General features: G+C 41.9%; 2 protein-coding genes and 1 non-coding gene across 3 annotated transcripts; 2 read left to right on the top strand and 1 right to left on the bottom strand.

Moving 5' to 3' along the window:
* Window positions 1-20,515: 20,515 nt before the first annotated feature.
* On the bottom strand, window positions 20,516-20,587 carry TRNAE-UUC (transfer RNA glutamic acid (anticodon UUC)). Its single transcript has one exon. It is a non-coding gene; the product is annotated as a tRNA-Glu (tRNA).
* Window positions 20,588-26,749: 6,162 nt separating this feature from the next.
* On the top strand, window positions 26,750-112,986 carry RBM6 (RNA binding motif protein 6). The gene is made up of 20 exons (XM_065885209.1): window positions 26,750-26,793; window positions 30,868-32,146; window positions 34,014-34,103; window positions 35,383-35,452; window positions 53,206-53,279; window positions 90,423-90,497; window positions 96,420-96,480; window positions 98,412-98,684; window positions 99,111-99,271; window positions 100,302-100,399; window positions 101,081-101,123; window positions 101,264-101,345; window positions 101,590-101,675; window positions 102,211-102,357; window positions 104,326-104,421; window positions 105,565-105,825; window positions 107,645-107,719; window positions 108,413-108,510; window positions 111,063-111,192; window positions 112,861-112,986. Exons 1-20 carry the CDS (start codon window positions 26,750-26,752, stop codon window positions 112,984-112,986), a joined length of 3,369 nt encoding a protein of 1,122 aa, XP_065741281.1.
* A 7,548-nt stretch (window positions 112,987-120,534) lies between these two features.
* On the top strand, window positions 120,535-143,256 carry RBM5 (RNA binding motif protein 5). Its single transcript, XM_065884541.1, has 24 exons — window positions 120,535-120,551; window positions 122,697-122,862; window positions 123,639-123,794; window positions 127,618-127,687; window positions 128,177-128,250; window positions 130,710-130,793; window positions 131,669-131,729; window positions 132,200-132,265; window positions 133,125-133,285; window positions 133,732-133,829; window positions 134,434-134,521; window positions 134,635-134,712; window positions 134,796-134,868; window positions 135,541-135,626; window positions 136,011-136,089; window positions 136,302-136,393; window positions 138,265-138,426; window positions 139,273-139,422; window positions 139,505-139,576; window positions 140,154-140,333; window positions 140,872-140,946; window positions 141,964-142,061; window positions 142,139-142,268; window positions 143,131-143,256. The coding sequence occupies exons 1-24, from the start codon at window positions 120,535-120,537 to the stop codon at window positions 143,254-143,256; spliced, it is 2,442 nt and encodes an 813-aa protein (XP_065740613.1).
* Window positions 143,257-144,179: the final 923 nt, after the last annotated feature.

Genomic DNA, 144,179 nt, shown 5'->3' with positions numbered 1-144,179 from the left:
TCTCATTAATCCTGCCATATTACATTATGAGAGTTCAAGCCAAGAAGGTCTCATATTCTCTGGTTGATACAGAAATATCCTGGCTACATTCCATTAACCAGAAGCTGCAGCCCATAGAATTGATCCCTATAGAAGACAAATTTAAAGTTTTTTTTAACATACCTAACCAATCTCCTCAACAGTCTCCACGTGACCTCAGGGCTTATCTGAGTCCCACTCTTGCTTTCAAGCACATCAGCTCAAACAGATAGCACCACTGTCATTTGGAAGTATTGCATCTCCTTAGCCAAGCAAGTGGCCATTTACCCCATGGGCTTCTGGCTAACTCTTGAGCCTAGGACACTCAGAGCAAACCGTTGTGGCTACTTACGAAACGTTTTAGGGTTGTGACTTAAAACTCTGTTTAAATCAACCTATTGACCTATATTTGAATATTGGGACAACCCTTCCTAAACGTCACTTTTTTTTTTTGTGGTGCGCGGGCCTCTCACTGTTGTGGCCTCTCCCGTTGCGGAGCACAGGCTCCGGACACGCAGGCTCAGTGGCCATGGCTCACGGGCCTAGCCGCTCCGCGGCATGTGGGATCCTCCCGGACCGGGGCACGAACCCGTGTCCCCTGCATCGGCAGGCGGACTCTCAACCACTGTGCCACCAGGGAAGCCCTAAAGGTCACTTTTTACTGATAGAATTACCAGGAAATAAATCTAGGTCTTTTGGAATAATAATACATGTCAATTCTGTGATGGCTCTGCTGCCCTGTATGATGCTGCTTCAAGCCTTGGGCTTTGAGTGAGGATTAGCCTTGGGCAGTGGTGAGGACTAGCTGGAACTGGAGCAAAGGTAATAAGACCTCTGTTCTTCCCCAGATGTCTTTTCTTTCATAGCTTGAGTGGACATTTCAGAACCTGAGGTGCTGTGAAAATGTTGTAGCTGAAGTGAAAAGACCCGATTGTATCCTGAGGCTGGGATCTGTTACCAGCCCTGTTGCTATCTTGCTGGTGTGACTCAGGTCAAATTTTTAAATGACTCTTTCAGCATCTTCAGCAGTTTCTTCCTCCTACAAATACAAGATTATATAATATGAAGTATTCTGAGCTAATAATAAGAATAGTCGGGCTTCCCTGGTGGTGCAGGGCTTAAGAATCCGCCTGCCAATGCAGGGGACACGGATTTGAGCCCGATCCAGGAAGATCCCACATGCCGTGGAGCAACTAAGCCCATGCGCCACAACTACTGAGCCTCAGCTCTAGAGCCCGCAAGCCACAACTACTGAGCCCACGTGCCACAACTACTGAAGCCTGTGCGCCTAGAGCCCGTGCTCCACAACAAGAGAAGCCACGACAATGAGAAGCCCACGTGCTCCAATGAAGAGTAGCCCTCGTTCACCGCAACTAGAGAAAGCCCATGCACAGCAACGAAGACCCAGTGCAGCCAAAAATAAATTAATAAAATAAATAAATTAATTAATTAAAAAGAATAGTCAGTTCTTCCCTGGAAATTTTGAAGAGGTTTTCCTTCCTGTTTTTATTACTTTGCAGTTCCTGGTAAGGCAGCTGGTTTTCCTGCTCTGCTGGAAAATTTCCTCTGTGGCCCTTGTATTATCTGTATCTCTCCTGGTTCCTGTCTCTCATTTTAACATTTGATCAAGTCCCTACTTTCGATGCTGAAGAGTCATGGTCCCAAGTGTGATCAAGGCAACAAAGAACAACAGGCAGCACAACAGTCTTCCTCTTTGCTGGGTTCTTCCATGTGAGAATTTAGGGGCTGAAAGTGAGTCAAGCTACCTCTGCAGCTGGACGTTGTGCTCCCCATTCTGGGCGACGGCGCTGTTCTGGGTCAGCTATTCTAAATACTCATATTCCTGGTCTTAGGCAATATAAACAACCTTACAAGTACTATGGGCCAATGTAAGTTAAAAAAAAAATTCTAGATGCTTCCTCTGAAAACTCAATAATCACCATAAGGAAAAGGGGAAAGTAGGCAGGAGCATGAGCCTTGGAGTAGGACTGACCTGGGTTGGAATCCCCCCACCCTCTACTTTCCAGCTTCAGCAAGTTAATCTTTCTGGGCTTTGGTTTCCATAACTACAAAAGGGGATATCATACAGTTATTGTGAAGATTAAATGAGATAATGAAATGTCAGCACAAGGCCAGGCAAAGAGTTGTGACAAAGGGTAGCAATTATTATTGCCCAAGGAGCTTGGGCATAAGGCAAAAATAATTAGTTCTTTCATATGTTTACCTCCTTAGAGGACAAAGTACTATCCGATAAGGGAAAGAACCACCAACAATGGCCCAATTTGGGAAGCAAAGTCAAAGTACCCACAGCTCTGTGTAGGTGTTCCTCCTCTTCCCTGAAACCTCTTAGTGCTGGTGTGCCCCAGGCCTCAGGGCTGCAACTCTGCTCTCCGGTTATTCTCACTCCTTCATTCCCTAGGTCATCTCATCCAGGCCCATGTCATTAAATACCAGCACCAGCGATATGTTGATACCTCCCAGATTTGCATCTCTAACCCTGACCTTTACCTTGAACTCCAGATTCATGTAGCCAACTGCCAACTCCACATCTTGTCTAGTAGGCATCAAAAACAACCTACCCAGGGCTTCCCCGGTGGCACAGTGGTTGAGAGTTCACCTGCCAATGCAGGGGACGCGGGTTCGTGCCCCAGTCCGGGAAGATCCCACATGCCGCGGAGCGGCTGGGCCCGTGGGCCATGGCCGCTGAGCCTGCGCGTCTGGAGCCTGTGCTCTGCAATGAGGGAGGCCACAATGGTGAGAGGCCCGCGTACCGCAAAACAAACAAACAAACAAACAAAAAAACAACCTACCCAAAACTGAGCTCCTGCTCTTCCTACCAAAATTGCTCCTCTGACATTCTTCCCTCTTTCCCCTCATCCCAGTCCATGTTTCCTGTTTCCACTGTGGCCACATAGGTACAAGTATTATCCTTCTGTGGTTTTATTACTGCACCAGTCTTTTAATCAGCTGGCATGCTTCTGCCCTTCCCACCTTCAGTTTATTCTCTACACAGCAGCCAGAGGGATCCCGGTTACACGGAAGCCATGATATTATTCTTTTTAGAGCCCTCCGACAGCTTTCCATCTCCCTCCTTACAGAAACCAAACTCATTTCAGCAGAGATTGTATATCTTGTTTAGTTTGTTGTCTGTCTTCAGTAACCACCCCCACTCCCATCTCCACCAGAGCAGCAAAGTTTTGCTTTTGTTTTTTTTTTTAAGCATTTATTTTGCTGTGTCAGGTCTTAGTTGTGGCACGCGGGATCTTTGCTGTGGCATGCGGGATCTTTTTAGTTGCGACACACAAACTCTTAGTTGCGGCATGCATGTGGGGTCTAGTTCCCCGACCAGGGCTCAAACCCGGGCCCTCTGCATTGCTAGGGCAGAGTCTTAGCCATTGGACCACCAGGTAAGTCCCCAGAGCAGCAAAGTTTATCAGCTTTGTTCAGGTTCCTGTGGCCCCAGCACGTGATACAGCGCCTGGCACACAGCAAGAGCTTCATGCAGTTCTTGAATGACTTCCAGACAAGATGTCTGAAAAGTGGGAAGGTAACTTTAAAGACTACTTAACTCAACAATCTCTTTTCTCTACAGATAAGTCTTGTTTTATTTTAGAATGATTTATAGGCTTTTCTTGCAGCAGACTTCTTCGATTCCATGATGTTGAATTCAGGCTATAAAATCAGGTTACCTTCCCTGAGGAGCCACTACCTGGCGATACCAGGTAGCTGGAACCAGCAAGCATTTCAACAATGTAGGTGATCCACCTGGAAGCTTGGAGCTGGCCATTTGAAGAACATTAGCTGTAAGGAGATTCTGGACATGAGCTGCAAACTGAAAGTTGTGCTGCCCCGTTTTCCACTAGATTGCTGATTTGCAGATACTTTCCAGTTCCTCTGTGACCTCGCACAAGTCACTCTTGGCCAGGTGTATTGCCCGAGCTAGCAAGGCTCTGTGTAAACTGAGTAGATTTTCCTTCGTAGGTAGGGCTATTAAACCTTTAACACAGATGACACCCACCTGGTATTCCTGAGTCGGTAATACCTAACTTGGAAACCCATCAGAAGGAAAAGGAGACGAGCCTCTGTGACTACTGCTTCCCTATCCTATGGGAGGGTCGGAAAACAGGCTCTTGTGTGGGCCAGAAGCCCCTGCCTCGGAAGTCTTAGGCTGGAGACGCCTCCCTTCCATTTCCTTCATATTAACGGAAAATAAGTCGTTTTCAAGCTACGCAGGCCGGGGCCATATGTGCGCTCTGGCGGGGAGCAAAACTCGAGAGGGCCAAGCCACCAAGAAAATGCACGCCTCGCTCAACTCCAAAGACCGAAAAAGAACTAGAACCCGTGGGCCAGAGGCCAAACCACAACCCCCAGCAGCCCCGGCGGACGGAGTGGGGGGGGGAGGGAAGGGCGACCTCCCATTGGACGCCGACGAGAGCGTGCCCTTACGTCCCGCCCGCGCAGGCAAGCACCCCCTCTCCCGCCCCGCCCTCCGCCCCCCGCGCGGGGTACGCCGGGAGTGGATTCGGTGCGACCGGTCGCGGTACTCCATCTCCCGGCGGGCAGAGCGCTAAAGGCGGCGGAGCCTTTGTGAAGGCAGCGGCTCGGCGCGGAGGAAGTTCCGGTCTCCGCGGCGCTGGGTCGGTGGCAGCGGCCGAGGATTAGGAGGAGCGGGCCGCGGAGGCCGCGCTGCCTCGGTAAGGGCTTGGGGCCGTAGAGAGGGCGTGCCGGAGCCTGGGGGAAAAGAGCCGGCCTGCCAGGCCGCTCTGGACGTCGCGGGCCCGCGTGGGCTAGAAGCTGCAGCTTCGTTGTCGCGGGGCGGCCGCGGCCTCGCTCAGGAAGAGAGCCAAGTGGCGGTGTGGTGAGGGAGGCGCCGCCCACGGGAGGAACGCCTCAGAATGGTCGCGGGCCCGGGGCGGGGCCCGGCGCGGCGGTGGAATTACCGGTCCAGTCTCGGGGCGGCCGGCTGCGGTGTTTTGTAGCTGGCGCGTGGTTGCGGTTCGGTGCTCCTGGTCTGAGGAGCTCCAAGCAGGCGGCCCTTTCTTCCTCCTTTTTTCCTGCTTTTTAAAGATTCTGATACAGTTCTGAGGCATCGTTCAAGAGGGAGCTTTTTTTGTGCTTAGCACGTAGCCTCACTCTCAGACCTGGACAGACCCGAGTGGGCTCAGCCGGACCACAGGGCGCGAGAGTTCGGAGCCCGGCACTCGGGGCTGTAGAATCTGGAGCCAGGGGAGTGGTCTGGTGGGTCCTGCACCCGTTGGGCGCATGTGGGAGGAGAGGGAAGTTTCCTCCTATTCGCTTTTTAGATTCCTTTTGGCGTTGTAAATCTGTGTTTTTCTCTTAATTTTAGAATTGATGTTGTGCTTATGGGCTCAACTCTGGGCGTGCATTTTTAAATAAAACAAAGGACCTTGTTTTGTAGGGTACATAAACTTGTATTTTTTGCACATTTCCAGGTTTGCTTGTGAAGGTCAGAATTGCGGGGATCTAGGTGGAGTTCAGTAGACTTAGATGCGCCTGGTCACCTGATTCATTTCTGAACTCTGGATTGTGCCCTAGGTTTGTTAGTTTTCAACTTCCTGTTGAGTAGTGCCACCAATGTGAATGGTTTAATGTCAACATCAGCAAACTTGTGAGGACTATAGGAGTGGTATCAAGAACTGACAAGTGAGGGTAGGACTGACAATGGTATGTTAGCATTCTGGTGAAACACACAAAAGTTGGACCTGAACCTTGCCTGGTTAACAGGCATCTAACTAGGTACCTAACCTATAGAATAAGTACTAGGTCTCTGTTTCTGGACATTTGTAGCACCCTTCTTTATAGAATTCTGTTACCAGAATTGGGTTTACTTTTGTTGCCTTTAGGAGCCTAGTTTTTTTGTAGCCTTTCAGAGGAGAATTGTCAATGGAGAGGTTACTAAGTGAACTCTCCAGTCTTATTGAAGATACATGGGCAAGGTTATACTCTTCTGCCGGTGTTTAAATGTATGAAATGGTGTGTTAATAATCTAACTCAGAGTTGTATTAACATTAAAGCTATTGGAAAATTCTTTTTTTGAAAAAAATTTTAAATTTTATTTATTTATTTATTTTAGGCCGCATTGGGTCTTCGTTGCTGCGTGCAGGCTTTCTTTAGTTGCGGTGAGTGGGGGTTACTCTGTTGTGGTGTGCGGGCTTCTCATTGCAGTCCCTTCTCTTGTTGCAGAGCACAGGCTCTGGGCGCGGGCTCAGTAGTTGCGGCGCACGGGCTTAGTTGCTCCGTGGCATGTAGGATCTTCCCAAACCAGGGCTTGAACCCGTGTTCCCTGCATTGGCAGGCGGATTCTTAACCACTGCACCACCAGGAAATTCCTGCTATTGGAAAGTTCTGAAATTTTAAAGATGATAAATGATGGACTCTTCTGGCTACATTCCAAGTGCTTAGAATTTATTTTCCTGCTAGAATTCCACAGTAGTTGTTCATCTCATTCACTTAGTTAACGGGGCATCTATTGGGTGCCTTTAATAACCTTCCTATCACACTGTGGGACTCAGTAGAGCAGAGTGGGTAACTGTAGGAGCTCTAAAATCTGGTAGGGTTTGAACCCCTGACTCTTCCACTACCTGAGTGACATTGGACAAATTACTTAACTTCAATTTCCTCATATGTGTAATGAGGTTAAGAAATGTAGCCACCTCGGTAGGTTGTTTTGAGGTTTATGTAATCCTTTTAGAACAGTGCCTGGTGTGTGGAAAGTGTTCACTAAATGTTAGCCATGGTTACCTTTTTAAGAAATAGCTTTGTTGAGATATAATTCACACACCATACAGTTCACCCATTTAAGGTGCTTAATTCAGTGTTTTTTCGTATATTACGTTACTTTTTTTTTTTTTTGCGGTACATGGGCCTCTCACTGTCGTGGCCTCTCCCGTTGCGGAGCACAGGCCCCGGACGCGCAGGCTCAGCGGCCATGGCTCACAAGCCCAGCCGCTCTGTGGCCCCGGACGCGCAGGCTCAGCGGCCATGGCTCACAAGCCCAGCCGCTCTGTGGCCCCGGACGCGCAGGCTCAGCGGCCATGGCTCACAAGCCCAGCCGCTCCATGGCATGTGGGATCTTCCCGGACCGGGGCACAAACCCGCGTCCCCTGCATTGGCAGGCGGACTCTCAACCACTGCGCCACCAGGGAAGCCCTACTTTTTTTTTTTACAAAGTTGTGATGAATATATTTTGTTACATACATTGTAACAAAATTTGCCATTTAAGCCATTTTTATGTGTAAACTTCACATAAAATTCATTGCATGAATTACATTCACAATGTAATGAAACCATAACCATTATCTATTTCTAAAACTTTTTCATCACCTCAAACAGAAACCCTAACCATTAAGCAAGTAACTCTTATTGCCCCCTCCCTATAACCCCTAGTAACATCTAATCTGTATTCTGTCTCTGTTTATTTACCTGTTCTGGGTAACCCATATAAATGGAATCATACAATATTTGTCCTTTCATGTCTGACTTATTTCAGGTAAAAATGTTTTCGTGTCATAGCATGTGTCCAAACTTCATTCTTCTTCTTTTTTTTTTTTTAAATTTATTTATTTCTGGCTGCATTGGGTCTTCGTTGCTGCGCGCAAGCTCTCTCTAGTTGTGGCGAGCGGGGGCAACTCTTCGTTGCGCTGCGCGGGCTTCTCATCGTGATGGCCTCTCCTGCCGCAGAGCACGGGCTCTAGGCGCGCAGGCTCAGCAGCTGTGGCACGGTGGCTCAGTAGTTGTGGCTCACAGGCTCTAGAACACAGGCTCAGTAGTTGTGGTGCATGGGCTTGCTCCGCGGCATGTGGGATCTTCCCGGACCGGGGCTCGAACCCGTGTCCCCTGCTTTGGCAGGCAGATTCTCAACCACTGCGCCACCAGGGAAGTCCCCATTCTTTCCTTTTTAATTAAAGAGTTTTTAAAAAACTGAGATGTAATTGACATCTTCATTCCCTTTTAAGGCTGAACAAAACTCAGTTGGTATGTATAGACCACATTTTGTTTAATTGTTCACTTGCTAGACAGTTGGGTTTTCACCTTTTGGCTGTTGTGAATAATGCTGATGTGAACATGGGTATACAAATATCTCTTCATGTCCCTGTTTTCAGTATCTTTGGGTATATACCCAGAAGTGGATTATATGGTAATTCTGTGTTTAGCTTTTTGAGGAACCACCGTACTGTCTTCCACAGCAGTTGCATTGTTCCCACCAGTAATGCACAAGGGTTCCAACTTCTCCACATCCCAACACTTATTTTCTGTTTTTTTGTTTTTGTTTTTTTTTTCAGTAACCACCTAAATGGGTGTGAAGTAGTGTCTCTCTCTCTCTCTTCTCTCTCTCTCTCTCTCTCTCTCTCTCTCTCTTTCTTTAACCATTTTAATGTGTACACTTCAGTGGTATTAAGTACCTTCCCACTGTTGTGCAACCATCATTACCATCCAGCTTCAGAACTTTTTTGTCTTCTCAAACTGAACCTCTGTACCCATTAAACAATAACTTCCTATTCTCCCCTCCCCCAACCCCTGGTACCCACCATTCTACTTTCCATCTCTATGAATTTGCTTGTCCTAGGTACCTTATATAAATGGAATCATAAATTATACAATATTTGTCCTTTCATGACTGGTGTATTTTACGTAGCAGAATGTCTCCAAGATTCATCCATGTTATAGCATCTGTCGGAATTTCATTCCTTTTTGAGGCTGAATCGTATTCATTATATATATGCTATATTATGTTTATCTTTTCATCTATTGGTGGGCATTGGGTTGTTTCCACCTTTTGACTGTTGTGAGTAATGCAGGAATGAACATGGGGGCAGGTACACATATCTACTCGAGTTCCTGCTTTCATTTCTTTTGGGTTTATACCCAGAATTGGAATTGTTGGATCACATGATAATTTTGTTTTTAATTTTTTGAGGAACTGCCATATGTTTTACACAGTGGCTGCACCATTTTACATGCCCATCAGCAACACAGAGGGTTCTGATTTCTCCACATCCTCACCAGCCTCTGTTAGGTTTGTTTGTTTGTTCGTTTATTTTTGTTTTGTTTAATAACCATCTTAATGGGTGTGAAGGTGTATCTGGTGATTTTGAGTTGCATTTCCCTAATTGCTAATGATGTTGAGAGTCTTTCTTTGTGTTTATTGACCATTTGTATGTCTTCTTTGAAGAAATGTGTATTCAAGTCCTTTGCTCATTTTTGAGTCAGGTTGTCTTTTGTTGTTGACTTTTAGTTTGCTGTATATTCTGGATGTTAATCCCTTATCAGATATGTGTATTGCAGGTATTTTCTCCCATTCGTGAATTGCCTTTTTACTCTGTTGATAGTGTTCTTTGAAGCACAGAAGTTTCTAATGTTGATGAAGTCCAGTTTGTCTTTTATTTTGACTCTGCTTTTAATGTTATATCCAAGAGATCATTGCCAAATCCAATGCATGAAGCTTCCCCTCTGTTTTCTTCTTAGAGTTTTAGATCTTAAGTTTAGGTCTTGAATCCTTTTTTTTTTTTTTTTTTTGCTGTACGCGGGCCTCTCACTGTTGTGGCCTCTCCTGTTGCGGAGCACAGGCTCCGGACGCGCAGGCTCAGCGGCCATAGCTCACGGACCCAGCCGCTCCGCGGCATGTGGGCTCTTCCCGGATCGGGGCACGAACCCATGTCCCCTGCATCGGCAGGTGGACTCTCAACCACTACGCCACCAGGGAAGCCCTCTTCCCTCTTTTGAATCCTTTTTTTGAGGTAACTTTTGTATATGGTGTTGGGTAAGGGCCCCACTTGATTCTTTTGCATGTGGATATCCAGTTTCCCTATGACCATTTGTTGCAAAGACTGTCTTTTTCCCATTGAATGGTCTTGGCACCCTTGTTGAAAATAACTTGACCATGTATGTGAGGGTTTATTTCTGGGTTCTCTATTCCATTGTTCTGTATGTCTGTCCTTATACCAATACCACACTGTTTTGATTACTGTAACTTTATAGTAAGTTTTGAAATTGGGAAGTGAGAGTCCTCCAGCTATGTTCTTTTTCAGGGCTATTCAGAGACCTATGAAATTCTATACAAATTTTAGGATGGGCTTTGGAATCAGATGGTCTTGAGTTTGCATTTTGGCTTTTCCTCATATTAGTTATATTGTTTTGGGGCAAGTCTCTCAACCTGTTTGAGCCTCAGTTTCATAGTCTGTAAAGTGGGGATTGTAACAGAACTTACCCCATGGAGGACCTGTGATGATTAAGTGAGAGAACCCATGTAAAATGCGCAACTGTCGCAGAGTCAGTACTCAGCTATGCCTGCCTTTATTACTCTTGTTTCAGAGAGTAGGAATAGACATACTCAGAAAGGTCCTTTCCAGCTTAATGTTATTGTCATTTTAAACACCTGACCATAGTAGCAGTAGTAATAATATTTAATACATTGTTGCTTTAAAATTTTTCAAAACTTTTTTTTGGAGGCATAATTTACATATCATAAAATTCACTTATTGTAACAGTTCAGTTTGATGCAGTCATCACCACTATTCAGATTTAGAATATTTCCAACACCTCAAAACATTCCCTAGTTCCTGTTTGTTGTTAATCTCCACTTCCCACTCTTAACTGCAAGTCCTAGCATCCACTGATCTGCTTTCTGCCTCTGTAGTTTTATGTTTTCTAGAAATTTCATATAATTGGAATGTCTGGCTTCTTTCACTTGTAATCTCTTTTGAGATTTATCCATGTTGCATTCCTTTTTACGAGTATATCACATTTGTTTATCCATCTACCTGTGGATTGACATTTGGATTCTTTTCAGTTTTTGGCTATCATGAATAATGTTGCTATCAATGCAATTGCTTCTGATGCATGATCTCATTTACTCCTTACAGTAATCATACGAGGTAGGTACCATTATTATTCCCCTTGTGTAGGAGGAGAGCTTTGAGGCATATAGAAATTAAATATAACTTACCAAGGGTATATAGAAAGCTAAAGTTTTGGGCTTCCCTGGTGGCACAGTGGTTAAGAATCCTCCTGCCAATGCAAGGGACATGGGTTCGAGCCCTGGTCTGGGAAGATCCCACATGCTGTGGAGCACCTAAGCCCATACACCACAACTACTGAGCCTGCGCTCTAGAGCCCTCAGGCCACAACTACTGAAGCTCGCGTGCCTAGAGCCTGCACTTTGCAACAAGAGAAGCCACCGCAATGAGAAAACTGCGCACTGCAACAAAGAGTAGCCCCCACACACCACAACTAGAGAAAGCCCGTGCGCAGCAATGAAGACCCAATGCAGCCAAAAATAAATTAAAAAAAAAAAAAGAAAGCTGAAGTTTTGTCTTCCTTTTTTTTTTTTTCTTTTCTCTTGGCCATGCTGCGTGGCATGCGGGATCTTAGTTCCCCAACCAGGGATGGAACCCATGCCCCGTGCAGTGGAAGCTTGGAGTCCTAACCACTGGACCACCAGGGAATTCCCAGAAGCTGGAGTTTTGATTCAAACCCAGGCAGTCTGACTCTAAAACATATTCACTAGGCCAATGGTCTTGAAACCCTTTTACTCTTGAACCACCTAAAAGGATTAAAAAAAATTTTAACCCCTAAAATTTCGAAAAAATTTTTTACCACCTTGTACATTTCTATGTTGGCATCTTAACACTTCTGTCATAAATGGCTGCAAAGGATGTATTTTCTGGTATAATATATATACTGCATATATGCTTTAAATATGTAGTTGACAAAACCTTGGAACTGCAGATTTAATTTATGGAAAATGTCTGCCATATAATTTAATTGGCAAATCAAACTTTAATGTCAATCATTTAGCCAAACCAGACTGCATCAATGGGAACATTCCAAATCCCAATGATTTTTGAAATAAACTCTTAAAAAAGAGTAATAACATTTACTGAGCATTTATTTATGAGGCACTGTTCTAGTGAATTTACATTGTCATTTTATCCTGATAACTGTGAAGTAGACATCTTTATCCTGATTTTTAGAGAGAAGTAAACTGAGGCATTAAGTTAAATAACTTGCTTAAGGATCTACGTTGTGCAGAGCCAAGATTTGCCTCCAAGCAATCTAACTGTGAACCCCAGCAGAGTATGTCCAGAGACTGCACTCTTGTCCCTTCACCACCACACTGTGCTTTTTTATAAAACTCACTTTTAAACTAGGAACCTGACTGTAATTTGCTGGTGTAAGGGACCAGGATATAATATTTAAAATCTGGGAAATTTCTATTCACAAGAAAAAGCAGCTCTAATGAAGTATTTAAATGTCTCCCTGTAGTAGTAAAGTCTCATTTGTACATGAGCTTGAGATTCCTATGGGATAGCTCAGTGGCCATTTCTGGCAGGCATTTGGACTTCATAGGGAAGTCTAAGCTGGGGATGGAGATGTGGAAATTATCATCATAGAGGTGGTAGAGATAGTGGTTAAATTGGGAATGGGTAAGATTGCCCAGTGTCTTAGCTTGGGCTGCTCTAACAAAATACCCTATACTGGGTGACTTAAACAATACAAAATTCTCATAGTTCTGGAGCCAGGGAAGTGTTTTTTTTGTTTTGTTTTGTTTTTGTGGCTGCGTTGGGTCTTCATTGCTGTGCGCGAGCTTTCTCTAGTTGTGGCGAGTGAGGGTTACTCTTTGTTGAGGTGCATGGGCTTCTTATTTGTGGTGGCTTCTCTTGTTGTGGAGCGTGGGCTTTAGGCGCGAGGGCTTCAGTAGTCGTGGCTTGCGGACTCTAGATCGCAGACTCAGTAGTTGTGGCGTGTGGGCCTAGTTGCTCCGTGGCATGTGGGATCTTTCTGGACTGGGGCTGTTTCCCGTGTCCCCAGCATTGGTGGGTGGATTCTTAACCACTGTGCCACCAGGGAAGTGCCGGTGGGGAAGTTTAAGATTAAGGTGCCAGACGATATGGTTCCTGGTGAGATCCTCTTGATTTGCAGACAGCTGCCTTCCCGCTGTATGCTCACATGGCAGTGAGAGAGAGAGAGCATCTCTCTTTTGTCCCTTTTTAAATAAAATAAAATTATTTATTTATTTTTGGCTGTTTTGGGTCTTCGTTGCTGCGTGCAGGCTTTTCTCTAGTTGCAGCAAGTGGGAGCTACTCTTTGTTGCGGTGCATGGGCTTCTCATTGCGGTGGCTTCTCTTGTTGCGGAGCACGGGCCCTAGGCGTGCGGGCTTTAGTAGTTGTGGCTTGCGGGCTCTAGAGCGCAGGCTCAGGAGTTGTGGTGCACGGGCCTAGTTGCTCTGCGGCGTGTGGAATCGACCAGGGCTCGAACGTGTGTCCCCTGCGTTGGCAGGTGGATTCTTAACCACTGCACCACCAGAGAAGTCCTCTTTTGTCCCTTCTTATAAGAGCATCAACCCCATTCCTAAGGGCTCTACCCTCATGACCTAATTACCTCCTAAAGGCCCCATCTTCAAATACCGTCACATTGGAGATTAGGACTTCAACACGTGAATTTTGAGGTAACACAAACATTCAGTTTAGTCTATAGCACCAAGAGACGGCATCAAGAACCATGCTGGGGAACAGAATAGAGGCTAGGGGATTAGCAGTATTTGGTGGACGTTCATTTATATATTGAACAAATATTTAAAGGTTTTGTATTGGGTGTGTGGGTGTGTGTTTTGCATGAGGGAGACTTAAGTATGTTTACAAACAAAAAGGAAGTAGTCAGCAGAGTGGTAATATAGGTCAAAAAATGAGTTAAGTGATGGAGCAAGGTAAGGGTACGTTCTTCAGACTACAGTCTTTAATTAATGGGTACACAAAAACATCCCAGAGAGACTATGGGCATGTACATTTTTAAAGGAATCAATATGCAGAACTTGCCTTCCGTAAACACTCTTCTTAAGAATGATCTGGGGACTTCTCTGGTGGTCCACTGGGTAAGACTCCATGCTCCCAATGTGGGGGGCCCAGATTCGATCCCTGCATGCCTGCCGCAACTAAGGAGTCTGTGTGCTACAACTGAGAGATCCCACATGCTGCAACTAAAGATCCTGCATGCCATAATGAAGATCCCGCATGCCGCAACTAAGACCTGATGCAGCTTAAATAAATATTAAAACAAACAAAAAAGAATGAATCTTGCTCCTGGGTGTAAGAATGAAAACTCTTAGAAGAAAACATAGGGGGAAAGCTTTATGCGTTGGGTTTGGCAATGATCGTTTAGAGGATATGACACCAAGGGCACAGTCAACAAAAGGAAAAATAGACAAATTGGACTTCATCAAAATTAAAAACTTTTGTGGTCAGTGAATACTATGAACAGAGTAAAAAGGCAACTCACAAAATGGGAGAAAGTATTTTCAAATCACACGTCTGACAAGGGATTAATATACAGAATGTATAGAAAACTTCTAAACTCAACAACAACAACAAAAAACCTGAATCAAAAAATAGGCAAAGGGGGCTTCCCTGGTGGCGCAGTGGTTGAGAGTCCACCTGCCGATGCAGGGGACGCGGGTTCATGCCCTGGTCCGGGAGGATCCCGCATGCCGCGGAGTGGCTGGGCCCGTGAGCCATGGCTGCTGGGCCTGCGCGTCCAGAGCCTGTGCTCCGCAGCGGTGAGAGGCCCGCGTACCGCAAAAAAAAAAAAAAAAAAAAAAAGGGCAAAGGACTTGAATAGACATTTCTCCTAAAAAGGATATACAGATGGCCAATAAGCACATGAAAAGATTCTCAACATCATTATTGATTAGGGAAATGCAAATCGAAACCACAATGAGATACCACTTCATACCCATTAGGAAGGCTGTTATTAAAAAACAAAACAAAACAGAAAAACAATATAACAAGTGTTGGTGAGGATGTGGATAAATTGGAACTTGTATTATTCTGCTAGGGCTGCCATAGCAAAATACCGCAGACTAGGTGGCTTAAACAACAGAAAATTATTTTCTCACAGTTTGGAGGCTGAAGTCTAAGATCAAGGTGTCAGCAGTTTTGGGTTTTGATGAGGCCTCTTTCCTTGGCTTGCAGAAGGCCATCTTCTGTCCATGTCCTTACATTCCCTGTGCATGCATTCCTGGTGTCTCTTCCACTGATGCCAGTCCTGTTGGATTGGGGCCCTGCCCTTATGGCCTCTTTCAACCTTAATTACTTCCTCAAAGGCCCTATTTCCAAATACAGTCACATTGGGAGTTAGGGCTTCAGCATATGAATTGGAGGGGGCACAGTTCAGTCCATAACAAAACCATTGTACACTATTTGTGGGAATGTAAAATGGTGTAGCTGCTGTGGAAAACAGTATGGTGGTTCCTCAAAAAATTAAAAATAGAATTACCATATGATCCAGCAATTCTACTTCTGGGTATATATATCCAAAAGAACTGATCTCAAAGAGATATTTGTACACCCTTGTTCATTATTCACATTATCCAAATGATGAGAGTAACCAAGTGTCCATAAGTGGATGAATAGATAAAATGTACACACAATAGAATATTATTCAGCCTTAAAAAGGCATGAAATTCTGATAGATGTTGGAATATGTATGAACCTTGAAGACATTATGGTAAATGAAATAAGCCAGAAAGAACAAATATTGTATGATTCCACTAGTATTGAGGTACTTTAGAGTAGTCAAAATCATAAAGACAAAGTGGAACGGTGGTTGCCAAGGACTAGGTTAAGAGGGGAGTGGGGAGTACTGTTTAGTGGGTACAGAGTTTCTGTTTTGCAAGATGAAAAAAGTTTTGTGGATGGATGGGGATGATATTTGCAAAACACTGTGGATGTACTTAATCCCTCGTAACTGTATACTTAAAGATGGTTAAAGTGGTAAACTTAAATTATTTTTAAAAAATGGCTCTTGTTGATTCTCCTTTTCCACTTCCTCTTTCTTACTAACCCATCTCCCACTTTACCAAAAAGTCACCTTTGCATTTGCAATCTAACTGAAGTACACTGTGCCAGGGAGGATACCCTTTAGGACACCAAACAATGTTTATATCTCATCCCCCATTGAAGGATATTTGGGTTGTTTCCATTTTTTTTTAAAGCTATTATGAATAAAGCTGTTGTGAACATTTTTGTAGAGGTCTTTTATTTTCATTTATCTTAGGCAAATACTTTAGAAGTGGAATTGCTGGGCTTCCCTGGTGGCGCGGTGGTTGGGAGTCCGCCTGCTGATGCAGGGGGCGCGGGTTCGTGCCCCGGTCCGGGAAGATCCCACATGCCGCGGCGTGGCTGGGCCCGTCAGCCATGGCCGCTGAGCCTGCGCGTGCGGAGCCTGTGCTCTGCAGCGGGAGAGACCACGACAGTGAGAGGCCCGCATACCGCAAAAAAAAAAAAAAAAAAAGAAGTGGAATTGCTGGGTCATAGGGTAGTGTTTCTCAGGCCAGTTTCTGAAGTGATTGTACAATTTTGCATTCTTTGTGTGTGTGTGTGAACTTTTTTTTTTAAATTAATCTTATTTTATTTTTGGCTGCATTGGGTCTTCATTGCTGCACGCGGGAATTTCTCTAGTTGCAGTGAGAGGGGGCTACTCTTCCTTGCCATGCCCGGGCGGCTTCTCTTGTTGCGGAGCGCAGACTCTAGGTGGCACAGACTTCAGTACTTGTGGCTTGCGGGTTCTAGAGCGCAGACTTCAGTACTTGTGGCACGCGGGCTCAGTAGTTGTGGCTCATGGGCTCTAGAGCGCAGGCTCAGTAGTGGTGGCATATGGGCTTAGTTGCTCCGCGGCATGTGGGATCTTCCCGGGCCAGGGCTCGAACCAGTGTCCCCTGCATTGGTAGGCGGATTCTCAACCACTGCGCCACCAGTGAAGCCCTACAATTTTGCATTCTTTCGAGTAGTGTATGAGTTCTGATTGCTGGAAATCTTTGTGTATCTGATTTTGTGAATCTTTTTAATTTTAGCAATTCTAGTGAGTGTGTATTGGTATCTCATTGTGGTTTTAATCTTTTCCTTCTGACTAATAATAGGGAGCATTTGTCAGACATGTGTCACAAATATTTACTTGCTGTTCTGTAGTTTACCTATTCATTTTTTTAACAGTGTCTTTTTTTTTTTTTTGCGGTATGCGGGCCTCTCACTGCTGTGGCCTCTCCCGCTGCGGAGAACAGGCTCCGGACGCGCAGGCTCAGCAGCCATGGCCCACGGGCCCAGCCGCTCCGCCGCATGCGGGATCCTCCCGGACCGGGGCACGAACCCGCGTCCCCCGCATCAGCAGGCGGACTCTCAACCACTGCACCACCAGGGAAGCCTAACAGTGTCTTTTGAAGAACAGATTTTGATTTTAATATTTTTCTTTATGGCTAATGCTTTCTAGGTCCTTGACAAAAGTCTTTGCTGATACCAAGCTCAAAAATATTTTTCCTGTGTTTTATTTTTTTGCTATGCCTCTTGGCTTGTGGCATCTTAGTTCCCTGACCAGGGATTGAAGCCGGGCCCCGCAGTGAAAGCGTGAAGTCTTAACCACTGGACCGCCAGAGAATTCCCTGTGTTTTCTTTTAGAAACGTTATAGTTTTAGCTTCTGCATTTATGTAGATCCACTTTTAATGTGGTATGATAGTAGGCAAAGCAAATGCCATCAGTGGGGATTTAGGATATGATTCTGGAGAGGAAGCCTGAAAAATCGCTATTACATTTGAGGAGGAATCTTTTATTTATTTTATTTATTTATTTATTTTTTTATTTTTGCCTGTGTTGGGTCTTCATTGCTGCTCGCGGGCTTTCTCTAGTTGCAGTGAGCGGGGGCTGCTCTTAACTGTGGTGCATGTGCTTCTCATTGCGGTGGTTTCTCTTGTTGCTGAACACGGCCTCCAGGGCATGTGGGCTTCAGTAGTCGTGGCTTGCGGGCTCTAGAGCGCAGGCTCAGGAGTTGTGGTGCACGGGCTTAGTTGCTCCGTGGTATGTGGGATCTTACCAGACCAGGCATCGAACCTGGGTCCCCTGCATTGGCAGGTGGATTTTTAACCACTGCGCCACCAGGGAAGTCCCGAGGACAAATCTTTTTAAGTGTAATTGAAATGAATACACTTAAATTTTTTTAATGGGAATTTGCAGGGGTTGGGGGAGCAATGGTGCTTCCAGCAGTCACTAATTCTAGGTCCAATAGTGCATATTAAAATTACTGCTGTTTAAAAACTCATAGTTGGATCATAGTTGGGTAGGTGCTCACACCAATCCTTGCCTGTTGGTGCCCCCTTGATCCTCTTAGCTGAGTGTCCTGTTTGGCTCAAAGCATTTACTTTGGAAAAAATTAGAATGTTTAAAGCAGGAACAGGCTGCTATATACCACAGCTAAAACTAATGGAATAGTACCCCTGGTTCTGCTTTGTTGGCTTTTGGAACTGAAGTCATGAGTAAGAGGGGTGGCCCTGGGTATTGGTTTTATTTTGCTGGAGGTAAATTTCTTGGACATGTGCAGAATGGACCAAAGTGAAAGTATTTGCCAAGAATTTTTTTTTAAATTAATTTATTTTTGTCTGTGTTGGGTTGTCATTGCTGCGCGCGGGCTTTCTCTAGTTGCAGCGAGCGGGGGCTACTCTTTGTCGCGACAGGCGGGTTTTTCATTGCGGTAGCTTGTCTTGTTGCGGAGCATGGGCTCTAGGCATGCGGGCTTCAGTAGTTGTGGCATGTGGGCTCAATAGTTGTGGCTCGCAGGCTCTGGAGTGTAGGCTCAGTAGTTGTGGCGCACGGGCTTAGTTGCTCCGCGGCATGTGGGATCTTCCCGGAGCAGGGCTTGAACCTGTGTCCCCTGCATTGGCAGGAGGATTCTTAGCCACTGCGCCACCAGGGATGTCCCGCCAATAATGTTTTTATTAATCAAGAGTCAAAGGCAGAAGAGGCTCAGAAACAATCAGCTAACATCATCATTCTAACCTTAAAGGCTGCTGACCCTATTCAGTGGGGAGGCTTTATTCCCATACCCACTGGTTGGTTTCCAGGAAACCAAAGTCTTTATGTTCTCGGGGAGTATAATTGTAAAGCTGAAAATTAAAGGAATTGACGAGAAGGGCATCACTAGGAGTGCAATCCATAGTTTAATGTGATGCTTGCTATCTCTCAGGATTAAATGACTCCTGTTAACCAGTATTCACGTGAAATTACTTTTCAGTTCAGCATTCAGAACTCTCATTTGAGTATCATATAGAGTGAAGTAAGTCAAAGGAAAACAAATATCTTATATTAACGCATATGTGTGAAACGTAGAAAAATGGTACAGATGAACCTATTTGCAGGGCAGGAATAGAAACTCAGTTGTAGAGAACTGATGTGTGGACGTTGGGGGGAAGGGGAGGGTGGAATGAATTGGGAGATTAGGTTTGACGTAAATACACTACCATGTGTAAAATAGATAGCTAGTGGGAACCTGCTGTATAGCACAGGGAGCTCAGCTCAGTGCTCTGTGATGACCTAGATGGGTGGGATGAGGGGGTAGGAAGGTCCAAGAGGGAGGGGATATATGTATACATATAGCTGATTCACTTCACTGTACAGCAGAAACTAACACAACATTGTAAAGCAATTATACTACAATAAAAATTAACAAACAAACAAAAGCCTGTCATTTGCCTATTTACTACTGCCACCAAGATCTACACCTGCAGCAGCTTCACTTGGACTTAACATCTCAGCCTTACCACAGGGGCCCTGTTACTCATTGCTATGTTGCATCTGTTAGGGGTGGGATCTGGGCATTTGAGGTGGCAGGCCTTCTGTTCCCACTTGCATGTTCACCGCCAGGTACAGTTGTGTAGTTAGTGTTACAGTGCCACTCATTTTCAGAGTTAGGTAGTATGGCAGGTGACTTGTTATACATTCCTTAGTGGATTCTGACTTTCTTGGCTCCTGTCTTGCTGTGTATATCAACCAATATCCCTGCTGGGTTCTGATGAGCTTCAGAATTTAAAGCCTTAATCTGGCATTCAGTTCATCCCGCAGTGCCAGTTCTGTTTACCAAAAGTAGCCCTGGCTCCATGCCAGTAACTCAAGAGTTTTTGTTTGTTTTTTTTGCGGTACGTGGGCCTCTCACTGTTGTGGCCTCTCCCGTTGCGGAGCACAGGCTCCGGACGCGCAGGCTCAGCGGCCATGGCTCACGGGCCCAGCCACTCCGCGGCACGTGGGATCTTCCTGGACCGGGTCACGAACCCGTGTCCCCTGCATCGGCAGGCGGACTCTCAACCACTGCGCCACCAGGGAAGCCCAACTCAAGAGTTTTTACCCATTTAAAGTTTAAGGATAGTTTAACATCATTTCAGCCCCAAGACCTGTAATCATTTGCTTTGCTGGATTAAGCTGTCTGAAGAATTCCAGCTATTCTGAGGAAAATTTTGGAGGGAACCACTAGATGTTTGTACATATCTTTGGCCCCGTTCACACCAGTAGTATATGAGGGTTCTAATTTCTCCAGATTCTTGTCAACTTATCTTTTTATTAGAGACACCCTAGTGGATATGAAGTGGTATCTTACTGTGGTTTTTTTTGTTTGTTTTTTTGTTTGTTTTGTTTTGTTTTGTTTTTTGGCTTATGGGATCCTAGTTCCCCGACCAGGGATTGAACCTGGGCCACGGCATTGAAAGTGCTGAGTCCTAACCACTGGACCACCAGGGAACCCCCTTATTATGGTTTTGATGTGCATTTCCCTTATGGGTAATGTTGAGCATTTTTCTTGTGCTTATTGGCCTTTTAAAAGTATCATCTTTGGAGAAATGTCTATTCATAGCCTTTGCCCATTTTAAAAATTGGGTTATTTTGCTACTGAGTTATAAAATAGTTCTTTATGTATTCTAGATACAGGTCCCTTATCAAATATGATTTACACAAGTTTTCTCCCATTCTGTGGGCTGTCTTCACTTTCTTGATGGTGTCCTTTAAAGCACAAAATTTAAAATTTTGATGATATCCAATTGATCTATTTTATTTTTCCTTTTGTTGCTTGTGCTTTTGGTATTCATCTTATCCAAAAAGCCATTTCTTAATCTAAGGTCATGAAGATTTATGCCTGTTCTAAGAATTTTATAGTTTTACCTCTTAAAACATTTAGGTCTTTGATCCATTTGTATTAATTTTTGTACATGACATGAAGTAGGGGTTCAACTTTATTCTTCTGCATGGGGACATCCACTTGTCCCAGTACCATTTGTTGAAAAGACTGTTCTTTCTTCATTGAATTGTCTTAGAACTCTTGTCTAATACACTTGATCCTAAATGTGAGGGTTTATTTCTGGACTCTCAATTCTGTTTTATTGATCTTTGTTTATCCTTATGTCAGTGCCACACTGTCTTGATAACTGTAGCTTTGTTTTCTTTTTTTTAAATTGAAGTATAGTTGATTTACGATACCGTATTCATTTCAGGTATACAGCACAGTGATTCAGTTTTTCATATACACACACACACACACACACACACACACACACACACACATATATTCCTTTTCAGATTCTTTTCCCTTATAGGTTATTAAAAAATACCGAGTATAGTCCCCTGTGCTATGCAGTAGGTCCTTGTGGGTCATCTATTTTATATATAGTATTGTGTATATGTTAATCCCAACCTCCCAGTTTATCCCTCCCTGCATCCCCCCTTCCCCATTGGTAACAACAAGTTTGTTTTCTATGTCTGTGAGTCGCTTTCTGTTTTGTAAATAAGTTTATTTATATCATTTATATCATTTTTTTAAGACTCCACATAGTAGCGATATCATATGATATTTGTCTTTCTCTTTCTGGCTTACCTCACTTAGAATGATAATCTAAATGTTGCTGCAAATGGCATTATTTCGTTCTTTTTTATAGCTGAGTAATATTCCATTGTATATGTATATACTACATCTTCTTTATCCATTCATGTGTCAATGGACATTTAGGTTGCTTGTAGTTAAGTTTTAGAATCAGGAAATGTGAGTCCCCTAACTTTGTGGTATGTGTTCTTTTCTGTTTTGCACAGATGATACCATATTACAAATAATACTTTGCACATATTTTTAAACTTAATATATAATAGTTTATCCTATATAAATTAACATAGCTATTTCATTTTTTGAGAGTTGCATAGTATTTCAGTAGTACAAATATATTCTGTTGATGTAATATAGATTTTATAATCTTTTGCTATTACAAACAGTGCTGCACTATGTACCTTTGTAAACATGTCACCTCACATTGTAAGTTTCTAGAGAATGAATTCCTAGAAGAGGAACTAGAAAGTCAGAAGTTATATGCATTTAAAATTTTGTGAATTCTAGTTTATGTAGAAGGAAAACTATGGAAAACTGTAGAATTTTTCCTTATGTTATTGATGTCTAACTTTATCCTGTTTTGGTTAGAGAGGATACTTTGTACGGTTATTTATCTTATAAAATCTATTGAGGCTTGTTTGTGGCCCAGCAAATGGTCCATCCTGAAGAATATCCCATGTGCACTTGACAAGATGTGATTCTACTGTTGTTGGGTGGAGTGTTCTGTGTCAATTAGATGTGTTTGGTTTATTGTGCTAAGTTCTCTGTTTTCTTATATACTGTCTGGTTGATCAATTCATTATTCAAAGTGAGGTTTGAAGTTTCCAACTGTTATAGAACTGTCTACTTCTCCCTTCAGTTTCTTTCAGTTTTTGCTTCATATATTTTGAGGGTCTGTTATTAGGTGTATAATGTTTATGATTTATCTTCTTGTGCTTTTTTAACCTTTAAATTAATATATAATGCCCTTTGTCTTTTGTACCTTTTTTGATTTAAAGTCTGTTTTGTCTGATACTAGTATAGCCACCACAGATCTCATTTGGTTACTATTTGCGTGGAATATTTTTTTCTGTCTTTTCCCTTTCAACCTATTTGTGTCTTTGGATCTACAGCGAGTCTGTTGTAGACAGCGTATAGTTGCATTATGTTTTTTAATCTATTATGCCAATCTTGTCTTTTGAGAAGAAGATTTTAAACTGTTTACATTTAAAGTGATTACTAATAAGGAGGAACTTCTGCCATTTTGCTATTTGTAATCTATAGTCCTTATAGCTTTTTTTCCCTTCATTTCTTCCATTATTACCTTATTTAGTGTGTAGTTGATTTTTTTATAGTGAAATGTCTTGAATGCCTTCTCATTTTCTTATGTGTATATTCTAAAGATATTTTCTTTGTGGTTACCATGGGAATTACATTTAACATCGTATAGTTATAACAATTTAATTTGAATTTATACCAACTTAAGTTCAATAGCATAGAAAAACTGCTTCTATACTGTTCCTTTCCTTCCCTCTGTCTTTTTTTTAATATATTATCCCATTGCTTCTATTTATTTATTTATGTATGTATGTATGTTTGGCTGCATTGGGTCTTTGTTGCTGCACGCGGGCTTTCTCTAGTTGCAGTGAGTGGGGGCTACTCCTCATTGCAGTGCGCAGGCCTCTCACTGCGGTGGCCTCTCTTGCTGTGGAGCACGGTCTCCAGGCACATGGGCTTCAATAGTTGTGGCACATGGGCTCAGTAGTTGTGGCTCGTGGGCTCCAGAGTGCAGGGTCAGTAGCTGTGGTGCACGGGGTCAGTTGCTCTGCGGCATGTGGGATCTTCCCGGACCAGGGCTCGAACTCGTGTCCCCTGTGCTGGCAGGTGGATTCTTAACCACTGCACCACCAGTGAAGTCCCCCTTCCCTCTGTTATTGATGTCACAGATAACATCTTTATAAATTGTGTCCCATTAACCTAGATTAATAATTTTTTAAAATAAATGTATTCATTTATTTATTTATTTTTGGCTGCGTTGGGTCTTCGTTGCTGCAGCGAGCGGGGGTACTCTTGGTTGCGGTGAGCAGGCTTCTTATTGTGGTGGCTTCTCTTGTTGCGCAGCACGGGCTCTAGGTGCGTGGGCTCAGTAGTTGTGGCGCACGGGCTTAGTTGCTCTGCGGCATGTGGGATCTTCCCAGACCAGGCTCGAACCCGTCACCCCTGCATTGGCAGGCAGATTCTTAACCACTGCGCCACCAGGGAAGTCCCCCTTCCCTCTGTTACTGTTGTCACAGATAACATCTTTATAAATGGTGTCCCATTAACATAGATTAATAATTGTTTTTTATGCGTTTGTCTTTTAAATCATGTAGAAAGTAAAAACTGGAGTTAAAAATTGAAGTTACAATAATACTAGCTTTTATAATTGCTCTTGCTTTTTTAATCTTTACTGAAGCTTTATTTCTTCATATGGCTTCAAGTTACTTTTGACTTTCTTTCATTTCTTGCAGGGCCCATCTACTGGTAACAAATTCCCTCAGCTTTTGCTTATCAGGAAATGTCTTAATTTCTTACTCTTTTTTTTTTTTTTCCACGCCAAGTGGCATGCGGGATCTTAGTTCCCTGACCAGGGATTGAACCCGTGCCCCCTGCAGTGGAAACACAGAGTCTTAACCACTGGACCACCAGGGAAGTCCCTCTTTCTCATTTTTGAAGGAGAGTTTTGCTAGATATAGAATTCTTTTCCTATACCATTTTTGCAAAGGCTATTCCTTAGGTGTGATCACTGACACCTGTTCTCTTAGCCTTTGTTCATCTAATGTGTTAACCAAGATTTCCTTGAATGCTAGGAGCTCAAACAGATAAAACAAAATGGACAAAAAACACACCAACAAAAATAAGAGAAAGAAAAACCCACCTCTCTTTGTTTTTGCAGATTGGTTCTGTGCTGGAGCCATTCCTTCAACACTTAGCTAGGCTTGCTCTGAACCTAGAGATCAGCCTGAGGTGAAAGCTTAGAGTCTTCTCAGGTTTTGTCTGATCATGTGTCTGGGTATGCTTATGGTGTTCTAAATTTTCTCATATACATGGTGCCTTGGAATGTCCTAACTCCCCAAAGTGTTTTCACCCCAACCTCTCCATATCTGTGAGTCTGTAGTCTGCTTTGCAGCTTTTATTAGCAGTGCCTGCCGCTTTTCCCCCCAGAGTTCTGAGTTAGGTAAAACAGAGGCAAGTACCTTGCATCAGTCCTTCAGATAGATAGCCCCCATACAGATTAGAACAGATGTACACAATAATTTACAAATCAGGTTTCCCTTGGGTTTAGGGAGGGAGCTGAAAACTGGGCTGCCTTCAAGACAAGAACCACTGCCATGCTGGGGTGGGGGTGGGGCAAGGATCCGTAAAAACACCAAAAAACTTTCCTATTATTTTGAGGATGACTTTTTCATTTTTTATTCTTTTTTAAAAATATTTATTTATTTGGCTGCGCCTGGTCTTAGTTGCGGCTCGTGGGATCTTTATTATGGCACGTGGGATCTTTGTTGCGGCATTCGGCATCTAGTGCCGCTGACCAGGGATTGAACCCATGCCCCCTGCGTTGGGAGCGCCGGATCTTAACCACTGGACCACCAGGGAAGTCCCGAGGATGACTTTTTCTTGATTGAGTGTTCAGTTGGTTGTTGTAAAGCTTTGACTGTTTTCTAAAGCTACAACAAAGTTGGTTCAGACTGCTTGTTTTTTGATGTTTCTGTTGAGGAATGAGGCTTTGGAATTTCATAGTCTGCTGTTTTGCTGACATGTGGGTTGTGTTTTCACTCTCTTGATAGTGTACTTGGATTCACAAAAGTTTTCAATTTTGATGAAGTCTACTTTATTTTTTCTTTTGTTGTCATAGTAAGAAACCATTGCCAAATCCAAGGTCATAAAAGTTTGCCTCTTTTTGGGAATTCCCTGGTGGTCCAGTGGTTAGGACTTGGCTCTTTCACTGCCTGGGCCCAGGTTCAGTCGGGGAACTAGGCTCCCACAGGCCTCATGGTATGGCCAAAAAAAAAAAAAGTTTGGGGCTTCCCTGGTGGCGCAGTGGTTGAGAGTCTGCCTGCCAATGCAGGGGACACGGGTTCGAGCCCTGGTCTGGGAAGATCCCACGTGCCACGGAGCAGCTGGGCCCGTGAGCTACAGATACTGAGCTCTGCGCGTCTGGAGCCTGTGCTCTGCAGCAAGAGAGGCCGCGACAGTGAGAGGCCCGCGCACCGCGATGAAGAGTGGCCCCCGCTTGCCGCCACTGGAGAAAGCCCTCGCACAGAAACGAAGACCCAACACAGCCAAAAATAAATAAATGAATAAATAAATTAAAAAAAAAAAAAAAAGTTTGCCACTTTTTTAGTAGCTGGAGCACAGGTCCTGTGATGACTTCTCAGCCTTAGGTTACATGCCCATCTTCAAAGCAATCACTGTGGTGAGGTAATAGACTATTCTTTTCTTGCTTTTTTTTTTTTTTTTTTTTTTACTTTTTATTTATTTTTTGGCTGCTCTGCTTGGCATGTGGGATCTTAGTTCCCCCACCAGGGATTGAACTTGTGCCCCCTGCATTGGAAGCTTGGAGTCTTAACCACTGGGCAGCCAGGGAAGTCCCGGTAATAGACTATTCTGATTGGCCAGGCTGAATAGAGTAGGATCAGCCGCACAGACTGAGAGTGGTGTTTATGCTAAGGTGCTATTTCCGAAAAGGAGGATAGAATGGGTGCCAGAAAAATTAGTAAATATATTATGAAGCATTCTTAGTACATTGAGAAGTTGATGGTGCCCTAGAGTGCACATTTTAAATTTAAAATGTATTTTTCTTGCTATAAATTAACATGTAAATGTTTAAAAGTGACTTCCAAAACTATACCTGCTGATGTTTTCCCTGATAAGCCAAACAGGAGGAAATTGTTTTATTCTTTACTTCATGTTCCAATGTACTCATTTTTTGTGGTTTGTTTTGTACAGGTACTGTGATAACCAGAGTTTGGTAGCAAGGATCTACTTATTGGACCCTCTTGACATAGAAAGAGATGTGGGGGGATTCTCGATCTGCTAACAGAACAGGACCTTTTCGGTAAGTCTTTAAATTTGAATATTGAAATGTCAGTATTTTAATGATACAGTATAATATTTTTGGCCTACCATAAAGAGGGATATTTTCTAGAAATAGCTCTGATTTTTTAAAAATAGAAACTATTTAAAATTTTTCTAGTCATTTCTAAAGTGATTGTGAGACTAAATACCCAGTGTGTCGAGTGTTTTGTGTTTTAGCATTTTTAAAAGCATTAACAAAATCCCCCAATTTCTAAAAATATTTTTTGTCTCTTTTAGCAAAGTAATACATATTTGATTAATAAGGAAAGCTAGTAAAAAATGTACATAAATGTATGTAAATGTTTCATTAAATTCAGTAATTTATGTCTAGAATCCAGAGCTCTGTCTTTCCTGTGACACATTGTGTTTCAGCTACCAAAAATAGTTCTGAGAAAGAAAAATTACTCGATGCAATTTTCTAAGCTACATTTCAATTTTAAGGATTACTAGGTACAAAGATAAGTGGAGAAGGTGGTACCGTTCGGTTGTAAATGGATTATATTTTAGAATTGTGGGAAGTTAATTTTTTATAGCCAGTATAATAAACACTGATGATGGTATTTCAAAACTTTTGCATTGTGTTTACAATTGGAATATGATTGTTATGGCTTTACTTGGTATGTGGCAAAGAAATCTGACCTTTAAAGCTATACATTAAAAAATAATTATGCTCCAGGGAGTTCCCTGGTGGTCCAGTGGTTAGGACTCCATACTCTCACTGCCAAGGGCCTGGGTTCAGTCCCTGGTGGGGGAACTAAAATCCCACAAGCCATGTGGTGTGGCCAAAAAAAAAAATTTATGTTCTAATTGAAACTTCTGTTACTAGTAAATTTTCTTTTTGATTGGCAGTCTGCAGGATCTTCTTGTGCAAATTCAACAGATGTTTTATTATTTTGAAGCTTGGGGTTCCAATGAAAAATTTAGGGAGAGAACTAAGTTTTAAAAAAATCTGTATAGGGCTTCCCTTGTGGCGCAGTGGTTGAGGGTTCGCCTGCCGATGCAGGGGACACAGGTTCGTGCCCCGGTCTGGGAAGATCCCACATGCCGCGGAGCGGCTGGGCCCGTGAGCTGTGGCCGCGTCCGGAGCCTGTGCTCCGCAACGGGAGAGGCCATAGCAGTGAGAGGCCCGCGTACCGCAAAAAAAAAAAAAAAATCCGTATAATATTTAGTAAAACTAGTTTCATGAATAAAGGGGTATTACTTTCTGCTTAGCAGTCTTTAAATTAAAGCAGTGGTGGTGATGCTGGTTATGTTTTTCCTTTCACAATATTAAGGTCTGGATCAGTGGTCAACAACAACAAGCTGTACAGCCTGCAGCTTGTTTTTGTTTTATTGGAACATAGCCCTGATCATTCATTTACAAATTGTCTATGGTTGCTTTCATGCTGCAATGGCAGAGTTGAATAGTTCTGACATAAACTGCAAAGCCTAATGTAATTACTGTCTGACTCTTTATGGAAAAAGTTTGCAGATCCCTAGTCTAGATTAGTGAGTTTGTACTTTAACATTTAAAAATCTCTCCTTTTTACTTATATTTATGGATAATTATTTGTAAGTAAGGCTGTTTCCTGTAAGCCTTCAGGAATTAGGTAACTAGCTCTATTGCATCACTTAAAAATTTTTTTCAGAACATTTTCTCTTTGAATTTATTATTTAAAATTGTATTTCTCCACCTTAATTTTAGTTTAAATATAAGTCATTACATGCTATTTTTTAAGATCTTTGACCAGAAAGAGACATAGTTTATATAGCATAACTTTTGGGGGGACTAATTTGGGTGAAAAAGGTATCTTGCAGGAAAATAATTTTGTATTTATTTTAACAACTCATCTTCTTAAAATTTTTTAAAATTTGGTTGAAAATGATTTTCATAGCCACTGCTATTTTATACTAATAGAAGTGTTTCTTGAATAGTCTACATAAAATACAGTTCTAAGAACCCTAGTACAGTGGTTACTCTAGATCTCTTTGATCTTCTCCACTTAAGAGGGTAAGGTAATCCTTAGGGTAGTATTCAAAAACACTGTTGGATGTGTTCTGGTCAGAGAACATGTAGCTTTAGATACCTCAGTACTCAGCCTGTGAGTGTCTGCTGAGGCTTAAGTCTTCCTGCAAGCTAACTATTGGGATTTTTTTTCATTAATTTTTAAATTTTTTGTCTGTGTTGGGTCTTTGTTGCTGCGCACAGGCTTTCTCTAGTTGTGGCGAGTGGGGGCTACTCTTTGTTGCGGTGCACGGGCTTCTCATTGCAGTGGCGTCTCTTGTTGCAGAGCGCAGGCTTTAGGCGCGTGAGCTTCAGTAGTTGTGGCGCATGGGCTTCAGTAGTTGCGGCACGTGGGCTCAATTTTTGTGGCACGCAGGCTCAATAGTTACGGCGCATGGGCTTAGTTGCTCCATGGCATGTGAGACCTTGCTGGAAGAGGGCTCGAACCCGTGTCCCCTGTATTGGCAGGCGGATTTTTAACCACTGTGCCACCAGTGAAGTCCCTAACTATTGGGATTTGAATGATTTTAAATATGGGTGACACCAGAATTAGTGGTAATGTCTTAATTTTAGTGTTATATTGTATTACTTATGAAGAACATTTAAAGTTGCTTCTCTTATGATGAACCCCATAGATATAACTAATGTTAATAGGAGCTATTGGAAGTTACCATGTTCTGAAAATCCATTAAATATGCATCATTCAACTGTTTAGGTTACTATTGTTAAATTCCTATTATTTTTTGGAAAGAGTTTGGCATTGTAACTGTTTTGCTTGCACTGAGTAACCCAGAAGCAGTTGTCTGTTGAATCTTTCTATAGCAGTGTAGTCTGAGTTCAGAAGGGTCATGTAATAGAACCTGTATATTCTGGAAGGAGAGAACTGAGTTGGACTTGATCTCTTAATACTTTTGTTTTACTGCTAAAAAGCAGGTAACCATTCAGATCATTTCATGTTTTCCTTCTTCATGCCCTTCTCTCCCCTCCCCTTCAAGCTCAGTATCCTAGGTACCTAATTGCCTATTTAAATTCCCTAATCTTTTACCAAAGTCAAAACGTATAAAATGGTCTGGAGCTTAAGACAAAGGGAGGAAGTTAGGTAGTATGAAAGATTGGGCCAATTCTCACTTATCTCTTGAGTTCTGTAAACTGAGAATGTGAATTTAACACTATGCTTATTTTAAAATATATTGTATTACCATGAAAAATTAGATGAGGCATTAGAATCTAGAAAATCAGCTTCTTTTTTGGGACCTGGTGATAATGCTTGAAGGCCTAATGCTCTCTCTAGGTCCCTTTCAGTATTAAGCTCCTGGATGCTGTTGCTTGGTTTAGTCGACTTAACACATGCTTTGTGGCATGATTCATGCTGCCTTCTGAGATACCCTTGAGTAGTTACAATAATAGGACCCAGGTGAGAGCAGTTCTAGGCAGAGCCACTGTAGAACTAGGATTTAGATGCAGCCAGGGCTGATGCTTAGCTGGTGAACACTGGTATACTCCTAGTGATTTACAGCCAGTGTTTCTTCATTTTGGGCCTGCATCCATTCTGACTGGGTGGTGTCCATACTGTGGCTGTAATCAGATATTTTGGAATGTTACTCCTGTATGCACCAATGAGAAAGACACCTCCTGAAACCTACTGTATAAAATTTACAGTGCATTGATTTTTCTGATGTATAGGAATCATCATGCTGATATTGGAATTCTGAGTTCCCTGGCTATAGGAAATGGAAATTTTTGTAGAGTGTCACCATTGCTAGCTTATCTGGTGTTGCGGATTTTCCCTGTTGCAGGACTGGGTGAAAGCTTTTTCTGCAGCAGTCATGTTGAAAACCTTGTGTTGACTTTCCTCGTGTTCTGAAATGGGAATATAAAAGTTTACTACGCCACTTCGTCTTAAAATAGCAAAACATTGCTGTTTTCTGCAGATCTAGGACCTTGTTACAGAACTCTGCCAAAAAAAAAAAATGTTTACAGAAGAATGTGCTGTGATTAGAGAAGAATATGCTGGTGTGTAGATTTCAAACTCTCTGGACAATATGAATAACACTGTCTTTGTTTCTACAGTGGGAGCCAAGAAGAAAGGTTTGCTCCCGGGTGGAACAGGGATTATCCTCCTCCTCCCCTTAAGAGTCATGCTCAAGAGAGACACTCTGGCAACTTTCCTGGCAGAGATTCACTTCCCTTTGATTTCCAGGGGCATTCGGGGCCTCCCTTTGCAAATGTAGAGGAGCATTCTTTCAGCTATGGAGCTAGAGACGGACAGCATGGTGACTATCGAGGAGGGGAGGGACCTGGACATGATTTCAGGGGGGGAGATTTTTCATCTTCTGATTTCCAGAGCAGAGATTCATCACAGTTGGACTTCAGAAGTAGGGACATACATTCTGGGGATTTTCGCGATAGAGAAGGACCACCTATGGACTATAGGGGTGGGGATGGTACTTCTATGGATTATAGAGGTAGGGAGACATCTCACATGAACTACAGAGACAGGGATGCTCATACTGTTGACTTTAGAGGTAGGGATGCTCCTCCACCTGACTTCAGGGGCCGGGGCGCTTATGATTTAGATTTTAGAGGCCGGGATGGATCCCATGCAGATTTTAGGGGAAGGGATATATCAGATTTGGATTTCAGGACCAGAGATCAGTCCCGTTCTGATTTTAGGAATAGAGATGTATCTGATTTGGACTTCAGGGACAAAGACGGAACACAGATGGACTTTAGAGGCCGAGGTTCAGGTACTAGTGATCTAGACTTTAGGGACAGGGATACACCACATTCAGATTTCAGAGGTAGACACCGGTCCAGGACTGATCAGGACTTCAGGGGCAGAGAGGTGGGACCTTGTATGGAATTTAAAGATAGGGAGATGCCCTCTGTGGATCCAAATATTTTGGATTACATTCAGCCCTCTACACAAGATAGAGAACATTCTGGTATGAATGTGAACAAGAGAGAAGAATCTGCACATGACCATACAACAGAAAGGCCTGCTTTTGGCATTCAGAAGGGAGAATTTGAGCATTCAGAAACAAGAGAAGGAGAAACACAAGGTGTAGCTTTTGAACATGAGTCTCCACCAGACTTTCAGACCAGCCAAAGTCCACTTCAAGACCAGGACAAGTCACAGCTTTCTGGAGGTGAACAACAGAGTTCGGATGCTGGTATGTTTAAAGAAGAAGGTGGTCTGGACTTCCTTGGCCGGCAAGACACTGATTACAGAAGCATGGAGTACCGTGATGTGGATCACAGGCTTCCAGGAAGCCAGATATTTGGCTATGGCCAGAGCAAGTCTTTTCCAGAGGGCAAAACTTCCCAAGATGCCCAACGGGACCTTCAGGTATGTTAATGGAGTGGATTGCTTTTTTGAATTTTGCTTTTTCATAAGACTTTTCTGAAGGGTGAAGTGTAGAGTCCAGGACCATTAGTCCTAGGTCTTAACTTTGTACATCCATTAAAAAGCAAGGTTTGTATTCAGTGTACATCTCTAGAGAAAGGGCCCTCAGTTCAGATCATATTTTTGATGTGCGTCTCTTCATTATTTTGCTTGGTGGTACTGATCGAAATGCTTTGGGATAATTTAGTTTGAAAGTATTTGTCTTTGGGAGTTGATTCTCTCAACTCTTACACAGTCAGGCCTGTGGCTGTTTAGGGCTCATTTTCTTATTTAAACTCATTTAGAAAATACCTAGGATATAGAGATAGAGAATACCTAGTTATGAGGAGGTGATATTAATGTTGCAAGTATTCTATTGAAGCTAACTTAATTGACTTAAATGTTGGATTTCTGTATGTATAATGTATAATCTAATGTATATGTAATCTAAGCGAGGAGAATTATGTTTGCAGTTGGACATTGAAAATATTACCTTTTAAAATAGGTATTACCCATCTCTATTGAAGTTTCTGTTATTTTGGACAGTAATTCTAAGACATGCTAACCAAATAATGGATTTTGAGAATGTTAGAGGCGGATGGCCATATAATTTATTGTTCAAGTCAGGACACTTTCAAGAGTAAAAGAGGGGGCTTCCCTGGTGGCGCAGTGGTTGAGAGTCCGCCTGGTGATGCAGGGGACACGGGTTCGTGACCCGGTCCGGGAAGATCCCACATGCCGCAGAGCGGCTGGGCCCGTGAGCCGTGGCCGCTGAGCCTGCGCGTCCGGAGCCTGTGCTCCGCAACAGGAGAGGCCACAACAGTGAGAGGCCCATGTACTGCAAAAAAAAAAAGAGTAAAAGAGGGCACTATTTGTAATTGTGCCAGGAGAGTAGGCATAACTGGGAGGTGTGGTCACATAGTTATAGGAGACTTTTTTTTCCAAACGTTAAACCCTTTTTATAACTGTTGAAATGAAAGAGAATCAGTTAGAGCTGAGACTTTTTGTGTGTGTGTGTGGGGTACGCGGGCCTCTCACTGTTATGGCCTCTCCCGTTGCGGAGCACAGGCTCCGGATGCGCAGGCTAAGCGGCCATGGCTCACGGGCCCAGCCGCTCCGCGGCATGTGGGATCTTCCCGGCCCGGGGCACGAACCCGTGTCCCCTGCATCGGCAGGCAGACTCTCAACCACTGCGCCACCAGGGAAGCCCTGAGAGCTGAGACTTTTGTGAATATGGAAAATGCAGATTTCTCTGAATTGTACTGTTAAGTTAAATTGTCAGATGACACCTTTTGACTGTTCTGGAATTTGTTTATAGATGACACCTTTGATAAGTAACATCTGGTTTTATTTATTTATTTGCTATTTTCTCATTCAGGAAAAGAAAATTTTAGTTTTGAGAATCTAGGTGATTTTTTTTCCTGTTTATAAAAGTCGTATTCAGTGTTGTTTCTCTTAATTTTCTGCTTTACTATTTTAAAATTGCCTCAATGACCATGGATCTTAGCACACTTGTATTCTAATGATTTGAAATCAAATTTTTGGGGAATTCCCTAGCAGTCCAGTGGTTAGGACTCAGCGCTTTCACTGCTGGGGCCTGGCCTCAATCCCTGGTCGGGGAACTAAGATCCCACAAAAAAAAAAAAAAAAAAAAAAGAAAGAAAGAAATCAAATTTTAGAACTCAGAAAAATAGACAATTATAATTTTTCATATCTTCATATGATGTAAGTCATTTTGATTTTTGATCCTGAGTACCTGTATTTCATGTTGTTTCATTTTGCGCATTAACATGTATTTGTTTCTAAAATAATTTTTTATTCTGGATTCAAGGATCAAGATTATAGGACTGGCCCAAGTGAGGAGAAACCAAGCAAGCTTATTCGATTAAATGGGGTTCCTGAAAATGCATCAAAAGAAGAGGTAAGGCTTATTTTCTTTTCCTTTCTTTTCATCAATTAAAATTGTTTTTTTAATTTTTAATTTTGAAAAATTGTAGATTCCCAGGAAAGCGTAAAGAAATATTCAGGGAAATCTTGATTATCCTTCACCCAGCTTTCTCCTGCCCGTCCCCCAGTGTCAACATCTTGTATTACTGTAGTACAGTAGCTAAACCAGGAAATTGGCTTTGGTATAATCCATAGAGCTCATTCATTTTTCACCAGTTACACATGTACTTAACTGAGGTGAGGTTTGTTAAAAAAAAAAAAAAATTATGACAAACGATTGCTGTCCTTAGGCCTGATAATCGTCCTTTAGGGGATGATCCAAGATGCAGTTACATAAAGATACATAAAGATGCAGTTTATTGACAGTAGTAAAAACTGGGATCTGCCTAACTCCTCAGTGGTAAAGGACTTGGTGACTAAACTATGGATGACCTTAAGGAAGAGTTTGGTAAGAATATACAACACAGAGCAGACAGTGCCTTACTCTGTATTAGGCAGTGTGTGATGTTTACAAGCATTAATTCATTTAATTATCACAACATCCTATGAAACACATACTCTTTCTTCATTCATTCCAAATATTAAGCACTATTATATTCCAGGCAGTGTTCTAGGCACTGAGTGATATAGCAGTGAACATTATGAAGTCACTGCTTCCATGGATAATAAAAAATAAGCCAAAAAAAAAAGAAAAATCAAGCAGTGATAAATGCCCTTAAAGAAACTAAAGTAAGGGTTTAGAGCATCATTGGGGTATAGGCTATTTTAGATTGGGTAGTTAGGGAAGACATCACTGAGGAAGTGACATTTGAGCCCAGGCCTGAATGCAAGTGAGAGAACAGTCCATTTGAAAATGGGGAGAAGAACTGACCAGGCTGAGGGAGTTCAGGTGCCATGGTCCTGGACTGGAAAGAGCTCAGTGCATCATCTTATGTTTAAAAGATGAGAATCCGGATGCTGAAAGGTTACACAGCACATGAGCAGAAGAGGCTTGGAATACAGGCAGTCTGATTTCAGAGCTTGAGTTCTTGAGGTTATGCTCTTCTGCTTTTTTTATGTACTTGAGAATTGTAAAATAATTATGTTCTGCTTATTCAGCAGTTTTTGAATGCCTGAAGTGTGTATGGCTCAATTTTGCCTTTGTAAAGTAATCATAGCTTTAAATTATGTAGAATAAAAGCCACTAGGGGGAATAGAATATTCAGTATTTGATTATGATGTGTATCATTACTGTACATACCATATTCTTGCAGATTCTTAATGCCTTTCGGACTCCTGATGGCATGCCTGTAAAGGACTTGCAGTTGAAGGAGTATAACACAGGTGAGTTTCACGACTTGCATGCAGCCTTGGGTTAGGAAGAGTCTTTGTCAGATCTCTGCATCTTGTGCTACTCAAAATTTTTTTAAGAAACCATAGTTAAGATTTTCGGAAGTCTCCTGTTGATGCCTTCTAATAACAGCCAGCTTTAGTGTTAGCTGTGGTTCTTTGTGGATGTTCTTCCACACATGGGCAATAAGGATGCACGTTCCAGTTCTTCTGAGTGCCTGTGAGATATAAAGTGAGTGTTGTAGCATTTGTCCCCAAATATATTTTATATAATTGAATCATTAAACTTACTGCTTATGTTCTTCATGGTGGTGGAATGTTTACGTTTGAGCCTGGTAAGATTTTAATTATCTTACTATATGTAAACTTTTACATTTCATTTCTTCAGCGTGGAATTTTCAACTTTCCAGAGAAATTGTACAAATTAGTGGTTTCTTGAAATTTTAGTCTTATTCTGCAAACAGACTCCTGCAACAGCTATTTTGTTGAAACCCATGAATAGATCCAGAAGAGCTTTCTTTTTGACCTCTGTTCTGTGGTCTGAACTGCTGATTAGATTTTCAGAATATCCTCCTAGTATTTTAGAGTACCAAGTTTGGTCAGTTTCTTCAAATCTTATTACAGAAAAAGTAATCAAAAGTGAAATGCCAAAAAAAAAAAAAAAGTGAAATGCCATGCACTCAAGGTATTGGACCAATATTTTTAGGACTACACATATAAAATGGTTTAAAAATAAAGGTAATATTTAAGTGATCTATTTTGCAGAATTTTAAATTGAAGAAGTAGAGCATTAGTCTTTTCACAAAACTTAGAATTTCAGTAATTCATGTTAAAGAACTCTTCAAGTAAGAGTAAGCCATATTTTTGAGTAGTTTACTTTTAAACAGTTTACCATGGAATAAAATTTTTGCATTAACTAGATAGCTTCTTTCAATTGGTTCTACAGAGGAGAACTATCCACAATTTCAAGCACAAATAAATTTTTGTGCTTGAAATAATCTGGTGTTTGAGTTAAGTACAGAATTTTTTTTTTTTGTAATTTGACAACAAACTCAGAAGTATTATTTCTCAGAAAGCTATTGTTTCTTTGTTTTAAATATGTCAACTCTAAATTTTTGGAAACATGACTAAGAGTAGTTAAGTTGTTCTTGCACACCACTTTTTTGGCAGGGAGGGGCATGTGTCTCATACAGACTTTCTTGATTTACTATTAACTTTGGGAATTAAAAATAGAATTTATAGGCTGCCGTTGCTTTTTGACTCATAGGGCAATAATTTCAGCTTTTATGTTGTTTCATGAACTGTGCTTTCGTTAAGTATTGGTATTTTTAGGAAAAAGACATGTCTTGATGTTTAAATAGCAGCAATTGCAATTCTTCCATTTCTGTAGTAGTCATTGACTTTCTATGTGTATTGTCAGATTTATTAGCAGAGTAAAACCTACATTAACTTACATGGCTCACAGAGGGAGTTCTTAAATTTCCTGGCTGTGGTAGCTATTAAAATTGTAGCTGGCACACCAGAGATATTGATACACATGTGAAATCATTCAAGACAGGACAGTGGTTTTAAAAAAAATAAATCAGCTTTCAGGAAATGTACTTTTCTTGGCATTTTAATATATGAGGTGATAGTGTAATAAAAATATATATATGCACATACATATATGTGTATATATATATACCTTTTAAAATGAATGGATTGGATTACCAGTCCCATGTTATCCACATTACATCACTGTGTGGCAAGTAGAATGAACTTTTAAAATTATCAGTCAGATCATGTTATTCCCCTGCCTAACACCCTTTAACACCTTTCCATCTCAGTTGGAAGAAATTCCCAACTTCTTGTTTTGACTTACACAGTCCTGCATGAGTTTGCCCTTGGCTGTTTGTCTGACCTCATCCCATACTGCTCTCCACCTTTCTTATTATACTCTAGCCACACTGAGCCTTTCTCTAGTCCTTGGCGAATAAAGACTTCTTTCTCTGTCAAGGCCTTTGCACTGCTCTTCCCACTGATCCTCACTTGTCTTTTGGGGTTTAGTTCTTGACTTCAGTTTCAACTCTCAGAGGCCTTGCCTCACCATCCAATCTAAAATCACTCCTCAGTCATTTTTTATTGTATCTTGGTTTGTCGTCATAGGATTTATCACTTTGATATTTTTCTCAGTGGTTTTGTGTGTCTTATTCCTCTCACTAGAGAGTTAGCTCCATGATAGCAGGAGCCTCGTCTGTCTTGTTCCCTCCTGTTTACCCAGTTCTTGACACTCTGCCAGGCCCTGATGGGTTCCCAGCATGCCTGGAATGAATAATGTGGTGTATGTGGAGTAATGTATATGGAGAGCAGCTGTGGTCTCCTTTCAGGTGAGGTGCATTAAAGGGTAGTTTAGGTTTCACAGCCGTGCACTCTTATATATCTGCTGAAGAACATACCTTGAAACAATCAGATGTTCTGAGAACTTTAACATTTACTTGTTCAAAGGTTTTGTGTGAATTTTGTTAGAAATGGTGTCTTTTATAAATGGCAGTCAATTTTTTAGGCTAGGATAACGTGCAGAGACCATGTAGGATGGATGTTGATCATAAGAGGGGGATTGTGGGGTAGAGTTGATCCTTTTAGTTGATGTATTGGGGAGCTAGTCTGTAACAGAGAAAACATTAATGCCTCTTCACTGACTCAAGTAATATCAGTTTAATTTTTGTCTCATTTAGAGCTGTGTAAGTACAGGACCACAACTTCTATCCAAAGTCTGTGGGATCAGATGAATTTATGAATTTTTTTGAATATAGAAAGGTAATGTGGTACATAGCTCATACATGAATTATTTCTCCCAGTGGGATGTGTATCAGACGTAATACTTCTGCAGCAAAATGAATATTCTTACTAAGAAGATGACTATAAAGAGACTAAGTGTAGTATATAGATTAAGATTTGTCTCCAAATGACTTCACTGAAAATTTACCAAAAACTTGGTATTTAGGGGATATTTGGATTTTGGAATTGCAGATAAGGGACTGTGAACCTACACATATTGTGTACGTTTGAGTTTTTCTATTGCCATGTGCAAATATATAATAACCCTATTAGTTGTAAAAGTACCTTGACTTACATGATTATATTCCTGGGGAAAGTACCAGGAATGAAATGTCTTTTGGTGACTGAGCAAATAAACTCTGATATACACATACAATGGAATACTACTCAGCAGCAAAAATGATGAAACTGTGTGTGCATGTAATAACATGGATGAATCTCAAACGCATTATGCTAAGTGAAAGAAACTAGACTCAAAAGGCTACATACTGCCCTGAAAGGAAATAAAGTACTGATACATGCTACAACTTGAATGAACCTTGAAAACATTATGCTCAGTGAAAGAACCAGGCACAAAAGACCACATATTGTCTGATTGCATTTATGTGAAATATCCAGAATAGGCATATCTGTAGAGACAGAAAATGGATTGGGTAGTTTGGTGGTTGTTAGGGGCTGGAGAAGAGGGAAAAGGGGAGTGACTGCTTAATGGGTATGGGGTTTCCTTTTGGGGTGATAAAAATGTTCTGCAACTAGATAGTGCTGATGGTTGCATAACATGGTGAATGTACTTAATGTCACTGAATTGTACACTTTAAAATGGTACATTTTATGTTCTCTGTACTTGATTGTAATTTTAAAAAATACTGCATACTGTATGATCCTATTTATATGACATTCTGGAAAAAGAAAAATTATAGTAATAGAAGATAGTGGTTGCCAAGGTATTGGGGGAGGAGTTGACTGTAAAATGGAAGCATAAGGGAATTGGGGGGCATAATGGAACTGTCCTATATATTGATTGTGGCAGTGGTGTATCAATGTTAAATTCACTGAAGTTGGTAACTACTGTGGTTATGTAAGAGAACATCCTTATTCTTAGGAAATACACAGTGAAGTTTTTAGAAGTAAAGGACCATGATGTATGCAGTTTTCTCTCATGGGGTTTAGAAAAAAAATTTGATGAATATGGAGAAGCAAGGGAGTAGATATGACAACATGTATCAATAGATGAAACTGGTAATGGGCATATGAGTGTGTTCTTTGTACTGTTCTTGCAACTTTTTTTTGTAACTTGGAAATTATTTCCAATAAAAATGTGAAAAACTGACATAAATCTGACGTATCCTATTTTAAAACAATCAGCAGAAATCTCGCAAGATAAAGACTACAATGAACTATTTCTGTCAACAAACTATAGAGCAGTGGTTCTCAGAGTGGATCCTGGACCAGCAGTATCAGTACTACCTCTAACTTGTTAGAAATACATATTTTCAGATTCCTTTCTAGTCCTTCTGAATCAGGAACTCTGGGGGTGGGGCCTACCAATCTCTGCTTTAACAAGCCCTCCATGTGATTTTTTTTTAATGCTTATTTTATGTATTTATTTATTTATTTGGTCATGCCAGGTCTTAGATGCGGCAGGCAGGCTCCTTAGTTGTGGCATGTGAACTCTTAGTTGCAGCACGCATGTGGGATCTAGTTCCCCGATCAGGGATCAGACTGGGGCCCCCTGCATTGGGAGTGTGGAGTCTTAACCACTGTGCCACCAGGGAAGTCCCTCCATGCAATTTTTTTTTTTTTTTTTTTGCTGTACACGAGCCTCTCACTGTTGTGGCCTCTCCCGTTGCGGAGCACAGGCTCCGGACGCGCAGGCTCAGCGGCCATGGCTCATGGGCCCAGCCGCTCCGCGGCATGAGGGATCTTCCCGGACCGGGGCGCGAACCTGTGTCCCCTGCATCGGCAGGCGGACTCTCAACGACTGCGCCACCAGGGAAGCCCCCTCCATGCGATTTTTGATGCACCCTGAATTGTGAGAATGATTGCATTCGATTATTTGTTTATAGTCTTTATTCTAGAACTTTTTTGCACTGTTTAAAATAGACAGTAAGCAAGTGGACCTTCAGTAAGTAGAAAAGCCTAATGCATATGTGCCTTAGGAGCCCATGGCAGGGCCTTGCCTACCTGATATCAGTTCTCCTGTACAGAGCTGGGGCAGGAACTGGAGTAGTGTTGATGTTATTTTATGTTCTTAGTTGTTCTTTCTGTTTATGTAGCATACTTCCTCCAGAGGTCTTGGAATGGTTGTAGATGTTCTCATTCTCAGTGTTTTTCTGATATTTGAATGCAGACAGAACTGCTGTTGATTCTTAGATGGACTTGAATACTGACAGTATAAAGCTTGCTGTGATTTTTTTCCCAAAGGAATTTGTATCATTTAAGTAAAAACAATATAGCTTATGGATTATGTTTCCTAATAAGTCTCAGACATAGAAAGTAACTCTCTTACAGTAAACTGCAGTGCTACAGAATTGTTTTAGTACTGCTTCATTAAGTAGTGTCAGAAAGTTAGAAGGTTAATAGGGTGGTGTTAGTAGGAAGAAGCAATATCTTGCTTTGATTCTGTCAGTGTTCATATAGTGAGTGGACACAGTTTTTGTGACCCTGTGAAGGAAATTTCTTCTTAGGAAGTAAGCATTTGCAGCAACCGAGTCACTTGGTCTCGTATCCTAGCATTTTGGGTATATTGAAAGTGTCAGAGGCTCTCTGCATTTATTAAGGGAATAGGCTCATATCCTCATTTTTCACAATTGAAATGGTTTGAGTTTTTACGTCTGTGTTGATGAAACAGAAGTGCCTTCCTTAAGAAAAGAAAAAACTCTAAGAGAATCTTTCAGTTTAGGGGCGGAAATCCATTGTGAAATGGGTTGGCATGGATGATACAAAACATGCATAGTTTATGGTATTCCAGATGGAGTAGCTCAACATCATTTAGAAAAAATAAATTATAGTTGGAAAATGCAAATACACGTTTTTGGTTCTTTTTCCTGGCACTTACAGAATAGACAAGTAAAACTTTTAGTTCTTAGGGGAAAACTGACAAATCAGAAAATATCACACTTACTTGTCACATCTCTAAAACTACAGAAGATGTTTTCAGCCAGGAGACTTACTGGGTTTGGTACCACATTTGGGGAGGGTGTTTACAGATGAGCCTTAAGGAAAGGTGGCTGAGCTTTAAAAATAAGAATGTCTGGAAAGCCAAGAGGCACTTTTTAGGGCTGGGTGGGTCTTGTGGAGGCAGTGGATGGACTCTATGGCTGAGTGGAGAACAGTACACCTGGAGAAGAATCCTGTGATGCGGTCCTAGAGGGATCAGGTGAACTGGGGAGAGGTGCTGGAACTAGGGTTAATTTTAGTCATCCTTGGCATTACCTGGGGAATGGTCTTATTTCATTTTTAACGTTTCCCACCCCAAAGACTTTGAGTAGAAGGTCCTGTTAGAGAATATGGATGTTTTGTGACTCTTACCCTCACTTTAAGGGATTACCTCTCCTGAGAGATTACCTTGGTGTAGACTCTGGAAATGGACAACTTGGCTAAGTACCATGAGCAGAGACATGAGCGAGTTGTCTCTGATGATGATGTATTCTGAACCTCATTAGGTGGTGTGGTACTTACTGCAGAATAGGGGCTCACTGGACTATTGGGAATGATAGCTTGAGGTCCCTGTAGAATTTATAGGAGCAGTAAGGCACTAAGGTTTAGTGACTAAGGGAAGTTTGAGTTTAGGTCTGTCAGCTAGTAAGGGGAGGGGTAGCCTAAGAGGATATAAGTATGTTTTCAGGGCTTGGTCAGGACTGGGTACTTTTGAGGGTTTGTTGCTGACTTTAAAGTAGAATCCCAGTACTGTTTCGGAAAGCAAGACTTTATAATTTCCGGTTTTACTTAATCTTTTTCTTTGGGGTAGTTAACTTTCCTAACACTTAAGATGAAACTCATTTTGTATTCTGGGAGCTGGCTTATTCTTCAATTTAAGCTTCCTTATTAAAACCCCTTAAGTTAGCAAGGATGGTTAGTGGTAGTTTGCAGCCCTGGTAGGGAAGTTTTAATATTTTTATTGACTTTTTTATTGGGCTCCCTGCATGCTACCTTTCCTTGGGGCTTTTGGGTGTCGAGTCTTTTTTTTTTTTAATATGGTATTAATTAATTGATTGATTATTTATTTATGGCTGTGTTGGGTCTTCGTTGCTGCGCGCGGGCTTTCTGTAGTTGCAGCGAGCAGGGGCTACTCTTTGTTGTGGTGCGCAGGCTTCTCATTGCAGTGGCTTCTCTTGTTGCGGAGCATAGGCTCTAGGCATGCAGGTCAGTAGTTGTGGCTCATGGGCTCTAGAGCTTCTCACTGCAGTGGCTTCTCTTGTTGCGGAGCACGGGCTCTAGGCACACAGGTCAGTAGTTGTGGCTCACAGGCTCTAGAGCGCAAGCTCAGTAGTTGTGGTGCACGGGCTTAGTTGCTCTGTAGCATGTGGAATCTTCCTGTACCAGGACTCAAACCTGTGTCTCCTGCATTGGCAGGCAGATTCTTAACCACTGCGCCACGAGGGAAGTCCTGGGTGTAGAGTCTTAATCTGGATCTGAGAATGGGACATCTTTCGCAACCCAAGGCATCACTTTATTCATAAGCAGGAACCACCAGCTTGGCAATTTTTGGTTGGTAGACTATGTAGCATTGGAGGTCTCTATCTAAACCACACAGGACATCTGTAGGTAGAACAGACAGTATAGCATGACAGTGATGAGCAGATGCCTTAATTGGCAGGTTATATTCTCTTCCCTAGAACTATTTGGCTGAGATGGAATTTGCCTCTCTGAAATGCAGAAGGTGTTTGAACTCTGTTTAGAGCCCTGTGTCAGTTCACTGCCTTTCTGAGTTCCTCACTCTTCTTTAGGTAGAATTGCTATAGTCCTCACTTGTCTTTTTGGTCAAATGCTTAGGTGGCTTTGGCCGAATCTTAGTTTGTATAAGGCTGTATGGGGTTTCCTGTGCCTTTTGGTAGTTAGAAGAATTCACTGAAGAGTTCCCTCTGATGCGGTAGCAAGAAGAAAAGAGTCATTAATCAGCCTGCATAGTGCAGGAGCCTGCTTGAGTCCCAGCTTCAGTCCAGGGAGGAAAAGTCATTTATACAGTTACCTTCAATGGGAAGTAGATAGAGGCCATCCATAAAAACTATTTATGGGATTTAAAGTACATTGGCTTCTTCCTTTAACTTTCCCCTTGCAGAACATCTGATTTGTACTCGCCCTTTCTAGCTTACATTCTCTAAGCTCAGAATGTAAATTAAAGCAATTTTTCCCTACTTCCATGTTTCTTACTTAGGTTATCACTTAGGTCTTCTATCTAATTTAAATACAAGCCTCTTAGGAACTATTTGGTGGTAATGGTTACACTACTTTGTGAATATACTACTGAATTGTACACTACTGAATTACACTACTTTGTGAATATGCCACTGCATTTTATGGTATGTGAATTACATCTCAATTTTAAAAAATAAGCCTTCTTGAAAACTGGTTGACAACTTTCAGAGGCAACAGGATTAAAAGAGAATAACACCTAAGTGAATGCTTGAAGGTAATCACTGGTCAAAGAGATCAGCAAATAAAGTGATGTCCCCTGAGTTTCAGAGAAGTAAAATAAATCAAGACTTTTCATGGGTATTATAGGAAATGATCAGACAAGAAGTAGAGAAAAATGCATACAGATGGACCTTTTTTGTGTGCTTTCTGGAAGGCTCATTGTACCTCTGTTCCAATGCATTTTTTTTTTAAATAAACATGATCCAACTATATGCTGTCTATGAAAGACTCACTTTATTTTATTTTTATTGTTTTTTTTTATTTTTGGTTGTGTTGGGTCTTCGTTGCTGTCCACGGGATTTCTCTGGTTACGGCGAGCGGGGGCCACTCTTTGTTGCGGTGCAAGGGCTTCCCATTGCAGTGACTTCTCCCGTTGGGAGCACGGGTGCTAGGCATGTGGGCTCAGTAGTTGTGGCGCACAGGTTTAGTTACACTGCGGCATGTGGGATCTTCCTGGGCCAGGGCTCGAACCCATGTCGCCTGCATTGGAAGGCAGATTCTTAACCACTCCGCCACCAGGGAAGCCCCCAATGCATATTTTTTAAAAAGAATGTTTTCAACCTCTAAAAATGGAGTTGGGTTGTAAGAATTTGTAAATTCTCAGAGAGAAGCTGTTTTCTACATAGGAGACCTTTGGAGGCCTTGAAGGTCTTGGTTATTTCAGTCTCAGTATTGGGGAAGTTTCTCTACTATTTCTCCTTACTAAAAGAGGGCTGCTTTGCCTTCAGGGGAGTTTTTAAATGATCTGGAGCACTTTGAGATGTTTAGAGTGGTCTGAAATGTGACTTCCAAACCACCTCAAAATGTACCTTAGGAACCAGGATAGGGGAAATGGTAATATTTCATTTGTAGAACTTAGTCCTGGCTCTGTTGAAAGAATGTTAGTTTTGTTGTGGTATTGCCTCTTTTGGTTTTGTGGGGCCTACTGTTTTTTGTTTCTGTTTTTTTTTGCGGTACACGGGCCTTTCACCGTTGTGGCCTCTCCCGTTGCGGAGCACAGGCTCCGGACGCGCAGGCTCAGCGGCCATGGCTCACGGGCCCAGCCGCTCCACGGCATGCGGGATCTTCCCGGACCGGGTCACGAACCCGTGTCCCCTGCATCGGCAGGCGGACTCTCAACCACTGTGCCACCAGGGAAGCCCTTGTTTTTGTTTTGACCACGATTTTAAAAACTAGATTTGGACTGGAAAGAGAAAAAAAAGTTATTTACTGGCTTGGTTTATATCTTTCACGGCTCATTGAGTTGTTTTAGGGACAGGGGGAACAGGAAAAACAAAGTAAAACAAAACAAAAAAATCCTTTCATGTTTATTTGAATGCCCACCAGTGCTTTTGCATTTATCAGAAATGAATGTTGGTTGTCACAGTCATCGGATACATGTTAGAAAATCCCATGGTACATGAGTTGGGGTGGGAGCTGCTGAATAGTACTTCATAGCTCTCTGGTGAGGGAAAGTGACTAGATAAGATGATTTTAATTTTATTTATTTATTTTTTAACTGAAGTATAGTTGATTTACAATGTTGTGCCAGTCTCTGCTGTACAGCACAGTGACTCAGTTATATACATATAGACATTCTTTTTTAATATTCTTTTCCATGATGGTTTATCAAAAGTATTGAATATAGTCCCCTGTGCTATACAGTAGGACCTTGTTGGTTAGATAACATCATTTTAAAAAATGAATCAAACGTCCCTGACAGGGTAGGAAAATCATTGCTTAATAAATGAAGCTTAAGCTTCATTAGTTTTTTCCTAATAACCGAGCAATTGAATTTGTGTCACAGATTAAATGATTTCCTGCCTTTGCTTGTCTTCAAATCAAAGAAGAAAATATTAGCCAAGCTACAAAAATTCCTGGTAGCAATGTGTGAGGTTATGTGTGAATTGGTGGTTAAATAATATTTGTGTAAGTATTGGAATGTGTTTCTTCAACCTGAAAGTATTAGTTAACATTAGTTAACATGTATGTGCTAACTTTGGAAATAAAATATTGGATGAGTAGATCCTCTCAAGAAATTTTTGTCAAAAATTCTGACATACTTAATTTTAATTTCTAAGACTATGCAATGGTGTTATGTTGAGGGAGTAGAGTGTTCTGTTTGTATAATTGTAAGTAATTTAAAATTCTATATTTTTTAGAAAATTTTTCATTTTAGCTTTCAGATTAATATCAAGTCCTAGAAAGGGCTCACCTTGTTTATCAGACGATGAGTATGTTTGACAATGTACAAGCATATCTGATGAAAGGTTTTGGTAAATCTTAATCAAGAATAGTCCTGTATTTTATTTATTTATTTTTTAAATTATTATTATTATTTTTTTGCGGTACGTGGACCTCTCACTGTTGTGGCCTCTCCCGTTGCGGGGCACAGGCTCCGGACGTGCAGGCTCAGCGGCCATGGCTCACGGGCCTAGCCGCTCCGCAGCATGTGGGATCTTCCCGGACCGGGGCATGAACCCGTGTCCCCTACATCGGCGGGCGAGCTCTCAACCACTGAGCCGCCAGGGAAGCCCAGTCCTGTATTTTAAAATGGCTGCATGGAGGACAAGTGCTGTCAGTAAGTTAGCAGCAATACAGGGGCAGCTGTCTCATCTTTAGTCCCTGAGAGTGCTTTGTAATAGAAGCACAGGGGTACCGAAATGTATTATCTCATGCGCCCCTGAAACCACCCTGCAAAGGAGTACCATCATTGCTACTTGGCATATGAGATAACCCAAGCCCAGAGAGAAGTGGCTTGCCTGAGGGCACATGATGAATTAGCTGTAGCTTCTTGCCTATGTACATAACTGTAGAAGTTACTTTGTGTGTTGCTCCAGTGAAGATACTCATTACAAGTGATGTGGCATTGACTGAGCGCCACCGCGTGCCGGGTATTATGCTAGTGTTGGGTGTACAGAAATGAAAATATCCCCCTCCCCCACTTAGTCTGGGACCTCTGTTGTTCTGGCATCATCTCTCTGCATGGGCAGTTTGCTTCAGCATTGATGCTACTCCTCTCTTGGGTGATCCTTTTGCCACTCCTGTACCATCTTTCCTGTCAGGTTGGAGTGTTCTTAGCTGGGGGGAGAAACTCAGATCTTATTCCTGATGGTTGCTCTGTAGGTTTTTTTGTTTGTTTTCAAGTGAACAAAAATTGAACTAGATCATTGGCTCTAGAAAGAGTAGTTGTTCCCAGATTTTTAAAAAGTCCTGGGGATTTAATATACAGGGTTGTGACTATAGTTAACAGTACTGTATTGGATATTTGAAGGTTGCAGTAAGAGTTGATCTTTAAAGTTCCCCTCACAAGGAAAACAAATCGTAACTGTGTATGGTGATGGATGTTAACTAAACTTATTGTGGTAATCATTTTGCTGTATATACATATATCAAATCATCATGTTGTATCCTAAAAGTAATACAATATTATTTGTCAATTATAGTTCAGAAAAAAAAAGTTCCCTTTTTTGACTTACATAGCATTTTGAGATGGTCTATGCTTATCTACTTGTCATAACTCTTCCATTAGGCTAAGCTCTCTGAGGGCTAGGACCCTCCCCTCCTCTGTGCTCACATAGCGTTGTAAATGTCAGTGGAATTGAAATGAGTTGAATAAGGGTGAGAATTTCCTAACAAATGTTAATCTGGGCCCGAGAACCATCATCAGGATGAAGTGACCCTAAGATTAATTTTGGATTTTGAAAACTACTTGAAAATACAAACCAATAAAAAATATTAAAAAAAAAATAACCATCTGGTGCAGATGGAAAGCTAGATAAAATAGAACCATATGCAGTTTTCAAAAATTTAGCAAGTAATCATCAGTGCATATCTTCATAGTTTCATCTGTCTTATTATAAACCAGCAATCCTTATATGCATAATTGAAGGAGAGAGAATTGAAAGTGCTTATAAGATGTCAAAGTGATGATTTCATATAGGCCAATTTCATTTTTCCCAGATGGTATTTTGACATGTAAGTCAGATATTTTCCTAATTTTCCTAATGAAAGCTGCAGGTACATACTCATTTGAGGTTTTAACATAGCAAAGTACCTGTTGGAAATCTTTCACACAGGCCTCCTTTGTCATGTTATTTCCATTGATGGAAATTCAGATACCTGGATCAGTTCTGTTTGACTTTTGTTAAAATCTCTAACCTGATAATATTTTACTTTTCTTCTAAACACCTATATTCCCAGTGAAATGGAATTAGGAAAACAAGACCGATAGAACTAAGCCCTCTTGAATTTCTATTAATATTTTTCATGGTGCTTTTTATATTCATAATGCTTTGTTTCCACAGAAATATTACTCCTTGTTTAAAGGGGAAAATCCCTGTGTTTTCTTTTTCCTCAAAGATACCCAATAACATTTAAAAAATTAATTTTTCCCTCTGCCTGTGTCCTTTAAAATCCTGATTCTTTTTTACATTTCATAGTTGGTGTGTATATTCTGGCCTTTTTCAAAGTCAACCAGTACCCTCCTAATGGGAAATTCAGCTGGACTTGTTTATGTTTAGTTGGGTTTTTCTTGGTCAGTTTGAATATAGGGCTGCTCATCTCATTTGCCTAAACAAAAATCTTGGTGTATAACTGTTATGAAAACAGGGCTTGGTATAGACTAACAGTTGGCTTGAATGATCAAGGGCCATGTTTGTCAGCATCACTGAGTCAGCTTTTCTAGGGACAGAGACTAAAGAATTAGTTCTGGGATTGGATATTATTTATCAGGGCTTTGTTTTCTGTACCTTGTTTTCCCCTAAGCACCTGGTTAGCTATTATCACAGATACTTTTTTGGGGAACAGGCAACCACATGGTTAATGAAGATGGAGAAGAACTGAAAATTTAATATTACCTTTATAGATTTCCTTCCTTTGCCTTGTTCTCATCCTTCTCAACTGCAAAAAAAAGTATAAGGAGCATTCACATTTCTATGAGAAATCTATACATTTAGGTTAGAAAATGGAGAAAGATATGCTTTTTAATAGTCATACAAATAAGCCACAAAGACCCATCAGCACACCAGGTTTCTTCCCAGCATGTGATGATGGAAGAAAAAGGTAATAAAAGAGATTTTTTTATTACTCTTTTTAGGTGAGAATTTGTCTGTGGGACTGTTAACACTGAGTTTACCATCTTGATGATTCCAGATGGTTCCTAGCAATTCTGAATACAAGGTTGGTTGGTAGTCTTCAGAACATTTAGGTCTCTGAGTGGAACATCTTCTGTGTCTACTAGAACTTTTTCTGTGAATTATAAAATTACATTTGAGAACTAAAGGAAAAAAATCACAATTATCTCAATACAACCACTGTAATCATTTTTGTTTACAGTTGTGTCACATTACATCATTTTCAGATTTCTGTATATTCACCTGTGCTTGCTCAACTCCTCTCCCCTACCCCACACCCCATTTTCCCTCTCATGGAGTGAGCATGAGAGGTGGGGATGTGACTCGGCTATGACTTCAGGTGGTCTCTCCAGTTTTCTCTGAGTATGAGCGTTCACTATGCTGGCTGTGATTCTGTCATTTAAAGTGATATATTTTTCATACATTATGGCCCTTAAATGCAAGCCAACCTCTTCATCTGGTGTCAGCCAAAAGAAAAGTGATCTGTTGCGACGCTGGAGGAAAAACTGGCAGTGTTGGACTTAACCTATATTGAGAGATGGTATGTTGTTCTTCACCTTGGGGTGTTCAAGTATGATATTGAAAATGCATGGTTTTCATCTCATATGCTGACTTTTGTCTCTGACCTCTGAATTAGATGCAACTTCATTGTATTTAATTCTAGTTCTTTTTCCTATACACATTTTATATAATTGTTCTCAATTTTAAAGTTTTAAAAATATACTATATTCAATATACTATATCAAGTATCTTATCATATTGTAATTTTTATAGCCATCATTTACAACAAGACTTTTGGGTTTTTTTGTCTTTTCAGAAGAATTTTGATAGCCAGTATATTCAGTCCATGAAAGTGAATGCTTTCTAACTTGCACAGTCAGGCCCACTCACAATGGTTCTGCCATAGATATTTTAGAATAAAATAACTGTTGTGCTCAAATTTCAATATTTCTTAACTATAGACATAGTCTTATCTGTGCTCAGGCATGTGGGATCCTTTCTGTGATTGGGCTCCGTGGAGGTTGGAAATCAGATTAATTTATACAGTGTAGTGGTTAATAGCATCAGTTTGAATCTGGACTGACTGGGTTTGAAGCCAGGTATTGCTCCTTACCATTGAGGTGATTTTGAACAAATTACTTGTTCCTTCTTTGACTGCTTCCCCATGATGGGTAAAATGAGGTTAATAATATTTACCTTATAGGATAGTCATGTGAGGATTAACTATATGTAAAATATTTAGAATACAGTCTTACACCTACAAGTGCTTTGTAAATATTACTTGGTATCATCACCCGTTTTGGCAATTTATGAAAATCTTTATAGTACAACTCTGAGTCTTGGACACACAAAATGCTTTGGATCAAGATTTGGTCCTTTTTAATTTTTATTTATTTATTTTTAAAGTTTTAGGTATTATAGTTAAACTTTTTTGCTTTTTCTGGCCACACTGCATGGTTTGCAGCACATTAGTTCCCTGACCAGGGATCAAACTTGGACGCCAGCAGTGAGAGCACCAAGTCATAACCACTGGACCGCCAGGGAATTCCCTAAACTTTAAATTTCTGTTTTTGTTTGATAAAGTTTCAGGCAGAAGAAGTTGAATGTTGGGCTTATAAATTTAAATATTATATCTGAAGTACATTGTCAACATATAATATCTCAGGAATGTATAGAGATGCTATTAGATGCTCATTATGTCTCCTCTAGATGCTCATTATGTCTCCTCTAGTATCTTTTCCTTTGCAGTGACATTAGTATCAAAGTCTGTTTGTTCTTTAGCAAAGTATGAATGTTGCTATGAATCCTTTCTTTTTCTGCACATAGATTCCGTGTGCTCCTCTGGGCCACAATAGTTACTTCTTTAAGAACAGAAAGGAAACTCAGGGCTTTGCCAATTTGGTGTTGGTGTTCTGTGTTTTTCATTTTGGCAGCTATGGAGAGGGTTTGCTTTCCACACACCTGGATGCTCCTTTGACAATGTTCTGTAGAGGTAATCAACACACTTGAGAGTATATCTGCTTGTTCTGTGGCTGCCCCTTTCTGATTGTGGACGTACATTTGAATGTTTACAGTAGATACTTGGTGATAAAAGGCACTTTAGTTGCTTCTGCTCTTCTGCAGTGTTTCCCAAGAACACTCAGAGCCCTTTACAAAATGCAGAATGTTTTATGTATGAGATGTTCACTGAGTTGAATCAAGAAATCCACTTGAAAGGAAATATGTAACAAAACAATTTCTCCTGTTAATAGGGTATATACAAATGCATATACTGTTTCTCTAAAGCAGTTTCATTTCTCTAAATAGTTACTAATTAGAGAAGACTGATTTTGTTGTGGTAAGTTTAAATAGAGATTCCAGGGGTTAGTTCTAATCTCTGTTGGTCAAAGCTGTGAAATCAGGTAGAAAGTCTGTCCACCTAAGGGGGTGCTGAGATTTCTAGTAGCTTTCTTTTCTTCCTGGTCATTTCCTATAATTCAAAGGAAGAATCAAGTTATACCATTGTAACATTTCATAATGAACTTGGAGTATGTAACAGATCTAAAGCCTTACCTATATCATAATAAAACATTTCAGGCCATTCATTCCATGTGACAAGGGATCCAACCCATTTCACCAAGTTTGGTCTGTTTTTAAGTTATATTTTCTCTTGCCCTAGCTTTTTTGTTGTTGTTTTCCTTTTCCTTTTCCTTTTTTCTTTTTTTGGCCTTTATTACCTTGATTCAATGAAACCAGTTTTCTATTATTATATATACTTTGTGCTCAAAATTGACCTAGGTTTTGTGTGGTTTCTCTTTCCCTGAGTTTTATTTCTTTTTTTTAAAAAAAATAAATTTATTTGTGTCTTTTAAAAAATTTTTGGCTGTGTTGGGTCTTTATTGCTGCACGCGGGGCTTTCTCTAGTTGTGGTGAGCGGGGGCTATTCTTCATTGCGGTGCGCAGGCTTCTCATTGTCGTGGCTTCTCTTGTTGCAGAGCACGGGCTCTAGAGCTCAGGCTCAGTAGTTCTGGCACATGGGCTTAGCTGCTCCGCGGCATGTGGGATCTTCCCGGGCCAGGGATCGAACCCGTGTCCCCTGCATTGGCAGGCGGATTCTTAACCACTGCACCACCAGGGAAGCCCCTGAGTTTTATTTCTTATTTGAGCAAATCACATCTTTTTCTTGGTGTTCCATCTGCACAGTGTCACTCCTAAAGATGAACTTCTTTACCCTGTGAGGCAGTGGAGGAAACATGGAAGCCACTTGTGGAGCATTGCTTTAATAAGTATATTTTTGTAGTCATATGGTGGCAGTATCAAGGAAATTATAGGATGGGGTTAGTGTTAGAGTTTGTCAGCTTGTAAATCCCATGACTTCCCATCTCATGGGTCACGAGAGTCACAAATGACACTTGCTCAGGAAAATGGTGAAGGATGTTTTGTGCTCTGATGGTACATACAATTCTTGAACATGTACTGATTGCTAACAATTCCTGTCTCTCCCCCAGCCTACCCCAACTTTGTGCATAAGCACAGTTTTGGACCCAGCCATTTGTACTTACTTATGCTTTTATACCTTCTTCCTTTCATAAAGATTTTAGCTGGCTTATGACTTGAGTTGAAACAAGGAAAAAAAGAGGAGACCTGATATGGTCTGTCCCCTGCCAACCAGAAGCTTCCTGTGGTATATAGTTGCCTCAGTCTGTCAGCACTTCTGTCTTTGAAGGTGGTTTCTGCTTGATAAGTGGTGACTATTAGTATAGCTTTGAGATAATTGCTTCTCCTTCCTCTCTCGGTATACATTTTTTTTTCCAGATACTTTCCTGTTCTTGTTGACCTTGTTTTTCCAGAAGACTCAGCCTGTGGTTAAAATGTTTCGGGTCCCCCTTTGAACTTTCTGTGGGATTACCCAATTCTGGGGCACCCTCACCAGATCAACAGTACTAAAGAGGGCAAAGAATCTTCTTGGTTAATAGAAAAGGCCATTTTGGAATGACTTTCTAAGTCCAGAAACATCCAGACTTTCCTTCAGTACTTTTTTCTGTTTGGGGTAGCAGCTTTGCCTAGTACAGGGGAGGGTGGGGGGGGCTATGGGGAGGGCTTGTGTTTAAGGGGTTCAGAAACAGGGGATTTAAGTGTGTCTTTTGTGTTTTCAAGGCACTAACACCACTCCCGTCTGTATTTAAATGCTGTCCCCAGGTTACGACTATGGCTATGTCTGCGTGGAGTTTTCACTCTTGGAAGATGCCATCGGATGCATGGAGGCCAACCAGGTTGCTTTATACTTCGGTCAAATGATGCTGGAAGGATATATTTTTTATGTATGGGGAGGGAGAGCTTCAAATGATTAAACTTTGGAAAGGTACCAGAAATCTGTATTTGGAGCATACCACATTCCAACCAGGAGAAACTTTAAAAGAAGCTGGGAAGGTTTCTTTAGAAGAGTTAATGGGCACAGAGTATATTTTAAAAAATAGCATTCAGTTGTAGTTGCACCATATTCCAAGGACAGTAGATGGAAAAAAATGACAGGTCTGGAGTGCTTCCCTTTGGGATGTGACTGAGCTTGGGATCCAGATGCAAAGAATGATCCTTGCCTGTCTGTGATCTGAAGGAACTTCCTGGCACAGGAATTCTAGGTCAGTACTTAACACCCAGACCTAGGGTGAAGACCACTGATGGCAACTCCTGTGGCACTCAGGTCCTGCCTGCAAGTGCTACTTTTGGAAGAGGGCCAATGGGGAGAAGAGAGTTAGTTGTTGATTGTTGGGGTCTTTTGCATTCATCATTGTTCTTTGCAAATTGGGGTTTCGTACTCAAGTTCTTAGCTGCGTATAGTCAGAGCTGGTGAATCTGAATCTGTACTTACCTTATATTTGAAACACCTAGATGTATTTAGCTTGCCACCTAGAACTGTCATCTGGGTCTTTAATTGAACGCTGCCTGGTAGTTTTGGGAGGAATTAGGAAATGGATAGAATCCTTGTCATCGTGTTTCCTTGGGGAAAGTTGTTTTCTCCGTGGTGTGTTAGTTCCTCCATCTGTAAAGTGGGAGAAAGAAGCTTAGTGATACAGTTTGATTTTTATGTACCCACTGCCTGTGCTTAACATTGTGATTGCGATGCACCCAGAATCTTAAAAGAAGGCTCTGCCAGAGAAGAGTAGTATTGCATGAGAACTGTTTCTCTTTCATAGCCGAATGCCCTTTCATCAGCTTTGTTCCATGCAGCATGGCTCATCACACTTAACTTTTTCCCTTCTTTGACCGTGTTCCCCCTTTATGGCAATGGAGATGACATGCTCTAAATCCTCTGGGATCAAGAAGTAATTAGAGGAAACTTGATGTATCCATTCCTGTTGTTAGTAGTATAAATACTGTTAGATCCTCAGAAAATGACTGCAGTAGGACTATATCCCCTTCACAGAGTTCTCGTTGCCTGATTTGTTCAGTGTCCATCATTGAGTCAGTCATTTAACAGATACTAATTATGTGTCAGAAAATGCTATCTGCCAATATTTGGAGAGAGGAATAAAAGTCCTAGTCTGTATGCTTATGGTTGATTCCATTCTAGCAATCTGTCCTAATTTGAGAACATTCATTTAATTCATAAGCATCTTGTCTTTATCAGTGAGTAATCTTTAAATCCTTTGCCACTGTACTAAAGAATATTGTGAGTGGTAGAAACATAAAAGGGGAGCCATGGCAGATGCCATTTCCTTAGTATCATTCTCCCAACTGTGTGTTTCTCCTAGAGGGATGTTGCTTTTTATCAGAGCTATATAATCTTAAAAATAACCATATTGTGTCTTAACTGCCTCTTCCTTCTATCCCCCAAAAAATCCTATCTAAAGTATCCAGCCTCCTAAAGAGTAATGTCAAATAGAACTAGGGCAGCCTTCTTTAAAAATAAGGATTATCATAATGCTGGATTTCTGTTAGAGGTACACCAAGAAAAATGTTCATTTACACAAGCAGTGTCAAGGGGGTGTGGCCTATAGACATATCTCCCCCCACCCTTCCCACCCATTCTTTGAACACTCTCCCAGATCCCTCATGAATGACCTTTGCCCAGTGAATAGGACACCAGAATAAAGCAGGAGCAAGGCCAGAATTTTTCTAGATGTGAAATAGAATGTCTTGACAGGTAACCATGCTCTTGCATATGTCACTCTGTGCAGGAGAGCAAATAAGAGACAGCCTCTGTCTTCTAGGACCTTATAATCTCATACTAAGAAAGGTGACAGAGATTATGTGGTACTCATGGATTCCATAGAGTGTTCTCTCAGATAAACTCCAAATTCTGTCCGATAACATTTTCAGTATTCACTGGAGTTATTTCTTTTTGGTTTTTTTTTTTGGTTTTTTTGCGGGACGCAGGCCTCTCACTGCTGTGGCCTCTCCCGTTGCGGAGCACAGGCTCCGGATGCGCAGGCTCAGCGGCCATGGCTCACGGGCCCAGCCGCTCCGCGGCATGTGGGATCTTCCTGAACCGGGTCACGAACCCGTGTCCCCTGCATCGGCAGGCGGACTCTCAACCACTGCGCCACCAGGGAAGCCCTGGAGTTATTTCTTAATAAGATATCACCATATCCTTATTCGGTCAACCCGATTTCCTAGATTTTTATTCTTCCCCTAGCCATGGGACAGAGGTCACACTGCTAACACTGCCATGCAATAGAATCCTCTCGCTGAACTGCATAGACTTCATGACCCAGTCAGTATTCTTCTAATAACCTTTACCACAGCTCAGATGTGTACAAATCATTCTGATGAGAAAAATTTTGAGAATGGAATATTCAGGGGGATTTTTGTAATTAGGTAGTATAGCATAGAAAAGAGGAGTGTAGCTTCTATAGTCAGATGTTACTTCCTAGCTGGGTTGTTTCTGGCAAATTTCTTAACCTCCCTTGGCCTCAGTTCCCTCTGTTACCAGTACCTCATGGGACCCTGGAGTGGATTAAACGAGATCATGCGTTCACGAGTGCCTGCTGTGTACTAGGCACCTTTCTGGATGCTGGAGATGCTGCAGTAAATGAGACAGATTATATAACTTCTGTTTTAGTGATAGAAGTCAGAGCATAAGCAAGTAGACAAATTTAAAATAATATATGATAATGCTAAGTGCTATAAAGATAATGAAGCAGGGTATTGAGAGAATGCGTATGAGGGCAGTTTTAGATGAGGTGGTTAGGGAAACTTATTGAGGAATAACATAGAATTTGAGTAGTGACTCTTGGTGCATAATGTATACAGAACACTTAGCATAGCATCTGATACCTAGTAAGCATTTGAAATTAGACAGTCGTCTCCTCCTCCTCCTCCTCTTCTTCTTCATGTCAAGTAATTTCCAATCATAATTCCGGGAAAAAAAATTTTATATCTGGATTTTCCTTAAGGAAATGGATGTGGATCAAGCTCCCAATAACACAGCAGTTTAAAATCTTATGAGAGACATAAGAATGTGAGGGACGAAGTCCTTACTCCTTGGAGTAAGGTGCAAGTGTTTGTGGAAGATGTCTATTCATCCATGCTCCTTCCGTCCAAGTTTTACTTATAGACAAAGTTAGTATGAATTCTGAGTCACCATCTACAGGGCACCTTTGAGTAGTCTGTGTATATGCTTCTGAGGAGGGTTCTATGAAATGCTTTGGGTTGAGATTTTTATAACTCTTCACTATCCTGACTCTTGATGTGAAATGTCTTTTATTTATCATTGACTGATACTTACAAGTCTGGGAAAGGGGATAAAGGAGCCTTCTGTCAGCTTGGTTTGTCAGATATTGTGGGGTATGTGTGCATAATGAGGTTGTTCAGGATGATAACTAAGGCCCCTCTAGCCCTTTCCCAGTGCCTTAATGGAGACATCAAACTAGTAGGATGCTCTGCAGCAGTACTGAGCATGGTGGCCAAGGGGACTCATCAGGGCATCACTTAGCCTGCAGCTGTCTGTCTGGGAAAGTAATTTCCTACAGAGGTCTGTCAGCTCATACCGTCACCATCTCTGTCTAGGAGAAGTATAAAGCCAGCAAACACTGAGATGCAGAACCTTTTATTCTATCCCTTCCTGGGAAAGGTATTTCTAGCAGTGTCATATACCCTTGGCTTTCTTTATTGTCCAAGTCCCTGAGGATTGAGAGTGACTATTATCTCCTTTCTCTTTGTGTACCATTGCACTGGGACTTGGGGAGGGGAGTAAGAAGCATTGTGTTAGAATATCTCTCAATGGTTGCCCAGTTGTGTTAGTTCTCTCAAACCGTTGTCATTTGGTCTGCAGCATTTTATTTTCTCAAATTTGCAGGTATGATGTTTGTTGCCTATTTCTGTTTGACCAGATAGTCACTAAAGTGCCCTTATAAAAGGGCTCTGGGAGAATAATTCATTTCTCTGCAGTTCTTACTCAACCTTATTAGCATCAGTGACCTTCTTTAACTAAAGATGACTTGGCTACATGACAGAATCAGCCTGACTTTATATAGTGCAAGGGAAAAGGATGCTGTTATCACCTAATGTGAAAATTCCTTCAGACACTGGCTTTTTCTAGTATGTGGGATGAAGACTGTAGAATACATGAAGTTTTATGAAATAGTGTTTTTTTGTGTCAACAAACTTAAGAGAGTTTGAGTTTTTGAAGATACCTGGACGGCCAGGGTATTTCTGAAGGTATGTGAAGGAAGCCAAATCTTAAATGGGATCTGTCCTTGTGATTAAAATGAGATGAATAGGGAACGCTTATGTTTTGGGGGATGGGAAAGACTTTGTTGAGGCCATGATGGAAAAAATGAGCTGAGACTCAGTTTGTTGGAATCTTATTTAAGTTGTTAGCAATATTGTATGAAACATTTCAGTACTTGAATTGTGTGCTTTCCAGGTAACAAAAAAAAATAATCTTTATAAATACCTGTAAGGCTGTGGCGTTGCCTAAACCCTCACCCTAAAACTACTTCACTGAAGAGAATGTGGCATCCTGGCCAGAGCTCAGCTATATAACTTGTGGCTTGAGTCATGCCATTCTTTCTGGAAATCTCAATTTCAGTACCCTCTCTTGAGTGCCCTCAGTAGAGGTATTGGTGGGAAACAGAAAGGAAAATGAATTCTAAAATGTGTGTAAATCAACAATTGAAGATTCTCACTCACCGGAGAGTTGGGGAATTCTGGAGAATTAAAAATGATTTTAAGGGGGCTTCACTTGTGTCGCAGTGGTTGAGACTGAGCTCCCAATGCCGGGGGCCCAGGTTCAATACTGGGTCAGGGAACTAGATCCCACATGCATGCTGCAACTAAGAGTTTGCATGCCACAACTAAGGAGCCCGCCTGCTGCAACTAAGACCCGGCACAACCGACCAAATAAATAAAATATTTTTAAAAAATGATTTTAAGGATTGATGCTCTGATTATGCAGTTTGGTTACCTGTCCAGTGATTGAGTCTTGGCTGGGCACCAGGCAATATATCATAGTAGTTAAATATATGGACTCTGATCTCCATCCAACTAGCTCAGTAGGTAAATACATGGACTCTGGAGGCAGACTGCTCAGGGTTGCTTCTCAGCTCTGTCACCTTCTACTATGTTACTTGGGCAAGTGGCATAACATAATATCTCTGTGTCTCAATGTCTTCTCATACTTCTAGGGATTAAATGAGTTAATGCATGTAAGGTGATTCGAACTGGGCCTGGCGCGCAGTGAACATTGAGTGTTTATTTGTTATTAGCACACAACTTCTCATCTGACTGGACAAGAAAGTCCTAAATTATAGCAGCTCCAGTTTTGGCTTCATGGAGTATATGGTTAAAAAGAGGATTTGGTGGCAGTGTCCAGGGGATTATTTTTACATCAACAGTACTTCTTATTTAGCCTGCTGATTGGGACTGATTATCAGGTCTTTCTAGGTGTTTCTCCTGCCTCAGTGATCAAATCTTAAATTTTCTCAAGAGGAAGTGCAAGAGACATACCACATGTGGGACATGGAGTGTGGTTAGACCACACTGGGAATCTAGCCTGTGACCTTAGAACCCTAAACTCTGGTAACTAGCCACTGGCGTTGCCTAGCTCAGATTTTTTCCAATAATTGTAAAAGCTACTCTAAGCTGGAGTCAGTTTAGTTTTCTTGAATTTGAAAAGTAAATATTTATCATTTGGCAGTTTTAAGGGAAATTTCCAATGTGTCTCCTATAATGAGGTTTATGATTATTTTTGTTACACATGGTTCATTTCTGTGGTTGGAAGAAATTTAGTTCCTAATTTGTTCTAAATTGGGCATGTGCCTGTATATTTTAACCTTGTGCTTTGTTGTTGCCATATTTCTTTCAGCTTGTATTTTTTTTTAATTAATTAATTAATTTTTGGCTGCGTTGGGTCTTCGTTGCTGCACGTGGGCTTTCTTTAGTTGCAGCGAGCCGGGGCTACTCTTCGTTGCGGTGCGCGGGCTTCTCATTGCCGTGGCTTCTCTTGTTGCGGAGCACGGGCTCTAGGCATGCATGCTTCAGTAGTTGCAGCACTCGGGCTCAGTAGTTGTGGCTTGCGAGCTCTAGAGCGCAGGCTCAGTAGTTGTGGTGCACGGATTTAGTTGCTCTGCGACATGTGCGATCTTCCCAGACCAGGGCTCGAACCCATGTCCCCTGCATTGGCAGGTGGATTCTTAATGAGTGCGCCACCAGGGAGGCCCCCAGCTTGTATTTTTAGTTAATGTTTGACTTTATAAAAATGGGATTGTGCAAAGTGCTAATTTTGGAACTTGATTACAGACAGTTATTGAAAAAAAACAAGCAGAATTTGTATAATTCTAACTAACTAGTACAGGGGTTATACAAAGGCACAGTTCCCTTTGTGGTCTTGGTTATAGCTTTGGTTTATGACTTTGTATACCTCCAGACAGTATAGTTTTAAGAGCACAGACAGGTTTAAGATTCCAGCTTCATCAGTTCCTAGCTCTTGTAACTTCTGAAGCTCAGTTTCCTCATCTATAAAATGGAGGGATAATCACAGTACCTACCTCAGAGCAATTGTGAGATTAAAGTATGTAATGTATGTGAAGTGCTTGGTATGGCAGCTAGCATATGGTATACACTCAGTAGTACAGGGTGATTCTATAACACTGGACTCTACTTGGTTGCCTTCCTTTTTCTTGGCTGCTTATCTACCTCTTGGGACGCAGAGATGCCTGAAAAGTGGAGGCAGTGCTTTGGGTGGCAGCTAGATCTTTGACAGCCAGTTCCGTGGTGCTGCACAGTGTCTCTCCCATGAAACTTGGGGTGTCTGGACTGAAAGTGAAAGAGGCTGGGTAGCACCTGTCTTGACAGTGTCTGAGGGATGAGTGCACAGGCATCCAGGCATGTGAGGGCAGACGATCATGGCCATTCCAGCACTCATATGGTGGAGAGCCTTGTTTCTGAATCTAGCATTGCTGGTAGTTCTGTCACAGAATTCACTTAGGCCACAGGTGGCATTGAATGTTTATTGGGTGTCTTCTCCATTCAAGTTGAACTTGGAGGTTATCATGTGTCTTTGTGTCTCCGTTCTCCACAGGGCTAATTGTTCAGATGTTGTCATTCCGCCCTCTAGCTCATTTGTATGTGAGCTAGATACATAAATACATGTCTATGTAATATGTATTATATATAATATGTACATATTTCTTGTTAAGAGTATTGATGGTATGACTTTGATAATCATGGATAAGCTTATCTAGATTAATAATTATCTTTGGGACTTCCCTGGTGGTGCAGTGGTTAAGAATCCGCCTGCCAATGCAGGGGAAAACGGGTTCAAGCCCTGATCTGGGAAGATCCCACATGCCGTGGAGCAACTAAGCTCGTGCGCCACAACTACTGAGCCTGCACTCTAGAGCCCGCGAGCCACAACTACCAAGCCCACGTGCCACAGCTACTGAAGCCCGTGCACCTAGAGTCTGTGCTCCGCAACAAGAGAAGCAACCGCAATGAGAAGCCGGCACCACAACGAAGAATAGCCCCTGCTCGCCACAGCTAGAGAAAGCCCATGCGTGGCAATGAACACCCGATGCAGCCAAAAATAAATAAATAAATGTATTAAAAAATAATTATCTTTAATCTCTCATGGTGAGATTTAGTAATGCTGATGTTGTATACTAATGATACATATTTTACCAAAATCTATGACCAAGTGAAATTTGTATTTAATCTGTATGAACACCGTTTCCAAAGGAAAATATAAAGAGAAGAAGAGGTCTATCACAGAAAGTAGATAATTGGTTACCAGGTTCTTATAGAGAGGGGGAAAGCAAGAAGGAATAGTGAGTGACTGCCAATGGGTAATAGGGGCTCTTTCTGAGGTGGTAAAAATGTTCTAGTATTAGTTGGTGGTGATGGTTGACCAACCTTGTGAATATACTAAAACCCACTGAATTGTACAAAGTACCAAAGAAGAGTGAATTTTATGGTATGCGAACTATATCTCAAGTTTTAAAGTCTTTAAACTTAGCATGGAATTTAGTTCAGGATCCCAGCCTGACGGGAATGAATCCGGGTCTAAAATAAAATACAGATTCACTTACAGAAAAAAAGGTGGTATGTCAGTTTGTCTGGAAGCTAGAGATTTAAAGCTTTGATCGTAAAATGTCTGAAGAATTTCTTTGTTAATGGTATCTACATGCCACAGAAGAACATTTAAACTAAATGTCTGAAAGGTGATGGATGGAATTGGTAACAAGCCACATTTGAAGTGGCCCTGTAGCTTGTGCACAGTAGGTGTTCAACACAGTAGTTGCAGAGTAGTTGCTCAGTAGTGCACAGTAGTTGCTCAGTACAGAGTGGGCTTTCTGTTTTAGTATCCACACAGTTAGAAATAAAGGAAAGGGGAATTCCCTGGCCGTCTAGTGGTTAGGACTCAGCGATTTCACTGCTGAGGACCTGGGTTCAGTCCCTGGTTGGGGAACTAAGATCCCACAAGCCTCACGGCACAGCCCAAAAAAAGAAGGAAAAAAAGAAAGAAAGGAAAGGACTATTTTGAAGTATTGATAGATTTGAAATGAAAGTGCTGCTGGGAAATCCTTGGGCTTTTTTTTTTTTTTTTTTTTTTTTTTTTTACAGAGACAACATTCCTGTAACCGAATGCTTTGTAGGTACCAACATGGATCTTTCCTGGTTTCCTGGAATTGTTAACCAAAGCTCAAAACTGGAATGTGGGTAGAGAAGAACAAATCACTGCTGAGGGAGGTTCCCTCCCTGTATCTTTCTCAGAGGCTTCTTTTCGGCAGTTTTTTTTTTAATTCTCTTTTTCGGGGGAGGCTGCGTTGGGTCTTCGTTGCTGCGCGAGTGGGGCTACTCTTTGTTGCGGTGCCCTGGCTTCTCATTGCGGTGGCTTCTCTTGTTACAGAGCACAGACTCTTAAGAGTGAGGGCTTCAGTAGTTGTGGCATGTGGGCTCTAGAGCGCAGGCTCAGTAGTTCTGGCGCATGGGCTTACTAGTTGCTCCACGGTATGTGGGACCTTCCCAGACCAGGGATTGAACCCATGTCCCCTGCATTGACAGGCAGATTCTCAACCACTGTGACACCAGGGAAGTCCCTTTTCAGCAGTATTGACACTGTAGCTGTCATCTTTGACCTCTAGTACCAGAGGGTCACAGAGGTTCTTTTTTTTTTTTAAAGAAAAAAATTATTACGATAATTTAAGTATCATAAAATTCACCCATTTTAAGTATATAATTCAGTGATTTTTAGTAAATTTACCAAGTCGTGCAACCATAAAGTGATTTCAGACTTAAAGAAAAGTTGTAAAAACAGTACAAAGACTTTCTATGTGATTTGTACACACAGTCCCCAAATGTTAACATTTTACCACATTTGGGTTTTTTTGTTTTTTTTTTAATTTGTTTATTTTAAAACATGAAACCCAAGCTGAATAGAAACCACAGAAATTACATTGACGAGATTTTTAGTATTTGCCAAGAAAAATAAAGCCCCCAGAGAAATAAAAATCAAACCCCAAACCCAGTTAAAAAAAACCAGAAACACAGTGGCAGCACATACAGCCATGGCCCTACGGAAGCTGGAGAATGCCAAGCGATTCAGGCCTCAGTTCCTCGCTCAGGATGCTAAATCACTTTGTGGAGGGATGCAAGGGCCAGGAGAGAAACCCGGGAGGGGGAGTCTTAACAAATGCAGAGATTTTTGAATGATCCCTTCTCTTGAAGAGGCATCATTTAACTTGTCTTCCCATCACACCCCCTCCCTTGGTGGTTTGAGGTACTCTTTGGTTGGGGAAAGTAAGTAAATTTCTGGTGGGTTGAGTGGATGCTTTGGAAGGTGATGAGGGCTTAAGCTATCTTGTCAGCACTCCCAAGAGCGTCGGTCCCCTGCTGGGCAGAGCTGAGGTTGGGGGTTGGGGTTGGAGGATGGGAAATAGGACCAGATTCAAATCTCCCACTGCTGCACACTGTAAGGTTTTTGTGGGGCTTAAAAAAAACCCAACAAATGTTTTCCCCCGTGAGAGAGCTGGCATTTGGATGCCTGATACACAAAGAAGGACTTGTGTGCTAGCTAGCATTAGACCAAGAAGCAACAGCAGCCAGGGGAAAGGCGAAGCAAGCTTACATCCATTGGCCTGATGTTTTTTTGTAATACAGTGGTTCTTAACAGTGGGGAGAGGGCGGGGGTAAGGCAGTTTGGATATCCTTTTCTCGCCTCTCCAGCCACTGGACATTTGGCAATATCCAGAGACACTTTCGGTTGTCACTACTGGCACTAGTGAGTAGAGGCCAGGGATGCTGCTAAACATCCTACAACACACAGGACAGCCCCCGTAGTGAATTATCTGGCCCAAAATTTAAACAGTGCCAAGTTTGAGAAACCCTGGTATAAGGGGACAGGAGTTATGGTTAGCCATAGAGAGGATGACCCAACTTGCCATGGGTTGACTTTTTTTTTTTTTTTTTTTTTTTTGCGGTACGCGGGCCTCTCACTGCCGTGGCCTCTCCCGCTGCGGAGCACAGGCTCCGGACGCACAGGTCCAGCGGCCATGGCTCACGGGCCCAGCCGCTCCGCGGCACGCAGGATCCTCCCAGACCGGGGCACGAACCCGTGTCCCCCGCATCGGCAGGCGGACTCTCAACCATTGCGCCACCAGGGGAGCCCCATGGGTTGACTTTTAATGAATCACCTTTCTCTTTACCTTCCTTCTGGTCCTAACAGAAAGGGGAATGGTGGGTGGGGTTAAGAGTGTAGTGATAGAGTGCAGACATGGCTCCTGCCCACCCTCCAGACTGCCAGTCACAAGCCTAGTCTGTGCCCTTGGGGTAGGAGCTTCAGAATGAGACCTACTTGATGTATTGCCCAGAATAAGTTCTTTAAAGAACCAAAGGGTTTTTTGGGGTTTTTTTTCTTTTGGTTTTTTGTTTTGGCCATGCCGCGCACCTTGCAGGGTCTTAGTTCCCCTACCAGGGATTGAACCTGGGCTTGGCAGTGAAAGCTCCAACTCCTAACCACTAGGCCACCAGAGAACTCCCCCCCAAAGGTGATTTTTAGAATCAGTCTGAGAAGTGACTAAGATATTCTGTTATCCAGCAGACATACCAGCTGGATATGAGGCTTGAGGGTCAGCAGATCACGCACATTTGATAGCAGTTGCTAGAAAAACAAGTTGAGAATTCCCTAAACAGATTGTATTTCACTTGTCAGTTTTCCAGGGAGTATTTAAAATATGGGTGCTGATTTTCATAGCCCTTGGTTATAGTGTATCAAATATTGGAAGCCAAATGAATATCTTTTCATTTGGTTTTATTTTGGAAGAAGGTTTCACAGAGCCTTATAACTGGAGCCAGCATGTTGAACTAGTTATAGAGACTCAACTCAAAGTAAAAGATGCATATATTTTATCTTAATATAATAGCATATTACTGTAAATGGGACATACCCTCCTGTGCAAAACTGGTTGGTCTATCTGGAATCATGTTGGATATATCAGAAACAACTCATTTTAACTTTTGTTAACATGGTGAATACTGAGCTCTTCTATGTGTAAGACCTTGGACTAAGTAGTATACATTTTTTAATGAAAAAATGGACATGTCTCCTTATGGTCTAGTGGGGTGACACTGTTTAAAATTTTTTAATTTTTAAAACTTTTCATTTTGAAATAATCTCAGTCTTTCAAGGGGGTACAAAGTAGTGGAAAGAATACCAATACTCTTCAACATTTCATAATCATTAAGTTAACATAGATATAACATTATCTAATATACATAACTTTTCAGATTTTGCCAGTTGTCCGCTAATGTCGTTTCTCTGGTTTAGTATGCAAGCCAGGATCATATGTTGTATTGAGTTGTGATATCTCCTTTTATTCTCTGACACTCCTCAGTCTTTCTTTGTCTTTCATGGCCTCGACACTTTAGAAAAGTACTGGCAGTTATTTTGTAGGACATTTCTCTGTTTGGATTTGTCTGTTTCCTTGTGATTAAATTCAGGTTATGCATTTTTTGGCAAGAATACCCCAGGAGTGATGTGTGTCTTTCCTTATATATCATCAGGTAGCACATGGTTTTGTCCTATCACTAGTGATATTAAGTTAGACCCCTTGGTTAAGGTGGTGTTTGTCAGATTTCACCACTGTAAAGTTACTATTTTAGGTATAATTAACTTACTATTATAAGTTATAATTAATTAATTAATTATAAATTATAATTAATAAGTATTTTGTGGGGGCATACTTTGAGATTATAAATATCCTATTTCTCAGCATGCCTTTTTCACTTAATAATTTTAGCATCCATTGATAGCTTTTGCACATAAAGTTACTACTGTGGGTTTTTATCTAAGGGCAATTTTCTATTTCCATCATTTCTTACACATTTGTTAGAATTCTGTAAGGTTGAGCCATCCCATCTCCCTTATTTTATGTAGTGAATAGAACTAAAAAATATGGTGTATACACACATAATGCATTTTTATATCTATCTGTGTATATATATTAAAAACTATGATTTCATGATGTTATAAATTCCAATTCTAATCCAATATCACAGAGTTCATTCTAGCTTTACCTCATTCCTTATTTGTAATTCTTTTTGCTAATAGTAAAAATCCTGGCTTTCATTATCCACAATATGTTTACTTATTTGCTCAATCCCAGAGTATACATAAAGTAGTTTCAGGTTGTTAATTCATCCCCCTGTGAAAAACTAGAATCCAGTATTTGGGTACAGTTCTTTTTGTCTTTAGCCTGAGAGTGTATAGTCAAAATACTGTTTCCCAAAGTTAGTTAGGGTGGTTCTTCACCACCTCACCCACTCTTCTGTGTGGTTGTTACTCATTTTACTGTAGAAAAAGTAGAAAACACAGGTTAAGAGAAAAGGGTTAGTATCTCCAGTGATCTCTATATTGCTTTTTATTTATTTATTTTTGGCTGCCATTGGGTCTTCGTTGCTGCACGCAGGCTTTCTTTAGTTGCGGCGAGTAGGGGCCACTTTTCGTTGCGGTGTGCAGGCTTCTTATTGTGGTGGCTTCTCTTGTTGGGGAGCACGGGCTCTAGGCACGCAGGCTCAGTAGTTGTGGCACATGGGCTTAGTTGCTCTGCGGCATGTGGGATCTTCCTGGACCAGGGCTCAAACCTGTGTCCCCTGCATTGGCAGGCAGATTCTTTATTTTTTTATTTTATTTATTTATTTATTTATTTTTGGCTGCATTGGGTCTTCATTGCTGTGTACGGGCTTTCTCTAGTTATGGCAAGCGGGGGTTGCTCAGCAGTTGTGGCGCAGGGGCTTAGCTGCTCCGCAGCATGTGGGATCTTCCCGGGCCAGGGCTCGAACCCGTGTCCCCTGCATTGGCAGGCAGATTCTCAACCACTGCACCACCAGGGAAGTCCCTGGCAGGCAGATTCTTAACCACTGTGCCACTAGGGAAGCCCTATATTGCTTTTTTTAAAAAAATTAATTAATGGACTTTGTTTTTTTAGAGCAGTTTTAGGCTCACAAAAAAATTGAGCATCTCCAACACGACACCCACAGCCTTCTTCACCATCCACTGTGGTACACTTATTACAATCAGTGAAACAACATTGATACATCATTATCAACTCAAAGTCCATAGTTTACATGAGGGTTCACTCTTGGTGTTGTAGATTTGTGAGTTTGGACAAATTGATAATGACATATATCAACCATTATAGTACATGCAGAGTTGTTTCATTGCCCTAAAAATCCTCTGTGCTTTACCTGTTCATCCTTTCCTCAATGGTTGCTGGGTTGCAAACCCCTAGCGACCGTTTTCTTTTTACTGTCTCCATAGTTTGTTCCAGAATCTCATGTAGTTGGAATCATACAGTATGTAGCTTTTTGCAGATTGGTTTCTTTCACATAGTAATATGCACTTGCTAGTAATTGTCTTCTTTCACTTAGTAATATGGATTTAAGTTTCCTCCATGTCTTTTTGTGTTTTGATAGCTCTTTTTTTTTTTGAAGCTCTGAATAATACTTTATTGTCTGAATGTACCACAGTTTGTTTATTCATTCACCTAAAGGGCAACTTAGTTGCTTCTGAGTTTTGGCAGTTATGAATAAAGCTGCTATAGGATACATCCATATGTAGGGTTTTGTATGGGCATAAGTTTTCCATTTATTTGGGTAATACTAAGGAGTGCAGTTGCTGGATTTCACAGTAAGAGTATGTTTAGTTTTGTAAGAAACTGCCAAACTGTCTTCCAGAGTGGCTGTAGCATTTTGCATTCCCACCAGCAGTGAATGAGAATTCCTGTTGCTCCACATCCTCACCAGTGTTTGATGTCAGTATTCAGGACATTCTAATAGCTACGTAATGGTGTCTCATTTTAATTTGTATTTCCCTGATGACATAGAATGTGAGCATCTTTTCATAAGCTTATTTGCCAGCTCTAGGGTTCTGCCCCACCCCTCTCCACCCGCATTGTTCTTTAGCAAGTAGAAGAGGTTCCCATCTATTCTAGTTTGCTGAGAGTTTTTATCATGAATGGCTGTTGGATTTTGTAAATGCTTTTTCTGCTTCTATTGATATGACCTTGTAATTCTTTTTTATTTGTTTTAGCCTGTTGATGTGATGGATTATATTAATTGATTTTTCAAAGTTGAACCAACCTTGCATTGCATACCTGGAATAAATTCCAGATGTTTATGGCATATAATTCTTTGCATACATTGTTGGATTTGCTTTGCTAATACTTTGTTGAGGATTTTTACATCTACCCTCATGGGAGATATTGGTTTTTTTCTTGTAATATCTTTGTCTGGTTTTAGTATTAGGGTGATGTCTGCCTCATAGAATGAGTTAGAAAATGTGTCCTCTACTTCTGTCTTCTGGAAGAGACTGTAGAAAATTAGTATAAATTCCTTAAATGTTTGGTAGGCTTCATCAGTGAACTCATCGGGGCCTGGTGCTTTCAGTTTTGGAATATTATTATTGATCCAATTTCATTAGTAGATATAGACCTATACAGATTGTCTTTTTCTTCTTGTGTGAGTTTTAACAGGTTGTGTTTTTCTAAGAATTGCTCCTATTCACCAGGGTTATCAAATTTGTGGGCATGGAGTTGTTCATAATATTCCTTTGTTATCCTTTTATTGTCCATGAAATCAGTACTGATGGCCCCTACTTCATTTTTGCTATTAGTAATTTGTATCTTTCTTTTTTTTAGTTAGCCTGGTTAGATGTTTATCCATTTTATTGATATTTTTAAAAACCTAACTTCTAGTTTCATTGATATTTCTCTATGAATTCTCTGTTTTCATTATCATTGATTTCTTTCCTTATTTTTATCATTTATTTTGCTCTTTTTGGATTTAACTTACTCTTCTTTTTATAGTTTTCTAAGGTGGAGGTTTAGATTATTTAGTTTAGATCTTCATTTTTTCTATTATGTGCATTCAGTGCTATAAATTTCCTTCTGAGCACTGCTTTCCCTGCATCCCACAAATTTCAACAAGTTGTGTTTTCAGCTTCATTTCGTTTCAAATTTTAAAATAAAAGTTCTCTTGAGAGATTTCTTCTTTGATCCATGTGTTATTTAGAAATGTGTTGTTTAATCTCCAGGTATTTGGAGATTTTACAGCTGTCTTTCTGTTATTGATTTCTAGTTTTATTATGTTGTGGTCTGAGAACATACATTTATAATTTCTATTTTAAATGTGATACGGTGTGTTTTTTGGCCCAGAATGTTGTCTGTGTTAGTGAATGTTCCATCTGAGCTTGAGAAGAATGTGTATTCTTCTATTTTTGGATGAAATAGTCTATAAACATTGAATAGATTATTGCTGTTATTTTGATGTGTACCCTTCCAAATTTTCCTATGTACATATCATCCATAACCTTTGTATTTACAAAGTAGGATAATCTTGTACACATGATTTTATAACCTTTTCTTTTCAAGTATTGTGGGCATATTTCCTTGTCATTAAATACATTTTTATCATATCACTTTTAATGGCTCTGTAATGCTCCATAGTATAGATTACCATGATTTAACGGTTCTTCATTTGATATTTTGAGATTATTTCTTTAGTTTATTAAAGAATGCTATGATGAATCTCCTTGTAGCTAAATAGTCATACATCCTTAATTACTTCTTTAAGTTAATTCCTCCAGGTAGACTTGCCAGATTAAGAGGTAAGCATATTTTATGACTTAATAAATATAGTCAAATTGCCATCCAGAAATTTCCTGATTTATTTTTTACCAACAGTGTTTGAGAGTACCTGTCTTCCCTGCATCCCAACAGGTGCCAAGTGTTAATAACAAAATATTTTTATTGAGTGGTGGTACATGGATGTGTGTTATTGTGTTCTCTAACTTTCTGTGTGTTTGAAATATTTCATAATTTAAAGAAAAAATTTTGCCCATGTAGCAAAGGAGGGAGTGATTTAATCTTCTGTCTTAGGTTATTAGTGAAATAGAATGTTTTTACATTTGATTACTAGTTATTTGTACTTCTTTTGTAAATTGTTGGTTCCTGATGAATATTCAGCTAAAAGTGAAAAAAATAGGACATCTTAGTTACCCTGTCTAGTCTTAAGGGCTATCTATTAGACTTTTTGAAATGTTGAAAATAGGTATTATTACCTGAATATGACATGGGGTTTCTCAAAACTTTATCCCTCAGAAAAGAGAATCCTTTTTTTTTTTTAAGCAGGCAAAGAAATTTAACACAGTTTTGGTGATTATTCCACGGTTATAATCTCAAAAATAAAAAGTTGGATAACATGTTTAATAAAACAAGTATTCAAATTCACTTACAGGACCATTGAAAGAATTGACTATTGTAGTTTCATGCCAAAAAATACTCCTGGCTTACGATAAACTTCCCCACGATAACATTATTCACAGATTCAAAATGTGGTATATCTTCTTAAAATTTATTTTATTGAAGTTTAGTTGATTTACAATGTTGTATTAATTTCTGCTGTACAGCAAAGTGATTCCATTATACATATATATATATACATTCTTTTTCATATTCTTTTCCATTATGGTTTATCACAGGATATTGAATAGAGTTCCCTGTGCTATACAGTAGGACCTTGTCATTTATCCATTCTATATATAATAGTTCGCATCTGCTAATCCCAAACTCCCAATCCGTCCCTCCCCCACCCCTCTTCCCCCTTGTCAACCACAAGTCTGTTCTCTGTGTCTGTGAGTTGGTTTCTGTTTCTCTCTCTCTCTTTTTTTTTAATTTGGTTGTGCTGGGTCTTAGTTACGGCAGGCGGGCTCCTTAGTTGTGGCATGCGAACTATTAGTTGCAGCACGCATGCAGGATCTAGTTCCCCAACCAGGGATCGAACCTGGGCCCCCTGTGTTGGGAGCGCAGAGTCTTACCCACTGGACCACCAGGGAAGTCTCCCAACATGTTTTGATTGAAGTGAAGACTTGCTACATAAAGCTTTTATTAGTATTATCAGCAACTCCAAACAGCATGATCTGTATGTCTTGGGCTTAGGTTGTACAAATGGTTCCCTTTTTAGAGCACATCATTTTAATTGCCATAAAATTTGCTTAAGATATACCACATTTTGTGGGCAGAAGACCTAAATAGACATTTCTCCAAAAAAGACATACAGATGGCTAACAGGCACATGAAAAGATGCTCAACATCACTAATTATTAGAGAAATGAAAATCAGAACTACAATGAGGTACTACCTCACACTGGTCAGAATGGCCATCATTAAAAAAATCTACAAATAACAAAAGCTGGAGAGGGTGTGGAGAAAAGGGAACCCTCCTACACAGTTGGTGGGAACGTAAATTGGTGTAGCCACTGTGGAAAACAGTATACAGGTTCCTCAAAACCTAGAGTTGCTATATGATCCAGTAATCCTACACCCGGGCATATATCTGGATAAAACTATAATTCAAAAAGATACAAGCACCGCTATGTTCATAGCAGCACTGTTCACAATAGTCAAGACATGGAAGCAACCTAAATAAGTGTCCATTGACAGAAGAATGGATAAAGAAGATGTGGTACATATATATAATGAAATACTACTCATCCATAAAAAAAGAATGAAGTAATACCACTTGCAGCTACATGGATGGACCTAGAGATTATCATATTAAGTCAGAATCTAAAATATGACACAAATGAACTTTGTGTGTGTGTGTGTGTGTGTGTGTGTGTGTGTGTGTGTGTGTGTGTGTGGTACACGGGCCTCTTACTGTTGTGGCCTCTCCCGTTGCGGAGCACAGGCTCCTGACGCGCAGGCTCAATGGCCATGGCTCACGGGCCTGGCTGCTCCGCGGCATGTGGGATCTTCCCAGACCGGGGCATGAACCCGTGTCCCCTGCATCGGCAGGCGGACTCTCAATCACTGCGCCACCAGGGAAGCCCAAATGAACTTATTTTTGGAACAGAAACCGACTCACAGACATAGAGGACAGACTTGTGGTTTCCAAGGGGGAAGGGGAGTGGGAGAGGGAGGGATGGACTGAGAGTTTGGGATTAGCAAATGCAAACTATTATGTATAGAATGGATAAACAACAAGGTCCTACTGTATAGCACAGGGAACTCAGTATTCAATATCCTTGATAAATCATAATGTCAAAGAATATGAAAAAGAATGTATATATATGTATAATGGAATCACTTTGCTGTACAGCAGAAATTAACACAGCATTGTAAATCAACTAAACTTCAATAAAATAAATTTTTAAAAAATGATGTGTTCGGACTTCCCTGGTGGCGCAGTGGTTAAGAATCCGCCTGCCAATGCAGGGGACACGGGTTCAAGCCCTGGTCTGGGAAGATCCCACATGCCGCGGAGCAGCTAAGCCTGTGCACCACAACTACTGAGCCTGCACTCTAGAGCCCGCGAGCCACAACTACTGAGCCTGTGTGCCACAACTCTGAAGCCCATGTGCCTAGAGCCCTGCTCCACAACAAAAAGAAGCCACCGCGATGAGAAGCCCATGCACCGCATCGAAGAGTAGCCCCCACTTGCCACGACTAGAGAATGCCAGCTTGCAACAACGAAGACCCAACGCAGCTGTAAATAAATGAATGAATGATGTGCTCTAGAGAACTGCTAGATGACCTAAAATGGCTCTGTTGGTGATTAAAAATGCAGCATGTAAAAAGCTTGAATAAAATAGAAGTGTACAAATGGAAGGGGTACTGTCTCTAAATCATTATTTCTTCTCTCTCTCTCTTCTTTGCTTTTTGAAGTATCACATACTTACAGTAAAGAGCAGAGATCATAAGCGTACTATTCAGTGAATTGTCACAAGTTGAATACACCTATTGTCTTAGTTTGGGTGCTATAACAAAATATCATAGACTGGTTACAGTACTTAAATAGTAGAAATTTGTCACAGTTTTGGAGGCTGGAAAGTCCAAGATCATGGTGCCAGCCAGTATGTTTCCCTGTGGGGGCCCTATTCCTGGTTTGCAGATTGCTGCCTTGTTGTGTATCCTCACATGGTAGAGAGAAAGATTCTCTCTTGTTTGTCTCTTAGAGTACTAATCTCATTCATGAAGGCTCTACCCTCGTGACCTAATTACATCCTACCTCCAAATACCATCACATTGGGGATTAGGGCTTCAACATATGAATTGGGGTAGCAGGGTGGACGTAAACGTTCTGTCCAAGGACCTATGTAACTGCAGCCCAGGTTAATAAACAGGATGCTGCTCCATGTGAAGAAGCCTCTCCTGGTCATTAATCTTTCTCCCCTTCCCAGAGGTAGTCACTGTCCTAAGTTGTCATTCTGTAGAGTCCTTTGACTTGCTTTTGATCCTTATGTATATGGAATCACACATGATGTGTTCTTCTACCTGACTTTTATACTGAGTATTGTTTTTAAAATTCATTTTGTGTTTAAGTGGGATGTGTTCATTTTCATTGTTGTACGGTCTTTATAAGAACATACCACAGGAATTTCCCTGGCAGTCCAGTGGTTAAGAATCCCCCTTCGAATGCAGGGGACAGACACGGTTTCAACCTCTGGTCGGGGAACTAAGATCCCACATGCCACAGGGCAACTAAGCTCGTGTGCCACAACTACTGAGCACTCGGGCCACAACTAGAGAGCTTGTGTGCCACAACTACAGAGCCCACGTGCTCTGGAGCCTGCGTGTCGCAACTAGAGAGCCCTTAAACTGCACCTACTGAGCCTGCGTGCCACAGTGGAGAATCCTGCATGCCACAACAAAGATCCTGCCTGCCGCGACTAAGACCCAATGTAGCCAAAAATTAAATAAATAAATAAACAAACAAATATTTAAAGAAGGAAAAAGAACATACCACAATTTATTCATTGGTTCCACTGTCAAAGAACATGGAGGGTTGGGTTTTGTTTGGTTTTTTTCCCATTTGGGGCTATTTCATAGTTGTTACTTCTCTTGGTGAATAGGTACACTCATTCCTGTTAACATATACCCGTCGGTGGACTTGGATTTTGAGTGTATCCTCAGTCTGTCATCTAGTAGTTTAAACTTCATTGATTGCTGCCTAGATACAGTCATTCAGTAGCTGCTGAGCTCCTTGCTGTGTTTATATGCCTGCCAGTGTATAGATATTGGGGGTACAGTTGTAATTCAGACCATGTTGTTTTATAATTTAAACATATAAAACTAATTAATAAATTAAGTAAGCATTTGGCTATTTCATATCCCTAAAGTTTATTCATTCAAGGTTGGTCAAATTGGGCTTCCCTGGTGGTGCAGTGGTTGGGAACCTGCCTGGCAACACAGGGGACACGGGTTCAAGCCCTGGTCCGGGAAGATCCCACATGCCACGGAGCAACTAAGCCCATGCACCACAACTACTGAGACTGCACTCTAGAACCCACGAGCCACAACTACTGAGCCCACGTGCCACAACTACTGAAGCCCGTGCACCTGGGGCCTGTGCTCCACAACAAGAGAAGCCACCATGACAAAAAGCCCGCACACCGCAACCAAGAGTAGCCCCCGCTTGCTGCAACTAGAGAAAGCCCACGTGCAGCAATGAAGACCCAATGCAGCCAAAAATAAATTTATTTTAAAAAAAAAAGGTTGGTCAAATTGCCTTTTGCAGCCAAAAATAAACCCAATGCAGCCAAAAATAAATAAATTTTTAAAAAAAAAGGTTGGTCAAATTGCGTTTTGGCCATCTTTTTGTTGGGAAAATGGATGTTCCCTTCTAGTTAGAGTTCTCTAATTTTCAGTTATATATGGTCATTGGGAACCAGAGCTTTGGGCAAGAATTGAGGTGTGCTAAGGAGGATGAGTGTGGCAGTGGTATACACAGTTAGAGGAGAAAAGGCTGGGGGCAGAGTACTCACTGAGAGGCTGTGGGGTGGGGACAGGTTAAGTGGGCCAGGGTATGGCAAAGAGAGAGGAATGAAATAACTGAATGTCTTTGTTCTGGCAATAGTCTTGCAGCCCTGAAAGCTTTTTTTGTTTTGTTTTGTTTGTTTTAATTAAGATATAGTCCACATATCTTAAAATTCACCATTTTAAAGTGTACAGTTTAAGTGGCATTTAGTATAATATATTCACAGAGTTATGCAGCCATCACCACTATCTAACTCGTGAACATTTTCATCACCCCAAAAGAAACCTGCACCCATTAGCAGTTGCTCCCATTTCCCTTCACCTTTCCCTGTTTCACGCTTTTACCGTCCACTAATCTACTTTCTTTTTTTCTTTTTTCGGCCGTGCTGTGCATGGCATGCGGGATCTTAGTTCCCGGACCAGGGATCGTACCCATGCCCCGTGAAGTGGAAGCATGGAGTCTTAAACACTGGACTGCCAGGGAAGTCCCCTAATCTACTTTCTGTCTCTATAGATTTGCCTGTTTGAGATGTTTCATATAAATGGGATCATACACTTTTTTGTGACTGACTTCTTTCACTTAGCATAAAGCTTTCAAAGTTCATTCATGTTGTAGTATGAATTAGTACTTCATTTCTTTTTATAGTTGAATATTCCATTGTATGGTTGTAACACATTTTCTTTATCCGTTAGTTAGTTGATAGACATTTGGGTTGTTTCTACTTTTGGCTATTATGAATAATGCTGCTATGAATATTTTTGTGTAAGCATACATTTTCAGTTCTCTTGGATGTATGTCTAGGAGTGGAAATGCTAAAGTTTTCAGGTATTTTTTTCAAGAGCTTTCTCCAAATGGATTAGGCCCTATATTGGTGTGGTGTGTTATTGAAAACATGGAATACTCACAGTTCCAGTGGCCAGGTTTCAGTTCTGTTTTGGATGCCTTTGGGCATTCATGCTGCCATTTTGAATTCTCCCTTGGACTATGGATTGCTTTTTTGTTGTTGTTGGGTTTTTTGTCTTGTTTTATGTTGTTTTGTTTTGTTATTTTCAGCCAGATGCCTCAGGGCACTTGTTGCCCTGGACATAGATCAGCCTTTGTTATTTGGGTTTTGAGCATATCCAGGATTTGCAGTTGATGGTTGAACAGCTAGTTTTCTTCTTTCCATTCCTTATAGGTTCTCCTTCTCATAGTCAACTGTTAAATGGCACATTTATTATTTCTGCCTATGCATCTGATAATGCTCAGGTTGTCTAATTCCTGAGGTTTTTTTTTTTTTAATAAATCTATTTTATTTATTTATTTTTGGCTCTGCTGGGTCTTCGTAGCTGCGCGGTCTGGGCTACTCTTCGTTGCGGTGCACGGTCTTCTCATTGCAGTGGCTTCTCTTGTTGCAGAGCATACGCTCTAGGCACATGAGCTTCAGTAGTTGTGGCACATGGGCTCAGTAGTTGTGGCTCACGGGCTCCAGAGCGCAGGCTCAGTAGTTGTGGCGCACGGGCTTAGTTGCTCCGTGGCATGTGGGATCTTCCCGGACCAGGACCCGAACCCTTGTCCCCTGCATTGGCAAACGGATTCCCAACCACTGTGCCACCAGGGAAGCCCTTCCTGAGGTATTTTAAAGATATAAAAGTCTTTTTCTTTCTTCTTCGATGTGATTCTTGTGCACTGTGAATCCAGAGCAATGCAGGATATGTTCGGTTCCCTATAAACTGGAGGAGTGCCAACTCAGAGAAATGTTTGTGTTTGTTCCTATCTGGTTTCTAAGCTCAGCTGGACCTCTTTAAGGTCAGAGAACATTAGTTTGGGCGCCTTGCCTAGGAAAATGCTTCTTGTGGCTCATTTGAGTGCTTGGGAGGAACGGAACTCTGTGTTGTCAGGCGTTTGCTTAGGTAGTTTCAAGATAGCACTGGAACCCTGAGAAATACGGAATAAAGGAGTAAATAGCTAAACCAGACAAAGTGCCCAGGTCATGACTAACAAAGATCTATGTACAGTAAAGCAGGTGTTACCAGAAATAGACGTCTCTGGATTTAAAGATCCAAGAGGGCAGGGACTGTTTCTTTTTTTTCACTTTTATTTCCTTCACTGCCTAAATGGTTTAGACCTATAACTGACAACACATGTTGTGCTAAATAAATATTTGTTTCTGGATATTAATACAACTTAAAAGTAGTTTTTGACTCTGTATTCCTTCTTCATAAGCCTTTAGTGATCTTTTTAGTTTCTGCATAATGTAGAAGTCTCTTGTTCTCCCAACCTGAGTAGCCTCTTGACTTGCCAGATTCTGGTACTTCTATTAGGCTTCTACCTTGTTATCTTTGAGAGCAGATAGTAATATACTGTTTCTATTCTAACAGAGGTTGCCACATCTTGTTTGTTCTAATTTCCAAGTTTCTGTTTGATTCTTGTCCTCATACTCCAGGAAGTAGTGAAAGGAATAGCTTGGAAAGTGCAAGGTAGGTTGTCAAGGGCCTTACATTTAGTCTTTAATTTAAAAACATGAGGGAACCACAAGAATGTAACAAAGTCAAAATGACACTATAGGGAAACTCTTCTTGTGGTAGTATATAGACTTGACTTAGAGGGGTGAAACTGAAGAGGAAAAGGTGTTTTAGAATCTGGAGCAGAAATTGAGATGTGAGGAGCCAATGGCTTCCACTAGGGGCTGGGAGCAGGTATGTAATGAAGAAGTCAGGTTTGAAAGAAGACTCTCTGAGGTTTGGTAACACTGGATATTGGACAGAGGGGCAAGAGGGAGGGTAGACTCAGAGGCCACTCAGAGGTTAGAAGAACGGTAGTACCTTGAACAGAAATAAAACATCTGGAAAAGGAAGGCGTTTGGAAGGGAGGGACGAAGATGGTTGTTGAGTGTGAAGTGACAGCAGGACCTTTAGGTAACTGATAGAGATACAAGATTGATGCCTGGCAGAATAAACATGCAGTTTTTTCACTGTCATTTTTTGTATCTTTCGTTTCACTATTTAACTAATTTACAGCTTTCTTTTTATTTCATGGTCTTTACGGCAAAATACCTACCTCTGCCTATCACCAATAATTTCCAAAAGCATCTGTATCAGTTAGGATTAGATTTGGTGAGTGACAAAACACTAGAAATAACGGTGGCTTAAAATGAGGTAATTTATTTCTCTTTACCGTAAATGAAGTCTAAGCCATCCAGGTTTTCTTATGGTGGTATGATCATCAGGGACCGAGGCTCTTTTAGTTGTATAACCCTATCATCCTCAACCTGTGATTTCTACCTGCTTGAGTGTCAGTCATCACTTTGACTTGCTGACCAGTGGAAAAGAAGAAGGGATGAAAATGGACATGGTTCTCCCTTTAAGAATAGTTCCTGAACTTTGCAAGTATTATTTCTGCTTATGTCCAGTGTATTAGAATTTATGGCTTCACTTAACTGCAGGGAGGGCTGGAAAACTTCTTTATTTCAGGCAGCCATGTACCCAGTTAAAAATCAAGGGTTTGCTTCCAAGAAAAAGAAAGCAAATAGGCATTGGGAAACTACTTGTAGTCTCTTAATTTTCCAGGCTAAGAACCAGATTCCAAATTCTTTTAGGTTATGGAACTTATTTCTTCAAACTTTAGTTATCCTGATAATAATAATAACTATAGGGCTTCCCTGGTGGCGCAGTGGTTGGGAGTCCGCCTGCCGATGCAGGGGACTCGGGTTCGTGCCCTGGTCCGGGAGGATCCCACATGCCGCGGAGCGGCTGGGCCCGTGAGCCATGGCCGCTGAGCCTGCGCGTCCGGGAGCCTGTGCTCCGCGACGGGAAAGGCCACAACAGTGAGAAGCTCGCGCACCGGAAAAAAAAATAATAATAATAATAACTATACTAAACAATAATAAACTATATAAATAAAATATAATTAAAATGTATGCTTCTGTTTTTGTATTTTTTAAAATGTCACATAGACTTACGACTAGTAGCTAAAGCTTATGATGTGGAATAGACCAGTGTTGATGTCAGTGTCTAAAATTTGAATATAAGATCAATATATTCAGAAGCTAGAGAAGTTATAGTATGATAAAGACCATATTTTACCTAGACAGCTTTGGATGTAGTTTTTCTGTATGAGTTATTCTACGACTTATTATATGTAAACTGTAAGATTTATAGAGGGCAGAAGTAGAATGCCCCATTCCTGAAGGCACTAGCATTTCTGCCAGGCCCATCTTAGCAAGAAAAAGAATATATCTTGATCTTATTTATTTCTGGCTCTCTTACTCTTCTTTCTTTCTTTTTTAAGATTTATGTATTATTTATTTATTTTATTATTTATTTTTGGCTGTGTCGGGTCTTAGTTGAGGCATTTGGGATCTTTTGTTGCAGCGCGCGGGCCTCTTTCTAGCTGTGGCATGCGGGTTTTCTCTTCTCTAGTTGTGGCGCGGAGGCTCCAGGGTGCATGGGCTCCAGAGCAATGTGGGCTCTGTAGTTTGCGGCACACAGGCTCTCTTGTTGACGCGCACGAGCTCAGTAGTTGTGGCGTGCGGGCCTAGTTGCCCCGCGGCATGTGGGATCTTAGTTTCCTGACCAAGGATCTAACCCGTGTCCCCTGTGTTGGAAGGTGGATTCTTTACCACTGGACCACCAGGGAAGTCCCTCTCTCACTTTTTTTTTTTTTAATATAAATTTTTAAATTTTATTTTTGGCTGTGTTGGGTCTTCATTGCTGCGCCCGGGCTTTCTCTAGTTGCAGCGAGCGGGGGCTACTCTTCGTTGCAGTGCATGGACTTCTCGTTGTGGTGGCTTCTCTTGTTGCGGAGCACGGGCTCTAGGCACGCGGGCTTCAGTAGTTGCAGCATGAGGGCTCAGTAGTTGTGGCTCACAGATTCTAGAGTTCAGGCTCAGTAGTTGTGGCACACAGGCTTAGTTGCTCTGCGGCATGTGGGATCTTCCCGGACCAGGGCTTGAACCCGTTTCCCCTGCATTGGCAGGCGGACTCCTGACCGCTGCGCCATCAGGGAAGCCAGCCTCTCTCACTTTTCTTAAGTGTGGTTTATCATTTTCTCCTCTCTGGGTCACATCCAGCTTTGTCCATTGTATGTGCTGCTCACAGTGCACTTTATACCTGGTGAACTGTGTCACACAGTTGACCTCTTAGCATAAACTTTCTCACTCTCTTTTTGTCCCTCTTCGCTTCTGGCAATATTAAAGAACACTTTCCATTCTGTATTTCTCCTGATAAGAATTTCAGATAGAGATATGTGCTGTTTATTTGTTTAAAACTGTACTTGTTTGTTGTCCTAGGGCTTTAAAAAATAATCTTCATGAGAGCCTTGCTAGGTTTTGTTCACCACTGAACCCCCCCATGCCTAGTCTGCTGTGAGAAAATAGTTGTTCTTGAATAATGAATACATAGCCTGTTCTGGCTACTGATTTTGGGGGATGAGGAGTCGGTAGGGAAAGGGTAAAGGCATTTTTTAATCTGTAAAACTCTAGAAGTCTTTCCACAAGAAGAAATAATCTTAGTGTATTGAACTGAAATCTTTTGGAGAGGAGCCAGCTGTGTTGTAATGTTAACCATCTTCAAACGTCAAATTGGTTTGCGTTGCCTGACACATAGCCTTTTTTTTTTTTTTTTTTTTTTTTTTTTGTGGCCTCTCCCGTTGCGGAGCGCAGGCTCCAGACGCGCAGGCTTAGCGGCCATGGCTCACGGGCCCAGCCGCTCCGTGACATGTGGATCTTCCTGGACTGGGGCACGAACCCGTGTCCCCTGCATCGGCAGGTGGACTCTCAGCCACTGCGCCACCAGGGAAGCCCCACGTAGCCTTTTGATAGGACAAAACATGAAGTTGGAACTTTCCTAAAAAATCTAGACATGCCTGCTATTCTGTGTGCTAGAAACCTCAAGATGCTTCCTGACACTGCTCAAGGGTCTCCCCTTTTTAATGTGTTTTTTTCCCCAGTTTTTCTTATAAAAAGGAGAAATTTTCAATTATATGATCACTTATCTTGGTTATTTTGGTGGTCTTCAAACAAATATAAGGGATGCCTTTTAATACATTGGATGGTGTATCTTAGGTCTTGAGAGTGCTTCAAGGCATCCAAGGGTTAAGTCTCTGTTATATTTCCAGGGCATACAGGTCTGACCAGGAGGGTTTCTTCATGGCCAGAGGCTGTGCCTTTGTAGCACTTGTAGTACCTCTAGCTGGGATAGTGTTAGAGACCTGCTGGCTTTGTTCTCCCAAACTACTGGATTACCAGAGATTTCTGCCCTGTGCAGAGATCATTCCCTCATTCTCTATACGTATCTGTTGCAATGGCAGCCATGATATTACAGCTCAGCAGATGTTGCTTCCTCAGTATGGACTAATTTAATGTGGGCACATCTTCCATGTGAAAAGCCATCCCTTGTTTTTATTAGGGGCTGAAGTTTGATAATTCTGTTATTTGCATGTGAGAATGAGTAGATCTAAGAGTTAGGAGGACTTCCCTGGTGGTGCAGTGGTTAAGAATCCACCTGCCAATGCAGGGGACACGAGTTCAAACCCTGGTCCGGGAATATCCCACATGCCGCGGAGTAACTAAGCCCATGTGCCACAACTACTGAAGCCCGTGCGCCTAGAGCCTGTGCTCCGCAACAAGAGAAGCCACCGCAGTGAGAAGCCCATGCACTGCAACGAAGAGTAGCCCCTGCCCACCGCAACTAGAGAAAGCCCGGGCGCAGCAATGAAGACCCAACACAGCCAAAAATTAATTAATTAATTAATTAATTAAAAGAGTTAGGGATCCAACTTGTTCTAGTGGACCTTTTCTGACTTGAAACTTCCATTGTTAGTCTTGTAGCTTCTGTCAGAGTGGCAGTGGGTCTATAGCTTTTTGACTAAGAAATAAAGAATGGTGGGTGGTTACTTCTGCTAAAATGGCAGTTGAACAGTGAGTGTTCGGAAGTCTGGCAGCTTTGTATTTTATTCATCTTTTCAAGGCCCTGTTTCTGCAGAAAGTATGTTAGCAGGATTCTCTGAAGTGTCTGAGCCCAGGACACTGAAGCCAGAGAGGCTAATAGAGACCACCTTTAAGAGAGCTAAGATTCTTGGGTGGGAGGTAGTAGGTAAAGAGCCAGGAGAAATAATCTCTTTTCAATCGTGAGGCCAGAAGAATAGCTGCTGTTTCTTTGGGGGATGCCTGGGGAATATTGTGCAGCCTTTGTGGTAGGCTCAGCAGTGTGGCCTGTGCAGTGTCTTAGGACTTGTGGGCCTCATCTGCTCTCTTGGCTGTTCCTGCTACCTCCAGTCGTCAGCTCTGTAAGAAAAAGAAATGAGAGAGAAATGGTTTGAACATTATTCAGCAAACAAAGCAAAATAAGAAGCTGTATATTTTCCGCATTGATTTTAGCAACTTGCTTTTTCTTCCCCTACAGTGACTCAGTTTAGAGACCTAGACAATGAAGCATGAGTATATGTTGAATTTAGGGTCCACTTTTCCAAGAAGAAAAGAGCCAGGGGATCTAGAACAATAGTCATCTTAGAATATGAAAGAATAAAATGGAGGTTATAGAAACCGGAATTCTGAAAGGAATTCTGAGGATATCAGTAAGATATGTTCAAACCTAATTTTCTACTTCCACTAAGAACTAGATGGTATCTTTATTTGGAAATAAGTAATTGAATAATCAGGGAAATTTTAACTAAACTGAGGTCTGTATAAACATTGGCTGAAACATTGTTCTAAAACATACAAAATTATAACAAACTGAAAGTTTCAAAAATATTTGCATTTTAGTGGTTCACAGTTGTTTGATTATTCTAAGCACTGTTAACTGGAGCTTGTAAATTGTTTCTTTATGGTAAGATATTTGTGGTGAGGGACTTTGCTGAGTGCCCCATCTGCCTGACAGTCTCAGTCTTTGTAATAGGACCTCATCTTCTCACAAGGAACGAAAAGACTTTTGGCTGTTTTGATTGTTTATTTGTTTGTTTGTTTATGTTTTGCCTCTTTGTTTTTGACTCAAATGACTCTTAGAAGTCTCTTATAGATCCCCTGGTAGATGAGTCTATCCATCCTAAGTCTTCCAGGACCTAAGTTAATGAAATCATCTCCAACACTGCAGATCACTGATTTTCTTTCACAATGATAGAGGCATTTTATGGGATCTTACTTTAAAATACACAAAAGAATGGCAGGGAATGGTGGTGGAGTGGGTGGAATATATTCTCAGCACCAGATGCCTGTGTCGTCAGCGCCTGTGTTGTGTTTCTGGAACAGAGACCTTACTTCCACCAACTCTGAGCCTGGTGAGTAGGGCCCAGTGAAACACAGGTCAGCCATACTGCTTCAAAGAGCACAAATAAGGTTTTAGTTTTAGCAAGAGGTAGGTTGTGTCCTCTTAGGAAATGACAGATAAACTGGTCAGGCAGTAAACAGTGTTATTAAGGAGCATTTTAGAAAACATGTTTGTTGTGCTTTTGTCTGGAGAAGAAAAGATATCCAGATAAGTAGCCGCCCAGAGGGCAGTGTCTCCTTGCTCAATCTTTTTTTTTTTTTTAACATCTTTATTGGAGTATAATTGCTTTACAAGTGAATCAGCTATACATACACATATATCCTCATATCTCCTCCCTCTTGCGTCTCCCTCCCACCCTCCCTATCCCACCCCTCTAGGTGGTCACAGAGCAGCAAGCTGATCTCCCTGTGCTATGCGGCAGCTTCCCACTAGCTGTTTTACATCTGGTAGTGTATATATGTCTGTGCCACTCTCTCACTTCGTCCCAGCTTACCCTTCCCCCTCCCCATGTCCTCAAGTCCATTCTCTACATCTGCATCTTTATTCCTGTCCCGCCCCTAGGTTCTTCATAACCAATTTTTTTCTTTTTGGTTCCATATATACGTGTTAGCATACAGTATTTGTTTTTCTCTTTCTGACTTACTTCACTCTGTATGACAGACTCTAGGTGCATCCATCTCCCTACAAATAACTCAATTTCATTTCTTTTTATGGCTGAGTAATATTCCATTGTATATATGTGTCACATCTTCTTTATCCATTCATCTGTCAGTGGACACTTAGGTTGCTTCCATGTCCTGGCTATTGTAAATAGAGCTGCAGTGAACATTGTGGTACGTGACTCTTTTTGAATTGTGGTTTTCTCAGGGTATATGCCCAGTAGTGGGATTGCTGGGTCGTATGGTAGTTCTATTTTTGCTCCTCAGTATTAATTGGACCCTCAAGTGCTTTTTTGTTTCTGGTGGAGTTTCCATCAGGTGGCTGCCCTCCTGGTGGCTCAGAGGGCAACTCAGCTTCTGTTGGGTGAAAGGCCATTCTAAGCAGAGGGTACATGGCAGTCAGTGGACCAAGCTAGAGTTGTTGTCAGTGGGCCAAGCTAGAGGTGTCACAGAGCATTCTGTGTACTTCCTTCAGGATTTTTGGCCTCTACTTCCCTCCTTCCTTCCTTTCCTTTTCTCTTTCTGTCTCATTCTGGTTTTGGCCTTTGGGGATACTGAGTTTTACAAGATGTTTGAACTGTAACATATCCTTGTACCAGAAGGAATGAGCCTAGCTGCTATGCAAAAGAGAGTTCTATAAAAACTACCCTTTTATACTGAGGGGAATGACATATGGCCAGCCCTCCATATGCACAGGTTCTGCATCTGCAGATACAGAAGGCCAGCTATACTACACCATTTTATTTTGTTTTATTTTATTTTTTGTATAAATTTATTTATTTTTGGCTGCATTGGGTCTTCGTTGCTGCACACGGGCTTTTCTCTAGTTGCAGCGAGCGGGGGCTACTCTTCCTTGTGGTGCACGGGCTTATTGCTGTGGCTTCTCTTGTTGTGGAGAATGGGCTCTAGGCACACGGGCTTCAGTAGTTGTGGTTCGCGGGCTCTAGAGCGCAAGCTCAGTAGTTGTGGCTCACGGACTTAGTTGCTCTGCGGCATGTGGGATCTTCCCGGACCAGGTCTCAAACCCCTGTCTCCTGCATTGGCAGGCGGATTCTTAACCACTGCGCCACCAGGGAAGCCCTACTAGAGGCTTTTAGATGAGACTTCAGCATCCTTGGATTTTGGTATCTGTGGGGGTCCTGGAACCAATCTCCCACAGTTACCAAGAGATACATCTGTTTTAAACCTGTTATTTTGTTCCTCTTGCTTTACTCTTTCAGCAGGTCCATTTGATTGTTGTTGGTGTTGAAATTCCTGGTAATGTACTTACTAGCAGCCCTCCTTGTCTTAGACACAGCACCTAAAGTAATTGTAGGTACTTTAAGAACATAAAGAGCACCTTGAGCAGGCCAGTTGGAGGATTGGCAATGCTATCAAGAAACAGAGTCTTTATGGCAGTCTCTCTAAAAACTCCCTGTGGGGCCATTGCCTGTAAATTTCTTTAGACTTGCCTTGTGCACCTTTTCATCAGAAACCACCTCTTTTTGTTTTTTTTTTTTGGCTGCGTTGGGTCTTTGTTGCTGCACGCAGACTTTCTCTACTTGTGACGAGCAGGGCCTACTCTTCATTGTGGTGCACAGCCTTCTCATTGCGGTGGCTTCTCTTGTGTAGCATGGACTCTAGGCACACGTGCTTCAGTAGTTGCAGCACGTGGGCTCACTAGTTGTGGCACGCGGGCTTCAGTAGAGAAGCCACCTCTTTGGTGTGGCAAGTATTATGAGTTGACTGACACCTTGGAAGTTTAAAAACAAAGAAAAGCAATATGGTGAAAAGAAAACCTGACATTCAGTCCCATGTAAGTTGCTAACTAGCTCTATAATCTTAGGCAGGGTGCTCCATGTATCTCAGCCATACTTTCCCACGTGGAAGTAGGTATTATATATGTCCTATTGTGAGGATTTATCAAGATGACATTTGTGAAGAATGCCTTTATAAACTGTAATTGCTTTGTGAATAAAGATTACTATCTCTGATAGACAGTACCAGTTCTCAGCCACCGGTAACTTGATTCTCCCATCCTGTGTTTGGAAGAAGCACAAATCTACAAAGAGGGCTTGCTCATTTTTCAGCGTGAGTTGTATTCACAAGGCTTACATACTTTCCCCCTGCCTTTGATCCTGTCTGTCTCCCTCTCTCTCCATATTTGAATGGGGTGATCTTTTATGTCACACAGCAATCATATCCTCAATACAGAGTATAACTGTGACTCTGCTTGTGGGAGATCTTCAGAAAAGATGCAAAGCTGCTGGCCAGAAACATTCTTTCCTTTCCATTTTCTCTTGTACCTCCCCAGTACCTTAAGAATCCTTGGGCTTGGTTATAAACCAGCTGGAAGTTACGATAGAGTCTCAATTCTCTGACCCAAGTCCTTTTCACAGGTTAGCAGTCACAAAATGGAGTTATGAAGTCTCCAAGAGCAGCAGGTGAAAAGGGAAATGGAAATGTGAATGTTGAATTTAGCAGCCCTCAGACCCAGAATATGCTACTCTCTAGTGTCCCTGAGGTGGAGAGTAAGGACTTGCTTTGCTCTTCAGGAGTGTGATTATCTCTCGCTGCTTGCAGCTTTTTCACATTAAGACCCTTTGAAATATACTTAGGGACACATATATGTGACTTTGCCAAGTGAGAGCTTTGGGCTTGGGAGGATTCTAGCAGGTTTTAATCTAATTTACGCCTAATCTAACACGACTGAGAAAGGGGGTGTCTTTGGTTTTACTTTCAAATATGTGGTGGTACATCTTTAGAAGCCAGATGTGGTTAATCAGACTTGTCTTCATGGTACCTTTGCTTCAAGTGGCTTAATAAATAATTCAAATGATGAATAAAAATTCTAGTGTGTGAAGGTGGTAGGTAATAGACAATTAAAAGTGGTCAACCGGGCTTCCCTGGTGGCGCAGTGGTTAAGAGTCCACCTGCTGATGCAGGGGACATGGGTTCGTGCCCCGGTCTGGGAAGGTCCCACATGCCACAGAGCGGCTAGGCCTGTGAGCCGCTGAGCCTGCGCGTCCAGAGCCTGTGCTCCGCAACGGGAGAGGCCACAACAGTGAGAGGCCCGCGTACCGCAAAAAAAAAAAAAAAGTGGTCAACCAAAAAGTTACAAAATCATCCTACCCACTTATTAATCCAACTCCCCACAGGTTGTTTCCTTAGGAGACACTGGCATAACTTTATGAAATCTGAACAAAAGACCTGACAGGAATGGGGAGGAGTACAGTATAAGTCACCCCTGTGCTTGGTACATCTGGGCAGCCGCTGTATAACACCTGGGGAATCAAATCATAAATCAACCTGATTGTTCTCATTCGAGTTTTTTGTGTCTGTTTATTCTTTTTTTCTTAGAATTTTTTAAAAACATATTTATTTATTGATTTGTTTTGGGCTGCATCGGGTCTTAGTTGCAGTACGTGGGATTCTCCACTGCAGCACACAGGCTCCTCATTGTGGGGCATGGGCTTCTTTCTAGTTGTGGTGCATGGGCTCAGTAGTTGTGGGGTGTGGGCTTAGTTGCCCCGAGGCAGTGGGATTTTAGTTCCCCCACCAGGGATCAAACCTGTGTCCCCTGAATTGGAAGGCAGATTCTTAACCATTGGACCACCAGGGAAGTCCCGTGTCTGTTTATTCTTATTAAAACAGTTGGCTCCTGGGCTTCCCTGGTGGCACAGTGGTTAAGAATCTGCCTGCACAAAAAAAAAAAAAAAAAAAAAAAAGAATCTGCCTGCCAATGCAGGACACATGGGTTCGAGCCCTTGTCTGGGAGGATCCCACATGCCGCGGAGGAAATAAGCCCGTGCACCACAACTACTGAGCCTGCACTGTAGAGCCTTCGAGCCACAGCTACTGAAGCCCGCATGCCTAGAGCCCGTGCTCCACAACAAGAGAGGCCACCGCAATGAGAAGACCCCATGCAGCCATAAATAAATTTATAAAAAATCAGTTGGCTCTGTTCTTCAATAGTGATGGGTTTAACAGCCATTTTGTATTCTTTAGCAGTGGTGTCTGGTAGCCTCATGTCTAACCATGTGCAGATTGAAAAGAAAGGGCCGCCTTAGTTGTAGGGGGCTCTGAGGAATAAGAAATCAGTGGTTAGGACTCTGCACTTCCGTTGCAGGGGGTACGGGTTCAATCCCTGGTCCGAGAACTAGGATCCTGAAAGCCTCGTGGTGCTGCCAAAAAAAAAAAGAAATCATGCATGCCTTTGTAACACATGAATTGAAGGTAATCTTCTCAAATTGATATGCTGTGAGTACTCCTAGCAGGGCGAGTTCCCTAGCCTTGACAGAAAATCATCAACAGCTTCTGGAACATCATATTTGTTATCTGATAAGTATAACGTGCTCCTTGCCTTAGGAATTCCTGAGTCTACTGATGCCTCCAAGTGGTACAATCAGAATTTGCAATTGACTGCAGTTCACAGTAGTGCCTTGTTCTGATGGCACTGTTCACTGTTCAAATGGCAACCCACATGTTTTATGGACTGGGTGTACAGGTGTACACGACAGCAGTACCTTCCTCTAGAGCCACTGTGTGCTAAAGCACTCCAGTCTTCCAGGGATAGTTGGATCCATTCAGTCTTTTTTTCGTTCCATAACTGCTTATTAAGCTCCTTTTCTGTACCAAGTACTGAGCTTGGTACTGATAATAAAAGACCAGCAAGATTTAGCCTGGTTGATCAGATTTGGCCCAGCATTTGAAAACTAACACTAAGCGCTGTCATAAAGATACAGGTTCTGACATGCAGTGACCATTCCCTTATGAAAGCTTAGTCTTTCAGTAGATTGAAATGGGGTGTGAAGTATTATCTATCACCTGACAAGCAAGTAAGATGAAGTGAGTAGCTAATCTGATGAATGAGTGACTAGTCCTTTTCTAGCACTTAGGGCTCGAAATACAGGTATTGAGCCCTAACTATATCCCATGCTAAGCACTCGACATGTATTAATTTACTTAATCTTCATAACCACCTTAAGAAGTAGGTACTGTTATTCCTACTTTACAAATGAGGAAACTGAAGCACAGAGAAGTTAAGGACCTTGCTGATGAAGGTCATGGAGTGGAGTCAGGATGCAAGTTTAGGGAACCTGACCCAGAGTCCATATTCTTAAATGACATGATATACTGCCTCTGGGTGGAAGGGTATCATCTTGACCAACCTCCTGTATAGGTAGAGCTTGGCAGAGTGATAATCCCCCGACCCTCCCTGTCTGCAGAGCTTTTTCTCTTTCCTGGATTGGCTCCTAGAGCAGATTACCTATCCCTAAGAGTGAGCAGGAGTTGCCAAATGCAGCAGGCAGTCCCTTATCTACAGCCCCAGAAGTGAATCTGCCTCTCCCTTTCACCAGCTGGGTAACCTTGCCTCTCTGAGCATGTTTCGTCATCTGTAAAATGGAGATAATGATCATGGGATCATTTAGGGGTTAAATGAGATAACGTACTTAACAGTTTCTGGCTCTGAGTAAGCACTTAAAAAATGTTAGCAAATTTTTATTATCATTGTCCTCTAGCCTTGAGAACAAACCATGAAACAGTTGATTCTCAGAGACCAGATTCTAGGACTTAGGTAGGTGGGCAGGTTTTTTTTTTGTTTTGTTTTGTTTTCACAAGACAATAATTTTATTCTATGTATTTCTCTTGACTCTTTTGGTGTGAAAAGCAGAGAGGTAAAGCATTATTTGACAGATGTATGGATTCAAGCAAGAAACTGAGGTCCAATTGCAAAGAAATGCCTTGTATAACTCAGAGCCCTGTCTGAGGAGACACAGAGGACCCTAGAGGGCGGAGAATGAACACAGCGCAGGGGCTAGTTCCAGAGTCGCATCCTCGGTTAGTTCACTTGCAAGTGTGGGTGAGGGTCCCTTGTCAGTAGGCAGAGATTTTTTTTTCCTCTGCTCTAACACATATCTGCTGTCTAGTGTTTATTAAACAAAATTTATTTTTTTCTTGATGTGAAAGAATTCGTGTCTTGTCCAAAATGCAGAGGCAAAGGAGCTCTGTAACTGCAGGCTTGTTGAACCCCTTTTCCCACCTGTTCTGGTGCCAGGCTTTCCCAAAGTGCTTATTTGCTAATGGTTGCTCCTCAGTTCTCATGGCCAGCTCACTCTGAAGGCTCCAAGCCACAGTGATGCTGCTGCCACCACCGCCACTACCACCACTGCTGCCACCACCAGCCATTCAGTTTCCTGCTCTAAGGATGTGACCTGCCGTGAAGCTTTCACATTCCTCTTTTCTTCCTGTCTTCGGTGTTGTACCTCTTTCTTTTGGTGCTTTTGCCATGCAGCAGTATTGCAAAAAAAGTTTTCAGGCACCAAAGTTAAGAGCCCTTACTACCTCACCAAGGGGATTTGAGTTAGCTATGGAAAAGAAGATAATTGAGAGGACTCCTGTGCCTCTGTGCTTCAGAAGGAAAGAGTTTGCTTCTTGACAGTGTGCCAGCTCCCTAGCCAGGTGGGGGACGTGCTGGGACTACATGACCTCTGGAGGAGTAGACTGGGCCTAACGTGTCCAAAGACAGCGCCCCAAACCACAGGAGCCAAAGCTGAAGACTGATTTCACCTTCTCCCATTCCCTTTCCCTAAGCTTAAGCTTGCTCTGCCACACTGTCCCAAGTCTGTGGCTTATAACAGCCATTTCCTTTTGCTGGTGAATAAGCCCACTCTTTGTAAAATGTTTCAACTTAGGGACTGGAAAGGCTCTCTGTGCTTTCCTGTCTCTTTGTTTCTCCAAAGGTTAATGTTAATGGCTTCTGTCTTTGTCTTTACAGGGAACTCTAATGATCCATGACAAAGAGGTCACCCTTGAGTATGTACCAAGCCTGGATTTTTGGTACTGCAAACGGGTAAGTGCCAAGAATTCCTCTCCTTAGAAGTAAGGATCCAGCATCACAGCTCCTCCATGTCTACAGGAATGCTGCCTGGTGTAGTATGCATAGCCAAGGGCAAAGCTCTTCTTCCTTGGTTCACTTCAGATGAACTGGAGGTCAGGGCAAGATCATCTATAATTTCTGCTTCCCAGCTACTGCCTGTGGCCATAGAGGGTTCTGGGCCTGTAGTTGGAGACCTTTTCCCAAGGACATATGCCATGCTTTCTGTTGATTACGAACTGAAAGAAAAACAGCCCCTTGACTTACAACCTCTCCCCAAGTTACCCTTCCTGGGGTAAAGAGGATTTATTAGTGTTTGGAATGATGTATATAAAGAGGCTGGTTCTGTGAGAGATACACATTTTTTTTGGATATTCAGGGGTTTCCAAGGATATAGAACTTTAAGTACCATGGTATTTTTCCTCTCTTCAACTTCATATTGTTCTTGAATGGCATATATAAAGATTTTAGGCTATACTCTTTTTAGAAGTCCAGTTTGATTGCAAATGAGCATGAAAATATATTTTGTCATTTTTCATTGCTACTGTTTAGTTTCAAAAATAAGTTTGAAAAATCCATATAAAGTTTCTGAACCAAGATTCATTAAAAGTGTTGTAGAACTTGATAAAATTAAGTAAAAGTTTTAGCTTTACATTTTGGAATACAATTTGGATAGCTGTGATTGTCATTGACCAAAGTATTCATAGTTCATGGATGTAGTACCTTAAGCTGTCAATTTAGGAAAACATTTAACTATTTTTTAAAAGGTGATGAAATACACATAACATTAAATTTACCATTTTAACCATTTTAAAGCATATAATTCAGTAGCCTTAAGTACATTCACAATGAAGTGCAATCATCAACACTGTCTAATTCTAGAACTTTTTCATCATCCTAAAAGGAAACCCCATATCTATTAAACAGTCTCTCCCCATTCCCCTTTCCCTCAGTTTCTGGAAACCACTATTACTATTCTGTTTTTTATCTCTATGAATGTACCTATTCTGAACATTTCATGTAAGTAGAACCATATATTATGTGACCTTTTGTGTCTGCCTTCTTTCACTTAGCATGTTTTCAAGGTTCATCCATGTTATAGTGTGTATCAGTACTTCATTTATTTTTATGGCTGAATAATATTATATGGATATACCACATCTTGTTTATCTGTTCATCAGTTGATGGACATTTGAGTTGTTTCTACTTCTTGGCTATTGAGAATAAGACTGCTATGAATATTCATGTGTAAATTTTTGTTTGAAAACCTGTTTTCAGTTCTTTTGGAAGTGCCCAGGAGTAGAATTGTTAGGTCATATGGTACTTTTCATTTTTTAACTCTTTGAGGAACCAATAAACTGTTTTCCACAGACAGCAGCTGTACCATTTTGCATTCCCTCCAGCAGTGTCTGAGGGTTCCAATTTCTCCACATCCTTGCCAACATTTGTTATATTCCTTTTTTTTTTGATAGTAGCCATCAAACTATTTCACAGCCACCAGCGGGTGTGAAATAGTATCTCATCATCATGATTATGATGATGATTTGCATTCCCCTAATGACTAATGATGTTGAGCATCTTTTCTTGTGTTTGTAGCCACTAGTATATCTTCTTTGGAAAAACGTTTATTCAAGTCCATTTTTGATTAGGTTGTCTTTTTTTTTTTGGAGTATAGTTGATTTACAATGTTGTGTTAGTTTCAGGTGTACAGGAAAGTGAATCAGTTATGCATATATTTATATCCACTCTTTTTTAGATTCTTTTCCCATATAGGCCATTACAGAGTATTGAATAGAGTTCCCTGTGCTATACAGTGTAGGTCCTTATTAGTTAATCTATTTTATATATAGTAGTGTGTGTATGTCAATCCCAATCTTCCAATATATTCCTCCCCTCTGTCTTCTTGTTAAGTTGTAAGAGTTCTTGGGAATTCCCTGGTGGTCCAGTGGTTAGGACTTGGTGCTTTGACTGCAGTGGCAATCTTTGGTCGGGGAACTAAGATCCCACAAGCTGTGCAGTGTGGCCAAAAAAAAGAAAAGAAAAAGTTGTAAGAGTTCTTTATATTTTCTGGATGTTTATCCCTTATCAGATATGTGATTTGCAAATATTTTCTCCCATTCTGTGTGTTGTCTTTCACTTGCTTGATAGTGTCCTTTGATACACAAGGTTTTAATTTTGATAAAGTCCAAATCATCTATTTTTTTTCTTTTTTTAAAAAAATTTATATATATATTTATTTTGGGCTGTGTTGGGTCTTTGTTGCTGTGCACGGGCTTTCTCTAGTTGCAGTGAACGGGGGCTGCTCTTCATTGGGATGCGCGGACTTCTAATTGCGGTGGCTTCTCTTGTTACAGAGCGCGGGCTTCAGTAGTTGTGTCTCACAGGCTCTAGAGCGCAGGCTCAGTAGTTGTGGTGCACGGGCTTAGGTGCTCCACGGCATGTGGGATCTTCCTGGACCAGGGCTCAAACCTGTGTCTTCTGCATTGGCAGGCGGATTCTTCACCACTGCGCCACCAGGGAAGCCCCTATTTTTTTTTTCTTTTATTGCTTGTCCTTTGGTGTCATGAAACCATTGCCAAAGCCAAGGTCTTGAAGACTTATCCATATGTTTTCTTCTAAGAAATTTATAGTTTGGGCTTTTATATTTAGATCTTTGGTCTATTTTGAGTTAATTTTTGTTCCAGGTATGAGGTAAGGGTCCAGTTTCATTCTTTGGAATGTGGATATTCAGTTTTCCCAGCACCATTTGTTGAATTAACTATTATTTCCCCGTTGAATGGTTTTGGTACTCTTGTTGGAAATCATTTGACCATAGATGTATAGGTTTATTTCTGTAGACTCTCAGTTTTATTCTGTTGATCTATATTTTTATCCTTATGCCAGTACCACACTGTTTTTTGTTTTTGCTTTTTTGGCTGCGTTGGGTCGTCGTTGCTGCGCATGGGCCCTCTCCAGTTGCAGCGAGCAGGGGCACTCTTTGCTGTGGTGCGGTGGCTTTGCCTGTTGTGGCACACAGGCTCTAGGCACGCGGGCCTCAGCAGTTGCAGCATGTGGGCTCAGTAGTTGTGGCTCATGAGGGCTCAGTAGTTGTGGCTCGTGAGAGCTCAGTAGTTGTGGCGCACGGGCCCAGCTGCTCCACGGCATGTGGGACCTTCCCAGACCAGGGCTCGAACCCACGTCCCCCGCATTGGCCGGCATATTCTTAACCACTGCGCCACCAGGGAAGCCCACCACACTGTTTTGATTACTGTAACTCTTTAGTAAGTTTTGCAGTCGGGAAATGTGAGTCCTTCGATTTTGTTCTTCTTTTTCAAAATTGTTTTGGCTACTCAGGGTCCCTTGCAATTTCATATACATTTGAGGATCTGCTTTTCCATTTCTGCAAAAAAGGCCATTAGAATTTTGAGAACATTTTGCATTTTAATAGTGATTGTCTCTACGTCTTAGAATTATGAGTGATTTTCCCCTGTCTCTTAAACTTTCCATTATTAGCTATAATGCACACGTATTGTTTATTTTATAATCAGAGATGGAGGGAGCTAGCATTAAAGGGAAAGTTTTGAACTCTATTTTCTGTTAACCAGCAGACAAAAATGTTAACATCTGACATCAGAATTATATAGCTGTTGCCAAGGCTGTTGCTTGAAAGAACAGAATAGCTTGGTTAAATTGTTCCCTAAAATGGCAGGCCACTTGTTCAGCTGTTTCAGAGGTACTTTGTAATTTTTGTGCTTTTCTGGAAGAGTTGAGGTGCCAACCCTGCATATGTGATCTTTGGCCTGATGTGAAATGCACTGACTTTTAAAAAAATTCATAGCAGTATTACTCATAATAACCAAAAAGTAGAAACAACCCAAATGCCCATCAACTGATGAATGGATAAACAAAATGTGGTATAGCCATACAGTGGAATGCTATTTAGCAGTAAAAAAGAATGAAGTACTGATAGGTGCTACGACATGAATGAACTGGGAAAAGACTATGCCAGATGCAAAAGATTAATTCTCTAGGACTGGGGGTGAGAATGGGAGATGACTCCACCAGGTTTCTTTTGGGGATGAAGAAAATGTTCTAAAGTTAGATTATGGTGATGATTGTATTATAGATATGCTAGAAATCATTGAATTGGACACTTAAAACTGATGGATTTTATGGTATTTAAATTATACCTAAAAAAAAAAAAAAATTATACCTACTCAGGTTAGGATCCTGATTCCCCCACTTACAGCTCTGCTGTACAGTCATCCAATGGTATCTGTGGGGAATTGAGTCCAAGACCCCCTGCTGATATCAAAATCCACAGATGCTCAAGTCTCTTCTATAAAATGATGTAGTATTTGCACATAACCTAGGCACATCCTCTCGTGTACTTTAAATCATCTCTAGATTACTTATAGTAGATAATACAATGTAAATGCTATGTGAATAGCTGCCGGCATGTGGCAAATTCAAGTTTTGCTTTTTGGGACTTTCTGGAATTTTTTTCCCCCAAATATATTTGATCTGTAGTTGGTTAATCTGCAGATGTGGAACCTGTGGATATGGAGGGCCAACTGTAATAACAAATAGCCCTCAAATCCTAGTGATTTACATTGACAAACATATTCTTTGCTCACATTACATGTCCAGGGGCTGTGGGCAGTTGCTGCAGTTCGTCTTGGCTGCTCAGTCTGGGACCCAGGTAGAAGGAGTTAGTCCCGCATCGGGACTTCTGGCCAAGGGAAAGAACAGGACGCTCATCTACACAAGCATTGGCTCTTAAAGCTTCTGCCAGACCTGTGTAGATCACGTTCACTCATGCTCCATTGACCAAAGCAAGACATGTGGCAAGGCTGACAGTGAAGTCACTCACCCTACATGGAGGCACCACAGTCACTTGACAGTGGGCAGGGCTGTGTGTATGATCTGCTTACAGAGAAGGGAACAATAAAGTAATTGACTTTAATCACCTTGCTCAAGTGATTTAACCTCTCCAGGCCTCAGTTTCATTATCTACAAATTGGGGAGATAATAATTGTTTGGATCAGCAAGTGACCACATATAAAGTAAAGTAAGCCCAGTACATGCTGTGTGCTGTTTAATCATTAGCTGCTGCTGCTTTTATTATTAACTCTCTCCTCCTCCATTTGGTATTCTTTTACTCAACCTACAAGGCCCTACTCATAGAATCCTTTTCATGGTTCCTGCTCTTTTGGTTTCTTACCAGTCAACTCTGCCCTTCTAACACTCTGAGCTCAGTGGCAAAAGTTCAGGTTTGGGGCTGTGTTTGGGGTTGGGCAATGATAGACTTGCCTTTTTGTTCATAGGTTCAGATAAGAAGAACTACGTTCACAATGCAATGTGTCTCTTCCCTTGTTCTAGGGTAGTGAATTAACTTTTCCTTTTAACATCCTCAGAATAGCTGCCAGAGACACTACTTATGGATCTTCCTCCTCCTTCTGTGCCCTTTTTAAAATCAGTGTTTGAGAAAGGAATTGATCACTGGATTCTTCTCAGTTCCAGCCAAGCCTGAATAGGGTTGTCATAACCAGTTCAGGATCAAATTTTGGATGCAGACTGAGTGGTAACAGCTTTAGGGCAGTATATCCTATAAACCACTTAATAGTCCAGTTTTCTTAGTCAAGTTTACTTCCTGTAGAAATCCTTGTCCAGAGCAAAAGCATTTGGGGCTGCTCCAAGGTCCATATACCCTGTTAGAGGCAGCTCTCAAACAGCAGCTCATCAGAGTCCACGTCAGCTCTGATGAGTGGAAGACATCAGACTGATTAGGTTTTACGGTGATCTGGGATGTGGCTTATTTCTTTCATTTTTTGGCAGTTGTTGCTGTGTTGGATATAAGTAAGATTTAAAAAAAAATTTTTTTTTGGTCAATTTGAATTCTTTTCCTTTCCCTTGTAGTGTAAGGCCAGCACTGGTGGACACCGATCTTCATGTTCATTCTGCAAGTGCCCAAGGGAAGGTGAGTGGTGGTAGAGATGGAGGTGGTAGTTTTTATTCTGTGCACTGAGCAAAACAAATTTCATGCTTTCCTTGGCTTCAAAGAGTGATCATCCCTAAATACAAGATGATCTGTAAAGCTCTTAAAAGTGCAGTGTGATAGCTAACTTCGTGTGACCTGTTAGTAAATCGTTTTGGATCTCAGAGTTCTGCCAGGGGAATGAGATGGGTTATGGGCTCCTTATCCATAACACAGCTGACCAGATGTCAGTAGTATTGTTACTCAGAATACATTTTAAGGATATGAGATTGAGAAAGAGTCTACATAGCATTAGTCCATGTGGACACCCCACCCACCCTACCCCAGCTTCTTTGAAGTTATTGGGAATAATTTGCTATTGTTATTATTTTCTCATTTACGTTCTAAACATTTGAGGATCTTCAACACAAAAACATTTGTTAAAGTAACAGTAAAAATATAAACAAGAGACAATAATCAGGATTGAGGGTTTGTGTTATTTTTATAGAGTAATAAACCTAACAGCTTCTCAGTAACTTGGTTTTAAAGTTAATTTCTCCTGAGAACCTGTAGGTAAACAACCTTGAAGAGTCTGTCAAAGGCATCTGTAACAATAGTCCTATAACAATGACTGTTATGTGCCTCTTTCTGATATTATTCTGTAAGGAAAGCTAGTGCATGACCATAAAATACAGTTCAGTGCTGGGATCCTGTTAGTCTTCTGAAAGATCTGTTTGTTCCAAGGTTAGAACTTAGCATGCCTACAAAGAATTCCTTAGCTGGGCTTTTGGCCTGTAGTGGAGATTCTACTCTCTAGTGAGGGCTGTGAAGCAGGTGTTCTGAAAATCTTTGGGGAAGGCTCTACATGCTCTAGAGACCAAACTAGCATATGGGAAGGTGAGTAAATAACTTCCCCATGGACAGGTTGGAGATTTTTAGCTTGTTGTATTACTTCAATTAGGCAAAATTGTACTTTTTCCCTCAAGAAAGACTTCTTTCTCAGTCTACTCTAACAAATGAACAGATGGTTTATAAAAACCCTTGAGCACCATACCACTAAGATGGCTGAAACAACTTTAACATGGAAACATACATAGCAAGTATTCATTGGTTGCCTGTCACTGCTGCTAAGTAATATCTACACTGCTCCCATAGAATGTCTTTTTGAGCCTCATGACTTCCTCTAAGAATGAGTTAATTGCAGAAATACCTCCAATTAACTGGACAAATTATCCTGCTTTAGAAAGAGATTTGAAATGAGTCATTTATATTTTGAAGGACATTTGCCCATTGTAATTATTTGCATATAAATGAGCTGTGTGCAGGTAGGTCTCTTCTTAGCTTCGCCGGAGAATAGGGTGTCTGGTCTTACAGAATTTGAGCAGCTATCTTAGTACCGTAACACTGGAAGAAGCAAGGCCCCTAGCCATACACGTTTGAGATAAGTGTTTCTAGCAAACTTCTAGCAAGGGCCATATCTTTGGTAATTTTGTCCCCAAATCTGTTCTATCATTGGTTATAATAATAAAGATCAGGGTCTCATGAAAGATTTAAATGTTGGGGAAGTGATAGAAAACTCGTAAGATTAAATTTTTTAAATACTGGGTAGTTTCTTCTGTTAACTATTTTATATGCTGTCTTATTAGCCATGCTTAAAGTCTGTCAGAGGACTTTTTTGTAGGTATTTCTTTGACTTTTAAAACTATTCCAGGGAATTCCCTGGTGGTCCAGTGGTTAGGACTTGGTGCTTTCACTGCTGTGGCCCAGGTTCAGTCCCTCGTCAGGGAACTAAGATCTCTCATGCCACGTGGTGCAGCCAAACAAAACAAAATAAAAGCATTCCAGTATGAGTATTTGGTGGCAGGTAAGGAGGAATCACAGTGTTTGGGGGGATAAAACCTGTTGGAGATTCTCTTTCTGTTCTGTTCCTCTAGCGACAGAGGCCAAGCAAGAATTAATAACCTACCCTCAGCCTCAGAAAACATCCATACCAGTACCATCAGAAAAACAACCCAGCCAACCAAGGTCAGCTGATAAGGAATCTGAACCCAAGAAGCGGGAAGAAGGACAAGAACCACGCTTGGGACATCAAAAGAGAGAAGCAGAAAGGTATCTCCCTCCTTCGCGGAGGGAAGGGCTCACCTTCCGAAGAGACCGAGAGAAGGAGCCATGGTCTGGGGAGACACGCCAGGATGGGGAAAGCAAAAGTAAGTGGTTTGTTGGGGCATGTACCAGACCGTGACCACTGTGGTTGGAACATAGATTGCTTGTGTTGTGGCTCTGGACCAGCAGCTTCCTACACCCTAGTGAAACTGCTCGGCCTGATTGAAGAGGCTCTTGCTTTTCCCGGCCTCACTGAAGTAATAATCTATATCCTCCAAATAGCAAGTTGCTATTCAGATGCAGCAAAGCATAACTTTAGATATCTAAGTATTGGGGAAGAAAAATATGAAGTATTTGACTAGCATTTTGTTATAGAACCAGCCTTGGTAGAGCAGGGTAATATCTGCAGTCATCTGCAGTAAAAAAAAATATATACACACACACACACATTCAGGCTCTGAGGACTTCAAAAATGTAAACCTTTCTCTCTCTTTCCTTTCTCCTCTCCCATTTGTGCTTGGTTTGTTCAGCAATCATGCTAAAACGCATCTATCGTTCCACTCCACCTGAGGTGATAGTGGAAGTGCTGGAGCCCTACGTCCGCCTTACTACTGCTAACGTCCGTATCATCAAGAACAGAACAGGCCCCATGGGCCACACCTATGGCTTTATTGACCTTGACTCCCATGCGGTGAGTCATAGTTATCCGTCACCACCACCCCCACCCCCTGGATCCCTCACCTCCTACTACCTCAGAACAGCCTACGGATGGCTGGCTATAGAAACCTCCAGAAGGTTTGAAGGACTTTAATCTTGGAATTCTCATTTGCTACTTGGTACCATAACCCCTCTTACTCTTTTCTTGGGGTCCATTCAGGTGAAATGACTGCCCTTGAAAGTTGGAACTCTGAGTGGTTTTCCAGATCCATTTTTGTCTTGTGGCATTTACAGTTTCCAGTTAAAATAAAGTGACAGCTTAGTCACTTGTGGAAAATCTGAGGACTAAACCTTTTCAAGATTTTAGTGAATTTTCTGATTTCTTAAAATCATTTTGCCTGGCCACACACAGTTTTATGTTTGATGGAAACAGAGCATTTCCTCTTTTTCCTCAAAGTGTTGCTTTAATAGATTTCTTGTGGCTTGAAGTTTTAGTTGTGGGGCCCTTTTCTGTGGAAGTAATGTGAGGATAGCAATGAAAATCATTGATATTTCTTAGATTTCATGCTCAGAAATCACAAGAGACTTTGTAAACTGAATCTGATGCAGTGACAGTTGCAGACTAGAAGAGGATTTGAATTTCTGAAATTTATACCAAGAACTGATGTCTACTCTGACCATTATTCTGATCAACCCTTCATTAAGAGTTGCCTGTTTTTGCCAGTGTGCTCTTAGTATTACAGTTATGACCAGAACATAATGTTTAGAAATTTTTCTTTTTTTTTTTGTGGTACGCGGGCCTCTCATTGTTGTGGCCTCTCCCGTTGCGGAGCACAGGCTCAGTGGCCATGGCTCACGGGCCCAGCTGCTCCGCGGCATGAGGGATCTTCCCGGACCGGGGCACAAACCCGTGTCCCCTGCATCGGCAGGCGGACTCTCAACCACTGTGCCACCAGGGAAGCCCTAGAAATTTTTCTTTTGAGAAGGAAAATCCATGTTCAGTTTTCTTTCAAGGGACATGTCCTTTTCTCTCTTTGGGTTCAAATGAGTCTTTGCTTCCCCAGGAAGCTCTTCGCGTAGTGAAGATCTTGCAGAACCTTGATCCACCATTTAGCATTGATGGGAAGATGGTAGCTGTAAACCTGGCCACTGGAAAACGAAGGTAAAGCAGAGGGGTGCTACCCCCACTCAGGTTTTTGGGAGGAAACTCTTATTCCTGGCTGGAGAGACAGATAGTAAAACGTGGTGCTTTCCCAGTATGAGTTGCTTCAGGTACGTGTGTATGTTTTCTTTTTCTGAAGCTTGCCTTGTTCTGACTCTAGGTTTTTGTTTTTCCCTTTAAATAGCAGTACTAGGTACTTCTGCTTTTTCCCTCTTGATTCTCTGGTATCTTTGGTTCCCAGGTGATGGTACAGTCTTGGATGTGCAGGGAAAAAATCACAATATATCCTTGCCCCTTGGAATCCTAAGAAAATGCTGTCTTGACTTTGTTCATACCCCCATAGTGCTGGGAAATCTTATTCTTCTTTACTCCTTCATTCTTCTTGACCCAGGAGTGGTAACTGGGAAATGGCTGCATCAGAGAGGCAAGCTTACAGGGATGGGGCAGATCTTGCTCTGGCATCCTCAACTCAGTTGCTGTTTTGCTTCAGTCGATAGCTTTGTAGGAGTCCCACTGCCCCTCCCCTCGGGAGTCTCTGCATCACCAGACTTGCTTACTGTCTGGGTTGGTTCCTTTCCATACAAAAGAGGGAAAAGAGTTTCTCAGCAAATCTGTAGGGTTGGGCACTCCTCAAGTGGCTTTTGGTAGCAGGCTCAAGACATGTTGTATTGTTTGTTGCAGAAATGATTCTGGGGACCATTCTGACCACATGCACTACTATCAGGTAGGCTTCAGCAGTTGGGGGGTGCTCTATTAAAATCCTCAAGTGACTGAAAGAGTGATCTTAAATTTTCTTTAGTGGGTAATTGTTAAGGTAAATGGCTATCAGAAGTTCCATAATTTTAACTTGTCTTTCTGTGATAGGGTAAAAAATATTTCCGAGATAGGCGGGGAGGTGGCAGAAATTCAGACTGGTCTTCAGATACAAATCGACAAGGACAACAGTGTGAGTGACCTTTGTCTTATTTCTATTGTTCTTTTTGGCTTGACTACTCATTCATTGAAATCTTTATGGTCACAAAGTTGGCAAGAGATGCAGTTGACTAGGGGTTATGTCTCAGAGAGCATCATCTACAGGTTCTGTACTGTTTTGGGTTGGCCAGCCTCATTCTTAGATTGTTCTTGATGAGTCCCCAGCAAGGGCTTCATTGGACAGGGACTAACACTGGCTCTGGTTTTATTCCCTCTAGCTTCATCTGACTGCTACATATATGATTCTGCTACTGGCTACTATTATGACCCCTTGGCAGGAACTTATTATGACCCCAATACCCAGGTGAGTTTTTGGCTTTGTTATTTTGTCAGTGATTCTTTTGAGAAAAGTACCTGTGATTTGTTACTTTGAAGGTTTTATTCCCTGTATTCTCTGGTTGCTCATTACATGAAAAGTATAAAAGTTTAAATCTGTATAAGCTGAATATTTCTCCATTCAAGGCAGCTGCTCCACTGTTGTACTATGTGTACCTCATGTCTACTTCTTGTTTTAAAAAGTCCAGGTTTTATATTGAGTTATATTTATTTAGGTGGATTTTAAAGATGATAATCTTCATGTTAACTCTTGTACATATAGAAAATCAATGCGGTGTGGCATTACAGGCAAGAACAGTGCTGTTCTTGGAAAAATGGACAGTGAGTGGTCTGGCTACATCCTGGCCCCTGAAGTGGAGTTTTCGATTGTTTGTTATGATCTCTTCTTAGGCTTAAGGGAGAGAGCTGTTCTTTCCCGCAGAAGGGAACTGTGCTCCTTAGATCTGGAATTACTGGGAAAGTGAAACGTTCTGTAGACTTAACTGTTTCCAACTGTATTGCAGCAAGAAGTCTATGTGCCCCAGGACCCTGGGTCACCTGAGGAAGAAGACATCAAGGAAAAGAAACCCACCAGTCAAGGAAAGTCAAGCAGCAGGAAGGAAACGTCTAAAAGAGATAGCAAGGAGAAAAAAGACCGAGGAGTAACAAGGGTAAGAGGACTTGTGACATCTGCTCCCTTTTCACCACATAATTACAGATTAAAAGAAAAGAGTCATAGACAGACGAGGTCTGGGTTTGAAGTGTAGAGTTACTAAAAAAGCAGGCAGTCCACTAGCCTCTTACAGCCTGTCGTCACTCTCTTTTCTAAATACAGAAACTGTGGATGGTGGAACAAAGTGGCTCAGCTCAAACCCCAATACCTCAGCTCCACACAGTTTCACTTTCCTACATCCCTTTTCAGTGCTTGACTCCGTATACACATTTCTATAGGTGTAATTGTAGCAGGGGATACCATTTTCTATTCTTTATTCACTTTATATTTGATCATAAGTATTTTTTCATGTTTGTATAATACTCTTTATTACTTCCATGCCTGTATGGTAAAAATTCGTAGTAAAACTGTGACCTTGTTTTCTTCATCATTCCTACATTGTTTGTCTCCTCTTTCTAATCTTATTCTGTTATAATATACAGCATTTAGCATTTTTTTTTTCTTTTTTAAATTACTTCCTTAGGATAAATTTTCAAGAACAAAGATGATGAACATTTTTACATTTCCTGACATAAAATCAAATTATTTTCCAAAGAATTATATTGATTCACCCTGACACTAGTTATGCATTAATGCAAATGGATGAATTAGCCTGTGGCTTAATTCATAACTTGTCTTTTTTTTCCCCCCCTTCTAATACTACTAGTGTTTATGCAGATACATATATAGAGAGAAAGAATCTGTCTGAGAACTTTTTTCTTCTAATTTTATTGAGATATAATTAACATACAGCACTGTATAAGTTTAAGGTATACAGCATAATGATTTGACTTATATACATGATGAAATGATTACCACAGTAAGTTTAGTGAACATCCATTGTCTCATAAAGAAACAAAATAAAAGGAAAAAAATGTTTTTTTCCTTGTGATGAGAACTCTTCAGATTTATCCTCTTAACAGCTTTCATATATAACATACAGCACTGTTCATGTCTAGTATTTATGTATATTATAATTGGAAGTTCTTACCTTTTGACCACCTTCATCCAATTTCCCCACCCCTACTCCCACCCTGCCTCTGGTAACTACAAATCTGATCTCTTTTTCTTTGAGTTTGTTTGTTTGGGTGTTTTGTTACGTTTTTCTTTTGTTTTCCCTACAACACTGTGTTAATTTTGGTTCACGACATAGTGATTCAAAATTTCTATACATTACAAAATGATCACCACTGAAAACTTAGACTTTAAAGTTATACTGGCTTAATATGTGGGGGGTTTTTTGTTTTCTTTATAAATTTATTTATTTTCATCTGTGTTGGGTCTTCATTGCTGCGTGCGGGCTTTCTCTAGTTGCGGCGAGTGGGGGCTACTCTTCATTGCAGTGCGCAGGCTTCTTATTGCGGTGGCTTCTCTCATTGTGGAGCATGGGCACGCAGGCTTCAGTAGTTGTGGCACATGGGCTCAATAGTTATGGCTCATGGGCTCTAGAGCATGGGCTCAGTAGTTGTGGTGCACGGACTTAGTTGCTCTGCGGCATGTGGGATCTTCCCAGACCAGAGATCAAACCCATGTCCCCTGCATTGGCAGGCGGATTCTCGACCACTGCACCACCAGGGAAGCCCCTGGCTTAATACTTGGATTCTGCTTTTGCCCCTTATTCTTTCTAACCATATTCTCAATCATTTGTAAAATGAGCATATTAATGCCTATTTAGAAGGATTATAGTAAAGGCTGAAGGAGAAAATGTATATAAATGCATCATCTGGTGCCTGACATATAGTAATCACTCAATATATACTAAATGTGATGTTTTTAAAGTTTTTTTTTTAATTTTGGAATCATTATAGTAACATTACAGATATTTCACAAATTAAGAGGTTTGGAAAATCAGACTCATTTCAACAGGGTTAACTCTAAACCCAGCTTTTATAAGTATCATATAAAAATTATCTGGGATTTTGATCAGTTTCAGGAAAATGCCAGTGAGGGGACAGCTCCCCCAGAAGATGTCTTTAAGAAGCCTCTGCCTCCCACTGTGAAGAAGGAAGAGAGTCCTCCACCAGTAAGGCTAAGCTGATGCACTGGGCTAGGGCTGGGGCTGGTTCCGAATGGGAAAGGAAGTTCAAAGGTTGATGCCTCACTTTGGTGTTGGTCCTTTAGCTCTCTGTGTCTCACAGACAAGACTCTTCTTGAGTATAAGCATGAGGTAAATTTTCCTGTCTGCTAATAGGGGTATTGATGGAGAATCAGAGGCAGTTATCTGTCCTCTTTCCCTCTGCCTTGTGACATTCCCACCAGACTGGCCCTTTTTAAGTTAGAATCTCGGTCTTATTAATTCTTCTCTTCTAAATGACCAAGGAAACCCATTTTCCTGGCCCTGATGTTTCCTACCTTTTGGTGCTGCATGAGAATCTCTTAGATGTCGAGTGCATGCATGGTCATTTTTATAGTTTGCCTGCCAGAGTGAACAATGCTAACACTCGTACCCATTTTTTAGATGCCTTTAAGTGATAGTGTCAATCTAATCACAAGTTATTTTGATTAAATATAAATATATAACAATAGAGACCCTCTGTTTGTTTTTATTTTGATTGATCATATGCCAGTGATCATGCATCATTATTTAGCATTTCCTATAAGCTACTGATAAATACTTTTTGCCTGCTCTACATTATTGATTCAGTTCACTATAACATCTGTCCTAACCATGCGTTTGTCTTTACCTTACTCATGAGCTGAATCTGTCTACCTGAGTGTTTATCCTTCAGTTGCTTTTAGTCCATCTCCTAAATCTCTTTTGCTCTAGGAGTTACTGTAGCCTTGATGAAAGTTATCTTTCCTTTTCTCCATGGGTTACAGTGACTTGGAGGTGGTTGCTATCTCTGCCTCTTCAAAAGTAACATATAACTTTTAAACTCTCCCTGTGGTCTCTGTCAGTTTCCCTTTCTCTTCCTTCTCATCACTGTTCTATTGCTAGAGTCACTCCTAAGGGAAACTTTCTGGCTTATCTCAGTGGACAAGGAGACAAGTCAAGCTCGAGCCATGTTGCTTCCATCTGGGAAATGAGCAACATGGTCAGTGGGCCTATTTTGAACCCAGTTCATTATTCAGGCTAAAAGAAATGAGATGCCCATATCAGAATATCCAGAAAACAGGCCCCAAATATAGGTTGAGTTTGCGTTAATCTCTGGCCTTCTCCTACCAGCCTAAAGTGGTAAACCCACTGATCGGCCTCCTGGGTGAATATGGAGGAGACAGTGACTATGAGGAGGAAGAGGAGGAGGAGCAGACCCCTCCTCCACAGCCCCGCACAGCACAGCCCCAGCAGCGGGAGGAGCTGACCAAGAAGGAGAATGAAGAAGACAAACTCACTGACTGGAATAAACTGGCTTGTCTGCTCTGCAGAAGGCAGTTTCCCAATAAAGAAGTTCTGAGCAAACACCAGCAGCTTTCAGACCTGCACAAGGTATTAAGGGAAGGGCCCTGACCTTTCGAACTTTTGACTCTTTATCACTGTTGAGCATTACAGTGACTAAAGAAGCTTATGCTGTCCTCCTCAGCCTGTATCTTCCCCAACTCCTCTAATTAAATCAGTTTAATTCAAAAATGAGTTGCTGGGACTTCCCTGTGGTCCAGTGGTTAAGACTTCGCCTTCCACTGCAGGGGCCGCAGGTTCGATCCCTGGTTGGGCAGCTAAGATCCCACATGCCATAAAGCGCGGCCAAAAAAAAAAAAAAGACAAAAATGAGTTGTTCCTCCACCTTTTGTTCATGAGTTGCTCTGCATTAAGATGGTGCCCACCTTAAAAAAACTTCAGGGTGTAGACCCAAGGCAAGCATCATGGCTGTGGCTGGGGCACCAAACATGGAAGCTGTGCTGAAGACAGGAGGAGAAGGGGTCGTAGAAAAGGAAACTCACCTGCTGGGTTTCTCATCTTAGCTCTACCATTAACCTAACAGTTGGACTTCAGATAAGGCCCTTTTCTTCTTTGATACTTGGTGGCTTCACCTGGTTCCATCTAGCTCTGACAGTGTGTGGTTTTCCCCAAGGGTGAGTCACATTCTGCCATCTCTTCATGTAGTGAGTTATTGCTATAAGCCATGGCACCACAACTATTCTTGGGGTGTTAAACTGACATACATTGGTCCTCCCTTGCAGTCTTCTCATTTATATGTACTGGCCAAGGAGCCAGATTCTGGACAAGTAAAGCCCCTAGATGGACTTGTGTTCTCAGTATAAAGTAATTTCTTTCACACTCCTTTTCTAGCAGATGTTGCTAGAGCACGTGAGGGGATTAGATTTAGACTTTCTCTCAATATAAAACCCCAAGTCTTATGTAGCTAAAAGCTGAAAAGCTCTGCTTTGATGGTAGGCACACCTCTTCTTCCAGCTGCCTCTGTTGAGGCTCTGCAAAGTTTCTAGGATTCTGAGAGGCTCCTTCTGACAACCCCTGCAACAGACTACCTCCAAGTTCCTTTGACCTTCTGGAATTCTGAGTCATCAGACAAAACATTTAAAATTCAGTTCTCTTATGAAAGTGCTAATAAATTGCTAAAGAGATTAAATCTCTTTTTAAAAAGAGATTAAAAAGTTGTTGTCAGGAAAGAGGAGCCAGAGGTCTGATGAATCCACAAACTGAACTAGCCCTGGGACAGTGGAACGTGGACTATAGCACTTTTCCTTTCCTTGCAGTAATCCAATGCAAAGAATCCCCTTTCTGTACAAGAGCTACTCTGGACACCTTAAGTTTCTTATATATGCCAGAAGGAGCCACACTTCAGGAGTGTAGGACCCTCAAGGAGTACAGGACTCTCAGAGAAATCTGTTCATTTGTGACCTTGGAGTTCCTTTTCCTGTTTCTCTGTGGGCTTGAATAGTGCCCACAGAGAATAGCGTCTGAGGATGGCAGGTGGTAGTAGGTGGTGTGGGCATTTGGTTTTCTTCACTGGTGCAGTCAGATTCCCCTCTCCCATTTTTACCTTAGGTAAAGAGATATAAACCAGATTTGTGTCTTCTACACTTTGGAGAGAAGTAGGATAAAATTCTGTCTTGTGCCACAACATGTAACTAATCTATGTGACAAGCCAGTGTTAGAACCTGGGTTCCCATTGGTGAGCCTAACGCAAGACCAGTTAGGGATTGTTGCTTGCGTGGTGCCATGATCACTTGGGAGAGTTGGTCAGTGAAAGGAGCTACAGTCCTAGAGCAGCTATCAGGAAAGGCCTAGAGCATTTCTAGGACCACTCTTTTTAGACCTACACTCATAGAACTCCCTCTCTTCTCAGCAAAACCTGGAAATCCATCGGAAGATAAAACAGTCTGAGCAGGAGCTAGCCTATCTGGAGAGGAGAGAACGGGAGGTAAGATTTGGTGACTTGTTACTCCCTTGACCCCCAACTCTTTTTGCTTTCTGGTGTAGCATTTGTAGGCTGTGCCGAAGATAAAGAACGAAGAAGCCCCAAAAGATGGTGTATATATTTCTCAAAACTCATCAAACTACATTAAAGTGGGTACATTTTATAGTTTATAAATTATACCTTAATAAAGTTGCTTTTTTTAAAGGTGATGTTAGGGTCTTTGTGTAGGTGAAATAACATTCCTCCTTCCTGCCCAGCTTTTAAAATCAATGAAGGAGTGTTGGATAGGGCTGCTGAAATAGCATCTTTTACTGTTAAAGGCCAAGTTGGAGGAAGTAGCTTAGAGTGAGAGCCAAATGGACTTGCTATCTAGACCAATTAGGCAGACTCACTTACCCAGCTACAGGCTTCACTGGCCCATGACAGGTCTTATGTGACGGTCAAGAATCCACCTGTGGAGGCGTATTGGAGAGCACCTCCTCCTCAGAAGAGGAAAAGATAGCCTCTTCTTCCCAAATTTACCAGTTAGAGAAGCCACTACTTTCTCAAGAAGAATGTTTGAAGGAATGAGAGATTCCAGGAGTTACCAGTTGAATCCCTTCACATTAGAAGAAATATCGGGAATAAAGTGAAGCGTTTGCACTCTCCCACCCCCTCAGATGGGAGTCTCAGATCTGTTCTTCTGCTTACCAACAGGGAAGGTTTAAAGAAAGAGGAAATGATCGCAGGGAAAAGCTCCAATCTTTTGATTCTCCAGAAAGGAAACGAATTAAATACTCCAGGGAAACTGACAGGTAAGCTAGAAACTCTTCACTCAGCCTAGGTCTCAAGCCTAATGATGAAACCATCACTTTCTCTAACATGCTGCCTTTTTCCCTCTCGGGGAGTGAGGTTATCAGGAGCAGGTTCTGTCTGAACTCTTGAGCATGAAGTTCACCCCAGCCTTTTTACCACCTGTCTTAACACAGGGAATATGTATGTTTGCATGTAAGAATCCCTGGCTGCTTAGCTGCTCAAAACCAGGGCTGGAGTGGCTATAGTTGGGAACCCTTTCTCTCCTCATCAGTAACACTGTACCTCCGTATTAGCCTGGTAAGAATGTCACACTCTTGGACTTTTTTCTCTAGGGAGCCTCCATTCTTACACATTAGGTGCTGAATAAATGGTTGGCTGCTGATAGAAATATATGATCTCTCGCTTCCTGTGCTTGTTTCTAGTCAGAGAGCTCCCAAGTTGTGAGTCCAGAGTTATACAGAATTTGCTGATAGCCCACTGTGTACAGATACTGCACCAAGGGCAAGGAATATTCATGTGGACAAGACACGTATTATCCTTGACAGTCTGAACAGAGAATAGGAAGGCTTAGGTGATACTTTGTCTTGTAGGGCAGACACAGAAATCCGGTGGAGAAGGGGAGGGCATTTCAATTGGAGGGAACTGCATGCTTCATGGATGAAAGAGAGAGAGGTCATGATGCATTTGAGAAGTTGTAAGTAGCTTGATGGGCTGAACACTGAAGATAAGTGGTTGAGTGACAAGGAGATGAGGCTGGTTCAACAGACACAGTCCAGTTCTTGAAGTTCATGCTCCTTTAACACCTTGCTAAGACTTTGTCTTAGGGCAGTGGGAGGTTATGAAATGGTTTTAAGCAGGGTATTGATCTAGTGAAACTTGAACAAGTCTCTACCTTGGTAAGCAAAAGAACTAGTAGCCAGGGTAGAGTATGCCTGTGTGGAAAGGGGAGATGATTGATGGAGAAAGACCCCTAAGAAGTCTAGATGGGGTCTGGGGCTCTAGCATTCCAACTTATTTGTTCACAGCCCTCAGTAAGACATTATTTTGAATCATGGCCCAGAATATATGTATGTGTGTAAATAACTGAAAAAGAAATCTTCATGAAAAATACTTCATTACTGTGCAATAAACACTGACATTTTTATTTTAGTCTATTCTATTCGCATTTGTAAGAAGTGCTAAGTTGGGACCACTTAATCAATGTAGCATCCCATTGGGTCATTCTCTGCAATTTGAAATACACCGAAAGATGACAAAACTGAAGGAGTCAGCCAGGAGGAGGAAGAGCACCTTAGCCCTGAGTCAGTTGGGTGTAGCTGGGTGTAGAAAGAGATGCCTCTCTCTTCTCAGCACCCATCACATCACATTCTACTGGCTCTCCTCCTTCTAAGTCTTCTCTCCTGCTCCTCTTCCTTTTCTGGGTTATTCCAGATATTCTCCAGGACTCTGCCCTCAGTTTTCCTTTATTCTTGCTCCTCCATCCTCTTGACTTGGACTGCCTACGGTACCCAAGGCTTTAGCCACCACTCACAGGCTAACAAGTCCTATGGCTCCATCTCAAGTCATTTCTGTTTTCTGAGCTCAAAAATCATTATTTCTGTTTACCTTCTGGGCATATCCTCTTGCCCACTCCTCAGCCTCCTCACACTAAACAATTACTCAATATTATATTCCACATTATTTTCTAGTCCAGTCCTGCTAAACCTGCTGTATTCCTATTTCAGAGTAGTAACATCATCGCATCATGGTCTACCTGGTCTGTCCCAATCTTCCTCCTTTATCCTCTGTATCGTTAGTGGCCACATCCATAATTAAGCCTTGCCCCAATTCCTAGCTCACCTCCAAACTGGACTGCTTACTCCCCATCTTTGCTCTTCAGTCTTTCTACCCTACCACCAAAATGACCTTTATAAACAGAAATCTCCTAAAACTAGCCTTTTTGTGAACATACACCTTGCCTAAAGGGAGGCCTGGGTTCTAGAGATTCTTTGCCTGAAGTATGAAGTACAGAGTCATGATTTAGCATGATGTTCAAGGCTTTTCACAATCTGGCTCAAGCAGCCTTTTATCAATTACTGCCACTCTTCCTCTGGACAAATTGTATTCTTTCACTTCTCCTTGCTTGTGTCCTCCTTTCCTCCCATGCTTTTTCTAGGTCACAAGCTCCTCATTTGTTAAGACCCAGTTCAGGTATACCCTTCTGTTAGAATTCCTCATTTTTGGTGATGCCCCTTCAGGTTTGTGTTCCCTGTTTGTATTTCCATAGTAGGTGTATACTGTTGCTACATGCATGGCTGAGCTCTTCAGTGTGCTGTAAGCATCTGTTGACATATTATCCTTCTCACATCCTTCCCCATGAACAGAGTCAGGTCTTGGTCATCTCTGTATCCCCAGGACAAAGCCAGTTTCATAGATAGCAGGCACTCAAAGATACTGTTTAATATTCTTAAGAGGAGGCAAATCTGAATCAAGAGGACAGAGGTTTTTATTGGGCTCACAAGCATGTCACTTTGAAAGTGCTGGTGTCTAAGTATGTATGCTTCTTTTGCAGTGATCGTAAGCCTGTTGGTAAAGAAGGCATCGACAATAGCAGCAAAGGAGGCTGTGTCCAACAGGCAACTGGCTGGAGGAAGGGGGCAGGCCTCGGATATGGCCATCCTGGATTGGCTTCAGCAGAGGAGGTGAAATGGTTTCCATCTTGTTAGGGGTGGCATGAACCTGGCCTATACTTAGTTTCCTCTCATTCTGTGGCCCAGAGCTATGTCCTTGCCTATTAGCTGGGCTTTCACCACTGCTGGCAAAGAACGTGAGAGCTGAGAAGCCTGTCAGTCCTTTTTTTTTTTTTTTTTTTTTTAAAGAAGATGTTGGGGGTAGGAGTTTCTTAATTTATTTTTGCTGTGTTGGGTCTTCGTTTCTGTGCGAGGGCTTTCGCTAGTTGTGGTAAGCAGGGCCATTCATCGCAGTGCACGGGCATCTCTTGTTGCGGAGCATAGGCTCCAGACATGCAGGCTCAGTATTGTGGCTCACGGGCCTAGTTGCTCCACGGCATGTGGGACCCTCCCAGACCAGGGCTCGAACCCATGTCCCCTGCATTAGCAGGCAGATTCTCAACCACTGCGCCACCAGGAAAGCCCCGAAGGCTGTCAGTCTTTTTTTTTCTTTTTTTTACATCTTTATTGGAATAATATTGCTTTACAATGGTGTGTTAGTTTCTGCTTTGTAACAAAGTGAATCAGTTATACATATGTTCCCATATCTCTTCCCTCTTGCATCTCCCTCCCTCCCACTCTCCCTATCCCACCCCTCCAGGGGGTCACAAAGCACTGAGCTGATCTCCCTATGCTATGCGGCTGTTTCCCACTAGCTATATATTTTACGTTTGGTAGTGTATATATGTCCATGCCACTCTCTCACTTTGTCCCAGCTTACCCTTCCCCCTCCCCATATCCTCAAGTCCATTCTCTAGTAGGTCTGTGTCTTTATTCCTGTCTTACTCGGTTCTTCATGACATTTTTTTTTCTTAAATTCCATATATATGTGTTAGCATATGGTATTTGTCTTTCTCTTTTTTTTTTTTTAACATCTTTATTGGGGTATAATTGCTTTATAATGGTGTGTTAGTTTCTGCTTTATAACAAAGTGAATCAGTTATACATATACATATGTTCCCATATCTCTTCCCTCTTGCGTCTCCCTATCCCACCCCTCCAGGCGGTCACAAAGCACCGAGCCGATATCCCTGTGCCATGCGGCTGCTTTCCACTAGCTATCTACCTTACGTTTGTTAGTGTGTATATGTCCATGACTCTCTCTCACCCTGTCACAGCTCACCCTTCCCCCTCCCCATATCCTCAAGTCCGTTCTCCAGTAGGTCTGTGTCTTTATTACTGTCTTACCCCTAGGTTCTTCATGACATTTTTTTTTTCTTAAATTCCATATATATGTGTTAGCATACGGTATTTGTCTTTCTCTTTCTGACTTACTTCACTCTGTATGACAGACTAGTCCTGGGTCCCATGAAGGGCCTCACCCCTCATGTTTCAGGAAAAGAAGAGAAGATAGAAAAGGTGATAAGAGGGAACCCTCTCCATTTTGTGTTGTCTTAGTCCTTGTCTGAAAATGCCACATATATGAGATGGGCTTCTCACATTTCTGGTGTTGAATCCTGTATCCTGAAATCATGGCATCGCCACCCTCCTTATTCATCTTGAGTGTTTGTTTATTAAGCATTCTTTAAAAATTCTCCTATATCCTGCTCCTTACTAGTCCAGAAATGCTTATAGTCAAAGACCAGCCCTGAGGCTAATTAATTCATAGAGCCCACTTCATTGTTTGTCTTTGTTTTACAGACTGAAAGCCGGATGAGGGGCCCCAATGTGGGAACTCCAGGAAGAACCAGCAAGAGACAGTCCAATGAGACTTACCGAGACGCTGTGCGAAGAGTCATGTTTGCTCGGTATAAAGAACTCGATTAAAGAGTGGAGACAAGTCCCACAGGACACAGCCTCCTTCTTGTTTTGTTTGTCCGTCTCTCCTTTTGTTTTGTTACTGTTCTTGCTGCTAGAACTTTTTTAAATAAACTTTTTTTCAATGTGACTTCTTTTGGTGGTTAAATTTTTCTCCCATGGGTGGGGGGGTGGGGCTGATGGTAGGAGGAAGAGAGTCCCTTGGTGTGGGTCCATTTGAGGTGACGCTGAAATGGCAACAAGGGCTGTAGTGAGCCCTGGAACAGTGCCTGCTATCAGTGTGAGTGGACTGGTTGCAGTGACCATTGAACTCTGGCTTGTACGAATACTGTCAGATTTTTAAAAATTATTTTCCTAATCTAATTAGTGAAAATAGCATCACACATTATTGTAACTGCTAAGGCTGAACATATTTCCATATGTTGGTTTACTAGTCATTAGACCTTCAGAAGTCCTCTTCTGGCTTTGTTGGGGGGCGGGGGGGAGGCAGTGTTGTGACAGCTCTTTTTCTGAGTGTCTGCTGGATGTTCACTGCTTCACACATTGTGGTCACCACAGCAAGTTGGCATAATAAGAATTACCACTTCTCTCCAGCCACTGCCCCAGCTTTTCCTTTCCTCCATGGCTAGAACTCTCCAAAGAGATGTCTGCCCTCTTTCAAATCTTTATTGCCCACCATATCACTCATACCATTTCACAGAATTTGCTTCAAAAGTGAGTTTTTTGTGTGTTTTTAATTCTTTATAGTTAAAAAGACTGCTATATCCTAGGCACCTATTAAAACTTTAAAAAATAATTTCTCAAGGGAACATATGGTACTAAGAATTGCACTTTTCAGGTATCTCAGGGGAAGAATGTTTCTTAGAACTGCATGTTTTGAAGAACATCTTGATTGTATAAGGTAGGGGTTTGTGAACTTTTCTGTAAAGAGCCAGAGAGTCAATATTTTAGACTTCATATTATAGGTCATATGATCTCTGTTGCAACTACTCAGCTCTTTTGTAGTAAGAAAGCAGCCACAGGCAATACACAAACAAGTGATTCTGACTGTGGTCCAATAAAACTTTATTTACAAAAACAGGTCACAGGCCAGAACTGGCCCAGGGGTTGTGGCTTTTCCCAACCCTTGGTCTAACGACATAGTCTGGATGCATAAGGCAGGACCAAGGAGGGTTTTGTAAAAATTGAGTGGGAGTATTGGCATTTTGGAGAGGATGAGCAGTGAGGGGTGGGAGAGGTAAGGAGAGGTGGGAGTATACCAAGGAGAAAACATTTCTAGCAACAGGAATGGTAAATGTGAATTTAAATTGTTTGCCATGCTGTGTCCATATATCCCTTTCTCTTAATCTTTAATATATCTTTTTACCCCTCCGAAAAAGGAAAACAAACAGGAGTACATTGGCTTAGGGATCAAAAGCCCCTAGTTCTGGGCCTTGCTACCACTAGTGCAGCATTTTAGAAGATGGGCTATTTGGATCTTTCAGCCCCAGACAGATGTACTCCAAGAGCCCTTCTGGTCTAACTGTTGGTCTGCAGGTGCATCTATGGTGTGTCCAATTACTCTCTGTCTGACCTTCACTGAATAGGTCAAAACATTTTTTGGAAGTTTCCAAATTTGTCCTGAACTGGTCAGACTAGGTTTTCCTCCTAACTTTGTGTCACCCTGTTTGGCCTAACCAGAGCTGTGAGACACATCCAATGCTTCAGTATTGAAGATCCTGTAGAGGCTACTTGGTTGACCCAGGTTATTGGCTGCCCAGCAGTAGCATCATCAAGTTATTAAGTGGTCATTGAATGTTTTGAAAGCCTACTTTACTTGTTACTGGGCTTATAGCAAGATCAGTGTGGGTCTCTGTGACCATGGGACTCAGTCCTCTGGGGAAGATGGACGTTGCACAATTTCTGATGTGATGAGAGATGCAAGGGAGAAGTATAGCAAGCTACTGGGATGGTATGACACAGACTTAATTCTCATTTGATGGCAGCAGCATCTTCTCTGATGTGTTTAAACTCAGACCTCCGGACTAGTTTAGGCCACTGCCTAGTTTTGTTTTGGTTTGTCTTCTGGTTTTATTTTGCCACTTTAGTGGAGATTTTATGGTTGGAAATAAGGTCTAAAGTATTTCATACATTTTTAAAGCAGTACTTTGGGTATTGTATGAAACTCAGAATGGGTGTGAAAAGTATGTCACCCTAAGATGTCCCTAGGAGGTTCCCTGAGGCCTCTGATCAGAATGCCAGCTACATAGGGGCAGAGATCTTGGGTAATTTTCTTCACTACTATATCCCTAGGGCCTGGCCCAGGGCCTAACACAGTTGGCACCCAATAAATGAGTGAATAATGCTGAACTCATAGGTCTATGGTAAATACTTGTTGAATTAAATTTTGATTGTATATCTCTCTCAGTTTAAGCCCATCTCTGACAAAATTAAATATTTTGGTTTCTTGGTATAGGCAAGAGTTCTCACGTTGTCTTTTTTTTTTTCTTCCCCACATGAGCCTTTTTACTAATTCTAAAGCAGTAGTTCCCAGCCTGGGACCAAAACATGTGAACTAGTTTTTTTTCTTTTGTCCAGTGGTGAGAAATTAAGAAAAAGACCTAAGATCGTTTCATTAAGAGAACTTTTTTTTTTTTCCATCAAAAAAGTAGTAAAGGCAGGGCTTCCCTGGTGGTGCAGTGGTTGAGAGTCCGCCTGCCGATGCAGGTCACATGGGTTCGTCCCTGGTCCAGGAAGATCCCACATGCAGCGGAGCGGCTGGGCCCGTGAGCCATGGCCACTGAGCCTGTGCGTCCGGAGCCTGTGCTCCGCAACGGGAGAGGCCACAACAGTGAGAGGCCCGCGTACCGCAAAAAAAAAAAAAAAAAAAAAAAGTAGTAAAGGCAAACTTAAAGGACTGTCTTCTATTCTATATTGAACATCTGCGGCTTTCTTTAAAACAAAAAACCAACTCGTTCTGTTGTCTTTGTTTTCCTTAATTGGCCAGGAACTTGTTAAACTTTTCCAGACTCACATCAGCTGCCAGACAGGCCTTTGGGGGCACAGCTCTGGAACTCAACAGGGCAGTGTCCACAAAGAAGGTCAGCTACCAGAGAATTTTGAGGATGGCATTTTGCTCTGGTGGAATCTATCTTTTTTTTCTAGACACCTCCTTCAAGTATTTAAGAATGATTTTGTACCATTTATGAACAGCTATATAGCTTTTATGGCTGGTGACAAGCCCAGCCCAGCAGGCACCTCAGGGATGCTCAGAAGTGCTTGTTTAACTGCTTTGGAAATGAGCAGACTTCTAGTGACCATTAAGTCTAGCAAGTTCTGGGTTCTCGGCATCTGCATTATCCATTGCAGGGTTTGCAATGACCCATCTATATTTAAGTTTTAAATATCATTAAACTAATATTGGAGTTCCAAGGGTCACATACATTTACTTTATTCTGATGATAAAAGTTTTACATATATATGTGTGTATATATATATATACATATATATACACTCCCCCATAAGTTGGATATTATATACAGATACATACATACATATGAAAATGTAGAAAAATATGTGTGTGTAGGTAGTCTATGGTCTGAATGCTTGTCTTCCCCCACAACCACCACCAACACCTAATCCCCAAAGGTGATGGTATTAGTAGGTGAAGTCTTTGGGAAGTGATAAGGTCATGAAGACAGAGCTGTCATAACTGGGATTAGTGCTCTTATAAAAGAGATCCCACAGAACTCCCTAGACCCTTTCACCATGTGAATATACATTAAGAAGTTTGCAGCCTGGAAGAGGGCTCTCACCCAACCATGCTGGCACCTTGATCTTGGACTTTGCAGCCTCTGGGGCTGTAAGAAAAAATTTTCTGTTGTTTACAAGCTACCCAGTCTGTGGTATTTCGTTATAGCAGCCCGAACAGACATAGGTACGTAGGTAGGTGGATAGATAGGAAGATAGAAATAGAGATGAGGAGAGAGAGAAAAGTTACCCATTATTCTAAAATCCAGAAATTCCTACCTTTCCATCTATTGTCATGTTTTTAATTATCCAAAGAGTTTCCAGTGTCAGTCACTTAATGCCCTCGACATAGAAGGATAAGCCTTAGTTAGAACATGTTTAAAGATGCTTTTCCAAGGAAAAGATTTTCCAGTATATCTGGAGCTTCTGGTTTGAAATCTCTTTGACGTCCTTCTACTTATTCTTTTTTTTCTTTATTTTTATTTTATTAATTTAATTTTTGGCTGCCATTGGGTCTTAGTTTCGGCACGTGGGATCTTTTGTTGCGGCGCGTGGGTTTTCTCTCTCTAGTTCTGGCGTGCGGGCTCCGGGGCACGTGGGCTCTGTAGTTCGCGGCACGCAGGCTCTAGTTGAGGCGCGCGAGCTCAATAGTTGCAGCGTGCGGGCTTAGTTACCCTGTGGCATGGGGGATCTTCGTTCCCTGACCAGGGAACGAACCCACATCCCCTGCACTGGAAGGTGGATTCTTTACCACTGGACCACTAGGGAAGTCCCCCTTCTACTTATTCTTGAAAGATTTCTTTTTATCCAGAAAGAAAAGAGTATTAAGTGTGGTTTTCCACATCTAATATCTTCCTCTGCCTTGTCATGGTCTAATTATTCAATCTGTATATGTGACCTGAAAAATCAGTTCCACTAAATCTATATCTATAAACAATGCCAGTGGGCAAGTTATGCTAACTGGATACATAGAAATACCACCATATGACTGATAAGTGAGGGTCCAAAATATCTCTCTGAATTGCTGAAGGATCCCTGGTTCTTTCTGCCACAAATGTTGCACTTTTAGCTTTGGTAGTGGATTCATTTGTTCATTCAACAACTGAGTGCATACCATGTGCCTGGCAGCAGTAGAGGCACTGGGGATATAGTAGTGAACTAAACAGACAAAAGTCTCTCTCCTTCTGGAGTTTACATTCTAGTGAATGAGGGCGTGGACTCAAATTATACTTAACTAGTTCAAATCCCAGTTCCACCACTATAGTTTGGAATCTATAGTGCGACATTTTAGTGTGACCTACTCTCTAAAACAAGGACAGTGATAATAGCTTTAACTAAGTGAACGGCAGTTGAGCCAGCTAGAAGTGGTCAGATCCAAGATATAGTTTAAAGGTAGAGTCAACAGGATTTGCTGATAGATTGAGTGCGAGGAAAAAGGAGTCATGGATGACTCCAAGGTTTTTGTCCTGAGTAACTGGAAGCAGGGGGTTGCTAACTATGGGGTGGGGAAGGCTGTGAAGGAGACAAGGTTGGTTTTTGGCTGTGTTAATTTTGAGATTCTATTAGACGGCCAAGTAGTAACTGTTAAATTAACCCTGGAAGGACTTCCTGGTGGCGTTAAGACTCCACTCCACAGTCCCAATGCAGGGGGCCCGGGTTCAATCCCTGGTCAGGGAACTAGATCTCACATGCGTGCCGCAACTAAGAGTTCGCATGCCACAACTAAGGAGCCCACATGCCGCAACTAAGGAGTCCTGGAGCCGCAACTAAGGGGCCTGTGTGCCACAACTATGGAGCCTGCCTGCCACAACTAAGAACCAATGCAACCAAATATTTTTTAAAAATCCTCTTAATTTCCATAAACCTCAATTTCCTTACTTGAAAAATGGATTTAATAACCACCTCATAGGTTATGAAATGAAAATAGAAATTGGTAAAGCATGTAGCCCAATCTAATCTAGCATTCAATAATGCAATAGGTGCTCGACCTACATTCCTTCTCTTAAAGCCAGATTAAACGTGATGGTTTACACCGCGTCGGTGAAAGAAAACTGTACTTTCTAAGGCCCTTGTAGCAAAGAAAATAATTACTATGCCTAATAAAGGTAAAAGCTCTAATCCGTATCTGCAAAAGGCAGACTGGAGATTAGGCCTGAGTTTTGAAGAAAGGGAAATACGCAGGAAATTGACACAGGGCGTAGTTAAGTGACAGGTTGCCCTAGCGACCACACTCCCCAGCAGCCCTCGCGCAGCCAGACACCTTCGCGGATTGGACACCTCCATAGGAAGCGTGTGGCGGGGGGAGGGGATAGGCGCGAGGTACTGTGGGTAGGAGACGGCCGTCGACGGAGGCGCCATTTTGTGAGGCGGCCGTACCCTGTTGGAATCCCTTGGCACAAAACCGCTACTGCTGCTGCTTCCGTCCTTCCTGGGGGTGAGTGCGGCGGCCGCCCGTAATGACCCGCGGTTCTTTGTTTTGGAGCAGGCCCTGTAGAGCCTCCCTGTCAGCCGCGGGCGGCGGTCGATCAGCTCCAGCCGGATCTCTCGAAGGGCTACCGGAGGCATTGGAGAGCCGCGCCCCTCCTCGCCGCTAGCGCTGTCAGCTTTCAGAGAGCGTTCTCCCGCCCAGCCCGAGGCCCGCTTCTTTCGGGCTCTGAGTGTGCCCCTGTCGGGACGTGTTTCCGACTACCCAGCCCAGCTGAGCATGAAGCCGACGTTTGTCCCTCGGGTACTTCTCAGGGGCGCCCTGACAGTCTCCAGCCGCCATCGCCCCGCAGCTTGACCTGAATCAGCCCTCTCCGGAAAGCTGTTCGGTGAAGGCTGATCTGCGGGCTGGGAACCTCTTGGGGGTCGGGAGGCGGGTGTGCAGGCAGGAAGAGAAAGCCGGACTCCTGAGTTGGTCGCGCAGGCCGTGGCGCCGCCATCTCGGCCGCGACACCCCGCAGAGGTGGGTCCGGGCACTGCCCAGGCGAAGAGGGGAGGCATCAGAGATTTTGCGTAGGGCCTGGTTTCTCCTGGATGGTTCTCTTCCATTTATTAATTCAGCAAATGTTCGTTCAGCGCCTGCCTAGAACAGGCGCCAGGGACTGCTCTAAGTAGTTTCTCGGACCGCGCACGCATCGAACGCAGTCCAGCTCTGTGATGTGTTATCACCGCCGGTGCGCAGCTGAGCCAGGCTGGCCACCTCAAGAACCTGTGATGATCATTGTTACCTGGGAATTAAGTCGTGTGGAGGTTTACTCTTGTTTGAGATAGCTTTGGATCAGCCGTTGCATTTTAAATGGAGTAGATTTTCAATCAACTCAGCATCGGGCTTCTCAAAGGTTTTAAGTTTTTCCTAAGTAGTTTTTGAATTTCGTTTCGCTCCTTATATTAATACACTTTGATTAATGTTTTAACGGTCAACTATCACAATGGAGTTGCTTTGATTCAGAACACAGGGAGCTGATTGCAGCTGTGCCCTTTTTGCTTTGTAATCTTACAGCAGGAGCAGGGAAGGAACCTTCTGCTCGTATCCTTTTATGGGTTTGTTATTGAATGTGGAATCTCATATTTTTCACTGTGCTTCGCCTTCCTGCTATGCCCACTGTTAACAAAATGTTAGCTTGATTTTAATGTTGACAGTTGGTCCCCACTTCCCTCCCCACCCCCCCAACCTTAGATAACCACTGTTAATGGTTTAATGAAATTCCAATCTCAGTAGTGTTCCAGCTATGGAACAGTTGACTTACGTGATCTCTCAGACTTGCAGCAACCTATCTCTTTTGTCTCCTAGGAAAAACAAAATTTGAACCTTTTGGAGCAGTGTGCTAGATCTTCAGCAGGACAATGGGTTCAGACAAACGGTAAGTTATTACTGTTACATGCCTTTGATCTCAGCATTTCAATGGGGACTGAGCTATTTGTTAAAAATTGTTTATCAAACAAATATTTGAGTGTCTGTTTTGTATCCAGCATTGCTGTGAGCACTTTCATGATACTTGCTCTCACAAGCACACAGTTTAATGAGATAATTAAAATACTGTGTGAACTGTGCTATGGTAAAAGAAGTTGAGGGTGCTGTTAGAACACTTAGGAACATGTGTTTTCTTGGAAACGGCCAGGAAAGCTTCCTGGAGAAAGTATTTTCTAAGGTGAAGCCTGAAGGGTAAGAAAGAATTAGGCAAAGGAGGGCTGGGTGGAATAGTAAGTCATGAGGGTTCCTGGTGTGGATAACAAACAGCCTCTGGAAGAAGCTAGGAGATCATACTGTCTGTCACTTGCACAGTACCTGGGCTGTAGAAAGCAATCAGTGAATGCCAGTTCTCGTTATTGTCCCCTCCATGACAAGATGATCCAGATTTATAGAGCTGAGAGGCTTTGGACCATGGGTTACATTTTTAAGAAAAAAAGAAGAAAAAAGAAAAACTGCTAAAGAATTAGTAAAGAATTAAGATGAGAGCATTTGACTCCTGTGTCATCTGTGGATTCTCTGACTCAAACCATTTGATTTAAACACACAACCTTTATTTATACATCCAGCTGCCTCCTTAATATTGAGTCCAGTCCCAGTGATCAAATTGATGGCGCACTGGGACTCATGAAGTGTTCATGTCACATGATATCATTGTTTTAATGCTTTGTCAGTACTCTGGTTCCAAACAAATTAACATTTACTGTTTTGGGGTCTCTCATCTACATACTTAACATTTCAAAATAGTCCTAGGCTACTTGTTTCATTTGTTTCTTTTTATGAAATTTGTATACTCTAAATGAGGCCCTTATAAGCCTTCTCTTTGTCTTGTCCTTATATAGTAGTTTTATGAACCTGGTAAACAATTTATGAAAGAACTATTTATATCTGTGGTCAAATGGGTTTAAGCCTTTTGTTATTAGGTTTTCCTGTGAAGCCCAGTGCTGCTCAGTAATCAAAAATAAATCAGGGGCTTCCCTGGTGGTGCAGCGGTTAGGAGTCTGCCTGCCAATGCAGGGGACACGGGTTCAAGCCCTGGTCCGGGAAGATCCCACACGCTGCAGAGCAACTAGGCCCATGTACAGCTGCTGAGCCTGTGCTCTAGAGCTCGTGAGCCACAGCTACTGAAGCCTATGCACCTGGAGCCTGTGCTCTGCAACAAGAGAAGCCACTGCAGTGAAAGGCCCTCGCACCGCAGCAAGAAGTGGCCTCCGCGCACAGCAGTGAAGACCCAACGCAGCCAATCAATCAATCAATCAGATGTTATAGGAAATAATGTTCTCTGATGGTGCTAGTTATATCTAACAAATGAACTTGGTTAACTGCCTAATGGGGAAAAAAGACAGGTTATCCAGTTTGTTGGTCCATTTCTTAGTAGTGAGATACCCTTCAGAGTGGATGAGTCAGGACATGTCCTCCTTTGTAATTGAGTGAAATGCTAATACAGTTGACCCCTGAACAACATGGATTTGAATTTTGCAGGTCCACTTATAGGCAGATTTTCTTCAATAAATACAGTACTACATGATCCGTGGTTGGTTGAATCTGCAGATGCAGAACTGTGTATACCAGAGGGCTAACTGTGGGACTTGAGCATCCATGGGTTTTGGTATCTACAGCAGGTCCTGGAACTTGTCCCTGGCAGGAACAACTATAATTACATTCTTCCTGTCTAGATTGATCACTAAGATCTGAAATCAGGGATGAAAGGAGTGATGTGTAGGCCACAGGCTTGGGAAAATGCAGGATGAACTTGGGCAGCTTAACTCTCTCAAAAATATTAAACCCATACATTTGATAGCTATATTTTTACATTTAGTATGAATTCCTGAAAACTACCTGTGTACTTAGGGATATAGCTGTTTTCCCAGTCATTGTCTTTGTAAATTGGAATTTGGTGATAAATTTTAAGGGATACACTGAACTAGTTGGATGTCTTGTAAACTGAGATGTGGGTTGTGTGTTTTTTCAACCATGTTTTCTAAAGGGACAAAATATGATTTACTGAAGTGTAAATGAAAATTATTTTCCGTGGCAGAGTGAGTAGAACAGAACGCAGTGGAAGATACGGGTCCATCATAGACAGGGATGATCGTGATGAGCGTGAATCCAGAAGCAGGAGGAGGGACTCAGATTACAAAAGATCTAGTGATGATCGGAGGGGTGATAGATATGATGACTACCGAGACTATGACAGTCCAGAGGTGAGTGACCAGCAACTGTTTATAAAGTTGTTAGAATTATGAATTATATGCACAGAACCTCCAAGATTCTTGAAATAAGTATACCAAGTGTGGAAATCTCTCAAGAGGAGTATTATATTCAAACTCTTTATTATTCTGAAATCTGAGTCGACTATAACCCTCAAAGACAGACTGTGCCCTGTAGTCATAGAAATACTGGCCAGGGTTTACTTAGGGCTCACTATGCTCTAGGCACTCTTTTGAGCACTTGACTTACATGAACTCATTCAGGTCTCACTACAACCCTATAAGGTAGGTGTTACTCTCATTTTAAAGATGAGACAGTTGGGGCATAATTATATACCATCCCTTTGCCTCAGATGGTGTTTCTAAAAGTTGTAGTTTAACATTGTAGCATAGCTTTTTTCACATTTCTTTCCATATGCATTAGCTTTGTTTAGCAGTAATTGTGCAACCAGCATAATTTTGCACTGTTTTTTTTTTCTTATGCATATAATCATCTTATTTTAACAGGTAATAGTGTTTCATTGTGTGTTGTTATACTGTTTGGTGAGTTGTTAAACCATTCTTCCTGAACTAAATGATTGTTGCCAGGTTTGGGGGTTTCTGTTCTTGTTTTTTTTTATGCTGTTTTAGAAGACACTGCAGTGAACATCATCATGGAGTTCTTGTATTATCTCTATTCCTAAAGATAAATTACAAGTGGATAGACTGGATCAAAGGGTATAAATAAGCCCAGTGTGATTTGAATTACAATTTTCTTTATTGTAAATCAGAGAGAACGTGAAAGAAGGAACAGTGACCGATCCGAAGATGGCTACCATTCAGATGGTGACTATGGCGAGCATGACTATAGGCATGACATCAGTGATGAGAGGGAGAGCAAGACCATCATGCTTCGCGGCCTTCCCATCACCATCACGGAGAGCGATGTAAGGGGAACCAACAGGTCTAATGAGCAATCCAATAGGCACAATGAACTTTGAGCTTCTACCATTATTTTCTTGTGTTACTATATCTCAAGCTAATATCTAGTGAAATACATTTCTGTAATTAGGGTGGAGTTCTCTCAACTTGGTTCACAGATAGAATCATTTGTATTTAGGCTTTGAAGCTCAATGTAGAGTTTTCAGAAGAACTACAGGGAGCAGTTCTTATTCCTTCAATAATAGCTATTAGAAGGTAGCCAGTACGTTTTTATTGAATTGGTTACTTACTCAGTGAGGATGTATCTGTAAGAACATTTTATGATTTGGCCATCCTTTGATTTAATGGAAATTATATTATCCATTTGAAACTTCTTAAAAGCCTGTAGAAAAGCCTGGCTCCCCACTTCTCAGACTGGTCAACTATGGCCTTGGTGTACTGGGCACTGCCTGATTTCCAGTGGTATCTCTGACCCTCATGCATTCCTTGCAGCCACATCCACCACTTGCTTCTGCTGCAGGCCACTTTGGACATGTTCACCGTTCTACCAGTGTGCCCTTTTTTTCTTCTTGAAGCCCTCTTCCTTCCTTCCTCCCCTCCCCTCCCCTCCTCCTTCCTTCCTTTCTTCTCTTTCCTTCCTTCCTTCCTTCCTTTCTTCCTTTCTTTTCTTCCTTCCTTTCTTCCTCCCTCCCTCCCTCCCTCCCTTCCTTCCTCCCTTCCTCCCTTCTTCCCTCCCTCCCTCCCTCCCTCTTCCCTCCCTCCCTTCCTTTTCTTCCTTCCTCCCTCCTCCCTTCCTTCCTCTCTTTCTCTCTTCTTTCCCTCTCCCCCTCCGTCTCTCTCCCTCCCTCCCTCCCTCCCTTCCTTCCATCTTTCATTTGGGAGGGCAGCTCTGTGCAGCATGCAGGACTTTAGTTCCCCAACCAGGGATCGAACCCATGCTCCCTACAGTGGAAACACGAAGTCTTAACCACTGAACCGCCAGGGAAGTCCCTGAAGCCTTTCTTGACCTACCAGGTAGAATTTCTTAAGTGTATTCCCAACCCTTGAATGCAGGAGGCTGCTCAGCCAATGTTGTTTGTGAAATGAATGATGTTTTGAAATACATTTATAAAACATGCATTATGCCAGTATCTATTGTCTTGGAGTATTCAGAGTAATATTCTGACTAATGTTTAGTGAATTTTAGAGCTAAAGATAAGTACTCAGTTCACACAGCCTTGGTCTTCTAAACATTGGAAGTGACAAATGTGAGATGGGATATTAGAATTAATAGTGGGTATTTGTGATCCACAGCACACTTGCTACACTGTGTACTGCTATGCTATAGTGATGCAGAACCATGGATCCTGCCTCATAAAAGCTTAAGGATGAATAGCTAAGGTCAGCAGATAATGAAGACAATGCAGAGTAGAAAGGGATAGGTGTTGGAAGAGGTCCTGTTGAAAGTGGTTCTGTGGAGTAACTCTGGAGGATTCTTTAAGGGAGCTGAGTTAACTGGTCGAGGGCAAGGAAGAGCTCCAGGGAGGTTTTAGTTGAGTTGATTCTTGGGGGATAGAAATGTTTTGGTCTGGTGGAGAACTGAGGATAAGATGTGGACTGGCCCAAATCAGCTTGATTTGACTGAAATCAAAAGCTTTTGACAGGAGAGAGGTGGATGGGAAGGTGCTTTGGGGGCCAGTGATGGAGTCTTTGAAAGCCCAGCTAAGTATAAAAGAAAGCTACTGAGGTTTTTACCTGGTAACAAAAGCTGTGTAGGTTAGAATGGTAGGGGGTAGAAAGAAGGCAGAGCTGAGCTCAGGTAGCAGCAGCCATGAGCATGTGGAGTAGGGGATACAAGAAATCTTGCAGGAGTCAGTTGAGGAAAGTTTACTTGTTGATCATACTGTTCCCTTGAGTCTTTTAGGCCTGTGGCCCTGGGAGCGTGCAGAAGAAGTGGGTGGCATGGGGAGAGCAATGCCTTAGCTGACTCTGGGGGCACTCCCTTCTGGTAATGAAACAAGATTGAAATGCTTATTTATTTCAGGCTTCTCAGAGAACTAGAAGTGCTTACCTTAAGAAGGCAGGTTTTCAAAGTAGACTTTCTGAGGTTGCCAAATTTTGTGCAGTATTTGTAGAAAATTTGCTTATTGGGATCTTTAAAACCTTTTAAAATTATAGTATTTAATCTTCTCCTGAATTTCAGTTTATCACTTTCAGTATTGTCATTTTATTTTAGTCCCCCACTGACATGTGAACTCTTAGAGTAACAGTCTTTAGCTAATTATGTTACTATGTATGTTACTGTATCACTACTTTTTAGAAACTGTTTTTAGTTACTCTGGTGACTGATTTTTTACTTACTGTGTTACCAAGCATGAACTTAAGTCAGGTGGTTGGCTCTGGCTCAGTGTAGTGCTTCTCATACATACTCTTTGTGAAAAAATAGTCGATTTTCCTTATATTTATGGTAGTTGCAGTCTATAAAGGCACTGGGGGTATGGAACCATGCTCTTAGGGGAAATACAAAGTTAGGTTCCTGTGAGCCTCTGGTTACAACATTTACATTAACTGATCAATATATGACCTTGTTGTTTCGTGTGTATTTCTGTTTAGAGGTGCCTTATTTAATATATACTGTTGATACATTAGCATTGAACTCACAGCCAATAGCCCTGTAACTTATGTCTGAATGAAGCTTTTCTAATATATTTTCCCTGTAAGGGACATCACAGCCTTCCTTCTTGCATTAGGAACACTAGACAGCACTTCAGCACTGCACTTGGAGAGCCATTTTAAACAGTGAAATCACCAACAAAAAGTACAAAAATGTGAAAAACTTGGCACTAAACAGACTATGAGTAGGACACTTGTTTACAGTATGAAAGCTGAAACAAGGCAGAGCATCACCTCTGCCGGGAACACATACATCAGGTGACTCAAATTTTTTACTACTCTGCACGTGTCTGCAAATGGCCATGAAAGCACTTACAAGTATTGATTTGGAGTTAACGAATTTTAATGCGTAGGCAGATCCACAAGCGCAGAATCCCCAAATAATGAGGATTGACTGTATATAATCCTGCAGCCTTTACACGTAATTATGGAAAGTGGAGGCCACGAAGAATCTCTGTTTCACAAATTTGGCCCTGGTTTTCTCCCTGGGAGTATCGCTGCCTGGTATGATTGATAAAGAGACTAATGTATTTATTAATGTATTTTGCCTTTTGCAGTAAGGGTTTGATCTGACATCAATAACAAACCTACCAGCCAGAAGTCTTTCTTCAGGCCCAATTAATGTTTACTTTGATTTACTAGGAACCGAAGAACGTTATGAGCTTTGTTAATTTTCACCATTAATGTAAATGTAAGGAAGCTATTTCTTTAAGATATTGTGCAAAAAATATTTATCTTAAGGGAGTTCCTCATTTTTTGGCATTGATACTTGGTTGCGTACTTCAGAAGACAGTGACATATCTTCTGCATTTTTTAAATCTCATCTTTCTTTCTGGTCCTTTAGTACGAAGAACAACAAGATTAGGCTAAAGGAGGGAGGCTTGAGGGACAGCATACCATGAGCAAGACTGTATATCACAAAATAAATAATTGTGCCTGAGGAAATTCCCAGTCAGCATATAAAGAATGCCTTCAGAGCTGTTACAGTACATCAGTTTCTATGAGAAGTGTTCCTTCTTTTATTCTATTTTTAGAATAATTACATTTTGATGATAGAAGTTAAAAACTTGGTTAATTAAGCAGTTAATGTAATCCCTAGTCTTTGACCTCTCTTTAATGTGGAATAGTTTGTGGCTAAAGCTTTAACTATAAATGTGTAAATCCCTGTCTGTGCAGATTCGAGAAATGATGGAATCCTTTGAAGGCCCTCAGCCTGCGGACGTGAGGCTGATGAAGAGGAAAACAGGTGAGAGCTTGCTTAGTTCCTGCTGTTCTGGTTCTCTTCCCCATTCCCACCTCAGTCCCTAAAGAACATCCTGATATCCCCAGTCTTCAAGCACATGAATTCAGAATGAAAGGTTTGCCATGGCTAAGGAATGTGACTGTTTGAAAACGATGTTAGAAAGCATCTGAGGACCTTTTTAAAAACTTTGTTTTTAGGGGCTTTTTTTTCCCTTCGGTAAGTAGTGATTTATAAACTCCTTGTTTGACTGTTTGTAGTCGGTTGCATGGTTACTTTTTAAGCGTGGAATCAAATCGAGTGGCATTTAGTTCAGGCGGCTTGGTTCCTTGCCATGGCAAAGTATCAAGAAGATCCCCAAGTCAAGTCACATTTGTAAAGCTGCTTCCCAATTGGCTTTGTCACGCAGTGTTGAAGCAGTGGGAGAGAGATTCACCTGTTATAAAGGAACTGACTAACACGAGTATCCCGTCTATATCTGAATGCTGTCTCTAGGTGTAAGCCGTGGTTTCGCCTTCGTGGAGTTTTATCACTTGCAAGATGCTACCAGCTGGATGGAAGCCAATCAGGTTGCTTCACTCACCAAGTCTAGATATTCATGAAAATGGAACAAGTCTGTACAATTAAAAAAAAAAAAGGTTGAAGGAGTGGTTTGTTCCAAAGGAGTGACTTTAAAAAAAGAAAAGCTTTGTATATATTAAAATTGCTGTTACTAGAATAAATACAGTACCAAGCACTACATTGCAGAATTTGCTCTGCCTTTAAACATGGCTACCTGGCAGGGCCTTGTTAACCACTGAATATTTGTCTGGTAGTTATCAAGACATCTTAATATTCCCCTTTCCCTTACCTGATTATATTCCTATTATGTCCATTGAGAGTAATCTTAGATTATCCAACTCTCGATTTGACAGTGAAGAGAATATAATTGAAGTCTGCTACAGGCATTTTGTAAGTAATTTTTTATTTCTCTTGGAGACTGCAAGCCTCCTGGAGGCGTAACTGCTCAGTGGGTCTTCAAGGACTATGTAAGGACCTAGTAGAATTTCTGAACAATAAGTCTGATGATATTAGCCTGGGAGCTGGTGTCCTGCTGCTGTCTGATCTAGTTAGAGTGGCATTAACATTCTAATCTCCCTGAGAATGCCTTTTGTAGTCTGTTCAAAGCAAATCATTGATGATTCTTTAAGAAGCATTAACTGAAGTGTTCTACAGTTTGTCAAGATAATGTTCAGTGCTTGGCACTTAAATAACGTTTTTTTGCCAGAACTCCAAAGCACAGTATTGAATGCCTTAACCAAGTGCATTCTGGGAAGTCTGCTTAACTCATTATGTTGCTTCTCTGCAGCATTTTATGATTTGTCACTCATAAATAAGAGTTATATTCTTTGATGATTTATTATCATTTATAACAAGGCTCACTAATGAGGGTATCATTTTGATTGACTTGTTAGATTTTTAAGCCTCTCATTTCCTTAACCCAGAGGTGACAGCCTGATCTTATAATGGTAGATCTTCATTCATTTCATACCATGGACACCATCCTAATAAAATTCAGGACATACACAAGCTTCATGTGAATCTGCTTTCTTTACATGACAGCATCTTTTAATATGGTGGATGTATCAGAATGACTTGCTTGGGAGTTTAAAACTCCTAGGAAATTAAAACCTGTAAGACACTTAAAAATCTCCACAATTTTAATGTATACAAAGCTATGTTAATGTGTAATATTTCATTACAGTTCAAATTCACTCCAGAAATAAAAGACCAGTAGGATTAGGGACTCAGTGATAGTTTGGAGTCTCCCCCAGCACACATCCCTCCTAGTGGGATGATCTGTTGACATATCTGCCAGCTTCTTTATTTTTGCTTCTTTACAACACAGTGAGTGGATGGCCTTCAGCTCTTTCCCTCTTGGCCAGACATGCAGTCTTGTCTTTAGATATTGCAGAGACAACATTCACAGCATGTCTTAACTCTTCCAGGATTTGCAAGAACCAAATTACTCAACAGTATGTATGTTTAGAGGGGTTAGACTCCTTTAAAAAAATTTGGATATCTAACCTCCTACTTAAATCTGTTCTGACAGTGTCAGAACATCCTGCTCCCTTCCCCTCCCCCCCAAAAAAAGAAAAAGAAAAGATGTGCCTGTTAAATGAAGGCTCTTTGGGGGCAGGTGCTGGGTATACTCTTGGTAGACTGATTCAGCTCGGAGTTTTTGACCTTTGAAAATTAAGTCCTTTTTAGTCACATGGTTGACTTGAAGGATGAGGTGGTATATGAACATTTACAAACTTTTCCTAACCCCCTGAAGAAACTTCATTGGCCTCCTGGTTACTCATCTTGAAGGAGAGTACCATCTATTTCAGTGAAAAACACATCTGTCACTCAGGACATCACGTGGTTGCACTTGGCAGGAAGAAATCTCATTTAGCTGTTTTAGAGTCGATGGCATTCAGACTAGTTCCTCCTGAGAAAATTGTAACCAGATTCCCTTTAAAAATGAGTTCCCCTCCCATTGTCCCCCAAAGGACACATCCTGAAGCAGGAATTTGAGGGAAGGGGAAATGTAAAGGCTTTCACTTTGCATAAGGATGGGGGACTGGGGAAAAAGTGAAGCGAAGCCCAAGGACACCATGCTAAGGGCTAAAGTAGGAGACAACCTCAGAACTGGGAGAGTTGTGTCTTCTGCTTTTTGAAATAGACTGTCACTCTCAGGCAGCCTGTCAATGATGAATGTTAGGACTTCTGTCTCTGCTGGAGACACGGCCTGGTGCATGTCAGCGTTTAGTGTGTGGCAGCTTTCTCAGCACTCCCTGACTCCGTTTACCTTTACTCCGCATCCCATTCTCTTACTGCCTATCTGAAGGATTGGATGGGCAGAGTATAGGTGGCGGTGGTTGGTCCTCCCCGTATGTTGTCCATTTAATTCCAGAGCACTGATTTTTCCGAAGTGTGCTCTGCCCTGGGAAAATGGACACATGTTCCTCACAATGGGAATAACTAATTACTTCTTTTTTTACAGAAAAAGCTGGTGATTCAAGGAAAGCATATTGCAATGCATTATAGCAATCCCAGACCTAAGTTTGAAGATTGGCTTTGTAACAAGGTAAGCCTGCGTTCTTCCCAAATAGACAAAACTCTTTTGGGGTTTTGTTGTTTTCTATTTGTTTGTTTGATTGTCCAAACAAGGACATGAGTAAGTACACAATCACCAGCTTTTATCATAAGGTGATTTTCGTACTTTCTGACTTTCTTGGGTCCTCCTGAGTAGGTACTAAAGGACAGAATCCCTCAAACATGAGAGATTTTGTTTAAGATCCTGGTTCTAAGCCCAGTGTTTCAATTAAGATTTTAAGTTTATTTCACTTTATGGTTTCTTGAATTCTAGAGCTCTCAACTTTTGGCAATTTCTCTTTTTTTCTATTATTATTTGGCTGCATTGGGTCTTTGTTGCTGTGCATGGGGGCTGTTCTTCATTGCAGTGTGCGGGCTTCTCATCGTGGTGCCTTCTCTTGTTGCAGAGCATGGGCTCTAGACGCATGGGCTTCAGTAGTTGTGGCTCACGAGCTCTACAGCGCAGGCTCAGTAGTTGTGGCGCACGGGCTTAGTTGCTGATTCTTAACCACTGCACCACCAGGGAAGTCCTTATGGTGCTCTTCTGATATAAGGGAGAACTTTGCCAGTGGCTTGCTATAGGATTTTGGAGTGAACTAAAAGTTTTCCCCAGCTTGGTAAAAATGGAATTCTACTTCAGAATACATCAAAATTTGTTTTTCTTGGGAGAATTCACATAGTAAAAGCATTCTAAATTTTTAGGTTAATATCCCTTTATCTTGGATACATGGTATCACTTTCTGCTTTTTTTTTTGGTTGTTCCTCACTGGGACTTGCCCGTGGCCCTCTTGCTCTAACTTACCACATTGTTACTAGTAAGCCCGGCCTACTGTGAGAAATAACTAAGATAAAACTTTTTTTTTCCAGTGCTGCCTTAACAATTTCAGGAAAAGACTAAAATGCTTCCGATGTGGAGCAGACAAGTTTGGTAAGCCCAGATTCAGCTGTTTGGGAATATGTATTAAACCCTGACTAATTGGATTGTCTGTGAACCTAAGGAAAAGTACAGGTTGTAGGGCATTTAAACAAGTAACCTATATATTTTCCTTAAACCTTCTTACCTTAGGTTAGGTAGATCCTGCTGATGATTGTGAGAGTACACATAGTTCTTTTATGTTCCAAAATTAAGTCTGCTCGCCTTGTTTACATTCTGCATCTGCTTTTCTTTAGTATAGAGGTAATGTCAGTCCTCCACTGGCCCAATTTTTGCATTCCCCATTTAAAATTCATGTCAAAATTAATGAGGTTTTACTATAGCCACAAATGGTTAAAAAAGAAAAAACAACTGATACATTTACTTTAAATTAAAACTTTGGTATTTCAATGTATTTTTTATATTGGTTTGTTGTTTGTTTGTCTTCAGTTACTGATTCTTCCTCTTTCTTTCCTTTCTTGTAGACTCTGAACAGGAAGTGCCCCCTGGAACCACAGAATCAGTTCAGTCTGTGGATTACTACTGTGATAGTAAGTTCAAATGTAATCTTTTGGTCTTTATGTTGGAAATTAACCTCCATTTGATGTTTTTGTTCTCCTACCCTTTTTTATTTTATTTATTTATTTTGCATTTATTTTATTTATTTATTTTTGGCTGGCGCTGGGTCTTCGTTGCTGCGCACGGGCTTTCTCTAGTTGCGGTGAGCGGGCTTCTCATTGCGGTGGCCTCTCCTGCTGCACAACACGGGTTCTAGGCATGCAGGCTTCAGTAGTTTGGGCATGCAGGCTCAGCAGTTGTGGCTCGTGGGCTCTAGAGCGGAGGCTCAGTAGTTGTGGCGCACGGGCTTAGTTGCTCCGCAGCATGTGGGATCTTCCCGGACCAGGGCTCGAACCCGTGTCCCCTGCATTGGCAGACGGATTCTTAACCACTACGCCACCAGGGAAGTCCCATCCTGCCATTTTTTTTTGTTTTGTTTTTTTCATCCTGCCGTTTTTTAATGAGGAGCAGTAGCTTCAGGTTGCCTCATAAAAGATTGGTTTTTAGAATCTTCTCCATGTCAAAGTGTGAAAGATATGCAGTCGACTCTTGAACAACATGGGTTTAACGAACAATGTGGGTTTTTTCAATGAATGCTATAGTAGTACAGTATCCTCTGGTTGAATCTGGGGATGTGGAACTACCAGTACAGAGGGCTGACTATAAAGTTATATACAGATTTTTGACTGCGTGGCTGGGATGGGAGTGGGGTCAGCACCTCTCATCCCCCTGCATTCAAGGGTCAAATATGCTAGAAACCTCCCAAAATGGATTTGTTTGTACTTGAACCTGCCTTGAAAAGCATTGGTTGTGGGAATGCATGTATCTGTCATCTGTCTCATTCACCTGCAGCAATCATACTTCGAAACATAGCTCCACACACTGTGGTGGATTCCATCATGACAGCGCTGTCTCCCTACGCATCCTTAGCTGTCAATAACATTCGCCTCATAAAAGACAAACAGACCCAGCAGAACAGAGGCTTCGCGTTTGTGCAGCTGTCTTCTGCAATGGTGAGATGTTCATTGAATCTTTCCTTTTAAAAGAAACTGAGATTTAAGAGGCAAATGTGGTTCATCCAATTGTGATACTGTGTGTAAGGCTCCTAGAGCCCAAAGTTCAAGACTTAAGAAATGACAGTTATTACAGTGCTAAATTATAGGCTGATGACTTCAGTAAGTGGTAAAAATACCATATATACCTGTAGATAACTGAAGGTTGAGCCATAGTTTTGTCATTTCATCATGCTTTGTTTTAGACTGTTTTAGCATTTACTCTTAATAATACTGGATACCTTCATGTCCTGGAGGAAAGAGGGCTGATTTTTTTCTAATGATTTCATATCCGCAAATAAGAATGAATTGCTATTCTTTTTTTAATATTTCTTTGACTGGGCTAGGTAGTAGAGAGAGATTTTCAATTACGTGACAAAATTGTTTTTCTTCACATTCTCCTTCAGGACGCTTCTCAGCTGCTTCAGATACTACAGAGTCTCCATCCTCCTTTGAAAATTGATGGCAAAACTATTGGGGTTGATTTTGCAAAAAGTGCCAGAAAGTGAGTGGCTTCATTGTCCTTACTTCAAACCGCTGCATCCGCGTGCTTGTCCAGGGATGCTTTACTAACTGCACTCAAAGCCCGTGTTCTCTACATTGAGACACTATCCTTCCTGGTTGGCTGGGAAGGATACAGTTGTCTTCTTAGAACTTATTCCCTCCTGTCTCAATAACCAGTTGCCAGAAAACTTCAGAGCAGGACAAAGAGAGACATGGCAGATGGGTTGAGAATAAGTGCTATGCAAACTGCTTCAAGATGGTGCAAACCCATCTGGATATAATTCTTTACTTCCAGAACAACATGCAGTTTCATGTATATAGAGCTTCATTCTAGCGATGTAAATTTCCCCTTTCTGGTGTCATTGCTCATCCAGCAGACACCTTATTAGATGGAAGGGTACAAAGGAGAATAGAAATACTACAGGGACACTTGCCCACTTAGGGCTTTGCCCATGGGAACCCTTCCTCATCTGAAATGTGGCCTTGCTGGCATTAGAGACCTTCCAACAAAGGCTGGAGTGAATTGCTGTTTTCTGGGTAGTGTGGCATTAGTGATTGGAAGCATACTGAGATAGAATCACGTGATTGGATCGTTGTGGTTTCAGAGACTTGGTCCTCCCAGATGGTAACCGGGTCAGTGCTTTCTCCGTGGCTAGTACAGCCATTGCTGCCGCTCAGTGGTCTTCCACCCAGGTAAGATGGAGGATCTTTTTGCTCAATGTAGTATGGTGGTGTTGCCCGGATTCACTCCAAGGACATTTGAAAAACTTGATGTCTGTGTTTCCTCTTCTTTTGATATTTTGTAGTCTCAGAGTGGCGAAGGAGGCAATGTTGACTACAGTTACCTGCAGCCAGGCCAAGATGGCTACGCCCAGTATGCTCAGGTAGGTAGATTTGACCAGCATCCAACTTCTGGTCTCCAGAGTGTGTCTGAGAATAGCAGCTTTAATGGTGGACTCTTCTACAGTACTCACAGGATTACCAACAGTTTTATCAGCAACAGGCTGGAGGATTGGAATCTGATGCATCATCTGCATCAGGTAATAAACTTCATATTCCCTTTATTTTTGTTTAAGCAAATACAATTGAGGAGATAGAACTAGATGTTCTCACTAGACCCAAATAAATCTATGAGGGCCATTTCCCTGCAAAACTTGGGGATAGGACACATTCAGGGTTGTCACCATGTGCCTAAGGTCCTAGGGGAATATTGGGATTGCTCGTGTACATCAGGAGCTGATAAGAAGCTCTTAGAGACCATGTGATGAGTGTTCATTCTTGGAATTCAGTATTTTCCCTGTCTGTGTTGTTAGGAATCATGTGGGTGACCATGTAGGTTCAGGTAAGCAGAGACGGTGTGGCCCTGCAGTCTGGTGTCCAGACATTAATCAGAAGGGTCACTCTAAAAGCTTATGCTTCAGTTGTTCTAGAATTATAAAGGTGTGGCAGTTAAATCTATTCGCAACCCCAGAGCAGATATGGAGACTTTCTTCTCTTCCTTCTTCTTAACCATCATACAGAATGTTTGACTTTGTGTGTCACATTCTAGTAGGATTATAAAAATGAAAATATCGTAGGTTCAAGAGTACTTATTGGGAATTAGGTTGTTAAGAACTGACATATACAAAGATGCTAGATTGGGCATTACAGATAAGGATGTTTGGCTTAGAGTTCAGTGCGTTGGCTCTTCTAACTCCTGTGTTTATTATCAGGCACAGCGGTGACCACCACCTCAGCGGCTGTAGTATCTCAGAGTCCCCAGCTATATAATCAGACCTCCAATCCACCCGGCTCTCCGGTAATCCTGTCATTTTAGATACAGAACTGGTGACTGTTGGGAAAGCTTTGTGTTGCCATACTAGTATTGTCTTTGCCTGCTGTATGAGCTAGGATTGAATAATACACATTCCAGTCTCACTTCTCTGTCAAATATTATTAGATAATAAAATAATTTTGTGTATGTATTTTAAGTGCAAGATTCCAAACAGTGTATTTATACTATGCATGTTTCAACTTGACCTTTAGGAAGAAAGTTGTCAACATGTGTTTTGATCAAGGATTGCCTTAGATCGTTGCTACAGTGGGTCTGTCAGGGGGCCCTTCCTGCTGGATGATTGCAGTGATTTAGTTCTCTTGAGAGACTTTACAGTTGAAATTATATTGAAGCTGCTGTTCTTTCCAGACTGAGGAAGCACAGCCTAGCACTAGTACACAGGCCCCAGCCGCTTCCCCCACTGGTGTAGTTCCTGGTACCAAATATGGTAAGCCAAACCTCATGGGGCTGTTGATAGTTGGAAGGTCCTAGTTGTTGTCTTTGTTTAATAAGAGTTCCTCTCCCTTTGTGGGTGTCAGAGGGACACTTGGGGATGTGAGAGAAGACCATTAAGGCCTGCTGCATCTCAGTGGCTTAGAATTTAAAGTAAAGCCAGTTTCTTACCTGGAATGACTGTATGCTGGATTTTGTTTTTTGCAGCAGTGCCTGACACGTCCACTTACCAGTATGATGAATCTTCAGGATATTACTATGATCCGACAACAGGGCTGTACTATGACCCCAACTCACAGGTAATTTAAGGGTTAAAATACATGTTTTGAGGTATAATGTACATACGGAAAAATGCATGAAACTGACGTGCAGTTCTTGCAGTTCTTTGAATGTTTACATGTATATGCGTTCATACATACACCAGCACTGAGATAAGAACGAGAGCATTCCTAGCACACTGGACATTCTCTGGTACCTGTTGCTGTTCGATCAGTAACCCCACCCGTAGCCACTATTCTTACTCCTAAACCATGGATTATTTTGTCAAGTTAAAATTTATAGGTGACTGTTAACCTTCATGTAAAGACCTGGATAAAAATTTTAATTGTGGGCTTCCCTGGTGGCGCAGTGGTTGAGAGTCCTCCTGCTGATGCAGGGGACACGGGTTCGTGCCCCGGTCCGGGAAGGTCCCACATGCCGCGAAGCTGCTAGGCCCGTGAGCCATGGCCGCTGAGCCTGTGCATCTGGAGCATGTGCTCCACAACGGGAGAGGCCACAACACTGAGACGCCCGCGTACCACAAAAAAAAAAAAAAAAATTTTAATTGTGATTTTTTTTCTTACTATATATTGTTTTTTTTAATTGAGATAAAATTCACATAACACAAAATTCACCATTTTAACCATTTAGAGTGTTCAGTTCAGTGGTATATTCACAGTGTTGTGCAGCCATCATCACTATCTAATTATAGAACCTTTTCATCAACCTGAAAAGAAACCCTATGCCCTATATATTAAGCAGTCACTTCCTAATCCCGTCCCACCCCAGCAAATGCTGTCTGCTTTCTGTCTCTATGGATTTGCCTATTCTAGACATTTTGTGTAAATGGAATCAGATATGTGACCTTTTGTGTCTGGCTTTTACTTAGCAACCCTTTGTATTTTTGAGAATAGAAATTAGCAGATGTGTGGAGTGATATTTTATTTTTGGTGGTGTGTATAACTTTTAAAGAGGAAAAGCAACATTAACACTCCAAAAATAAACAGCTATTTATGACCAGGAGCTGTATGTATATATAGAACAGTAAAAATAAGTGCTTTTAACAGGAACTTGGCATTGAGAGCTTGTGGTTTCTGAGAGTCAGGTGTGAAGCTGTGTGGGACCTGCCAGGGAGGCTGAGCCTGTGCGTGGTTCTTCCACTGCTCTTGCTTGTGAAGTCTGACCTTTCCCAGGCCATTCTTCTTGGCGGCCATAGAAGTTATGGCTCCTGTGCCTGACCCGCACCACCTTCCCTGGAAGAGATACAACAGGCAGTCTCTCCTGGGTCCCTGTTGAGCAGGTAGAGTGAGTGATTGAAGAATAGAGAAGAGGAGAGATAACTGCTACCTATTCTCTGTTGTGGTTCTCCCCACAAATTTCAGATCAAGTTCCTTCACATGTCACCTCCTTCCAGGCTCCTGAGCTAGCCTCTTACAAACCTGTTTGGTTGCCTGAATGTCCACAGGCCATGTTCTGTATGGTTGAACCCAACAATGACATGTTAACTGGTTGTCATGGAGGACGTATGAGAAAAAGCTCCTCCTGAACCACCTGTTCTGGGCACTTGGTTTGTGTAAATGGTCTGTCTATGGAAAGGAGTCAGACGCGTTTCTCTTTGGGTACCCTCCAGGCCCAGGGATTAAGTTAATAGGAACTAGACTCTTGAAAAGAAACCACACTCTACTTTTGCCCAAGAGGTTTCACACCTCTTGGCTGGTTCATCATCCTCACCTACACCAAGGTGTACAGCACCTCTTCTCTACGTAGAAAATATTACTAGTCTGCAACATGCTTTGTTTTTATGTTTAGTTTTTTTGACAAAACAACTTTGATGTGGGTTTTTGACAAAATACTCCTTTAAGTTAATGGTTCAACACAGCAGAAATCTGCATTAATGGTATTTTTTTCCCAGTACTACTACAATTCCTTAACCCAGCAGTACCTGTACTGGGATGGAGAGAAGGAGACTTACGTCCTGGCTGCGGAGTCTAACTCCCACCAGCAGACAGGCCTACCTCCTGCAAAAGAGGGGAAGGAAAAGAAGGAGAAACCCAAGAGCAAAACAGCACAGCAGGTAAGGTCATGACCCAGCCAGCAGACCCAGCTTTCTCTCTGGGATATTGGGCTTAATTTTTATGGTTTTTTTTGTTGGGGGGCAGGGGGGCGAGGCATTTATATCTGCTTTATTTGGATTCTTTAAAATGGGGCCACACATCTTATTTATATCAAGTTTGTAGAGCATTTTGCAATTTTTTAGTGTTACCATATGTTGTCTGTCAGTTGCCTATGTACTTAGGGGAAAAAAATCCTGAAAGACTCAAAGACTTTTTTAATATTTATTTATTTGGCTGCGTCGTGTCTTAGTTGCGGTACGCGGGATCTTCATTGCCGCGTGCAGGGTCTTTAGTTGTGGCATGAGGGATCTAGTTCCCTGACCAGGGATAGAACCCGAGCCCCCTGCATTGTGAGCACAGAGTCTTAGCCACTGGACCACCAGGGAAGTCCCTGAGATTTAGGTTGTATAAGGCTGTATGGGGTTTCCTGTGCCTTTTGGCGGTTAGAAGAATTCACTGAAGAGTTCCCTCTGATGGAGCAGCAAGAAGAAAAGAGTCATTAATCAGCCTGCATAGTGCAGGAGCCTGCATGAGTCCCAGCTTCAGTCCAGGGAGGAAAAGTCATTTATACAGGTAACTTCAATGGGAAGCTGATAGAGGCCATCCATAAAAACTATTTATGGAATTTAAAATACATTGACTTTTGAGACCTTTAATGACTTTGGTTGTATGTACCTCATAAAGGTAAGGGCAAAAGGGGTTTTGTTACAGTTTGTTACAATAATGGCTTGTTTTCATGGCATAGGAGACTGTTTTCTAAGTTCCTCTACCTAAGTGTATTTTTTGTAATTGTTGTTTGACTTTAGATTGCCAAAGACATGGAACGCTGGGCTAAGAGTTTAAACAAGCAGAAAGAAAATTTTAAAAACAGCTTTCAACCTGTCAATTCTTTGAGGGAAGAAGAAAGGAGAGAATCTGCTGCAGCAGATGCTGGCTTTGCTCTCTTTGAGAAGAAGGTAACAGTAGCAGGAATGGCCTTACTTCATGAGGGGAACTTATGTAAAATTTGAGGCTTATGACGTGTTCTCTGTTTCCCAGGGAGCCTTAGCAGAAAGGCAGCAGCTCATCCCCGAATTGGTGCGAAATGGAGACGAGGAGAATCCCCTCAAAGTAAGGAAGTACCACCAGTTTAAAGACCATATCTGTGCTTTGTGTCTCACTTTGAAACTCAGCTGCATCGTGGCTAATGTGACTTCTACTTAATTGGTCCCTGTCAATGGGTATTTGGAGCAGCTTCTGCACATAGAATCTATGTTCAGGGCTTTGCTTTCCCTGTGTGAGAGCTGGAGAGATGGAGCAGGGAATGAAGCCCGAATTCCTGAGCTCAGTTAATTGAGTTTTATTGCATTTGTAAATAGAGAGTTTTAACAGACTGGAAAGAGAAAATTAAGACAAGAAAAAAACGTATTTTATTGGTAGATACTAATGTGGGTGGGCCGTTACTCTGATCTGTTGTATTTGGGGTTTTCAAATATGGTTAGCAGTTTGAGAACAGCCATCCAGGAACTCTTCTTGGGGCCCCAAGAGGGTTGGTGCCAGGAGGCTCTCAAGCCCAGCACTGGAGGACCTGGCTGCTCCACTCAGTATGGGTAATGCGTACTCTCACAGTTTGGATTAGGCATTACTTTTAGCCATTGCTATCTTCCTGTTGTACATTTCCAATGACCCACCCTCCTTTTGTCCCTAGAGGGGTCTCGTTGCTGCTTACAGTGGTGACAGTGACAATGAAGAGGAGCTGGTGGAGAGACTTGAGAGTGAAGAAGAAAAGCTGGCCGACTGGAAGAAGATGGCCTGCCTGCTCTGCCGGCGCCAGTTCCCAAACAGAGACGCCCTGGTCAGGCACCAGCAGCTCTCAGACCTACACAAGGTGGCCATGCTTCTCTGAGCTGATCTGAGGCAGGGAGGGGAGGCAGCAAGATGCTGTGAGTGCCCTGACGGTAGTGAAGTTTCAGTAAATACCTGTATTAAATGATTGCCTTTTAGAAGGCTGCTCCTGATTATAGTATGTTCTAGATTATAGAGTGGAAAGGACCGTGGCAGCTCCATATGCACCGGGCTCTGGCTTTCATGCTGTAGTGTAGTGAATTAGGCTTTGACTCTTAGAATGTAATAGATACTGGGGCTTCCCTGGTGGCGCAGTGGTTGAGAGTCCACCTGCCGATGCAGGGGACACGGGTTCGTGCCCCGGTCCGGGAAGATCCCACATGCCGCAGAGCGGCTGGGCCCATGAGCCATGGCTACTGAGCCTGGGCGTCCGGAGCCTGTGCTCCACGGTGGGAGAGGCCACAACAGTGAGAGGCCCGCATACCGCAAAAAAAAAAAAAAAAAAGAATATAATAGATACTGATAATGTGATATCTCAAATTAGGTGTGAATTCTTACTGTCTGTAAAATCTCTCGTATAGCAAAACATGGACATCTACCGACGATCCAGGCTGAGCGAGCAGGAGCTGGAAGCCTTGGAGCTGAGGGAGAGAGAGGTGAATGGGGGTCAATGTGCCGCTAGAGTGTCTTGGGGTAACTGCCTTTGGCTTTTATTTGTAGCACTTGTTTCAGGTCCCAGGGACAGGGTTGGGTTTGCCACATACCTGTCACCTGGCCATTGTGGCTCATGTAGACTGGACCCAACTCTGTGTGCTTTGTGAGCCCTGAACTGACGCTTAATGAGGGTGCTCAAGGCTGCTCACAAGTCCTGAGTGCCAAATACTTGCTGGAAGTATGCTGGATTTTAGCAAGGAGAGAGTGAGCTCATTTGGCCTGGCCAGGGAAGCCTTTGTGAACAATGAGAGGAGCTTCAAATGAGGCCCAGGGAACAGCAGGACACAAGATGATTGCAGGTGATGTGGAAGGAAGCAGTGGGCAGGAGAAACTTGTGGGGCCACTAATGGGCAGTCATTTGGTAGTTGACGAGGCAGGTTGAGAGCCAGCTGGGCAGGGTTTTAAATACAAATAGAGGCCTATGGGTTAGAGATGAACCAGTGAGCAAGTTACTTGAAATTTCCCACCCCAAGATAGTATCTGTAGTTAGGGCTTTTGCTTTCCTGTTTTTTTCCACTGTTTATGGTGTCGTCTCCCCAGGGACTGTAGAACAGGTCTCTGGAAGTCTCCTTGGCTCTGTCTCCCTGGAGGTGGGCCTGTCCAATGCTGAGGGGGTACAGCAGCTCTGGCCTCCTCTCCCTCGAGGACCTTGGCAAGCTGTGCCCACGCCCAGCAGGCTGGTTGAAGAGCTTGACAAGAGGTGACTCGTTAAATAAAACTGGTTGTTGGAAACATAGTTCTACCCCAGGTTCCACACACAGTTCATCTCTACAAACCTGCCGTTTTGGATATGACTGAGTGCAGCGAGGGAGACAGGGCATGTGGTATTTGAGAGCACTCTAAAAGGCCAAGCTCCAGATGAAGAAAGCACTTGAGGTGATAATCTTGAAGTGTGGGTGCATGAGACTGCTACAGATTGAAGTCTGAATATCTCTAACCATGTTTGTTTTCTCACATAGATGAAATACCGGGATCGAGCTGCAGAAAGACGGGAGAAGTACGGCATTCCAGAACCTCCAGAACCTAAGCGCAAGAAGCAGTTTGATGCTGGCACTGTGTATGTGTTGTGCACATTTTCCACTTTGTGAGCCGGGGCTCTGGCTTTTTAAGTAACTGTGTGTTTGCCACTGGCAGGAATTACGAGCAGCCCACCAAAGATGGCATTGACCACAGTAACATTGGCAACAAGATGCTGCAGGCCATGGGTTGGCGGGAAGGCTCAGGTTTGGGAAGAAAGTGTCAAGGCATCACAGCCCCCATTGAGGTAAGCAGTGGCTTGCAGGCTTATCCCAGAGATGAGATGAGATTGAAGAACCCAGAGGACCTAGGACCCAGTGGGAGTTGTCTTCCCTGCAGCCCTCCCATATTTCACGCTCCTTTTAAGATGCCAGTTGGAAGGAATGGGTGTGGCACCCTACTTGATTTTTCTGGTCTTTTGGTATCTTTGGGTAAAACCTACCTTCTCCTAAGGGCTGTGTCTTTCCATGTCCTTTGTTATAAACAAACCCTAATTTAATACCAATTCAGACCCGTGTAGCTTAGATTGGATTTTTAGAAAGGTACTGTGCTGTAATTTCTAAGTGATTTTGCTATGTATAAAACAAATTATAATTTAGTAGGATTTCCATCCATGATAAGAAATCCTTTACTCAGATCTCAGGAGCAGAGGCCCTCAACCACTGGCCTTCTAGACAAAAGCACCGCCAGTGATTGCTCCCTCTCTGACCCGGTAACATAGCTTAGGTCAGACTCTTACTGTTGATTTGTGCAAGTGAGTTCTGCTGACTTCAAGCTGTCCTGCTGTGATCTGTGCCCAAAATTACCAGAGCTTCCCTGGGCTTCAGTGCAATGCTTTGTGCTTTGGGGCCCTTACAATGCTTGCTGAACAGGCATAGGAGTAGGGGAGGGTGTGGTTCTATCTGCCTGTCTCCCTTACCTATTTGATCCCTTCAGTCTTTAAACCTACTCCAGGTCTCCAATATAGAAACCCATATCTTCATTTAAAACTTCCTCTCCTGTCTTCCAGAGGGTGGTCCAGCTCAGTAGGGAGTGGGTTAGATAAGGGAGAGAGGGAGCCATCCACACCCTACCTGCCAGCTGCTGACAGCAGTTTTATCCCCCCCCAGGCTCAAGTCCGACTAAAAGGAGCTGGCCTAGGAGCCAAAGGCAGCGCATACGGACTGTCTGGTGCAGATTCCTACAAAGATGCTGTCCGGAAGGCCATGTTTGCCCGGTTCACTGAGATGGAGTGAGACTCAGAGAGGATGAGAGAGAGAGAGAGAGAGAGAAAGAGAGAGAGAGACAGATATGACAAGGAGCTCCAGAGAGCACAAGGAGTGCTCCATCTCTTGAATTCACTCTGACCACCTTTCTGTTTAAGGGCATGCCTTGTGCTGTTAATAGTTTTTAGGGCAAACCACTTCATTCTGCAAGGTTCTCCCACTTAAAGGAGTTCCCCTAGTATGGGTTATCTGGTGAATGGCCTGCCTTCCTGCTAGAGGGCTCGTGAGCTGGCCAAGGGGACAGTGGGTCTTTTATACTTCAGTGTACATAGTGTAATTGTAGTGTGTTTTACATGTGTAGCCTATGTTGTGGTCCATCAGCCCCTTGCATTCCTAGGGGGTGTTGAGATGCCCTAGGGTGGTATGTAACACCAAAGCCGCCTCTGTTGTTTGTTGTGCTGTCTTTTCTCGGCAAAAGCCTTGTGTATATTTGTATATTACACATTTGTACAGAATTTTGGAAGATTTTCAGTCTAGTTGCCAAATCTGGCTCCTTTACAAAAGAAATACCTTGAAAAATGTGTGTCTGTGTCTCTTTATTCTTGGGGTGATGAAGGAAGTGTGTGAAAATTCATCATGAAAACTCCATCATAACTGAGTCGGCTTTTCCACTTCCTTACTTTGTATAGGCCTAAGTGAGTGCGAGAACTTGGGCTTCTTCACTTTTCACAGACTATCCTAGACCTGCGGGGGGTAGGCATGTTACTGCTTTGTGAGGAAGAGCCTCCCTGCTTTTGGCCACAATACAGGCGACCTCTGCTGAGGTGGAGGAGCTGAGAGGCTATCTGTCTCCCCCAAGGCACTCTACTTCTCCGCTGTCATCTCAGCTGCTGAGGAGGTAAGGTGGTCAGGGACGTTGCAGGGTTTTCCATTCAGGGTGGTGTCATCCAGTC

This window comes from Phocoena phocoena, chromosome 10, assembly GCF_963924675.1.
Source record: "Phocoena phocoena chromosome 10, mPhoPho1.1, whole genome shotgun sequence".
Lineage (NCBI taxonomy): Eukaryota > Metazoa > Chordata > Mammalia > Artiodactyla > Phocoenidae > Phocoena > Phocoena phocoena.
The sequence above is the reverse complement of the archived record's forward strand: the minus strand, read 5'-3'. Positions and strand labels throughout refer to the sequence as shown.

Excerpts from the sequence above, each read along its gene's own strand:
- RBM6 (XM_065885209.1), top strand. The coding sequence starts at position 26,750 with ATGTGGGGGGATTCTCGATCTGCTAACAGAACAGGACCTTTTCG. Across the intron at positions 98,685-99,110 it reads CCAGGATGGGGAAAGCAAAA|CAATCATGCTAAAACGCATC; the intron begins GTAAGTGGTTTG and ends TGGTTTGTTCAG. Across the intron at positions 101,124-101,263 it reads ACCACATGCACTACTATCAG|GGTAAAAAATATTTCCGAGA; the intron begins GTAGGCTTCAGC and ends TTTCTGTGATAG.
- RBM5 (XM_065884541.1), top strand. Across the intron at positions 122,863-123,638 it reads GAGACTATGACAGTCCAGAG|AGAGAACGTGAAAGAAGGAA; the intron begins GTGAGTGACCAG and ends ATTGTAAATCAG. Across the intron at positions 138,427-139,272 it reads AGAGCAAAACAGCACAGCAG|ATTGCCAAAGACATGGAACG; the intron begins GTAAGGTCATGA and ends GTTTGACTTTAG.